The sequence below is a fragment of the Pezoporus occidentalis genome, unplaced genomic scaffold (assembly GCF_034315485.1).
Source record: "Pezoporus occidentalis ecotype Australia unplaced genomic scaffold, CSIRO_AGI_Poc_V1 ctg75, whole genome shotgun sequence".
NCBI classification, from domain to species: Eukaryota; Metazoa; Chordata; class Aves; order Psittaciformes; family Psittacidae; genus Pezoporus; species Pezoporus occidentalis.
The window spans coordinates 1,704,174-1,848,352 of record NW_026916104.1 but is presented as its reverse complement, the minus strand read 5'-3'; the positions used below and the strand labels follow the sequence as shown (position 1 = coordinate 1,848,352).

Below are 144,179 nucleotides of genomic sequence, written 5' to 3'. Positions count from 1 at the left end.
GGCGGAGGTCACAGTTCGCCAGCATGAACTGAGCCATGCTACAGTGAGAACAAGTGGTACCACTAGTGATGGCGGGAGAGGTCTGCATCTGAGTAGGTGAAGCAGCTGCCCTCACCCATCCCATGCTCATCCCTAATCCCAGCCCTGGCTACAAGCCATGTTGGCTGTGAGCTGGGGAGCACAGCCTCCAAGTTCCTCCTTGAACCATGCTCTTCAATAAGCAGAGCATGAAAAGCCCCATTATCAAAGGTCCTCCACAGAGCAATGCAAGGGCCAGACGCTGTCCTGCAGCCTGCAAGTGCCCAACAGCAGAATGAATCTGCGCTGACCTGAATCAGCATTAAAAATAGATCTCAAGATACAAGACTGGGTAGAGGGGAAAGGCAAAGCAGAAGCTCACAGGCACTGCTGGCTTTGGCATTTGAATAGATTTTTTTAAACAGTAAACAGAGCTAACATCTGCTTAGACTGTTGTTATGGAATCCAGGTTTTAGCACCATAATTACTGTTGCATTCAAAGTTTTCCTGAATTTCCTTATTTTACATTTCATATTGATTAATAAAAGTAGCAGAGTTCTTGCTGAAAATGCTTGATTAGGAGGGTGATTTGGGGAATGTTTGGCAACTAGAACACGTTGCTGTTTCATAAAAAATATTTATAGAGTCTTGTGATTTTGTGGCCTGCCTTCTCAGCTAAATATCGAAGATGAGTTTTTCAAAGTAAAGGTATGGGAGGGAAAAAGAAACTAACTGTACCATGATAATGAGTGGAGAGTGTGAGAGCGATGTAAAGATTGTTGACTCAAAACAGATCAAAGAGTCAAATACTTCTGCTTTGCTGTAGGTGGGACAACTCCTCAGCAAGCTAGAAGTCTTGACACACAGCCAGTGGGCAGAGCTGCGCCAAGCAAGAGCAAGAGCTGGTTGCTCTCTGCTTTAATTGTGACCCCATGTAATATGCAGGGGTAGCATGTCCATGTGAGACTGGACAGAGTTGACATCTGAACGGGTTAGATGCCTAAATACCACTGAAGTGGATATTTGGGTTTAATAGCTGAAGTGCCTTGCTGCTTCTGAAAATACTGCCTGCAGCTTTGAAAGTCTTGCCTTAGCCGTTCTTGTGTGCCATTTTCCAAGCTCTGGAGAGTATAATTATAGCTCTTCCTTAATACTGCATAATGAATGCATGAAAAATGGTATCCTCTCCGTGCCTTATTTCAGATTGATAGCTGGAGAGGGTTTATTGATTATGGCATTTATGAGGACTATAAACTTCAAAATTGAAGAAAATGAGTTGGCTACAGAAGTAACTTTAAAGGCACTGTAGAGATATCATTAATGTCACATACTAGTATGAACTCTGCAAAAAAAAAAAAAAGCTGCAATGGTTTGGATGCTGAGAGCATACCTGCTACTTTTTGCTTTGATTTTCTACAGAAGTCAAGATTAAGGCTCTGTTTGAGGTGTAGCCTGGATCAAGTAGGTACATACCACAAAAGTAATCAGATGACACTGTGTTTATGACTTTTAAATAAAGTTCCTGCCCCAACAAATCATTCTCTGACCACAATAACTCTCTGGGCATGGAAATATTGACTGATAGATGCATGACTTCTTCTGAATTATCACTTGCCTACGTGTACTAATGCAGGGTATACAGACAGTGCCTATTCGTTGCCAGTGACTGAAAAAGTAATTCATGCTTTAGGTTACCTTTGTGGTTTTTAACAATAAAGGCTGGACTAGCTTTATACTTTCATTGAGGAATAAATCCAGTACATCAGCCTCTGCACTGTTACATGCCAATTTAGCCAATATCATGTAGTGCAACCTCTCTGCAGCATGATAGAATAAAAGAATTTACAGCAGGTTTGTTTCCTCAGAGTCTTTCACAAAGTACAGCTCCAGCTCTTTGTAAATCAACCTATTCCACAAGAAGGAAGAAGTAATTCTGTGTGTATGCATAGTTTGTTATTTTGGGGTGTTTATTATTTTTACATTAAAGTGCTGAACTTTATTTGAATTCATTAGTTCATTTACTTTGTGGGAGAGGAATTTTCCTGCAGTTTTAGAAGTCTGCAGAACAAATGTTATGCTTTGGTTTCTGAATCTGGGAACCAAGATTTCTCCTTTTAGAAACCTGAGAAAGAATACCAATGAACTCTTACATATAGCATGACTTTAAATAATCTTCCTTAGGCTGAAAATCTCTAGCATTAATAGAGGACCTAGTACCTTTTGGGAGCATAAGCAAGCCTTTATGCAAGGATAAAGGGGTTTTAGACAAGGATGACCTGTCCAAGTTCAAAATCTAACATACTCCCAGTTGGCTTGAAACATTCTGGCAGTTGCTACATTTTGTCTTGTTCCATCTGTATCTAATGCATACCTTCACTAAAACAACAACTGGCTTGCAATGTTTATCTGGCCTTAAATGAGGTATTAGCATTTGACAGTCATCATAATCACAGAAAGGACTGTTCTTTCAGCTATTAAGTATGTTTAAAAAGAAAACCCCTCAGCTTGGCCTGTGCCAATGATACAGTAAGTGTTTAGGATGCAAAGAACTTACTGCCAGATGGTTGACATCATCAAACTGGTCTTTTACAATGGTCTTCACCTGTCAATTGCTGTGCTAAAACCAGTTTCCCATTCCTCCGTATCTGAGCATCTTAGGTAGCACCATCCTTAATGGACCTCTCAATCTCCATCTTATTTGTCTTCTTACAGTAGACAGAGTTCAGCACAGGGCACAGATATTACTTTGTTGGGAATAACTTTCACTTCTTTCAGGGGCAGGGAGGAGTGGCAGGACCCACTTTATGATGGAGGAAGATCTTACCAACATTGCTAAAGCTGTTCTTCAACAAAGCCGCATCCAAGAGTATCACTGGAAAGCATTCCCTAACAACCAGAGCTGGAGTTTACCTCACTGCTGAAATCTGTTTTGGAGCAATGAACTATAAAAGTGGAATTATATTTAACATGCTGTTTTCCCCAATTCTTCTACTGTCTTATTGTTATTGCTAGTATTGTGTTTCTTACAAAATACCCTATTTTATTACCAAGGGTATGAAGCCCTTGCCTTACAGATAGTATCATAAAGAATACAGACCAGCTTACTTTTAGTGGAGAAAAATAATCACCTGCTGACAGTGTCCTTGATGATATACGGGAGTATGTCCTTCAGGAAGTGGGGGATGTCATTCTAGCATGTTATCTTTCTATATTTCCTGTAAGACTCGGCATGTTGGTTGGAGTAAACAAGGGTACACCCAGACTGTCACTGCAGGTTATTGTGAGTTGAAACAGCAGGTAGTTCTCTCTCTTTGTGTACAAATTTTAAGTTCCTTAATAGAGTACCAAATCTTATGCACCTATGAGGTACTTGGGAACAACATGTTTCCCTAGGAAAGATTTCCTAAGCAAATACAGGTCTTTATGCTTTGATTATAAATTCTGTACATTGAATAATTTATGTTGACCAGGATTCTCAAATAAAACCAGTGAAAATGCAAATAATGCTTGTTTCTTTTCATGAGAAAGCTTCTAAGAACATATAAATATTTTGTTAGAAGCTCCATTTCAGCTAACAGACCTCCAGAAATTAGGGCACTGAGCTGTAAACTTCACATCCTGTTTTTCCTTAATACCATCTGGGGAAAATAATAGAATCCAGGGTTTACTGTGTTCCCACAGATCATATGTGAGATAGATAATGGTGCAAGCAAAAAGGCTATCTGTCTCTTGCTTCGCTCTGTTGATACTGTCACCATTTGTGTGAAGCCTAAACCTTGTGTTAATCTCTGAATCATGCCGGCTTTATTTTCAAAGGAGCAGCCTTGATTTAAAAGCTACGTGTGACTTGAAGTTCTGGCTGCCTGAAGCTGCTGTGGTCTGTAGGTCTTCTCACAGTGGCCATACCTCACCTGACTCCTTGTTAAAAGATGCTACATTCACTCATTGTCCTGACAGGAGAAACATAGACAGGGCTTTCTTCTTCCCAAATATTGCAGCCATCCCAATAGCACTGGGAGGGGTTTTTTATCATCTTTTATAAATCTTGTTTGTTATATTGACAAATAAGAGTATTATTTCCTCTGGACTCCCCACAGATTACAACCACCTACAAGCAAAGGAACTGCACATTGCACAGACTGCGATACAGTGGTTGCAGTGTTGTTACAGGAAGAGGAGAAGACCTGTTGAGGCTCTTTTTGCAACAAAGGATTCAGATGTTGCACAGAGGAAACAGCAAACCCGTCAGTATTGTTACCTCGTTCTCCACCCTCCTGAAAAGAAAATAAACTCTGGGTCTTTTCAAAAACGCAGCAATGGGATCACTCACGATTTCCATCCTGGCCTGTGTTTTAGAAGATGACTCCCCAGTGGTTACTGCCGAGGACTTGAGTTTTCATTTTTACATTTAATGTAACAAAAATAATATTAATGGGGTTTGAGGTTTTGTTTGCTCATTAAGCAGTCAGCGGGAGCTCACTTAATGGAGCACAAACTCACAGTTATTACATTATCACTTAATTATTCAGCACTGACATCACTGCATCTTCACAGCAGGCACCCTCACAACTCAGAATGGGGTGCGTTTCACTTCAGCTTCTCATGTCTCGATGAAAATAGGCTAATAGGAGCGGCAGTGCTGGGGTGTACTGATCCTGCCTTACTGCGTAAAGCTTCTTATGCAAACCAGGCCCTCAGCACAAAGCGTGAGCCGTGGGAAGTTATTGTGAGATAGGTCAGCGGCAGGGAAGAGTAATCAATGGAAAGGAGATGACAGTAGAAGTGTTACTTGGCTGTACAAGTGTACTCACCGACATATGTTTAGGTTGCTTAACAGAGAGGAAGGGAAGGATGGTGGTTTTGCAGTGGTGAAAGAGGTGTTCACATACATCTCCTGAAATCTCAGTTCTTTTGTCCATCTACAGGTAAAACACATTTAAACACCATGAAGGTGCTGTTTGTCTATGAGTTAGCTTCTAGTACAGCCTTCTGTGGAGTCCTTGAGGAACTAGCTCTTTCTGGAGTCTTTCCCAAACAAAAAGCTTGTTGAATGACAAGGCAGTACAAGCCAGATTTTCCCACTTCTCCACAAAGCAGTGGTACAGGGGGACACGTTTTTCTGACAAAATCTTTGAGGTTTTATCCTCACAGTGGAAGTTTTTTTAATCATTCTTCTTTCAAACACGCAGTATAGCAGAGGCCGGATGCCATCCAGAACTTAACAGTCTCTTTGTACAACAGCTACACTGCCAAAGCCAGATGTGGTTCAGGTGGTAAAACTGGGGTTCCTCTGAATTAGGGTGTGAGACAATGGTGTTCAGCTTTGTAAGGCCACACTCCAGCTCACTACTGAAAACATGGAAAAGTAGCAAGGGAAAAAGGCAGGAATACTCTGCCCAAGGTTATTTGTTGGTGTTCTGTGCAGAAAAATATGTTCTCTTAGTGCTTTCTCTTGGGAAAAGTTGGAAGTGGTTGACAGATTTACTCAGCACCACGTCTGCAGATAAGTGGCTGCCTGCAGTATAAGGGAACAACTTTCACAGAAAGTCATGAACACACAACTCTCAAGCATTTTCTAGTCAGTGTTAAGAATACACCATGACACAGGAATTTGGACTCACTGTAGCAAGCTGGAGACCTGTGAAGTTTCTGCTTATGACTTTGTTGATATGTCACTTTCAGATTTGGAGATGGTTATAAAGAGTGATGTGCGAAGGCAGAAAAGGTTTCATTCCACTGACGTTATCAAGATGCCTACCTTTGTGTTGAGTCTTTGGACCTGGGTTTGGGAACTTGCAGACAGAGGGATCTTTTCACTCTATTCCTTCTAATTTAATTTTGTGTCCATCATTTTCTTATTGCAATTGGCAAGGCAACACCGTGGTCCCTGCATTTGCTACAGTTAGAAAAACCTTCTTTTTTTTTTAGCAGAAATTGCTCATTTTCTATTGCCAGAAAACTGTCTGAGAAAAGAAAGCTAGGAATGGGGGTGGGGGCCGAAGTACAGACAAACTACTAGTGACATACAAGGCTTGAGAAAATGGTTCTGTTGACTTGTGGAATATTGAACATCACAGAAGAGTGATCCCATATCTGTGGGTAATGGCTTGAACACGACCTACCTAAGAAGTTTCCTGCCAGCTATGATTTCACTAACTGAGTTTTTTTATTCTTTTGGGTGTTTTGGGTAGAGTTTTATAAATCTTGGAATGCTTTATTATAGAGCAGGAGCCCATCAGAGGTACATCAGATCTCGGATATATTACTGTATATCCTGCATATTACTTCTATGGACTTTGTACTAAAACTCATGGACTTTTCATGAGGAAAATATCCTCTGTATGCAACACAGATGAGGCAGCAGGTCTGGCAAAAGCCAAACAGCAGTAGGAGCAGCAAGAGCCCTACAGTCTGATGCATGCAGATGCAGCAGTGATGAACCCCACACTAACTTTATTTAAAGAAAAGACTTCATCGCAGATTTAACCCAGTCAATTGGCATTTGAGGTTAAGCACCTGGAAGAGCTATATTTGGGTGTAAGGAACTTTACTGTAAAACTAGAACCCATATTGACATCATATTCAGTATTTTGGGGCTTTAGGCATTCTGCAGCCAAAGTGTCTCCTCAAATCATCCGACCACATAGGAAATTATGATCTCAATTCAATTATTTATTCAATAAACAGTTTCTGGCTTTCTGTCTATGCTTTGTTTCAGTGGAAAAAAAGCTATAAACAGCTATAAAGAGCTAGGGATGGTGAGCACCTGTACTAGTACCTGGCATTAACTCAAGTATATTTTTGAGAAAAGGAGAAGGTGCCTGATAAACACAAGACATAGTCTGGCAGTCCCTTTGTCCAGCCACCCGTTACCTTGAGAAGGATGCATGCATACAGCAGTAGATGGGTTTTGATAGTTGCACACTTCTGCTTCGAGGAGGCCTCCTTTCTTGAGCTGCATATGTTGGCTTGTGCCACAGCAGGATGCAGCGGGACAGAGGTCATGTCTGCTTATGGGAGGACAGGAAAGTTCCAGTACTGGGCCGTCTCCCTTCCTGGTTCTAGTGTTGATGAAGTCAGCTCCATGTAAATTTGCTGTGCAGCTGTCCCTGTGGCCGGTCTGTGCATGGTGAAAACTGCTGTGGTCTATGTAAAGGGGCATTAGATATTCCAAACTCCACAGCCATAAGGGACACGCTGACAACAGGTCTTCTGCAACCTCTCCAAGTCTACCTACTCACACAGTAGAGAGATTACTATTCACTTGTCATGGCATCCCTCACAGGAGGAGGTTTGTTACATAGAATATACCAGCAAGGTGCCGAAGCAAACAAGAGATGAATTTTAACTCAGATTTTAAGGGTTTTTTTCTCTTTTTTTTTGCAGCTGCTGTTCGGAAGTTTTTATGTGATTTCAGTGGATGGGGAAAACCACTATGTGGAGAACAGCGTTTAATACTGAAAATGCAGAAGTGACACCAGGAATGGCATTTTTCTGACCTTCAAGTTTCCCACAATGAGCAGAACGTTTTACATTTTATATTCTGTAACTTCATTCTACCTCCCACCTAAACCCTGAACCTTCTGTCCTCCCTTAGTCATTCTGCTCTGCTGCCCATCAGAATTGTGACTTGCGGCCTTTTAGTGCAGTGACCACTGTTTCCTCTCTGTGCATAAGCTGTTTTATGCATTATTTGACAGCATTGAGGTGAAACATTAACAGTAAGTTAACTGCAACTGTAACTTTTGCAAACTCTGCCTTACAAGTACCCTACCTTGGGAATTCACCTGCTGATACAGGGAAAGCCTTGTCTTCAGTGATTACACGTGTGCAAAGAGATGGCTGATTGAGCTCTTGTCATCTTTGTTGCAAATAAGGCTTCTGCATTCTGCAGCTGTAGTTTCAAGAGCACTATAAATCATCTTAAGGTGTCCCTTTTACCACAAGCCCAGAGTAATGTAGATTGATCAAGGGACTGGGGAAGTGTGAAAACAATCCATCTGACAGATGTGCCTGTGGCCACTGGGTTCATATTTAGTGCTACTAAATGCTTAAGGAAAATTAATGTAGCTACCTAAAATGTTCAAATATTAGTATTTCCCCTCATATAGTTGCAGTTGCCTCTAAAATACCCCAGCAAATGGAAGCAGGGACCTCTGGAAAGGTGGCCTTCCCTTCCTGCACCATGAGGAGGTGCAGCCCCAGTTTGATCTTCTCACAGCTCCTCAGTACTTTGTCCCTCTAATTTATTCCTGAGAGGCTGAGGCTGACAAGGGAGTGATAATTATGTGCTGACTGCCTTAATTAACCTTCAGTGACCTACTCCTGTCACTAAGCTGGCAGGAGCCCCCTTCCCCACATCACAGGGAAGTGACAGAGGTGCTGCTGGTGCCCCAGTGGGTGTCTGCAGCCTCACACGTGAGTGCAGCCATCTGTGCTCCCCGTTGATCTAACACGTGTAAAATATCAAATTAACATGATGAAGGCAGCTGGGGGCAGGTTAATGCGAAGCTGGTGACAGGCTTTTTCTTCCCCTGTTCTTTTATTCTACTGTTGTTTCACCATGATCCTTTAAAAGGTTTTTATCTGCTGCATGGTGATGGTTCTGAACAGAGCTGCTACTGTTCTTGCAGAAAACTCTGACGTGCTTCTTCAGGGCATTTAATTTTGGCACGGGAATCTTGTTCATGGCAAGTTACAGAGCTATTACTAGCAGGACTTAGTGCACTGTGGTTCATGTCCTCTGGGCTTCAAGACAGCCTGGGCTGAATCCCAGAGGAAATTTAGGAGCTGCTTTCCAAACAGGCATGGTCAGAAGAGACAAGCAAGGACCTGTCAGCACAGCTGGTACTTCCCCTTCCAGCAGAGAGTGGACAGGCAAATGTAAACCTCTTCTTTCCCCTCTCTGCACCAAATGATGCCCTTCCAAATTCACTGGTAAAGGCTGGTACTGGTTTTTGCCCTCAGAAGGAAGAATAAAGTTCAGATGACCTGTTAGGCAGACCAAATAGGTAATGTAGTCTGTTCCCAGCCCTTTGTGGAATCTGTGGGGAAAGCAAGGATGTTGTTTCCCTCTCCCTCACTCACCTCCAACAACTGCTATTATGACCAGCTAGATTGCTACTTCTTTTTTTTTACCTTTATTCTCTGCATAGAAGTCTTTCCACAGATTGAGCAGGACTATTCATTGTAAGCTCCTGGTTGCTTAAGCTTTCGGTTCCCTTTTGCCCTGCCTGAGTCGATTTTCCTGCTCTTCAGGACCCAGAGCGGTACTTTGCAGCAGCCTACTTTGTGGATGTCTGAGCTAGCTGGAGAGCTGCATTGAATCTGCCCTTTGGCTCTGGAAAAAGTAATCCTTTTGGTCTTTTGAAAATGTTACGTCATGGACCAATCGTGTTTTTCATAAACCATGTTTTGCCCATCTACTCTGACAGCGAATATTGTTAACACTAAATTATGCAGGTCTTTGATTACCCTTGTATAGCATAAATGAGTATGCATGTTTGAAAGTTATTCTACATATGAGAATGGCTAATACTGGGTCTTCTTCAGATTGCCTGGGGATGTCCTTCAGTTTCATCCATCTCTGATAGTCCTCTATCACAATCCCATATAGCCTCCAGTACTGCTTTCTTGGAAGAAACTGAATCAAAAGACTGCCCTCAGCAGGAAGTTAAGACTTTACTGAACACTTTTGTGACCTGACTTTGCAACCTGTCCCCATGCTGAACTCCTCTGGTTGATGAGACTTCAGGGTTTTGAAATGAAAATCCAGCTGGATCCACAGATCTACCACAACACAGGTGCAGATGTGAGGGGGTTTTAGTGGATTGTGTCAGGTTTTATCCAGCTTCCTTGTCTGTCTGGGTTTGTTTTCAGGCATTTATGGATTCTTTTCATTCCCAGACAATTTCTCCAATCTTTCCAAAATGCAATTAGTAAAGTTTAGCAAGTGTGCCTGCAACCTAAGAGAAAGCAAATTCGAAACAAGTGACAAGTGCTTCTCTTCCCTTGCTGGCTAGGATGGCAAGCTGCACATTCATAATACACTGCCTCTGTTGAAAAGTATAGAAAAGTACTCACAAACTATCTTTGGATACATAAAATGGTTTAATTTAAATCTTCTTCCTACATGGTTAGCTGAATTAACCCTAATACATCAAACTTGTCCATACCAGCACTTCCTTCTTTGCTCCAGAGCAGCATCTGAATGAGAGCCCAAGCGAAGGATGCTAAGTTACTTTTATGTGTTGGTACAGAAAAGGTATTTGTTTTACCTACACGCAGGACCTCACTTCTAGGAGGGTTAATGAATGAGTGCATGATAATTCATTTTGACTCTTTGTTTCTTCCCCTTATTCTGACACCCGTATGTTTATTTTCATAAATGCAGAGATGCACGTAGATAACTTGGGGATAAATAGATAGATAAAATGAAATATACTCCTTCTGAAAAGCAGACACCCCCCCCCCCCCAAGTTTGGATGCATAGAAATGCAGTCTGAAACTGCTTTCATAACACAGCCTCTCCCACCCCACCCCAAAACCCAAATTACTAATTCTGCTCAACCATGAGACACAGAGAAAAGAAGAAAGATCAAGGTATTTTAGGCAGGGAACTTGAAGCCAAAAGAGACTAAAAAAGGAATGAATAACTCAGTTAACTCTTATTTAAGCAACATTGGTAGATGTCCTCTGAGTGACCTCCACAAAGCTTTGCAGAGGCATCCTTTTATACTCTCCTGTAAGACTAAAGCTAACTTCCATAGCTTTAAATCTTCTCTTTCACAGATGCCATATGCTGTCATTCTTGATACGTATAAAAGAGAGCTGATTAGAGGGCCACCTTGAAGACATGACTTTACTGAGTCATCCAATTTTGGAGATACATAAAATTGTTGCTGGTTTCTGGGCATTTCTCCTGAAAGGGTGAATGGACTGATTAGGCTGAAACTGTCATCGGCTTTTTATTGCCCACAGAACCAGCCATCGCCTCCAGCAAGAAGACAGAGAAGAAATGCTGCAGGCAGCTCTATTATACCAAAGAGATTATGCAGGATTTGTCTGGCATTGAATCACTGGCTTGTGTAAACACCAGATGTAAGTGAAAGGCAGTATCTTAACTAAAATGCTGTGTTTGGCCAGAGAAAGCCAAATATATTATTAAAGATAATGCTACCGTTACCTGTGTTTGGGTTATGTACCTGTAAGCATCCTCCTTTGTCTCCCGCAGCTGTGCCAGGGGCTGCTCTCATACCCAGGAGCAGGTCCAGTGCCACGAAAGGGTGCTGTTGAGGTCTCCACACATGCCTTGCTCTCGGGTGGGCTCACAGGCAATGTTTCTTGACATCTGCAGAGATTAGGTCTTGTTGCTTGATGCTCAGAATAAGGACCTGGGCACCAGCAGCCTCCTTCTTCTTGCCCTAGTGCCTGAGCACCTGTCCTTTGGGACAAGGTGTCCTGGCACAAAGCTCCCCAGGGGGAAGCACACATGGGGTCTTATTCCTTCCAGAGGGAAGATGTGGCCATGGCCTGCTGGGATGAATGTGGAGTGCAAGCATTTAAATTGCAGGGACACAGCCCATGGGGTCAGTACCTGCCATTCTGTCTTCTAATGGCTGCCATTTCAATTTGCTAATAGATGCAGGAAAGGGGCAGAAAGCTGTTGGCATAGGGTTCTTGCTTTCCCAACCCTATCTTCTAGCCACTGCTGTCCCCAGGCTCAGGGAAAGCCACCACACATTATGTGTCTAGGTGGGTGCAGGAGATGGGTCCATGCAGGAGAGTTCTTGCTGGTGGCCAAAGGAGCTGAAGGTAGGTGTTCCTCCAAAAGGTGTTTCCTGGGGCACCTTCCCATAGCCCTCCACAAGCATGCATCTAACAAAGAAGCATGGCTATAGATGTAGTCATTCAAGGTGCTGAACCCTGAAACAGCAAAGCATTTAAGTATTGGGTGATAAATTTGGAGTCAACAGGGCTTTTTCATGGTAAACATAGTCCTGGGGTATGCAGAGGATATACGTATGTATACATAAACACAGCATACACTCCATAAAACTTTTCATAGTCTCACAGTAAGCACGTGCCTGAACCGAGAACTGGACTTGCTCTTGCAAGACCTTGCCTTGGATTTTGTCCCTGGGAAGGGCAATAGAACATTTTCTTTTCTTCTTCCAGCTCTTGGAAGAACTGCATTATAAAACCACTCCTTATGGGTCTGCAGAAGAGGATGGTGAAAGTAATGTGCAAAAGGTCAGATGGTGACAGTAATACCCTGCAGATCTGCTGTGATGAGGGGGTTGACAAGAAGGGTTGCTGGTGTACCTGCATGGGGTGGCCAACTGGCCAACAGCAGAATAAACTGTAGTACAGTCAAAGTCTGCACTAGAAGAAATCATTTTACAAACAAAAATATGACTATGTCAGGTATATTCAAGTATAAAGGCTGGTGTTACAAGGGTCAGCTGGTGCAGAGACTGAACTGGCAGGGAATTAGTGATACATGACAGTCTTACAGATTTAGCCATAGACCCAAAGTAAAAGACTTCTGAAAACTAAGCTAGCTTTGCATTTTATGTCCTGCCTAGCCAGGGTGGAGTACCTTGTTCTCTCCAGCCTGGCTGCTTTTCCTGCTCTGCTGTTATCACAGCCAGAGATGCAGTGGGGGGCTGCTTGGTCTCCGTTTGCAGCAGCCAGAGGCAGCTCCTCATCTGGCAGGTGAGAAGGAAGAGTACCGCTTCAGGCTCAGCATGGTGCCTGCTTCATCCACAAAGTGGTGCAGCAATTGAGGACAAGGTCTGAGGTTTTCCAATGCTGTTCTGCTATGACAAAAATAAATCAATTAGCTGACCGAAAAAATGTGACAGAGGTACGAAGTGCTAAAACGTGTTCCTTCTCAGTTAAAGTACATTGTTATGGGAAGGCATTAACCCTGCTGCAGAAGAGCTGAAAGTATATGCTTTATTAAGCCAATGACAAAATTCAAGGTACCTGTTTAAGTTCCCAGCTTTACTTAAGCCATCTGGGATCTGCACAAGCCATCTGATAACAGGTTTGCACCACTGGTCTGTTAAATGAACTTTATTAACCTCGCACTCTGTAACAGTGAGTAGCTTTATACAGCTTTCTCTTTCTATCATGCAGTTCACTGAATTACCAAATATCCAAGAAAACCAGTGTCCTCTGAGGCTGGAAATGGCTGGAGAGTATAGTTCTGATCACAGTGATCTTGAGTCTGAACTCTTTGAACTCTGCTCCTTCTGGCCTCTTTAAGAAGGGAAGGTTTGCAACTTTCCTTTTTATTACCGTGGCACCACATAGCAAGGAATGAACTAGCTTTTCCATTACAAAGCACTTTCTCATTTCTCAGCATGCTGAAGCCTGGTGCACAATGCCAACCCAAGGTGCAGGAAGTTTTTTTAGCAGCTTAAAGCAAATTAAGCTTTCTTTGAGTTTGGAGAGCAAACAGGGTTGTTTGTTTCTGAGGGAAAAAACTGGGTGGTTTTAGCTGGAGCCTGGCAAAATAGTGCCTATAGAGAGCCAGGAAAGCCAGGTTGTTTTGCAGGCTGTAAATATACTCTTTCCCCTTACTCTGACTAAGATTTTATTTTTAAAAACAGACAAGATTCCAGCAATCTCTTAGTTCTTGCTTTGAGTAAGTTCCCTCTTTCGTTCATGTGCTGCGTTTGCCTCTGTTGTTTTCCTTAATTTGCTTTGCCAGTTCAACACTGAATACACATCCCATGTCCTAGATTTATCAGCACAGGAAGCGATCACTCCTGTTCCCACTGCAAGCAGCCTCTTTGGGTCACCCTTCACACAACACCCTTCACACGATGCGATCACAAGCAACATAAATCTAATCCCTGCGTGATTTCAAGGGAATATAGAGAAGGCCAATATTGGTCTTGCAATAACTATACCAAAACATATTCCTGTCCTGTGAAAAATGGCACCATAATAAGGATCCAAGGCAATTATTTTTGAGCTCACTTTCCTTCCTTCTGAACTCCCCCAGAGAAGTAGCTCTCATTCTCCAGAGAGAGAGTGGGCTTTTCTCTCCTCTTTCGCTTCTGCTGGGAAAATGTTAATATCACTGTTGCTAATATCACATTCTTTATGGTCAGTTGCCTCTGTTTTATTTGTAAAGTATTCCGAGATGCCTGAATAAGACAGAAATACCCTTCAGCTATAAGCCGGGCTTGAGGAAAATTGATTGAGTGAACCGAAGTCATTAGAGAAAATAAACAGCGCAAAGCAAGATATATGAATGTGTAAACCTACACAGCTTCTCTGCCCATTTAAAGATCACAATGTAACACAGATCTATGATCTCTAGTTTAATTTTGACTTAAATTGGTTGCTGACTGTGTATCAAATGTTATTTTCTTACGAAAATTATGTATTACATAGAACTGGGCTTTTTTAGATAAATGCACATCTAGTCCCCTTAAAACACAGACAGGATTAGAAGAAGCATGAGGGGTTTTTTTTTTTGCTTTTATAACACTAATACAACAGCAGAATTGCCCAATTCTGCCACTTCTGTGCTGCCATTTCTGTGTTGCCTCCTCCTAATGGCAAAATCATGTACGCCAATCTGTGCAATGGCCATTACGAACATTGTATTAATTTAGAGCAACCCTCTAAAACTAAAGGAAGACAAAATCCATGTGGAAAAATATTTTTAACAATATAAAAGTTCTTTCTCCCTCAAACAAGAACATGGGAAAAAAGTCACCCTCCTATAAGGTTAACCCTTTGTGTTCCTTGGAGCCTGAAGACTTCAAAGCAATCTGCCGGGGGGAGTTTTCATCAGTGTGTGCTTCATCCTCATTTAACAGTGGGAGGAAGCTGATACAGCCCATCTGCTTCATTTTTTGAGGTACAGAGCTTAGGAAGCTGATTTGCCATGTGGAATTTGATGTGCAGAATGACAATGTCAGGAAGAGAGCTCAGGTTGTGTGTGTGCACTGCTCTGCTCTAGCTGGCAGCCCTTTTCCTTTGGTGCATCTGGTACAGACAAGTAGCTACATAAATAGCCTTGCAGCAGCGCTGGTGCTCTGACTAGCATATTATTCAATCCCCCGAAAGAAAGTAATGCTATGTATAGTTACATTTATAGTTAGTATAAACGTCCAGTAGGAGAAATAATGTCCAACAACTTGCAGTCCCATTTTTCAGTCCCAAAGACTTCACGCCTCAGTCTAATTCTTTTAACTAATGGCACCATATTTGCCACCTGAAGGGCCTCTTGCGACATCACCTCTGAGTCCTGTTAATAGTTCTTGAGCCACTACAACCACGCTGAACACACAACAGTGACAGGAATAAACTGGAGAGTTCCCCCTAATTTTTCTGTGCAGACTTTGCTTTTCATACAAACAGAAAGCTCTCAGTTGTGGCCATAGCATAGAAGTTGCGTTATGCAACTGCCTCTCTTGATGGCACAATCAATCAGCTTTGCAGGGACACTTCATGAGCATCCTGCTGTGTGCATCTTTAGAAGGATGAGAACTTTGACTGAATACAGCAAAGATGGTGGAAGTAAAGACTTGAATAAAACCTTCAAAATCCCTATAAAGCCAGTTTCTCAATCTAATAAAAGCTAATCCTCTTCCTTCATTGCACAGAGTAACTTTCTAGCTCTAAGAGCCAAGTAAAAAATGCTGTAATTGTATAATACAGGTAATGAAATACACTTAATGTCCACAGCATGATAAATTCCTATTTACAAAAACAACAAGAAACCATGGTACGTTTTTGTGGCTGTATATTACCTACTGTACTGTTAAAGGTTGCAGCCAGAGCAAAAAAAAACAACCCTGTCTTTAGAGTCAAGATACCTGCTATAAATTAGTCCAATGGATCGAGACAATGGGAAAATCTGTAAGATCATATTGGAAATTCCCTACATTAATTTTGTCCTATGGGATTCCTCTTTCGTACTGACCTGGACTTTAATTTAATCTTTCTTTATCACTGCTGCAGCCTGTGCTCAGAGACCTTTTGTAGAGAAAAACCTTTTCCTTTTAACCACTTGTCATACTGATGGAGTTTTAATGAACAGTGGTAAGCGGAGATAGACCAACTGCCTCAAACAACCTGAGGGCAATCCATAACATCGTATGAAACCTTAAAATGTACCAAACCCAAAAGCTGCTGAGATATTTCAGGCTTGCTTCTTGCTGAAGCCTGGGGTTTGTTGTTGTGTATTACCTCATGTGAGTTTTGTTTCCTATGTGCTTCCCCAAACTGGCCAGATCTTTGTGCAACAGAGCTGGAGCCCACCCAATGAGGAGAACGGGCTCTGCAGTAGACATTGCTCCAGCACTTGCCAGGCTGAGAACTGTTGTGGTTAAAGGATCAGGGCTGGGAAATAAAAGGAAGGCAGAAAGTAGCCGTGGTCACTACAAACAAGTGATGCTTCACACAAAGCCAGGAGCTAACAGAGATGAGTTTTTTAGCCACCAGGTCAGGCTGTGCAGGAAGAGATGGAGGTGTCTCTGCGGCCACCTCGTCAGGGTGCTGTGAGCCGGCACAGGGGAGGTGCTGAGCCAAGGGAAAGAGCTAGGACCCGGCCACAGTGAACTGCTACGCACCCTTTTGTCACAGAAGGTAACCAGGGGTCTGGAGCAAAACTGAGCTCTAGAAAATCTCCCTCTGGCTGCTGCAGAAGCCTCCATTTACAGAGCTCCCCAGGGCCATCAGGAGGATCCACATGGGTTTGGCTGCTCCATGCACAGAGCTCTGCCCTGGCTGCATGCAGTCCCCCTGAGCATGCCTAGACAGGGGACATAAGCATCTGGTCACCCCCTGGGACTGAGAGGCTTCCAGGAAAAAATATGGTATTTGGAAATGACCTTAGAAATGAAACAAGCCAAAAATATCCCTCCAGGTCCTGCTTATTAAAGCTTTAACACTGGTGAGACTCATCATGATGAGCTCTCCCCATCTCCTCCTCCAGTTACATTTATCTTTTTGTCAGGTCTGCTTGTATCTGAACAACAACAAATACGCCAGCAGATTAAAGTACATTTCCCCCTGCCTAGGAACCACCCCTAGTTTACCCAATCCAGATACTGTATTATTTTGCCAAGGTTTTTCCAGACCCCACTTAACACCTTCAAAACCCCCACTTCTCAGCCTGCACCATAGCTAGGCAGTAGCTGCTATTCTTAAATGCAAGCTTGTCAAAGCTGAGCACAGCAGGTATTAATAACCAGCTGCTCCTTCTCTTCTCAAGCAAAGCAAGGAGAAGCTGCTGAAGGTCTGTTTACATGATTCTTAAAAAGCAAAGTTCTTTCTCCTCAGAAGCATTATTGATTTAATTGAAGAACTCCCCTGAGGGAGGAGGTTGCTTGCAGAAAGGTTGCAGCCTGTTAGGAAAAAATTATCAATTGTCAGCTCTTTAACCTAATGATGACAATCTTGAATAGCCTGCTCCACTCTGCAAAATTACATACAGCACTTAATTAGATTAATTAGCAAAATAGAGTTATCATAAAGAGTCTGGTTCTATATTGCAGCGCCAGAAAGGAAGGTGGGGAAAAAAGGGTGCAAGCTAGTCTGAATGAAACCTGTCACTCATTAAATAGCAACTGGTAACTGCTGTGCTTTGATAATTGGAGATTTGTTTTCATGTCTGTTCCAAAAGCTGAAAACTGAGCTCAAAACCTTTTTGTTTTATTATTTTCTTTTAATGGATACTTGCAGCGAATACAGTTTAGGATTGCTTGCTGCTGTCTTTCCAAAGGAGAGTTTCAGTACAGTGAATCTGTCCTTAAACTAAGAAGAGAGTTGCTGTAAAGGGAGGAAGCGAAGGCAAGGAGGTGGCTAGGTCAGGTTTCTTAGAGTCCTAGCACTGTGCAAGCACAAGCTTTACCAATTTCTTCAGAGCAAACCATACTTTAAGAAAAAAAAGCTAACAAAGTGCATAAATTGATGGTCTTTGCCAAGCCCAAGACTTGTCAGACTCAAAGAATGATGTTTTGTGGGTTTGCAGTAGACACCAAAGTGAGTCAGTGTTGTGTTTTGTATTTCCTGCTGAGGAGCGTCGACACTCACATGATGTTCAGCAACAAAACCCAAGCCCAGCTCTGTGCTTTGTTTACTGAGCATAAATGCCTGTTTCACACTGAAAATGACATCTGCTGTCCCTGTGTCTATCAGATGTTTCAGGGTTATACAACACTACTTCATCCAATCATCATCAAGTCCAACCATTACCCCAGGACTGCCAAGACCACCACTAAAGCATATCACTAAGGTACCCTTAAGAAAAAGTGTGGATTTGGATCCCTCTCTTCACATAGAAATATTGAAGGAATTGTTCAGAAACTTTCTGAACCTTTGACTTTGCTCCCAATACAGTGTGGTAAGCTAAGCTGCCAAAGTATCCAAGACAGAAAAGCCAGAAGATTGGTAGTATTCTAATGAAGTAAAGACAGAGACTGCACAACCAGTGCGCTCCTGGAAAAAAGACAAGATACCTAATTTACATTGGTCAAAACTAGGCAGGGTGCTGAAGAGGGGGGGAGAAATCAATGCATAATGACTTAAAAGACTTCAATAATGTGATTTTACTAAGCAAGATGTCAAGTAAGCTTAACTTCCAATTTGATGAGATTATAACAATAATTTTGTGCTGGTAATCCATGTTATATCTTCAATTTAAAATAATTACAATTACCAAAAATTAACTTCATGATATTAATATGTAACTAATAGGAAGACACCATCTTCAAGAAGCATTTCTAGTGCAGTGCCATGCAGTGCCTGACAGTTGCTTTAATTTCTTTATACTGATCTGAAAAAAAGCAATATAATTCAAGATACAATGTACAGAGGACGCGTATTACCAAAGTGTAAATGTAAGTGAGGTGAAGTCATTCGTACAGATGGATTTGCATCACTTGACTACATTAAACACATTTAGGAAAGAAGAAATGTGTGACTAGCAATGGAAGCCCATGTGATGTATCTATCACCAGGAGGGATCACGTCTCTGTCATTCCTGAAACGCTATAAATATTTTCATAGTGTCAACACCAGAATTTATGCTGAGAGATCAAAAGAGATTAACAAAGAAAGCAAAAGAATGACTTGAGGTCTTGCCAATGCACTTCAGTGAGATACTTCAATCTGATGCATATTATAATTTAAATTTCAGCATGTTTAGACTACAAGGAAGATTTCTGATTATAGTGGGATCTGTTATCTGGTGAATGAGTGAAAGCTCAAGGCAGACAAACTGAAACTGGAAATTAAGTGCAAGCCTTACCACGAGAAAAATTAGCTTTTGAAAAACATAGCCTGCAAAAATGGTTTAATTTTCAGCATTTTATAGCTCTTAAGAAGAAAGGGATCTGGAGTAAAGACCTGCTGCAGGTGAAGGATCGAGGCAGGAGATGTGAATTGAACTGGTGTTTATAACTGGTGTTAGGCAGACTAAATTATCTGAAGTGTTTCCACCCAGAAACCACTCTGAATACCTTTTTTCCTCATGTGTTGAGAGGGTTTTTGTCAGAAATCTTTAGTAAAGTGGATCCGAGACCAACTCGAGCCTGTGCCGTGGCACCCCTCATGCTGAGGGGATGGGGCTGCAATATTTCTTTTAGTTCTCTGCAGAGGTCAGCGAGATCATAAATTCAGCTGCATGGCAACTTTCAGGAAAGGCTGCAAGAGTATTATAAATAAGTGCAGGCAAACCAACCAAGACAAAGTTAGAAACAACCTCAGCCTGGGCCACAGACTAATGTTTACACAAAATATGTGGAGAAATTGGAATATAAATAGCTGTCAGTGGCTAAAGTCAGGATGTTTTACATGAGTAAAGTACCCCAGGGAGACATTGGATGGTTATTTGTATCATGACTGACATTTTCAAAGACAAGGTCCCAGAAGTGCAGCCCAACAAACTTTGATTTTTAATGGTGCAGTTCTATTTTGTGAATTTTTGCCTACCTACAGTCATGCCCACCAGCACCGATGACATCCATTCAGCCCAGGTTTTGCTCACCTGGAGCTGAGTGCCTTCAAAACAGCGCTTGAGATCTATCAGTAAGAGCAGCACAATGTTTAGTTTTGTTGAAGTATCTTCAGAGAGAAAACCCACAGCTCTGGCACAGGGTAGCTAGAAATAGATTGTGGTGTACCCCAAGTAACATGTTACACATAAACCATACAGAGCCTTCCTGCCAGATCCCAGGAAACCAGCACACCTCTACTCAGTCCCCCAGACTGTTAGGCGTATCTTCAGCTGGGCTCAAGAACTCAGTACAGCTTGAGATCTACAAAAATATATTTCTCCCTCAAAATATTCCAGGTCAGGCCAGCCTCAGCTGTGCCTCCAAACATCCTGAGATCTCATTTCTCTTCTGGATTACATGGCACCAAACAACTCTTCTATTTGCAGTTTGCTTCCTCGGGGAAGCAATTTGGAGGCTGAGGTCAGTTCTCCTAAAGGTGTGCAAATCTTTTGACTGGCAGGATAGAGATCCCTTCTATACAAATTTGATTTGTCTCCCTTAAAACTTGGCAAGAACAAATGTTACACTACTTGAAAAAAATCTATTTCTTAGAATTGTATTTCTTAGAAATGTCTTGGCGACTTTTTGCAGGACAAAGTCATTTGATTTGAGAGCTTTCCATTCTCAGCAAAAGAACAAGCAGTAAAGCCATCTCTGGTATGAGCATTTGATACAGGCCTCTGGAGACAGCCAGTTCTGCAATGAGCTGACTTAGACACTGAAACTAAGAAGAACCTGCACTGGATTTCACCTCAAAATGCCTCTGCTGCACCTAACAGGGGCAAAATCCATGCACAAGGTCTGCTCATACTTCTATGATGCTGCATATGTTCTTGCATAGATTTATATACTAGAAGCTCCTTTTGTTAGGGACTCTAGCAAGACCCAATGTCCTCTTCCTTAGTCAGTGCTGTGTGTCAGCATCCCTTTTGGCAGAACAAACCCAAGGCAAGCACTCCAGCAATAAAGACAACCATTGCTGCCACTGTTTTCGATTTATTGTACTTTTCTATTATGATCTCCTCAGTTACTGAGTCCTCTCTGTCTGGCTGCATGGTCAACCTGCAGTATAGGATAAATGCAGTTGTGCTGGTCACATACGTACCCAAGAGCACAAAAGGCTTGGTGAAAGAGTGAGGTTACATGTATGGGTCAACATTAAGCCAAAACCTGTTGCATTGGTGGGAGAGTGCATTCACATCTGGTGTGGAGTACATGAAAGACAAACAACTTGCAAAATTAATGTCTGACCCCCTAACTGCATTACCAAAAGGGAAAGACCTGACCATGCTCCTGCCCTGCTCTCTGCTTGTTCACTCCATGTCTGCATTGCACAAGGGAGCAGCTTCTGTTTTGGGGTTGGGTTTGGGCTGCTTGCCTGCCTGCCCACTGAGGGGTGTGAAGCACTGCAGGGGAAGTGGTTAATGAAATAAGCACACACCGTTTCTCAGTCACTTAAAACATTCTCACTTGTGTCAGATTTCATTTTACAAACCCCTGTTGTGTCTGAAACCCGTTGGCAGTTTGAAGCTTTTGAGAACAGCTTCACAATGGATCATCCAGTATGCGGCAACAGGTCTTTACAATACCAGACCAGTGTTTCATACTTCATCCCTTTAGATCTTCCAGCTGCATTTGAACTTAACTTTGTTTTTGGTGCTACCATCCTTCCAACTCCTGATTGCCTCAGCGTGCTACAAACCACTGGAAAAGACTGAGCTTTCAGCTTGTGTTTGCAGTGCAACTGGCTACAACAGTTTACTGGAGAAATAATTGGCTGCAGCCCATTTTGTCATCTTCCCTGCTTCTTCAGCAATGTTAGAACTCCTTCACTCATAGAAGAGCTGTGTGCATGAGGAGAAGAACAATGTCCCACTGCTGAGACATTTAAATGCCATAAAATGTCATAACATCAGATAAGCTTCAAGATCTTAAAAAAGGATTAAAAGTGCAGAGAGTTTATTGGATGCTGACATGCAGTTAATAGCACTTTTGCATGCAATGACTTTACACAGTGTTCCTGTGCAGTTTTAAATGTCATGTAAGTGTATAAATTCCATTCAAACATAACCTTTATTATGAGAGCATCAATAACAGAAAAATCTAATTAAAGGATAAAAGGCTTGGTGGAAACACAACCTTTTTCATATCTAATTGGTAATGAATTCATAGAATTCTATGAAGAGTACTATCTCAGAGGAGGACCGACAGAGAGGAAACCCTGCTTTCTACCACACAGTTTAATGGAAGCTCCTCCTCTCTTCAGCAACCCATCCTCTTCCTTTGTAATCCTGAGCGAATTATTATTCCATGTGGCTGCATCAAAATACATGAAAACAGCAGCTGAACCTTTGAAATCCCCCGTTTTGTTCAGTTTGAATCATCTACACTGGGACATTTGCCACCTTGCCACTGTCTATTAGACCCAAGCCTGTGGCTGATGAATTACAGCTCTGTCAATCGTCCTATCTAGCAAATTGCCAGCGTATGAGAAGGAACCCAATATGATCATCAGCATTACAGAGCACCATGGACAAAGTAATAGCAGGCTACATTTCCCTCATTTGGTGCCTACCCCAGAAAACTAGGCCATGGTGTCCTTCAAATCATAATGAGAATTACTGTTGAGAGGACTGTCAATCTACATAACAGAAGAAATGAGGCCTGACAGTTTAGAAAATGGGAGATAAGTACAGTAGCAGAACCAATTACTGCAAAAGGATTCTCTTTTTTTGACCATACTCAGCCGGAAACAACTGGATATTACCCAGGCCAAATCTGTTGCCTAATTTTGATAATATATGCTTCTCTGTACGTAGCTGTGGATTTTGGCTGGGAAGACTTAGAATGTGATAAAGTTCCATTTTGAGTTTGTCTTTCTGTAAATCATAGTTAAGTCCAAGGTATGAACACACCACATCACACTGCAGATGGACAATCAGAATAGCTCTCTTCCCTTTCTGTTTATTACACCCCTATAGAATCAGTATAAGAATACTTTTTATCTTTTTCTTTGCATTTTCAAACATCACTTGTTTTTCTTCTAAAATAAGTCAGATACTTAGAAGTGATAATTTCAATGATAAGTCAGAAATGATTACTCTTCTTTCCAGACTAATTGAAGCTATTACAGGTCATTTGATACAGGTAGACTGAGAGTCCTCACTGACAGGGAGAACAAAATCTCGGAAGGGCGTCTGAAGAGCACCACTTTTTCAAGTGCCTTTCTCTGTGACCCTTTGCTCCCAAATACTGCAGGGTTCCCTCACCCTTGTTTCAGAAGTGCTTCCACTGTCTGCCCCGGATCCTTTCTTTCTCAGATCTTGCCAAACAGCCCTTCCTACAGCTGACAATACTGTGGCCGCTGGGTCCTGTAGATCATCAAGCTGAAGGTCTTCATAGCTGCAACTCTTTCACCTTGCCTTGAAACTGCTCTGTGGGGCAGTCTGAGCCCTGCTGCAGCCCCTGCTAGGTCAGTGTGAGGAGAGGACAGCTATCTCCAGTGATGGAGGCAGCAGGTTTGGAAGCTGTCAGCACCAGGAAAAAGGAGTGTGACAAAATCATATTTCTGGGCTCCCTGAGAAGAGTCTGTCAGAGTATCACAAGTAAAGCTGCCTTCTTGGTATGCTAAGGGTAAGGGCCTTTGTGTTACAGGTAGCCAGTGGCAAACAGCTGAAATATCTAAGCAAGAGAAACAGATTTTGATAAATAATAAAAGGTGTATTTTTTTTTCTGAGCATCATCACATGAGCTGAGAAATAAGGACTTTGGAAGCACACCTTGATGCCCCAGCTTGGTGTCTTTCATTCATTGCTATTGTCTTGGGCCTTTCAAAATGGCTCTATAGCTTTATGTGGCAGCCCTCAGCAGCCCTGCTAAGCTAAAGATGTCTCTTGATATCAGGTATTTCATGGATACCTTGCTACACCACTGGGAAACTCATTTAGATATACAACCTGGTTTCTGCATTCCATTTTATACTCAGGGCTTGTGCTACTTGTTGTGATCGCATGGTTCTGAATAGGTCTGAAATCTGTGTCTAGTCCTTCATAGTGTCAGTAATGCTGGGAGGGGAAGGGTTATTTTTCACATTTTTGTGGCACAATAATGCTACTTGGAAGTCATGTGCCCTAAACATATAGCAGAAATATTTCTATATTTACTCAAAATCACAGGAATTATCACGTGGCTTTAAACGCATGATCTACTGTTGGCAGCTAGTGTTGGTTGTTGACCTGTCCCAGTTGTTTCAGTAGATACCTCAAAGTTCCGTCAATCATTATGAAATAGAGATTATTTTAGGCCTTAATGTATGACATTTAATCGTCCCTTGTATCGTGCAACACCCTGAACTCACAGATTCTGTATAAACTGCAAGGTATCTTTCTTGAGCTCACTGAGTAAGTCAGCCTGAATGAAATTCTGTGGCTGTGACTACTAGTTACCATAAAGAGAAAGCATTGACCTTTATGGATTTCTGTATTTTGCAGCCTTTTATTTTATTAAAGGGTTTCACCATTTATCTACTTTATCTGTATTTGAAACAGGTTCAGTAAAACCTAAACCCAGTAACATCTGAATATCAAATACAGCCATTCTCACAGTGTCATAGGTACTATTACTTGCAGCACAAGATCATAAGGCAATTTTAATCTGGCTCTCCTAATGAAAAGTCTATGAACAGGATCTTCATTGCAAGGATCTGATTTTCAGAGATTCAGCACTTGGGGGAATTGCATCAACGTCATTTGCATGTTATATACTTAAGAAATTTGCAAAAGCTGCAGTTCCATTGTTGCTCATTACAATGTTACTTATTAACTGTCTTTCTAGGTTATATCTGTACAAGAAAGTAAGTATGTGAAAAATACATCACTGCTAGGAAACTGGACTGAGGATGTCTTTTTCTATGTTGATTATGAAAACAGTGGCAGTGATTGATTTTAGAGCATACAGTGCTCCAAGCTGTGCTCCTGTATCTTCACCAGTACAGGTGCATGTTATCTTTCTAGGGTCCTACTCCCAGGATCATACTACTTTCAGTAATGTGGCTATACTAGGCAAAGCATATAGTTGTGCTTCTCATTAGCTTGAAACACACTGTTCGTATCTGATCATTGTTCTTGCAGTTTTCCCCTGGGCTTTGAGCTGTGGCAGAGATTTTATGTGGGTAGAAAATGCCATTTTTCTTTTGCCAGAATTCTTCTGGGGAAGATGCTGTCAGAGTGCTCCATCACATGGGATGGATCATCACTTGCAGAGAATTATCTCTAATACAAAATTGAATTTTTATCTTGAACTGACATGTCTAAGAAGTCTCACCTGTGACATGGGGGAGGGGAAGAAGAAGCTGGATTTAGTAGCTAATTCCTCCTCCAGGACTGAATATATCCTATCTCTCATACCCAGTTCTGTCCTGTAACTGCTGCAGCCTCCCCTTTCTGAGCTAACAGGTCTCCTCAGTTAACACTGTCACCAGCGCAGCCTCCTCCACTGTTAAGCTGCACTCACATTATAGTGACCATATTGTTTCAGTCCAAACCAGTCCAAAACTGTTGTGACAGTGCTGACATCACTCCTGCCTTTGATGCACTCAGGATCTTACTGTTTCTGAGCTATTTAGCTGTTAACATAATCTTGGAAAGAGTGCTGGAAAAATACTGTTTGCAAATCAATACAAATCTCTCCAAGCGAATAAACTGAATGCTGGTTCTGAATCAAGGCTCAGGAAAAAGATGGGAGTAAAGAGTAAACTGTATGGTTCTGTAAAACTGTGTGCAAGTAAACATAAGCACAAAATACTGCACCCTAGAGAAGGATGTTCAGGAAATGCTGTTTACAGTCTCTTTTGCTGACTGCTCCCTGTCACAGACACAAGGCTCTCTGAAATGCAGGGACAGCCATTAGTCTCCTGGAAAGCTCCCTACCCACCTCCACAGATTCCTGGGGGTGACATTATTTCTCCAAGACAAAAATTCTGTCTTTAAGTAATCCTGGCACAAGCAGAGGCACCAGGACATTATATAAAAAGATATTAGAGGATTTAGTTACATATTCAGACTTGAGAAATTTCATAATTATTTGGCTAAAGACAATCCAAAATCACAGCAAGTACCATCAGTTCTGGAATTCGGGACAGAGACTGAGATCTACAGCTGAATCCTAGGGCTTTTTCTAAGATTTCTGTGAGGGTTTTTTTGATCCATAGCATAATATCTGAGATAAAGAGCAGAGCTCATGCTGTGAGCCACAGCATAAAGCCCATATTTTAAGAGTGTAACAAAATCTTCTTTTACTCTCTTACTAGACAGGAAAACTACTGAACTCCCCAGGCCCTGGGACCCCACGCAGACATGCTTAGTTTGCAATCAACTGATAGGATTTGCATTTTGGCTTACAATCAACTGATAGGCTTTCTATTTCAAAACCCTCTTAACCAATCAGTAGCATATCTGAGTATGTCTGCTAAGTACATGCCACTGAAAAACTATGTAGGCATCAATGCACATTGTAAAATAGCAACTGTGAAACCTAATGTACAGTGCATTCAAACACAGAGCACTGCCTTCCCTCCATGTACTGTTTACATGTGTCAGTTTATTTCAGTCCTTGATGCCTTCTGGGGGGGGATTTTTCCCCTGCACTTACACAGTATGTTTCTTCTGCTACTTCAAAAAGTGGTAGGTGTCATTTCCTCCAATTTATTGATGGAGGAAGCTGAGGGCCAGAGAACAAAGCCCAGGCCTTTGAGTTCCTGCACTGTTTCCTGGCCCTGCTGTTTTCCTTCTCCCAGAGAGTCACTAACGCACAGGCCAGTGCTGCATCCAGCCGAGAAAGCCTTCTGCTCCATCACGTTTATCTCCATGGAAAACAGATAATAAGACATCTAAGCTTATTCAGAAAGCTCTTCTACAGACTGCAGGTAGCTTAGCAAGGCCAGACTGCTTTTGACAAAGCAGGACAGGTTCATGACAGCTGAATCTCTTGGTTGTGCTATTCCCACTACAGCTCAAGCTGCCTCCTTTCATACTACCCTCCCACACCACCTCTCAAACACTCCTCTCCTGATCACACACTCCACCCTCCCTCACCCTTCCCTCTTCATTTTGGAGTGCTGACGTGGCACCAAGCGGGAACTCCTGTGAGCTCAAGTGGCACAAGGACATATGCAAAAGCAGCACACACAGCTGGGCACTGAAAGCTAAAGAGGGACTTTAGCATTCTCACCTGACTGCTCTTCCCAGCATTGCTGCCCTCTTTGGCACACCAGGTAATAGCCAAGGGAAGAAACATGCTTTTGTCCCAAGGTACTGGTGACATCTCCAGTACCACTGGGAAGCACTGGGGATCCTGCAGGATGGTGCTGGGACCAAGCCATCCTATGGATGCACATACTCCTGGGCTAAAACTCTCAATTACTTTTTTTCCATACAATCCTGTGCATCTTCCTCCCCCTCATCACTGCCTTTAAATACTCAACTGCCTTTCCAACTCAAAAAGGACTACAGTGGATGCTCCCCTATGAGGGCTTGCTGTTGCTCTTATACTCAAGACCTGTTTCTAATCTTTCTGTTGTGCTTTTTGCTACCCTTCCCTTCCAGAGCCACCCAGAGAAGAGAGGTGATGAGTCAGAAAGGGAAGTTTAACAGTGTCCAGAAACAGAAATAACCAGAAAACCTCAAGAGTTTTACTGCCTTTTTCTTATTGAGAACAAACAAGTTGTAATGAATAAAAAGCATCACGCGGGTTAGTTTTGAAAACCACCAAACTGACCTGTCCCACAGCTGCTTTCAAAACCCTGAGAGCAAAAGGAATCAAGGGCTGGTAAGAACTGTGGAGATACTGTTTTTAAGTGTTCGCAAGCGTTCAGAAGACTGGAGGCCATTATAGGATACATGCAGATCTATCAATTTTTAAACGGAGGTGTTAAATGTTCCTCTTACACTGTTTGACTGGTCAGAGTGAGTAGGTGTGAACAGAAACTGTGGTGAGACCTACACCCATAACAGTCACAAGAAGCAAACTGGTAACTTCACCAGTTACAGAACTTTGCTCATGCTATCAAACCCCCATGGGTTAGTCATCCTCCAGCAGCAGCACTCCAGCTGTTACCTGTATGGGGATAAAATGACTTCACAGTGAAGTACATGCCACTGCAAGTGCATACTCCGCCGTGCATATGGCTGTATGATCGCCTTCTGCAAATACTGCTCTTTACATTCATTTTGAACCTTCAGTTCACACAAGTGTAAACATAGGCAGGCTAAAGCTTAATGAAAGGTTATTATAGCATGCACAGGGCATTGAGGAGTTTCCATGGTCTATGCAGCAAACAATGAATACAGTGAAATCAGTGTTACTGATAAGTCATGCTGTATAAAACTAAGAAACCATACAAATAGAAGGGAAACTCAAGCAAGAAAAGAGTACTGGGTCCTTTCAGATGAGTTAATTTGATTAGCAGACCAGAGTTTAAATTTTTAGTCATCTTGGAACTCGCTTCCATTTTTCACTGCTGGCAACTCTGAATCATCTCTCCCTGCTGCTTCAACTTCAAAACAGGAAAAAGTGAATACAGTAACCAGCCATGAAGGCTTACAAAAGTACTCCCATGCTGTACAAAGTAGCTGAAAAGAGGCTTGGCTCATACAGCATCTTTCACCATGCCTCCATGGGCAAGCTCATGAAATTATGCAGGGCACCAACCTAGTACTCCTTGTTGCACCAGTGTAAGATCGTGAAGAGAAGGTAAAGAAACAAAAGACTGGAAACAAAGGGGAAATTTTGCAACACTGCACTTAATTCCTGGTCCTACTGACTTGAGTAGAAGAGCTATCACCAACAGCAGAAAGGCCCCAACTTCATCAGTAGAGCTTGGCACTCAGATCTGTTCTGAAGGCTTTTCCTGTTTTGGTGGCCTCAGTAGGCTCAGCAGAGCCCCTCAGTAAGTGCTGCTGGACAAATTACTGCAGCACAGAGCTGTCTTCTGCAGTTGGCCAGCGAGTTCAGGGGATGGAGGGCATGGTCCTGGGCTCTGTCATTAAATATCCAGTGGCTGCTATGTACCACATTAGACCAACTGATGGGGGGGGGGGAGGGGGAATTTAAGGCAGGAAGAATGCAGATGAAGCTTAGAGCTGCTCCTCTTTCAAACAGGCTACTGTTCACCCTATTTCTTGTGTTCAAAAAAAGAGTTAACTGTTAGCATCTATGTGGTCAATCTGCATGTGATTTTCCTTTCCCAATTAGTATTTTCTTTAAAACTGAGCAGTATGTTGACTTAAGTCTCCATACATACCCATACTTACTCACTGATGACAAGATCTGGTAAAGTGATCTTGTGTGCTTCTTCTATACAATCTAAAATAAACACTGTAAAAAATGGTCTAATAATAAAAGTAAATTGCATCATGGATGCAAAGAACACTTTAAAGAAATACAACTGAGAAAAGTATGCTGATAAAATTGGTTTTGAAATTAGCATCACGGGGTTAACAACAGAACCTGATCCTTTGCTTGCAGGTGTTTATTCTGCATTCTTGTAACATGCAACATGTAAACTTTCTAAAGGATTTTTAGCACCATATCATCTTTCAGAGTATCTGCTCGACTTAGCTCATTTTAAGGCTTAATGTACATACAGATTTGGACTGAGTATGAATAATGCACAAAAGTGACCTTCATTTTAAGGAATCAGCACTACACTTGAATCCAAACAGATTAAGTGATCACTTAGCTAAATGCATATATTTAAACTTTTTCTTTTTTTTAGAAAAGCAGATACTAGGTAAGGATATTGTTCCAAAAAGTATTAACTTCCTTTCTAACAAGTTAGAACAGGATCAGAGTAAGCAGAGCATATATATTGTAGAGATGAACACACAAAATCTGTAAGCCCTAGCATTAAGTGATACTTATTTTTCACTTATTCTTTTTTGCCTTAAAAATAAGAAAACAACCCCACCAAACTATGTTTAATCATTTAAATGTTCCCTTACCTCATTCCAAGTTTTAATGTGCTAAATGGAAATATATAAACGCTAAAAATACCCAAGTCATCTATTCTGATAACCTAGTTGGAGAAAGAGGCTCTACAGAAATGCTTCATTTGTGATATAAATTACATCATTCTGTAAATACCATGCAAGCAGAGGTGGGCCAGAACTGAAAATGGAGCCTTACTGACTTCTAGGCCTCCCTGAAGTATAATGCTAACTGTACTGGCATCTTTCAATCAGGACTAAACTCGAAACTAAAATTTCAACAGCCTAGGTTTTGGGTTTCTTGGTAAAGTGAAACTGACCTTGTATATTTATGGCCCATCTGAATTTTGATGTAACACAGTTATTTTTCTGTAGATAAATCAGATTTAAATCTGATAGATTTGGCCCTATATCATACTGGCTATGGTACAAAGACTGATTTCATACCATCTCAGAATACAGTTAGCAACATTGAACTTCATGATGCTTCCCATCAACTTCAGGTGCAATTGAAAGACTTCTAGCTGGTAACATAGAGAAGGACTGTCTAAAAACCAACTCTTACAGTTGTTTCCCATAGGTTCCATGTTTCATTTTGCACAATACAGAATAGAACTCGCTCCTGGCAAGACTATAATACTGAGGCATATGATCTGTCACTAGACACAGAAGAGCTTAGCACCTTCCAAAACTGCTCCTAACCCAGGCAGTTTGGCATTTGAAAGTGCACGCTCAAAATGTGGCATTTACTATGGAAATTGATTTAATCTCCCCCTGTACCCCTTAGCATTTTATAATGACTAGAAAACAAATTTAAGTCCCTAACAGTTTAGATTAAGCATGAGTACACTGATGTTCTTGGTCAGAGCTCCACTGATGTTTACAGGATGTTAGAAATAGAAATATAAATATTCATTACAATCTGAATGCAGAAACAGTATCTTGAATTGGTTAAAAAAATAAAGATCAGTGTAGAATATATGTCTTGAAGACCTCTAATTGAAACAATCCTTTTCAACAGACATCACCATCTTCCCTTTTCCCCCACAACCGAACAAAAGCTGCATTTTGATCTCTGTAGAATTTTTTCTTCAAATTTATTAGCTTCTGTAATTATATAGTCCATTTTATCGTTAAATCAGAAACAGTAAGAGAACACTCTAGGTTGGTACAGTATTTTACAATGAGCATATCAGCTACAATACCTTTACCTAATGTCAGAAAACCAAAACAGAACAGCAATATTTTTGGTTTTTTGTTTTTTTTTTTGACAAACCTGCTTTTGAGATATTACTTATTCTGTAAGGAAGAAAATACTTGAAAAATAAAAAAGTTAAAATTTAGTTAAAAGCTTTACTTGTCTGGGAGCAATCTCATAAAACCTGTTTTAATATGAGCACTTCACAAAATGAAAAACTATTTACAATATCTTGCTTGCAGTTTGGTCACATTATCTACACACATTTGCAGAAGATCTTAGGCAAAATAGGTATGTATCTTCTGACACAGGCTATCAGATTGATTGCACATTTTCCTTTTACGCAATGGCTCTCCTATAGTGCACTGAAGTCAGTGATCACTGTCTAATTACATTCTCGTTTTAATTTATGGCTCAACAATAAAATGAATACCACTTCAAACCCAAATATCTGAGCTGCTGCATTACATATAGTGTGAAACGTGGATTCTACTTTTTTGCGCCTGATTTTCAAGAGAATAATTCACTGCACCAGCACAGTTAACAAATTGTGCAAAGAAATAAGGGACCTGTGCATTCATTTCATTTGAAAATCAAGGCATCATGTCAAATTCCGTCAACTGATTTCCCACTAGTTACAGCTCATTTAAAAAATGCTGATTTCTCTATGGCACTATAATGAACTTTTCAGCACGCTATTACTGAATTACAGTATCTTTTACATATACACTATATTTTGGCCAATAATGTAATTCCCATGTTACACAATATCATTGCCTTCACAAGCAGAGTTGCTACATACATTCACAGTTTCAATAGATTGTAATTAGCTTCTCCAGTTGTGCTTTAAGAATTCCAAATATTTTCCAATAGTAAGTGCAAAGCAAATGTCCGATGCAGCTACAATTGGTCACAGAGTTATAAACTCCATAATTACGAGAAGAGCATACTCTCATTCTCCGTTTTCATCACCTGCTTTTTCAGGTATGACCTCCAGACTTCGACGGGGCTTTGAGATTTCTGCGTTCTCAGTGCCTGGCTTATTGAGTCCACACGAAACAGTGGCATAATGGATTTGTTTCAGATTCTCCAGTGCTTCATTTTTAGCATATTTGAGAAGATCAGCCTGTCCCTATAAAAACAAAAATGCAATTGAAATACACAATTGATAATAAGATTCTCTTCCCCCCTCCTCCCTTCTGTTTCTTTCAGATTAATGGTACAGTTGTCCTCCTGAAAAAAAAAAAACAAACCAAAAAAAAATATAAAACCACCCTATCCTCCCCCTAAAAACCCCTAAACCAAGTATCAAAATTGGATTATTTGATATTAGAAAGAACCAAGCTTTTTGCTTTCTCTGGAGCCAACCGGTTGCATAAATAAAGGGAATGGTATCATTTCTACCTAATGGTTTTTTGGAAAGTAATCTGTGCAGTATTTATAATCCACAGGGGCTATAAATGTTTCTGCATGAAGAAATTGTGAAGGCTGATTTTAATACTTCAGGGAGTCATTCAACTCTTTTCGTTTTTGGTCCTTAGAGATGTTTTTTTTCCCTAGCAATGTGATTCATTCAATAGTAGCATGGTAAAGGATCAATGTTTTTCAAAGTGTAAAATATGAAAATACAGATTGGGAACCAACATATAAAAAGGACAGTGATGATAAAGACTTCACAGGGTTGTATGAGGCTCAGCACTATTGCTATTCCTCTTTACTTGCACTCTTACTCTTCATGGTAATTAGTTTTAAGTAAAGGTGTAAGAGAAACTGTCCCAGACACAGGTGATTTGGCTCTGTCCTGCACTATTACCTACTCCATCTCTTCGTGTTGATCAAACCCCTCTAACAGCAACAGCTCTCATTATCAGACTATGGACAGCCTTTCCTGCAGCCGTTACCTGCCTACCCTGCCCATATACAGGGCACAAGCAAGGCTGTAGCACATGGTGAGCACCCCCGTCTTCCTAGTGCACACAGAACAGTTCACAAACACGTGCAGGAAGTCTGCGAGGGCTGAAGTGACTGCGCTGTGCCTGCCCTCCTAAAGGAGAACTGCCCCACAGATTACAGAAAAGCAAATGGTACTTCAAGAATACCAGATCTTGAACAGTGCCATTTCCAACTGAAGGGGAGAAAAACACACACACAAAGAAACCAACCTCAGGTACTATAGTTTCCTGAGACTGTCAGTTCCTATAATCTCTAGTAAGGTATAAACATTGACTGCACCTTTTCCTGTAACTGGGGTACTCGTGTCTGTCCTGTGTAAATCCGGGCTCCTGACAGACATTTCTCCTGAAGAGATGCTAATCTGTCTTCTAAAGACATAACAGATATGTTGCCTCTTCTCCTTTGCCAAATAAGGCTGAACTCCAACTTTACTTTTTGGTTTAAAAAATGAAGGAGGAGAGGTAGAACAGCAGTTAGCCAAAACCATGTGTGCACTAATGGTGTGATATTTTGCCTTACTTCTTTAGCAACTCAGAACATAAATACTATTGCATGAAGTAAGCAGAATTACGCATTTGAGGCACACAAATTGAAAACAAATATTGCTTACTTCAAAGACGTAATGCTCCCCCCCCCCGCCCCCCATCCAAGAGGATAATAAGTGGGGTTTTTTTTCTGATTACCGAACAGGAAAAAAGATCTACAAGTTCACCAATCACAGCACAAGCTTCAGCTAAAGAGAACCATGGCTACTTTGTTGAAAAATCACATACTTTTTTCCAAACTGACAAACAACTAAAGGCTAATTTAAAACACTCCAGCAGACTACATGAGTCATATCTGGAGTGCATCTGTTTCTAGCCCAAGATTCATTTTACATGGATTAGCAGAATACAGTTCTGGAACTTTAATCAAGTTTTTTATTATAGGCAGAGCAGCGAGCAACAGCCTATTAATAAGGTTGCCCAAAACTTCTCATTTTAAAAAAACATGATTTCACAGTTGCTTATGTGCTTGCCAAACTTTAACTACTTAAGCTTATACTTTCTATGAAGGATTTTTGCCATTGGCAGATTTTATTATTATTACTGTTTTATTATTATTACTCTTTACCCTCATCCATATGGTTAATTCACTTCTGAGAATAAAGACAGGAAAATACTGTCAGAATTTTTAAACAATCTTCTATCCTTCCCTCCCTACTCCCACTTGGAGTAGGGACTTGTAATTCAAATTACTTCAGAGGCAGAAAGTAGTGAATCCAGTTATGTGCTTTCAATACACAAAAATCAGATTTTGAATATGGTTAGTACAATTACTCAGGATTTATTCCTGATCATTCTTCATCTCTTGACAGCTCCAGCAATGTGGCAAGACAATGCATATTCCATTCCCACACAATAATGAACACGCATTAGAAGAAAAAGTCGGGGTTGTCCTGTATGGCCTCTCCAAGTTGTTTTACCACCAACATTCGGTTGCCAATGCAGGCAGTCCAAAAGACAGACTTGGAGGAGGAGAGGAAGAGCCTGGGGCAGGGACTCTGCAGAGAAGGCAGATGGAAAAAAAGGAGGGAGCAAGAGTGATCTTTGGGACTGATCTGGCAAGAAGTCTAGGACTGCAGAAAGGGTTGTTGGACTGCACTGTGTAGAGACTAAATCTCACCGAAGAGGAGATTGTGAAATAACAAAAAACAAACACAGTGTGACAACACTGAATTTGGATTAGACAGGTGAGTGGAGAAAGGGAAAGACTGAGACAACATTTGGGATTGGAACAGAAAGAAAACAGACTGACAAAATCCACCATGTTGAAAAGAGCCTGAAAATGATAGACAAGTAGAACGACTAACAACTCTAAGAGTGTCAGAGCTTGGTAATGAGACTAAAAGCTGGTGAGAGAGACAAAGGAACATGCAGAGCAGGGAGAAGACTGTAGAATAAAATGAAATCAAGTAAGGTGATGAGAAAACAAAAGCTAAGATTGATCAGGAGGATCTCTACAGGAGGCAAAGAGGGGGCAGTATGAACTGGAAAGTAATGGGGACAATAGTGATCAGGGAAGATTAACTTAGTAGACAAGAGAGGATCTGGGATATGGGACTGGATTATTTAATACAAGAGGGGTCCAGATTAAACACATCCGGCCAAGTGGGATCAAGTTTAGGCAAGGGTGAAATAGAAGAATGGATCTGTGTACATTACTCTCTCCTACAACACTTAGAATGAAGTGACTGATTTCTGAATGCCACTGAACTTAGAAAAATGTTTGTGAAACCAACTGTGTTGTCATTATCTGCTGGCATGTCTTGATCCAAAGATGAAACAAGAGCCAACCACTGCTACCGAATATGCACAAGCTCAAGTGAGAAAGGTCTGTGCAACTGATGTAAAGTTCCTAGCTCTGCTGATGCACCATCAGGAAGCCATATGCTGGAGGAAAAAAGTAGGCATCTTAAAAATTCAAATTCTAGTCACAGTGAACACTGTTGAACAGTAACACAATGTATCTGAAAAAATTGCCCCCCCTGCTCCCTGCAATTAAAAGAACTCAAAGACCTTCCCTCTAGTTATATATCAAATATCTCTTGTCCAAGGGCTCTCAAGATTCATTTTCAATTCTTTATATTCTATGCATTCTGTAGCTGCATAAGATCCTGATTTTCACAGTAGGTGCAGCTGATTTGAAAAACAATGCAATAGCTGACTACAAGCTAGAAGACGGTAATGGGCTACTCAGGTGTTCATCTTGTTACCAGCCCCAGAACTGCTGCAGGCTACTTGCTCTGAATGCATATTATAAAACAAATATGAGAAACCTATCAATGGCTCGAACTTTAGTCAAGCAGATTTATTATAAGAAACACAAAATCCTCTACATTCAAAGAAGCAAAGTTGGTTTCACAGACAACTCAATGCTGGGATCTGGAGCAGTCACAGAACCAACCCCATGATTCTTGCTATGTAGAGCTGCCTTGTCAGGCTTTCACCTCACAGATAAGTCAAAGTGTAAACAAATTTAGTCCTTAGTGTTGTCTGGCTAACGCACTACAAAACTCAAATTTACCCCTAGCACCGTGGTTAACAGGCAGTTTGTGGTAGTTCCCAACTGGGAATAGGACCAACACAGGCCTTACGAAACACAAGAGAAAACAAAACTGTGAAAGCACAGTTCTCACAGCAGCAGAACAACCCTTTCCTTCACTGTGGTTAAAATTCACTGACAGAACTGAGTATTATGTAACTTTGATACCTATTTCATATGTTGATGTTTAAAAGCTTCTCAAACAGAACCAAGCACCAAGCTGTTTTGTAGGCAGACATGAAAAAGACTTTAAAGAACATCAAAGAACAAAAATGATATTCATTCATAAACTTTTAATAAACAACAGTGATACAAGATGTGAATTTTAATGCGGAAGCCCAATTCAATATCCTTCCTACTTCTCTGTTGCAATATTGCCTGAATCAACTATCTGGTTTATTTGTTTGGTTTTTTTTTAAATCAACATTAAAAATCATCTGTTTGGTTTTTTGAAGCTTTTGGCTAAGAGGCAGTGTTTTTATATCACATCTCCTGAAAGGTAATTTAAGGGTAATTTAAATCAAACCCAAAATGGTTCCTATCAGTTCTCATACCTATGAAATGAGATATTCAGTGAGATATTTCAGTCATTTGGACATAGCATCACCTACGTCTCAGCACAGCTACCTTTATAATTTGGTAAATATTCACCCATGATTTTTAGTTGACAGATTCTTCAGTGAATGCGTGAACCCTTGAGATGTAGAGATGACATGTGAAATAACTGCATGAGCATTCTTTCCAGGAAACTGTATCAGTAATGACTGGGCTTTAGCTCAGGTTCCAGGACCCAAAGCTTGTATCAGGAAAAGTAAGAAGCCAGTATCCCTTTCTCAAAGCTTGCTGCTCGCTATATACCACATATATACTATAACACAATGCTCCATGCCCAGCTGACACACTCTGAGGGCATTTACAGAACGACGTAACTTCCTAACTTCTAAACATGACTTTAATTAAGAACCAGAATCCCATCAGTCCAATATCAAGAGACTAGCAGTTTCAGATATCTAAATTGAACTGCAATGTGGGAGGCTGAATATATAAAGTAAGAAGTTGCACCCCTATAACTGCCTTGAATATTCCATTTATAAATACATTTATAAAAATAATGTAGGTGCAGAACCAATGTCATTACAGAGATAAGAGATGCCATTAACTGCGCATCTTGGGATTTGCTTTTAAGAGAAAGTAATTCATGTTGTCTAATGTGACATGTCTAAAAGCTCATAGCCAACAAGAAGCATCTAACAAATGCTGGAGTTTGAAGTCCCACCTTCATTCCAAGTGCTTCCATTGAATCTCCTTATGTTTTAGAACAGCTATTTGTTGCAAAGACTAATTTGAAGATGGTGTTATGCTCTTCCTATGGGCATCTCATATTCTGAGACTCTAGAGGTTTTTCTCCCCCAAAGTTTTGCTATGCCACAAAAGTCTGCAAATTGTTACATTAGGCTGTTTGTAGGAGTCTGCTGCAACAGCACTTAGAGTCATTTTCTTCTGTCAACTGTATACTCTTTCTGGCAGGAAATGTGATTATCTATGTTTAGAAAAGATGAGAGCCATCAGTCTGAGTAATAACAATAAATAAATTACTAGCAAATGATCTTTCAAATTGTCTATTTGGAAGAGAGGCATATTCTAACACTGTACAATCTCTGTATCTCTCAGATGGGCAATAAAGTTCACTAAAGCAGACTAAATTTACTGCAACTCATGTTCTGAAGTTAACCAAATACCTCTATGTGCATATGTGGAGTGCATTAGAACGGGAATGTGTGCACATACACAAATTGGATAGAGATGTTTCAGCTGAATTCAAACACACTATACCAGTAATTTATTTGTCCACATGGCTTCAAATTAGGAAAAATAAAATCCTTTAAAGTAGCACTGCGATGTGTGTGCATACACACACACATATAGATACTTAACAACTACAACAGATGTTCTAAACAAAGGGTTCCCCTAGTATTAAGCTGTTTTGTTATTTTATCCATCTTTCCATTGCATCAACTGTTGTCAAAATGTCCCAATTGGAAAAAAAAATTAAAAATCAATATGTACCTGGAGGGTAAAATGCAGCTTAATTGGTTTGGAAAATACATCAGCTACACCATGTGAGCATTCTATGACTCCTCTGTGAGGGAGCTGAGGATGGCACTCAAGCAGAGCTGTCTAGTACGGCTGTTCAGAGCCACACAGCAATTCCTTAACCATAGCCAAGAGACTATGTAAAATACTGTTCCTAATTACAAGAAGAATAAAAAAGTTAAATCCATCTAAGCATGGCACTGCCTTAGACGTGTTGGCTGCTCAACTGTCTTGCTTGTGGAACAGCAAAATTTGGGACCATTAAACAGACAGGGGTTTATTTTTGTGCTATTCAAGAGGGAAGTTAATTTGACACAGGCATGGAATTCAACAGAAAAAAGAAGTTTCAACAGAAAAAAGAAGTTTCTTCTTCTCAGACTGTCACTCTCCTGATCAATTTTCACTTTAAAATATGTGGGCATTCACTTTCCATCCCTGTCCTCACATAGTTTTTAGAGAACTGGAAAAATGGAAATGAAAAACATCATCATTAGATCAAAATTATAACTGCATAATGTCTTTTTCTCCGGACAGGAAGAGTAGCAGTTTAGAAACAGATAAACTTTTTCTATTTAATTATGTAACACAAGAGAAGTTATGGCTACAGCCTACAGGTAAGAGTTAGGAGCAAAAAACCTTGATGTGTTACTTCAAACAAATCACAACCTGTAACTTTCTGTACATCTAAATGTGAACAATAGCACTTAATAGATGACTGTGTATGATCTGTAAATAACTTTTAAGATGTAACAACAGTGCCAGAACTTTCTGTAACATTCCTGTTAAAGTTTTGACAACAGAGTGATTAAAAACCTCACAGATTATTTTTTTTTTATAAAGTATTAATTACGGGACAAATTGTACCTTCCTACAGAAGGGACCTTATCCTGCAAGCAGAAAAAAAAATAAGTCAATGTTGAAGAGGTTTTCTCAATAATCTCTCCAAAAGCAAGGCTTTCTAACTCCATAATTACATTAATCCTAAGGATATGCACAAAAGCCCTTCAGTGCTCTGAAGAGACAGATCTGCCACATGGGTTCTTCAATTTCTGGCTCACACAGAAATCACGACTTCACATTTCAGTCACTTATCAACCTCAGACCTCCTCCCCACCAACCCTTATGCTCTGAATGGAAAGTAGAGATGAAATAAAGGTACTGCCGTTTCAGGCAATATTAAAGAGATCTGCCTATCCAACCTGGTATCTGATGCCTTTGACAGAAGAGTAAAGCGGTAACTTAGTTCTCTGACATTTGCCCAAACCCAGCGAACTGACTCCCCTCCTTTCTATTCCCTAAGTAGCACGGGAATGGTACTTGACACATCCCATGCAGGTATGTGTTCAGGAAACTCCACTCTAATAAAGTGACAGTCTGCCCCTTTTACCTATAAGTAAAACCTGAATGCATACTTTTAGAATGTATCAACAGTATAAGCCGTAGTGAATTTTGCCTCATTTTGATTCTCCTCTGCATTAGATCTGTGCAGTACAGCACAAAGGGCAGTACAGAGCACTAAGCAACACTGTGAAAAGCTTAACAGCTGAAACCAGCATGGAAAGCTGGAGAAATACATATACATTACTGTTTTTCTGTAGTAGTTCATTGTAAGAAGAGGTCATAGGGAATTCTACTTTAAATAAGGACCAACAATAATAAAATATGTGGGAGAAAATAACTTTATAATTAAAACAGGCACTATAACATAGTGATGAAACATTTGACTGAGTGGGACAGAAGAACTCATTAGTGCATGTAAACACAAAACTTGAATAATTTGGGCTAGGAGGATAGTGTCAAGGGAATAAATTAATGGAGGCAGTTTTGCTATCTCTATAAATTTTTCTATACTCTGCTGAGATGAAAGACCAGCAATAAGAAACCTGAACTGTTCCCCATTCCAGTTTTCTGAGGGTCTCTGGCTAAAGGTATTTTTATACTTCATCATTTATTACGGCATCAAAATGTAGGCAAATGCACCCAACAAAATGCAAGGAGAATCTCTAGCTCATATACACCCAGCTTACTCCAGTCTGAATTAATAATTTGTATGTATCATTAATCACCATTCATAACTGACTGCAGCAGCAACACCTTCCCTTTTGTTTTTCAGTAACAGCATTAACCTCAACGCTCTTACTCCTTTCCAAATCACAAAGCAGGGTTTAAACAGCAGCATAGCTTCTTCCCAGCACAAATCAACACTTAATTGTTTCACCCATGTATTCCAGACTACAGCAGATCCCATTAACGTGAAAAGGTTGTAAGAAGAAAACGTCACGCAAACTAAATGAAACAACCCCCACGACAATAAAAGAAAAATCCACACTGACAGCCTGCTGTGTTTTCAAGTTATATAAATTAAACTGAACATGGTTAAAGAAGTGAATAAATCCATTTAAACTGTGACACAAAATAATGACCAGTAAAAATATTAGAATGTCAGTTGTGAATGGAAGAACACAGTAATTAACCAAAGGAAGACACATTACCTTTAAAATTGTAATGTTCCATGTAAAACTTTCTACTGATTTTTGCAGTTTTCTTTCTTTTAAGCCTTCTCTTGCTCCTATATTGTGCAGGTTTTCATGAAACTCCATTGCTGTAGAGAATAAAAGAGGGAGGAATATAGTACCTATTTTAACACATATTTTGTAATCACTAGTAAGGCAAAAGGACAGTGAAAAACACTCAGAAATTTTATTCTTCAAGCACAAATGTATCTGATCTAGTATGTGCAACATTATAAACATGCCAACATACACAAATCTCTACGCCAAAATCCACACTGAAGTACCTGTTGGGTCACTGCCATACAAAGATGGAGCAAAGCAAATATTTGCTATACAAAAATACTGTTTAAGCACAACTGAACTTGTTGCACCATATGTAAAATCCTTTTTGTGAGCTGCTATAGGATGGAAACAGTACTTTCATGAAATACTTCATCCTAACAGATTTATTTTGTGCCTTGCTCTTTTATGCACTAAATTTACATCATAGTTGTCCAGCTAAGAGCTTACATGCTGCAGCCAGCCTATAAAAGTAACCTTCTCACCTTATCCCTGAGGAGACAAGGAGTAACTGTGAAGGAGGAGTACCAAGTGAACCGCCAAGGACATTTTACCACACCCACGTAAAATGCTGTGTCCACAAAACCCATATCTGACAAACTTAAAACCAAAAATTTCTGGCAAAATTCATACTAGCTTGAACGAAACACTGAGTGACCAAAGCTTTATTGCACTGCACAGATGTAAGAAAAATAACTTGCTTTCCATGCTGCTGTTACAAGCCATATAAAAATAAAATTTAAACGGCCTCCTTCATGCAGGGGAAGTAAAATGTCCTTCCAAGGGTACACACATCAGCCCGCCATGGATTACAGCAACTCTCCTATGGAAGTTGTATGTTAAACTGAGCTCTCAGAATCTCCACCAGGAAAAACATAAAAGGTATTTTTGAGGGCAAAGGCTGGCAAATGGTTGTGACTTACACCTACAAATGTAAAATCAAGTTATAAGCTTAAGTAAAAACTGTAACTAAGTTGACTGAGATCTTCTATTTGCCCAATGAATGTATGTGCTTCAAAATTTATATGTAATTTACTATCATGGAAGACGCATATGAACTCACAGTAGCTGTCAATCCTACAGTGGACTGACTTCTAAGGACATTTTAAGGTACCTATTCTTTGTAATATTTCTACCTGACACTCATATCTTGTTATGAAATACGAATGAATGTTTTTTTTGTACATTCCCTTACCTCAGGCCAGTGCATACATACATGTGTGTATACCTATATATACACACACATATCTCTACACACACATTGAAAAAAATATTCATAAATTCATTTAGAAGAAAAGATTGCTCTTTTTAGCTTTTCTTAGTATTTTAAATTTTACTACAAGGAAAACAAATGCCAAATATTTTTCCTGCATTAAACTACTGTATCATTTTTATTTCAAATACTTCTCCATAGCTCTAACTCTGCCTCTAGAGTTCATCTTTTATTCCCCCCAGACAGATTTCCAACCAGGTGAGAAATTGAAGTTCATTCATCCATCACTATTTCCAAGAATCCATTTCCTGTTCACATCATCCAAAAAATAAACTTCCAATATGATCATGGAAAGATTAGGCACAGATCCATACTTACAACATTACATTTCTAGAGCACCATGGAAATACAGAGCCATAAATGCTGAGACTATATTGCTAAACTTTTGGAGCTCATTCTTCCCAACTATTGTAACTCATGTAAATACACTACAATGTATGTAACAAAATAGGAATAGCATGATTTAAAAGCGGGTTTTTAAACTGAATACAATGCTGCTAACAATTCTTCCCAATCATAACCAAAGATTTCACAGCATATCCTTCTCCTCTGCAGTACACTTCTTTAAAGCATCCTGATAAGCAGTCTTTCAGTATTTCCGAATCACTCTTTTTTCTCCTTCAGTGCTGAATCACATTCTGGTTCCCCAGTGAATGCTGATTAGTTTGAATTTCATGACATCTCAGCTTTTTCCTCTCACTCAGGCCCTCACCCCTAACCCTGGAATGCACTAGCTAGATAGCTTTAAAACTCCTTCATCCCTTCTGCGAATACTTTGCCATTCAAGATGCTCTTTTGAAATTTAATGTACAACTCTTTTCTCCCATTTTCAGTAACTTCAAAGAGCATGAGGAAAAGAGAAGTGCTCTAAAGCTGATCAATGCAGTAAGAACCCTGTATCATGTGAGAAGACTAATAAGAACTTGCTTGGTTAGTCTAGCAAAAAGAAAACCAGAAGGGGAGTAATTGCTCCCTAGATACAGATCAGTCAGGTAAGACCTTGGACATCAAAGAATCATTTCAGCTAAAGGACAATATTAGGATGAATATCTGTCTGTAAAATTGGAATTTATGTAAAATTTATAACCATTGTAGATGTGGTTCGGTAAGCAGCTTTGAAAAGCAGAAAATTACTCAAAAAACTTATATTCATTTTAAAACAGAGCTGACATGATCAATTTACAAAAACTGTGCCTGGAAGTAGAATTTAGGACCTCCCAGGCCTGTGTTTCCTCAACCAGCTGCATGATGATCTCTCTAAATAGTATTACATGGCAGACCTCAAACCTGCATTAACTTATGCTTAGCATATTCTGAAGGAATATTTCTGTTTCTGAACTAAAAAAGGGCTGATGACAGTATAGAAAGTGGGACTATGACATACTTTAATAACAAACTTTTTCTTCCCAAATAAAACACACAAGGCAATATAACAGTCTTGACAGGCTGATAAGAATTCTGAGCCATCACTTCTCAGAATATTTTCCAGATTGCAATCTTAGCTGTATTTTATGGTCTTGGATTCTCAATATTTTAATTATCACAAATATATTCAGCAGATACAAAACCTTTCATAATTTACAATAGGCATGGTATTGTTTTGCTGACACTTGAAATGCTGGAACAAGGAAGATGTATTTCTATTGCTGCCCTGCATGCTGTTGGAGAGCCAACACTTTATTTTGAGGTGAAAAAATAATTTAGAGATGAAAAAATAATTTAGAGATTTATGTGAAAACCAACATTGTTTATATGTATATATATACACTATTGAAATTTACTTGTTTCCAACCGTATTTAGCTTAGAAAAAATAGGGTTTTTTATTTCTTCAAAATGAAATAACTCCATATGAAATTCATATCCTTAATGACAAACTAGAAATAACACCTATTTAAAATTGGTTAGCAATTCCTCCCACTACTGGGCTTTCACTGCAGTTTCAAAGTAGTATATGTAAGATACTGATTAAAAAGTGACATATAAAGCAGATGAAGTGATTCTGCTATTTTAAAACTAATTAAGAAGCATATACTAAAAGGGTAAGTCGCCTTAAGCCACCGAGCTGCATGTATTTATATTTTCTTTTTGGAAAACTCTGATGATAACTACATGTTTATTAAAATCAAGATGTGAAAAGAGACCAAAACATAGAGAGTTTGAGTGTATGTGTGTAAGGTAAGAAAGAGTTCTGACTGTTTGGAAGCCTGCAATTTGTTTACTTTTGTAAGAGTTACTATCACAAAGCCCTGGAATACAACCAACTGAAAGCTGAGTTACTAATTTTTTAAGGAATCTTTAGCAAAACAGTGAGCACAACGCTTGTTATTCTGTATTTCTAGCCAAATCTCTACTTAACACACTCCTTTGTTTTCTTTGATGAAGGCTTTCTTGCCAAGAGCATGATTTCAACTAGCTGAGACACGACTACGCAGCAGGTAGGCTCCTCCTGATGCAGGTTTTTTTCTCTTAAAAAATACCTTAATCAAATAGCACAATGGTAAAACTTTGGCAATAAATGTGTTTACTGAGTAGACCTAACATGAAATTGGTAGCAAACCATTTGTCTATAAAATACATGCTGATAATAAGCGCTTACCTTCAGTCAAGCCAAATATACTTTATTTCATTTTTGGTAGAGCCCTTTGATTTAGAAGCAAATAAATTATTTTTTAAAAGAGTAATAAGTAATAAAAATAAACATTAAATATTTTTTTAAATGGAAAGAAAATACCATACAGCTCTCAATTAGGTTACCACATTGCAGCTCAAGTATTATGTACACTCATCTTGAATGCTTACTAAGTTTCTGTGAATAATTCGCACAGACAGATTTATTCTTTCAAAGAAAAAAATCCAAGAAAATAACTCATACATTAAAATACTTCTACACTGTGTCGGTTAAATGGTGATATAGGAAAGAATTCTAGGAAATTAAGCTGCAAGTACTCATTTCCACATATAAATATTTAATCTGCACATTCAACTGCTATACTTGGCCACATCTTTGAGAGCCAGGATTTTAGGTTTTTTACAGTATTAAATACATTTCTGAGTTTTTTTTACTCTAGATTATATCCCTTAAACAGTCACGTATTTCAATCTCACAAACAATTTCCTCTTAAAATAAGTTTATCAGAAAAGTGGTTGGGAGTCTGGCTACCAGATCACATCAACAATAAATCAAATAAATCATGTTAGAGAAGAAACAGAAGTCACTATACTTGTAAATTCTCACATATTTTGCTTACAGAACACTTTCCGTAAAAAGGCTTAAAATGAACCTTAATAAATTAATACTCAGAAAACCTCTGTATTACCTAAGTATCACTGCTAACTGCAAAAACTGAGTCTTAACAGGAATAAGGATTAAATCCTCAAGTACTCCCAAGCACCTGCTTCCCACTGAAGTCACCCAAAATATTTTATGTCATAACTAGAGAATCAAAATTTCTTTGCAGATCCTAAGTGTGCTTCAGCTTCAAAAAGCTCCAGGTCTGAATTATGTATATTCAGTAGGTTTAGACTAATATTTGACAAAACTATACATTAACAAAATTAGTTGTTCAGTATTTTTCAATTATTATGGCAATGTGCAGTGTTCCATCTCCAGTGTACAGAAGACTTTATTCCACAATGACAGTCCTTTGAAAAGATAGACTGCATTTCTCAATGTGGGTGAAGTTAAGCCACTACCACATGAGAATGAACTAACACTGACATTAAAGGGCAAAAACAGAACTCCAAAGAAGATTCTTTCCACAGGCTGCTGTTTCCGTCTTTTCTTTATCAGCCTTGATCCTCAAGAGAGGCCAACGTAAGTCTAAGGAAAAAAAAGCCTTGATTTTATCTAATGCTAGAAAACAGACTTAATATAGACATTGCTTTATGGTACACTGTAATTTCTTCCAGTCTTCAGATCCTCCTGAGCCCACATTGTTTCACTGGCAATAGTAATTACTACCTCTTTTTCTTCCACAGTAATGTAACTTCTCTTTTCCTTACTATGACCCAATGCACCAGAGAAATTTGGTACCTTTTTCTTTCAAATTGTCTGATTAACACATTCAATTTAAACCCAGAGCCATCTTACCAAGTTTTATTTAACTTGGGATTTGCTGTTGTTCAAAATATAAAGAGCAGGAAAGTACATCTGAAATCCTGTTCAACTTTCCAGCACTTCTTCTAATAAAGCATGTTATGAAATCTTTCAACCATATATTATACATATATTATATTATATATATAACCATATTATAACACTTCACTACCTCTGCTTTTTTTTTTAAGCCTCATCTACAGATAGTTTGGAACTGTTGGTTAGTCTCTGTCAGCAGGTGTTGTACTAGTTAAACTGTCACATGTAGATACAGAAAATCCACAGGAGAATAAACAAGATTCCTCATCCTTTCTTATTTTTGGATTAGATTCTAGTTAGCATAGCAGCATACCCTTTGAGCAGATCCTGGTACATAAAATGTCTGCTGCATTTGTGCACTCTAGTATACTTCTCTATATCTTAAGAAATATAATTAATCTTAACTCTTTAATAATTTTTGCAGGTATAAGGCAACTGCTAAAAGTAAAAACTACAAGCCAATATAATAGGTTAATTTTGTAAATATTCCTGTACTGGGAAAGGCTATTTAAAATCAAGAGTTCTGTTTTAGCCTCTTACAATGATATCCTGATTTCCAGTATATAACCAAATTTTCCAATCATTTCTTCCCACCGAGGCTGCTGAAAGTTGAGCATGGAGCTCTAGATGGTCATCATCAACACAATCTGATCTTTTACTGGGCTAGAATTACATGAACAGTGTGGGGGAAAAAAGGCTTCATATGAAGGGGCAAACTCAGGAGACAATACAAAAGTCTGTGCTAGTTTAAGCACTTGCCCTGGAAGGAGTGAGCAAGAATGTTGAGAACATCTACAAGTCTGGAAGATCATCCACTCTTCTACAAAATATATCAGAATCCCCCCAAAACACCACCATCCAAGGCAACCAAAGACACAGCTACAGGTTGGGCAGAGAAGACACTCAGAGCAGCCTGAGGGGAAGGACTTAGGGGTGTTGGCAGATGAGAAACTGAATATGAGCTGGCTTCAGCATGTGCTTACAGCCCAGAAAGCCAACCGTATCCTGGGCTGCATCAAAGGAGCGTGACCAGCAGGTCGAAGGAGGTGATCCTGCCCATCTACTCTGCTCTCATGAGACCCCACTTGGAGCACTCTGTATAGTTCTGGTGTCCTCAACATAAAAAGGACATGGAACTGTTGGAACAAGAATGATCAGGGGACTGGAGCACCTCCTGTATGAAGACAGGCTGAGAAAGTTGGGGCTGTTCAGCCTGAGAAGAGAAGGCTGCGTGGAGACCTCATAGCAGCCTTCCAGTACCTGAAAGGGGGCTATAAGGATGCTGGAGAGGGACTCTTTGTCATGGACTGTAGTGATAGGACAAGGGGTAATGGGCTTAAACTTAAACAAGGGAAGTTCAAGTTAGATGTAAGGAAGAAGTTCTTTACTGTGAGGGTGGTGAGGCACTGGAAGAGAATGCCCAAGGAAGAGGTAAATGCTCCATCCCTGGCAGCGTTCAAGACTGGACAGACTCTTGGGCGACATGGTCTAGTGTGAGGTGTCCCTGCTCATGGCAGGGAGGCTGGAACTAAATGATCTTAAGGTCCTTTTCAACCAAAACCATTCTATGATTCTGTGTATTACAGTGAGTTATATGTGAGGAGCAATATATGAAAAATACAGTGTACGACTGGTGTGAATAACAGTAGAGAGATTTAAGCACAAAGAAAAAAAGACTGATGAAAGCTACCAAAGTTGATCTAAGCACTTCCCCCTACCCTGCCCCTAGCAGAACGTGGCTTCAAGAACATTCAAAACATAGGAGAGGACCAGCATTACAGAGCTAAGGAATATATACAATGACAGTATAACATGAGCTGCTGTGGAGCTGTACCTGGAGATGCTTAATGGAGTAGCCTGAGGAAGATGGACAAATAGGAAGAAAAAAATGTAGAAAAAAATGAAGCAGACAGAGTAAAGTATAAAAAACACGTAAAAATGATGGACTGAATACATAAAGTTGAGACATATAAAGGATTGTACTGAATGTGTCCTTTATTAACACCTTTCCTTAACGCTCAGAGACAGCCTACTGTGTTAACAAACCTTCAAAATGATGTTGTGACAAGTGTGGAGAAAGGACTTACAATAATTTGATAGCTGGCTTAGAAATAATGGGAACAACGAGAAAACAGAGAAAATCAGGTATTTCAGAAAAAAGGATTACTGACAGAGAAGGGCCTCGAAGTGCTGTTTTAGTCATAGCAGGTGATGTTGGAGTTTATTTGATGGTGGTAAATACTGTAGATTGTTTACTTTTAACAGTGAACTTCATGAAAAATATAGTAAAGGATTCAATTCTAAGATCAGCATGTCCCACTGATGTAAACACATTAAACACTGGTCACTTATGAAGTCCAACACTAACAGATAAAACAGCATTTCTTTACTCCCTACTTATGAAGTCACAGTTTCGATGCAGTGCCTCCTCATCAAAAGACTGGCTGATAATGGGCATTATTTCAGAAGACATGGATTAACAAATTCTGATGAACTTGTGTAAACTCCACAGTACCCAGGACATGAATATCACAAATTCTCTTTCAAGTCACTGATAACTACACAAATGTTGGGAACAACTGATGTAGTCACTCCTTTTCACTGCTTAAAAAAACCTCAATTGCACACCCAGTCGAAAGTGCTCATCAAGATTTAATTGTATAAATTTCTTTGCCTCTATTAAGGGATTACCTAATCTGTACATAACACAGAATACTACCTTTTTTGCATCTTACATGCTTTGTTTTGGTGGACCCTAAGTCAAAAACCAATTCAGAATGCAAATAACAGGAACAAATAGTAAAAGAAACAGCTCAGTAAATGTGTTGTTTTGCTGAAAAGCTTTAGCAGTGAGGAACTGAGAGTTACAGCTATTAGAAAAAAAAATGACTTACTTTAATTTTAAACAACAAGAACTATTCGCAGTGCTTGTAGAGTTATCATCCTTGTCTTCTTCTACATGCAGCCAAGACACAGCTTTTTCCCAATGGATATTGTGTACTGTGCTTATCTTTGACAGCATCCAGAATGGCTTGATATTCCCTTTTTTGAAATTGTATCCTGAAACTCCTGAAGGACTGCTTTGGAGTACATGTTAGAAAATGTACTAATTTTATGTCTTTTACTACTTGCATTATTTAATAAACTAAGTCCCTGCTATTTTAGTCACTGCACAGATGGAATAAATAAGACAGTCCCTGCTCCAACACGTTAGAATCAAAGTATGAGGAAAAAAAGAGAACAGATGGGTAAAGAAAGAGTGGGGAGGACAAGGAAGCAGCAAAAACTATTTTGGTTAAGGTGGTAGGAGGACATGTGTCAATCTAGCTACACTTGTGGGATGGCTTTTAAAAAACAATTCAAAGGAAGTAGCCTAGTGGATGTTTACAGTGAGCATGTGGGACAACATGACAGAAAGCATGACGATGGCTGACAATGTATATAGGCAGTAGAAACTCTTGCTACCAAATGAGCAAACAGAAGAAAAGTGAAAGCAACTCAGTCTGGATGTACAGTGAGGAAGAAGTATAGAAAGGAATACAGGGACAGACATCATCAAAATAACAGCCAGGAAAATGGTATACATAAAGCAAAACTGTAAGGGTTGCTCTCAGAGAAAAAGGAGAGTGTAGCTGAGATCCCAGAAGATAAGAACCTGAACAAGAGATCTGGCTGCACAGATGACTACAGAAAAGTATATGTGTTAAACAACACAGAAAAAAATTATCTGAATTATTAGCACACGGTGCTGGAATGTGTATTTCTGCATGTTATTAGCAGTAAACCAACACTGTTAGAACTGTATACAATACCTTTATTTCCTGAATTAAATCAGGAACCTTAAACACCATTTTTTGTAGGTATTGTCAAGGCTACTTTTTCCCATACACCCATTAACTTACCCTTACTGGTGTTACATTTCACACACTGTAATTCTCAGTGTCACGAGATCCTCCTGTACTGTTTCACAGCCATATCTACCTTTGATTATGTTCAGTAATTCCTTGTCACCAGCAAACCGTGGTTGCTCATTATTTGCCCCCTGATCATTTAATGAGTACTTGGCATATTGCATGTCCTTTTGAGCTCCCACTGCTGAACACTGAAACAAATTCCTAAGCTACAGTTCTCTCTTTCAACCAGTGATGAGCTCAGGCAGTATTTAAATATAAAACAAAAAGGAAACAAGGAAGATTCAAAAGAGAAATACAAGAACGATGCAAGATGGGTAAAGAGGAGGTTAGGAATGGGGTAAGGTGACGTGGACATTCAAATTCTTTACTCTAGAGAAGATAAAGGAGAATTTCAGGTCTTTTACAGATTAAGGGGATGGACTGGATTATCTTTACATCCTTTACATCTCCCATTCTTTTTTCTTGTAGGATCTTTAGCTGGCTTAACAGCAACAAGTTAATGACACTGCAGTAATTTTGAAGTCATGCAGATTTTTTTCTTAACTTTGCTAAAGAATGAGAAGTCCAGTGGGAACCAAAGCAGTTATTATGCTCCCATATCTTTTCATTAGTTAATGTATCGAAAATGCTTTTGATAACTATTTCATTAAGAACAGAATGTGTTGAGATGAAGTTAATACGCCAATAGGAAGAAAGCAGAGAACTTTTTTATGCGGTTTAATTCTAAAGAATCAAAATGAGAAGATTATAGTTAATTGTTCTTAAGGAAAATTAACAGCAAAGAACCTGAATTCTGAAAACAGCCATCTAAAGAACTGTATTTCTACTTATGCAATAGGTGAGCAAACTAAGTAAGAAATAATGGTGCATTTATTTTAAAATTAGTTCTGAATTTTAAAGGAGGTCGAAAGTCTTCTTATTAAACATAAGTTAGAAAACAGTTTAATGGAGCAAGTCAACTTTGACTGCCTAACAGAATTCTCTTATAAGACTGCTCGTGACAATAAAAATTTACTGCTTATTTGCAGCTTCAGTATTTCTTCTCATTTTAGCAGCTTTTCCACTTTGAGTAGAGCAAAAAAGCCCAGGCGATGGCATAATTTTGCTTTTTTCTTATCGAGAAGCTACATAGGAAAACATATAATCTTTTACTCAGAATTAAATACAGTAATATTATGAGATCAATTAGTCATAAGGGAATCTTTAAAAACCATTGATATTAAAAAGCAATTCAATTCAACTCATTCACCTTTAAAAGTACCTTGACCGTGCAGGGCTAAAACAGCCCTAGATAGCAGGATCTATTGCATAATCCACATTTAGGCTTATGTTATCAAGCTGGAGGTTTCTCATTTAAATGAGATCAAAATCTCTGCTATTTAACACAAAGTCTTTAGCAGTTAAGTCTTTAGCATTCTTAAAACAAAAGATTCTTGGCCCCAGCTTCAATTCATGTGAAATAAGGTTGTAAGACTCAAGAAAATGAAATATATGGAAGTTTACTGGAATCCGTATGAGCTAGTAGAAAGTCTTCTCTGAAAGGCAACAATTCTAAAATACAAGGTAAAACAGGCAATTAGCTTTTGCCTTACCTCTAACCCAAGGATCTAAATTGTTTCAGGCATTGATAAAGCTAAAAAAATATGGCACACTACAACTATAAAAATGGGAAATCATTCAAGAAGTGTGCGAGTCTGCAAGACAGTGACTTAATGGCAGCATGGTATTTTTTGAGTTTTGTTGTTGTGCTTTAACTTCAGCCAGTAAGCCCCACACCACCACTTGCTCACACCCCCTGTGTCAGGATGGAGGAGGGAACTGGAGGAGTAAAAGTGAGAAAACTCATGGGTTGAGATAAGGACAGTTTAACAGGTAAAGCAAAAGCCACATGTGCAAACAAAGCAAAACAAGGAATTCATTCGCTACTTCCCATGGGCAGATGGGTGTTCAGCCATCTGCAGGAGAGCAGGGCTCCATCATTCATAATGGTTACTTGGGAAGACTAACACCATCACTCAGAACATGCCCCCTCCTTCCTTCTTCTTCCCCCAGCTTTACACGCTGAGCATGACACCATATGGTCCGGGATATCCCTTTGATGAGCTGGGGTCAGCTGTCCTGACTGTGTCCCCTCCCAACTTCTTGTGCACCCCCAGCCAGCTCAGGGGTGGAGTGAGAAGCAGAAAAGGCCTTGCCTCTGCGTAAGCGCTGCTCAGCAGTAATTAAAACATCCCCATGTCATCAACACTGTTTTCAGCACAGATCCAAAATACAGCCATATATTTGCTACTATTACGGAAACGAAATCTGCAGAGTAGTCACATATGAAAATAATCATAGTCACTCACGTTATTTATGATTATTTATGTTTTACAGCTTGAAGTAACTAGGAAAAATAAAATTTTTCAAGTATTTTGATAGTTCTTTGTCTTAGGAATGTGTGCTATGAATAATGGGGAAGATTTAGAAATCCAGAACGATCAAATACATACCAGAAAAACTTTAAGAAAACCTGTGAGACCAGTAGATCATAATGAAGTTTAAAAAAGACCTTCTGCATCCATGTGGTTTGAAAAGCCTGACAGATGTAACTGTCTACAAAACCAGTTCTACTCTGAACAGATGGAACAGTAACAAATCAGCAGAACTAGAAGGTATCCTTTCCTGTAATCCTATGTTTGCATTTGTGGAAATGGCTATATTGACAAGCTGCTGTCCATATATAAAATAACCACAATTTCTAAAACCAAGCTGTAATTCTATGGCTCTTTGATCTGAAATGTCCTCTTCACTATTATTCTATGTGCCTAATCACAGTATTTTTTGTTTGGGTTTTTTTGGTTGGTGAGGGTTTTTGGTGTGTGGGGTTTTTTGTTGTTTTTGTTTTTCTACAGTTGAATAATTAAACTGCATTAAGGATTTGGAAATAAAAATGCAGTAAGTTCTTTATAATATTTTTTAAAAACAGCTTGTACTTACCTGATTTCTGACACTGTACTATCTTCTCATATAAGCTATCTGTATTTTCAACTAGAGTCCTGATGGTCTGAAGCATCTGTGGAGTAAAAAATAAAAAAATATATAGAAATATCAGTAAAATTCAACTTTTACTGAAAAATTTTAATCAGTAGAAGATGCTTAAATCTCAACTCAAATCAATAATCTTATATTTGTTGTTAACATAATACATTCATTTTGCTGGTCATGACCAGGCAGAGAAGTGCTCTAAACGTAGCATGAAGACATAAAAAAAATGATGGCTTTGGGCTGGGATCTGTGAACACTGGAGTAAAACATCTACTCCACAGTTCATTGCCTATCAAAGCAAGTGGAAATTATACAGCCATTTGCCAGGTAATACACTTTTGGTGGCCTGGGTGGGATAACCTGCATGCAGGTTTCCTCTTCCTCACACACTCTGACATACCGGATGATGATCACTCACCACCCCCTGCTTCCTTTTTCCTAGGGATCATCCCATTGCTTTTCCAGATTTGTTCCTCTACATTTTCCTTTTTTGTGGCTTGACCTGTACATATGTATGAGACAACACTCTATAGAGGAAAAAAAAAATCAGTAGAGGCTGATACTGGAGGATGAGGAAAATAACTTATTCCTTTACCTGGTCTTTCTAAAGAAAAACCCTTTAATGGAAGCTCAGCTGAAAGCACACCAACTAAGATGGAACCGTGCAGATTTTCCAGCCAACGGTTATGTATTGAGAAGTAACAACTTTGCTTCACGCCTTACCCACAGACATCTCTGGTATCCGCTCAAGCAGACAGTTTTCGCACCACTAAAACAATTAGAAGTTTAACATGTTACTTGTAGGGGCGTTCATGTGGAAATTTCTTTTCCTTAGGAGAACACAGTTGCTGCTGTGAGCAGGAGCACGCCATTTTAAGGGAAAAAAAACCCAAACCTCTCTAACACTTTTCCTCAGAGAAACATTACTTTAAAAGGCATGACTATGGTTGTCCTTCCTCACACTTATTAGAAGACTTCTCCAGCTGGGTGACATTGAAGCTGTTTTTCTGAACACTGCTCTAAGTGAGGCATAAATCACTTTGAAGAAACACGCAAGTAAGCCTCAGATTTTTGATCATGACAAGTGTGCAAGCGAGCAGGCAAAACACCTGCAGTGATGTCAAGTACTCTACAGACTTCTATTATTTTCAGCTACACAAAAATCCGGTTTAAGTAAATGACAAAGCATTTAAAAATAAACCAGTTCTGTTTCGATTATTTCAATTAAAAATCATAAAGAAAATTATGCAAACCCCACAATTTTTAATTTATGCCACATATAAACAACATGTGAATAAGGAACATAGGAGTATGTGGAGGTCATCATACTGGATAGTTTAATCTAATCTTCACATTCTGATCAATCTGTATTTAATTACAAAGTATCTATTTATCTTGATTTATATTATGTCCATTAAAAAAAAAAAAAGTTAAATTATAATAAATGAGGAAAAAAGCTTTATCAGGTTGTTAAGCTGCAAGTGAAATACTTTAGCCTTTTAACTACTCATTTTTAACTGGATTGCTTTCTGAATGTAAATACCAATGTTTAGTCAAGCAAAACTGCCTGTAAATAGAATTTATGCTGCTTTCTAATTAGATGTAATAAATTGAAGACAACCATTTTAAAGAAGAGCATACTTAAATAAACAAATACTATATTTTACCCAGATAGGCTACTACAGTAGCACTGCAAACCAACTATTCCCTGTATGTAATGAGAAAGCTGCATTTCACTATGGGTTTATTACCATTTGGTCTTTAAAACAGTATTCAGAAGTTGAAATGGAGCCACTATAAATTTGCTTGAAAGGCAAGGACTTTACCTGTTTCATTATGTATGTCATGTAACACATGTAATGCGCTTAAATGAAGAGAAGCAAAAACACAGCTGAATTCAATTGTAAATACACATCCAATAACTGATTTTGCTAACCAGATGAAAGGAATCTGTAAAGCATCCTCCACTGAATTTTGCTGCATTGAAAATCACCTTGAGAATGAAATGCTGAGCATGTATGGCTCTCGTTTTGTCAGGATGCTAATACAAAATAGTAAGGACTACAGCGGGACTCTATGTTAAATAAAAATCCTTTCACCTGAGAACCCTTTTGATTGGAATTCATAAAAGGGACAGACCAATTATGTTGCCTATCAAGGGTATATATTCTGAAGGAACTGTAAGAAAACTGCAACTATCACCATTTTTATAATAATGTAATTTCTAAGACACCTCAGGTCCTATTGCAGAGGCAAAGAACATTTCTCTTTTTGTACAATACATTTTATATACAGATTTAGAAACAGTGGAGAATAAGTCTCCGTAGACTAAAAACCTTAACTCTGAGACACTGCACTGATTTTCAGTAATAGGAGAGTTCAAAGATGAGTAAAAATGCTTACATCATGGCTTCTTCGTTTTCTGTACTGACACAGCAAGAAAGCTGCACTAGTTCTGCAGATGAAAAGAAATTCAACTAATTGCTGTATTAATGCTCTTTTATCATGGCAAGGCTAACACTTAAGAAGAACCTAAAATAATGTGCAGATTTCATATCTCACCATTTTGGTATGGGAAGTTGCTTTGCGCAAATACTCTCGAATTGAAAGCAACATTCTCTTTGAAACTTTTGAAGGAAAATGGCAATGCATTTCATGTGACAGAAATTATTCTAACATCAATTTTTATATTACCAAGGCCAATAACAATTACTTTTTTTATCTTTGGTCTCTAAAATACATACAAAACTGTATTTAAGATAGCAGCATCACTAAGCAAAACTGGTTAAGCTGACTGCCACTACCATTAAATCAATATTGTGCTACATCCCAATTTTGTTTATGCCTTTCACTCAGGAAGTAACAGACCAGTATGCTGTGTGCACGAGCAGGTGTCACCTTTTAGCTGTGTTTGATTGATAAAGTAACAGTATTAGTTCATTATAATTTCATTCCTTTTCTGCTGTTCCCCATGCAGTCAACTTTTGGTATGGATTCAGCTATTTGTTACATGACCCTTATGAGGGAGCGTTTGATACAAGATCGTTCTGGTGTTCAAGCCAAAATTATAACATCATGAAAACATTCATGTATATATTAACAGAGACTGAAAGACACTTGGTAGACATAGCATATGGAACAACTAAGTATAAATGGCTGTACTTAGAGAGGAAATTAGCCTGATCCAAATGATACTTGTATGTATGTGTGTGCTTGGTATAAAAGCCAAGTAGAAAATTATGAGTAAGTAGGAGCTTCAGTGTGAAAACCAATACACAGCAGAATGAGAAATGAAATTCTCAAGGCAAGTTAGTTCTGGAAACTGAGGAGAAAACTGAGTCTAGTATATACTAGAGTAGTCTATATGGAACAAGTCTGTCAGTAAACAGGTATTTGTTAACTACAGCCACATTTGTGACTATTCTCAGTGACAAAACTGGAAAGATAAATGCAAATAAACTTAATAGGGAACAACCAGTTACCAGCTAAACATTAAAAATGTTAATGTAATGGCCATTACCCACACCTATTCTAAGATAAGAATGGATATCGTATGAAGTTTAGTAGTTATACTTTCTAAGAAGTCTTTTACAATACTAATTCCCATTCTGGAAGTAAAGATTCAAAATATTGAATAAATATATTTTAAACACAGAATGTATAACACTTGCTGGAACAGCTTCAACTCTCCCTTCACTTCCCCCATCCACTCCAATCTCAGTATGACCAGAGAACTGCTCTTGTACTCACTACATACACGACTACTTCTATTTCTTGGTCATCGGAAAATAGGAAATGCAGAATGGTATGCTTTATGAGACTTGAAGTCATCACAGTTTTGCAGAGGCCAGGCTGACAGTTTGATCTGTTCATCAAACTCTATTTGTCAAGTCATGCAACCACTGCAACCAGAAAAGCTGGCAGCAATTCTAACAAAAGGACAAATGTCAAGCAAGATGTATGAAAAAATATTTAAGTTATTCTTAAGGGAGTTTAGAAATAAACACTAAACGATAGCCCAGAGTTCTCAGTGAAGTAGAGATCTCCATTATTATTTACTGTCCCTGCCCTAAAAAGCATGGCAACGATGGTTAGAAATCAAAACAATTCTTATTTTAAACTGATGGAACCGTGTTGCTAACAGTACCATCCACCCTTTAGATGACTGTGTATTCACAAACCAAGTTAAAAAGTCATATAATTAAAAAACTGTATCTATCCTCTTAATCAGCAAAACAGCACTTTCTCATTAAGAGACAGTACACAATTTTAAAAAGAATATGTGTTCAGACTATCCACTAGGCTTATTTTTTTATGTTGCAAATCTTTGTTAAGTCAGTTTTGTTGCTTTAGAAAAGAGGTAAACGCTATTAACTAACACCACGTATGTCTATGCATGTATGTAAGTGCTGCAACGTATGTACACATACATGTATTTGAAACCATTTGTTCAATTTCAGCTGAATTTGAACAATTGAAGATCTATTTCTACTAGGCTCATGAAAACAGGTCTTCTGGTAAAAGACAGAAAATCTTGTTTATGCCTGCAACTTAAGAAAAAGATGTAGCTTGAACTCAACCCTAAATATTTTCATTTAACACAGAATACAGGATTGAGAAATAAATAATAAAAACCAAACAAAACAACAACAACAAAACCAAAACAATATCAAACCAGAGGATGTATTAATTCCTCTACATGTGGAACTAGCTAATAGCACACCAAGAGAGACATCAGCTGCATTTTAAAATGGAAAAACCATCCAGCAATAAACTGTGTCTGTCTGATGAAACTCAGTGAGAAAAAACACCTTCGCTGACCAAGTTGCAACAACAAGGATGAACTCTATTTTTACCAAGTAAAGCACGCTACACATTTATATTTCGAATCTGTGAAAGTGTTGCCAATACCGTTAAACCTGCATTCCAACAGTACAAATGAAACCATCCTTACAGCAGGCATAAACCAAATCTTTATTGAAATGGGTTTCCCCACAAAATGCTACTCACATTCTCCTTTCATCTCAAATCTCAGCATATTAGAAATACCACAAACTACACTATTTCTGAAAACATTTTAGCACTCAGTGGCCAAACCAGTGCTCTTAACAGTAGTAATATAAATGTAATTTCCATTTTCCAGACATTTTATGAAGCCCAGGATAGCACAAATGGCACCAAACAGCAAACAGCACTTCATAAAAAAGGAAACCAAACACAGGGCATCCCAAATATCCTTCCCCTCTAGTCAGCATTGGTGAGGCCACATCTGGAGCGTGCAGTCCAGTTTGGGGCTTTCAGTACAAGAAAAACATGGACTTACTGTCCAGTGCAGGGCCACAAAGAGAGTTAAGGGACTGGAGCATCTTTAATTTGAAGAGAGGTTGAGAGAGCTGGGACTGTCCAGCCTGGAGCAGAGAAAGCTCAGGGGGAATCTTGGTGACTCAAACACTGGAAGAGGTTACCCAGAGAGGCTGTGGAGCCTCCATCCTTGATATTCAGCAGCCAACTGGACACAGTCATGGGCAACCTACTTTATCTAATCCTGCTTTGAGAAAGGGGGATGGACTAGACGGTCTTCAGAAGCACCTTCCAATCATAAAGATTCTGTGTAAAAAAGGATTTTAGTAAAGCGGACATCTCCAGTAAGAAGTTTTCAGAACTAAGCTTTCTGGCTCAAGACAACAATCAATAATAACTTCATTATAGATAAAATTCAGGTGTGTTTTTACCCAGACAGTCCAAAGCTGCTCTATAATGAAGAATAACTGACCTTTCCACTCCCAAAGTATAGTCCAAGCAGCAAGGTAAGAAAACAAAACTGCTATTTCTGTACACACAGAAAACTCTTCATAAACCTAAATTTTCTTCAAAGCAACAAGGTTTTACCAAACATTATCTAAATTAGAAATTATTTCTCCAACTAGGTAAGAATAGAAATTTAACACCAAAACAGAAAGTCACTGAGGTTGAAAGGGACCTCTGGAAGTCACCTGATCCAACTCCTGCTCAAGCAGAGTCACCTAGGGCAGGCTGCCCAGGGCCATTCCAGATGACTTTTGACTGTCTCCAAGGGTAGAGACTCCATAACCTCTCCGACCAACCTGCTGCCATGCTCAGTCACCCTCACAGCCATAAAGTGTTTCCTGATGTTCAGACAGAGCCTCCTAGCTTTCATTTTGGGCCTCTTCTGCCTCTGGGCACCACTGAAAAGAGCCTGGCTCTGTTCTCTTTACACCTTCCCTTCAGGCATCTACACACATTGATGAGATCCTCCCGAGCCTTTTCTTCTCCAAGCTGAACAGTCTCAGCTCCCTTAGCCTTAGGAAAGATACTCCAGTCCCTTCATCACATTTGTGGTCTTCCATTCATGGCCTTCATCACATTTGGACTCTGTTCTGTATGCCCATGCTTGTACTGGGGAGCCCAGAACCGGACAAAGTACTCCAGGTATGGCCTCACCAGTGGGGAAAGATCACCTCCCTCAAACATAACTTACATATTATGGCATCAGTATTACGTTTCCCTTTAGACCTTAAAACACTGGCCTCCTGTGAGACAAATCCAGAGGAAATTTCCATTATGCTTCCTGAACTCACTGACATATTATGATATAAACACAATGCTGTACCTAAGTCAGCAACACACATGAACAGATGCATGGTTTCACTTTTTCAGCCTTCCTTTATTCTCTCACCTCTTGTTGAGGTATTTTATGTTCTAGAAACACATACATGGAACACAGGCTTTTGTCTTCAGTAAGAAGTAGGCTGAGATTATGACGTAATGTCATGCAGTAGTGTAAGAGACAACATCCACTTACCAAAACCAATTATTGTAGGCCTGGGAAAAAACAGGACATCATCTGTTCTTAATTCTGTAGTATCCCAGAATGAATTAGATTTCCCGAAGTTCAAGAAAATTCACCAAAAGGAACAAACAGTCCACAAGTTCTACACTAAACTCTTACATTCCTCCTTGATCCCTCATGAGTAAAGTATTTGAGAAAGGCGAGGTTGAAGACAGAGTAAATAAAATAATCAGCAGCTCTCTTCTAAACTATGCACACCAAGACATTAAACTCTTTTTAACCCAACAGTCATTCCTCCTTGCTTTCCTGACACCCTTGCTATTACAGCAAAATTATTTTCATAATTTTTAAACTAAAGCTGATAGGATGAAAACACTATGTAAAAAGTGGACAATGAAGAAGCGAATGTATATAAAAGGAAAATATATCTGTAAAAGAAGCAGAAATTTATCATCCTTGTGAAAAAATTAATAGGTAGTGTTATTTTTGAAACTAAACCCACCAGTAACAGTTCCAATAGCTACGAGTCAAAGAGACAAACAGAAGATTAAGAATTTACTGAGAAAGAGAACCACTACTGAAAATATGGAGTTCATTTAAGAGAAATTGCTATTCATCTGACCTATTTTTATGCTCTTTCCTAAACATTCCATTGAACTACATCAGAAAGAGGACAGTAAGCTAGATGAACTCTTCTTTCTAAGTAGTTGTATTATTTTATGCTCTTATGAATACTGTGAGTCAGCCATTAGCCATAATGGGATTAGTAAGAGGATACAAAAGGCTTATTAAGAAAAAAAAAAAGAAGAAGAAATCTTGACTTCCCAGAGCATCAAGTTGTCATTAGCAGAGCTTTTCAATCAATGTAAAATAGCTCCTACTTTACAACATTTGGAGTCTGAATATCCTAAATTAGATGTTTGTTTCTGCCCTTGTGGACTGAAAAGCCCAACATAAACTGAGGTTATCATCTGCAGCTCTGGTTTTAGAACCATAATTGCAACATTCAGTTTAGAATGACTGTCCTGTTATAAAACAGGAAAATAAAAACTGATAATAAGCAACACAACTCTTTTTGAAGAAACTGCCCATGCTATTAATTTTATTTTCCACCAATACTTTGTTTCCCATCAGTTTTTGTGACAGACTAACAACTACACAGTCAGTAACTATTTATATTAGCCTAAAAAAAAAAGGATCTACAATTATTTTAATTTGTTAAACATGTTAAAAAAAACATTACCTGGGCTATTTCCAATATTAAATTGCTATGAATGATGTATGTTTTTCCTTAAATCTCTTCACCACTGAACTGTATCCATTTATTACCTAAAGACAGTTCTAACTCTGCAGAGACTTGATAATGAAAGTAAACATACCGTACAAAGCCAGAGGCAATAACGGAAACTGAGTGTGTTATTGGTATTTAAATACTGCATTCATATTGGCAACTCTGAAACTTACTTTTTTAACACACATTGTAATGATCCAGCAAGAAAACTGTTTAAACTTTAATACCCATACTTTTCTCTCCTTGAAGATCTTTGCAAACCTGGGGGTTCCATTATGTCACACATCTTCAAGAGTAGTTAGCTATTTAAGGTAAATCAAAGTTGTTGGAGCTATACCTACTACCTCTAATTCACTCACTACAAAAACATCCTACTGCAAAAATAAACACAAGCAACTATCTTTTAACAGTTCTTTTCCTGTTAGAACATCAGGTTAAGTTCACCATTTACTACAGCTATGAGAAAAGTGCTAAGAATTTTAAAGGGCAAAAAATTTAACAGTAACTTCATTACAGTATGAGCATTTGAGAACGGACTTTGTCAAATGCTTTCAAAAAATCCAACTAGACTAATCTTTTGCGTCTACATGCTTTTTGACTTCAAAGGAGTCCAAGAGATTAATGAGCCCTTCACTTTATAAAAGCTGTATTGACTCTTTGACAACATGATTCTCCATGTTTCCTCTGATTTTCCTCTTCAAAATAGTTTCTACCCATTTTCACAGTACAGATGTCAGCCTGTCTGTTCTGTAATTTCATGATCTTCCCTGGAAACCTCTTAAAACACTGGCACCACACTAACCACTTTGATAGTCAGTTTTAAGTGAGAGGATACACACAACAATTAGCAGTTTGGATATATCAATTCTTGAGATCTTTCAGAACCTTTGAATGAATATCACCTCTTTCTGGTAATCTTTTCTGTCATTTTGCCTTTCTTGTGTAGTATCTTCTGTCAGCATTTCAGTTGGAGATGAATTCTCCCATGTGCTCTTCATAAAAAAGCACTTCATATGAACCCTTGATCTTCACAGGTAAATGGATGCAAAACTGATTTAGTGCTGTGGCTTTATTTCTTTTCCTGAGGCTTTCTTTTATACTTTGATCAACTAGTGATCAAACATATTCTTTGTTTCTTGTATTTTCAGAAAAGACATTTATGTTATTTTTCAGTCCACGTAGGCCATTCCTGAAATTCTTCACTGTCAGCTTTCTTATATTTTTTACTTAACCATTGCAGAATTCAATATCTATCCTATCTTCCTCATTTTCACCTGACTTCAGTTTTTGCGAAGATACCTTCTTTTTTTGAACAACACCTCCTCCTTTTTTATAAGTGGGACATTTTTACTTCAAGCTCTGAGTGTGGTATCGTTAGAGTGCCTATAACACCTGTTCTTTTGAATACTCCCCTTAAGTTTTTCTTTTAACAAGGTTCCTTATTTTAATGTAGGTACTCTCTTCAGTATCAAAGCTTTTCAACCTTCTGTGCAAAGCCTAAGTTCTTTGCTTCAGAAGCCAGATGATGCTAAGAGTTAAATTGTAACATGGAACACCCATGGAGCTGTACTCCAGAAGACACAGGTTCAAAACCAACATTCTGAACCAACCCAGAAACAGAACACAGCTATCACAGTCTATGGAAGTCATGTATTCCTCAGAAAAGGCTAAGATGGAAAAATCTGGATTTTCTTAATGTGCACAAACCAGATAGTGGTCACATGGTATCACATGACTTAAAACCATATGAGATCCAAAGACTGAGTTCAACTACAGGAGACTGGTGACCAGCTTGAACTCAACCTTCTCTGTCACAATCAGAAATTCAGTATTTAGATCAAAAGAAAGTTAGGCAAGAGTTCAAGCAACCTATTCACTCACTCCAGTTTAGGAGATAAACTGGTAATTAATTACCAGCACTTAATCTAGCACTTCTGGTTACCCCAGAAGTTTGCAACCTCAAAGGGTAATTTGTGGAACAAAGGCTTCTCAGCTAAATAACTCTGGCACTCTAATAAACTGAGATGCATGTACTTGTTCTCAAGATACAATTCTATAACCACAGCAGAATGAAATGCACCTGTGTTTGCAAATTAACCACAACCAAGGTCCTACATCGACAACAAGGTAACACAGATTTTATGAGGTAAGCGTAACTCAAAACAGACCTTCTAATCATTCTTTTTTAGGCCCTGTGAAAGAGGCAATGAATATATTGCTTCTTTCAGAACATGTTCAATACAAAAGTGCCCCACTCAATTCATATACACCTACCAAGTTGAGTTTTAAAGGTAAAGAATATTTAGGGGTTTGAGCAGTAGCAGAATTACAAGAGGACTATTAAACTTTACCATAACTATGACAATCAGTCCTTTATAGGTAGTCTTTTAATAAATTCTACTAGTACCAGTCCAGTCGATAACTCTTCAAGGTGTATTCTCAGACTATCTCTTTCCCAACAGGACAGATATGTTCAAGTTCAAAATATAGACTATTATACTTAGTTTATGTCATCGGCCAAATTTGCGATTCCTTCACATGAAATTAACTTCCATGTGATGCATTTGCAACCTGCTGTATTGAGTCAGTAGTTGAAATGAGCCAATGATAAGGTAACTGGAATTAAACTCACTGTAGAGATACTAATCACATGGTGTTTTCTGGTTTACTAGCTTTGCTGTATTTTAATATCTCCCATTTTTATCATTTCAGAACCTACACCACCAATAAACCCAGCCCTGCTCTCGAGCCTATCCCCACAGGAAACTGTGAAAAAATGGATCTAGCAGCATTACCTAATCAGGCTTTAATAACACTTAATCCTAAGTATTGTAGCAGCACTACTTTATCTTCTTTCACACAGGTACAGTTCTCTGTATTTTCTGGGTTTTCTTCCCTCTTAGAAGTAAATGTCTGTTTGCAAAGTCCATAAAACCTTATCTTCATCAATGGGATACTTCACCCTGCACTAAGGGCATATCTGTATGATCCTCTGGCTTTATTTGTATGATTCTATGGCATATCACTGCAGTGCTATTATACTCATCACTGAATAATGCTGCAGTCTTAGATCGAGACAATTATGCTTTTTCTCTTGCCACAGCATAACTTTTTAAGGTTTGCACTGTTTATTTTAAAGGTTGTAAGACAAAAAAAAACCCAAACATGCAATGGTGTGGAAGAGGCACAAGCCTTAACTCCAAGCTTCAGTCTGCGGCACTGATCAGTGATGGGTGTGATGACACCAACAGAGCGCATGCTGAAGTATCACATAAAGGAAGCTGAAGTTCATGAACGAGAGTGAAAAATGAAACATTGTTAAACAGTGAAAAGATGTTAAGGGAAAAATACTCAGGAGCATGGAGAAGCTAGAGAAAAATACATAATTTAAACTTCTGTCCTTCTCAAAAAATTCTCAGTTATATTTGTTTCTTATTATTCTGAAAAGGTAACTCCAGCTCCTACAGCATGGATAAAAGCAAAAGATCGTTTTATTTCCTGGGTGAGCTTCTGGTTCTAATAGTGCTGGTGACAAATTGCTCATTAGGTTCAAAAATACAGTATTCTAACTTCTGAATAGTATTAGACTTTATCACTTACAGCTCCTTCATTAATGTAGTACTGACTGCTGACAATTTAAGGAAGGATTATGTGCTGTTTACATTTAAAACCCCAAGCATCTAGTGATGTGCTAATTAACATACCATCATTTGCCTTACTGTTTCTAAAAAAATACATCTACCTGTGCTACACTGAAGGTATTTTCACCTTTTCACGTGCCTCTGCAGTATCTCTTGTCATTATTTCAGTGTGGACTGACTGTCCCACTGTAAAGGTCTTACATCCTTTCTCACTTCACAGAGCAACACTGAGACCACTAAAGCACCCCCAACACAAACAAATGCTGAATAATTAAAAACATTGTTGCCTATGTTTATTATCAGTTTATAAAAACAAGAATATTTCTGACAAATAAGAATCCCTTCATTAGCCAAAAATACTGTGATCCTGAAACAGCAGTAATTTGAGAATATTATGATGTGCCATACTGAGAATGCACAGAAGATAATGACAGCCTGTGGTATTTACCGAGGTTTATTTAATAAACATTTAACACAATCTCTGTTATCAACTTGATTTCATACTTGCAGTACTTGACACACTGGAAGAACATACTTACAATAATTTTGACCTATACTGAGGCCTAAGCCAGCAGAAAACAAGACAAGCGGCTAATTATTATTTCAGCATCCATCCTTTCCTAATTCTAGGTAAGGATTCTCATTTTTAAGCTGAATTTTACACCCACCTGTTAATTAATCAAGAAAAAAAAAATCCTGAAGCCAAAACCAACCGTTGAGATAAAACATGTCGTTTTGAGGGCTTATTTTATTAATCTACACAAAAAAAACACACAAAAAGGACACTAGCTATGACAGTATCAGACTCTAAACATCTGCCACTATAGCAAATATTAATATATCAAGTAAATAGCTTCATAACTCCTCTCCTTGAGAAAAGGATGATATGGATGGATGTCTCCTACTGTTTCACAATGTGTTTTCATAAGCAAGAGTTATCAGCATGGTTCCCGTGGCTGATTTCCTTTTCCAGTATACCCTACAGATTTAATTGCCTTAAAACCTTTTGTCAACCTGGACAGAGTATTGGCAAGACCACAAACTGAAATGCACCTCGTTAATTTATAAGTTTTATTTGATGAAAATAATCTTTACTTATTTTTCAATACCACTTATATCTTGAAGCACTATCATGCTTTTAGTTTGAAAGTGAGTCTTTACCCTTTAGGGAAGAGGAGATGGAAAAATGGTTTGAACATGCCACTAAATAAATATTCTATTATTCTTACATATGAAAATATACATTTCTAAAGTAAACAAATATTCAAATCATGTGTAGACTACAGGATGCAGGGAGGGGGGCAAATGCATGTGAGAGACAAAGAGACAAACCAAACTTGGATGGGAAAGATTTCTGGAGTCATAAGTAACCTCTATGTAAGTGACATTCAAACAAAAATATTAACCCTGACTTACAGAAAGATTTTAAGTATCTGGAATAGTTTAATAACTTAGAAACGGCATTACCACATCAAAACAAACCTCAGGTAGAAACATCACCATCAAGAAGACAGAATTTCATTATATGTTACAGGTGCAATCCCAACCATCAAGCTTGTTTGCATTCTAATTATAGTGACATCTTATAAGCTACCACTAAGAGGGATTTTTCCACTATCTCCTTCTAACTCTGCTACCATTCTAAGCAAATACTGTATTTACATCATCACTGAACTCCATAAACTCTACCTAAATTACTATTTAGTAGTGAGTCCTTTTCAGACCTTGCTACAGCACTATTCTAAAGCTACTTTTTCTTTAGAAAGCAGTTTTAAAGACAGACATGAAACTTGGCTACTGTTTCCTTTTCCTTCATTTTCTTTCCTTAAAAAGCATGGACTGTTTTTAAAGTGACTTGATCCTGCCAGGTGAGGTTTCTAATTTTAGCAGACAAAATTATCTTAGAAACATTTACTTATTGTCTGATATATCAAATTAAAGAAATTATTAAATAAATATGGGCTTGATTACTTTGTGCCAGATTACTTCAGCAGAAATGAGGAGAACATTTCAAATCACACTTGTCTGGATTATTTTTCCATGCTTTACATTAATGAAATGCAGCTGTAAATCAGTATTTCCCAGTGTATCAGTTCTTCCTTCCTGCAAAATGTTTAATTTCCAGTCTCTAAAGACACAATTGATGTATTTCCTGGAGTATAAGGGCTGAAGTTAACATTACAGCTGCTTACAGATGTGAAAATACCTAAGTAAATGAGATCTATAAGAAAGATACAGCAAAGGAAAATGAAAAAGCATGTACAGAATTAACACTTCAAGGTGCTTATAAAAATGCAACTCCATAAAGCAATTCCTGATGCTTTTCTGTTCTATGTTGAGTCAAAGCCAAAAGAAATCAAGGTCCACAAAAGGGAAAATGTAAAGTAGCAAATTAATGTAAGAGGTTTATAAATATGCAAAAAGTTTCAAGTTACTGCAAAACAGGTAAATTAATACATCTTCTTCATGTTAAATCCTCTTGATTATAACCACTCTGCCTTCCAAAGTGTGCAAACATGTATTTGCGTGTCATCTAGTAATCTCTATGTTTTACTCAATACGAAAACACTATCAGCTGCTGTACATTCATGGGAATCACTGTCAAACAGATTAAATGCATCATGAAATAGGAAGTCACAGGTTAAAATGACCTTTCAAAACAGGCAGGGCACTGTATATTACAAAAAGAAGGTCTTTCAAATAGCATATAAAATAACCACAAAGGACTACTCACCATGTCATATGCTGTTACAATCTTTTTCAAGACCTCTGGAACAATCCCTTGGAGCTCCATAGTTGGATACTGATCATTGAGATTCACTACTACCAAGGGTGTATTATCAGGCCCAACCAAGCGCATAGACACTGCCAAAATGCACTGCATAAGATTTGCTACAGGAGAGAGGCCACATAATTCTTTGAATGAAACTACCGCATTCTGCAAAAAGGAAAGAAAGAGTTTCCTTTACAGTTAAATATGAATTTTAATGTCTTATTCTTTCAAGATAAAATACTTCACTGTTATAGTTGATCTGTAATGTGGAAATACCACAGCTTTTCCCTGAAGAGCTGGCAGTTCTCCAAAGCAATCAATATTACAGATATATGTTACCAAAAACGTTAAAAATTCAAACAGAATTCAATACTTGTCACAGGGGAAAAAAATCCCAGCCTATTTAGAACAAGGATGTCTGGTCTCTACCAATACTAAAATTAACCATGTAAATAAATGAATTCTAAAACATACTGGTTATGTATTTTTAAAAATTCTAAAATATATTTCATAATATTTATTAAAATGCCACGAAGAGAAACAAAATATTCGGTGCTGAACACCCCAAATCAGCAAAAGTGATGTGGAAGGAGGAATTCAGCACATTTGTAACTTCAAACATACCTGAACTATAGTCCAGACGTGCTGTGGATCTGCTGGCTCCCATTTGGTGTGATTCACAAACCCAGCACTCCACTACCGATGTCATTCCTATCACAGAATCACACTTAAGTGAATATTTAAGGCACTTTAATAGTACCTTTCCCTTAAATTTATTATAGTTGTATTTTATATCCAATATGGTAGAATATAAAGCTACACATTTAAACTTTAAGAAAATTTCCAGTATTAGAAATACAACGTGACTCCAAGTAGCCACTGAAATTCCATGATGGGCATATTCTCAGCACTGTAACGAATTTAGGATTTTTGTACCAAGTGGGAGCTGGTGATCTAAGGCAGGTCTGGAGTTTGTGTTCCTGTAGGAAACAAAAACAAAAACAAAAACATGGTGTATTTAAGTTACAAATGTGCTCAGTGCTCCTTTCCCTCACGTATTACCCAAGCACGATATCTGACTCAGATTTTCATTTTAATCAAAGTCACCTTCCTCCTTGCTGACATGATGCAACTCATTTGTGGACAATTTTCTTAGAAAGACATAATGCCAAACTTAATGCAAATAGGAATCAAACATGAAATATTTTGTTGTCCCTCCATGAGACAGAACACCCAAAGATGACTTCAAAATATGTATATATAGCATATTCATGTAAAATTACATGAATGCTAGATTACATCTACTACAGTGAGTTACAGTGTACCTTAACTCTAAGTAAATGTTTAGTAGCATCTAGTAAATGTCCAGGAAACAGAAATTACTTTTATTAACTGGACTGCACCTTGACGACACAATAATTACATAGTTGAAAAGATGGACATCAGTAAGCCCATTCAAACAGATTTTGTTTGAGATAAACAGCATGGGTAAGCCATTATGAACATCAACTTTACAGACAGGAGGACCCAGGGAACATACATATTAACTAACTGCAGGCAGGACAGAGCTATAGCTGTTAACTCTTTGCCGTTGGACTTCCAACTCTGTATCCAGAGACTATCCCTCATACCATCAAGCAACTCAACAATGCAACATCACAGCCAGTTTAATCACGCATGTTACACATTTGTCAGTGATTAACATGTAATAACAAGTTATGACATTAGCTTTTGTCACAGTAATGTAATACCTAACAAGGAATAAAAAAGGCTGGCTATTTCTACACATATTTAGAAAAACCATTAGACACACATCTGCACTTTTTTCCTCTTCTTCCATCTTGTATTAAAAACAAACAAACAAATAAAACCCAATCACTAAAACAAAAACCACTTCACTTTTTATAAGCTGGTTTGTGGGCACATTATTTCTCTATCATCATAAAAATCACAACAATTTGTAACACAAAATTTCAGTGATATAGAAACCAAACAAATTTCACATTCCCTGGCATAAGTTGATATTTATTTTAAGTGATTTATTTACTTCTATTAGCTGTAAAACCTTAGTTTTGCAAAGTTTAAACTGTGCACATTATATAATCTGGCAGTAAAGCTATGCAAAACTATTATTCCCTTATGTACCTAAAATATCTTCTTAATAGCATTTGGAGAGATGATAATGAATTTAGTTGCTAGCACAACTTTCAAACTGACAGAATAAAATACATAAAATACCTTTTAATATCTCATGTTCAAAGAAACCACACTGTAGAGCCTGGGTTTAATTATATCATTTCTGAAAAATACTGCAGCATTCACAGCAAAGAGTTCAAGGTAGCTACAAGAAACATGTTTTCAGTGTTTCCTCAAATCTTAGGTTAAGCTCTTCACTGAAAGCTATCTTAACACACAGCATCCTTTACATGATAGAATGCTAGCCTTCAATAGGTTAACTACAGGTGAAGTTCACTTTACATGTTGCCCATAATGTGAAACATTTATGAGTCAAAATATCATCCCGTATTTTTTAATAATCTTTTAGTGTAGTAATTTTATATGCCAAGTAAATGGGTGAACTTCATAATGCTGTACTAATTTTTTCTTTCATATGAAGAAAAATTAGTTTTAAAACTGTATTACTATTAAAATCTCTTCAATATAAGATTATTCATGAATAAAAATTATCTACACTGATGTGCCAGAATCAAGTCTCACATTTCCTTCAATCAGTTTCCCTTTAAAGTTACATAAGAGGATGTAATAGGTCACTTCATTCGAAATGATTATGCTTAATTGATCACTGCTAGTATTCCATCAGAATTTTATAGACAGTTAAAAGCTTCACTGAATAAAATACAATCTTACAACTCACTTTAATCTATGTCTAAAAGGGTGTATTTACCTGGAACCTCTAATGGAATCCCCAAACAATGCATTTTTGAGGTGGGATCTCTTGACTTCCAGAAAAACAAGCACCTCAGCCTGTACTTTTTCCTGAAATTCAATGTGTTAATTTTATGCGACCTTTAAGGTAAGGTTATTTCTTCTAGAGGATGCTTCCTAATGCTTTAGCACTAATTCCATGTATTTCTAACATACTGTTACTAGGAAGAATCATGGAAAGCAAACATGCTTCAGAAAGTACTGCCTTCTATTTAGGAATGAGAAAAAAAAAACACCTCAGTGAAACTATGCTAAACATACTTTCACATACAGTAAGTTCTCTAACAAGGCATAGTATCTCCTTTTTCTATCAGGAGATGGATGTATTTTCCTCCTGCATTTCTATTTAACTTAATTTTCTAAAACTAAAATAGTGCCATACTTTCCTCTAGTGTGTATCTAACATTCCTTCAAAGAGACAGGACAAGTCAACAAGCCTGAGTTCTAACACTTTCATATTTTCTGTTTACATTCAACAACACATGCATATGCATCCAAGTCACCTCAACAGACAGTATCACCTAAAAGGATGCTCTGACATAATCCATTTTTAAAGCTGTTCGGCATTAGGCTCAAAAAATGTAACTGATAAAATGCAGCAAGACTCTCAAAAACATATATTCCGTATGTATCATAATACAAAAATACATGTAAGAACCAATAAATTCACCGTAGAAACTGTACCTGCATATTTTCTCTCAAATCTGTGGCATCCCGAATAGGTTGGAGAGCATTCTTGAACACTTCATCTATTGTTTTAATCCATAATGTTCTCATGGAAGCATATTCCCTTGATTTCTTGCCTTTCCTCACAGAGAGGCCCCGTTTATGAGGTTTCCCACCACCCCTTCGATTAGTAATGGCCACATGCACAAACAAGGATGCATGTGCTAAATTTTCACCAGTTAAAGACTGCAGAGGAACGTGGCGATAACCAGTCTGTAGACACTCAAAGGGAATAGTGTATTGCCCAATAAACTCATCCCCAATGTAATCATCATCCAGTACTACAAAACGCACCATAGCTAGTTCTGGTAAATTTATTTGAAATTCAAAGCTTTCATCAAAAATTGGATTATCCCCATTCTGATGCATAGTTTTAGTCCTTTGCTCTGCACAGTCTGCAGGGATTCCATGTATTTCAACATAGACATAAGGATCCACAACATCACCTTTGGCACCTGATCCTTTGGGTTTAGGAAAATTTTGCCCACTAATGATTTTAATATGAAGCAGCTGAGGCGAAACACCAGGCACGGTGTCTTTTGTATTTGCACTGAAGAAGGATACTTCTTCTCTCATAATAGCAGGACGAAGGACATAGCCACAGTTGCCGTTCTGTCGAAACCAACCAATGTTAAGATCCATCATTAAGCCAGGCGTTTGGAAGTTCATTGCTACTATCTGACAACCACATTTCCAAAAGTCCTGGGGATTCATATTACTAGAGTCAATTCTCATAGGACTGGGAAAAACTCGTGCAAGAAAACGTTTGTTATAATTGACAAAGTCTCCCGGGTTTTCATTGGCATACTTGCTAGCAAGCACTTCATTAAAGGAGCACACTTCCCAGTACTTCTGGAGCTGAAATGAAACTTGAAACTCTTTGAACTGAACTGATTTACATATGCTTACCAACTCCGAGAGTTCTTTGCAGAGCTGAAATCGTTTCCCCGTCATTGAGTTTTGCTGTTCCACCCCCTCTTTCCCCACTCTCTGCGACATTTCTGCTCCTTCATCTTCATCTGTAACATCTCCCTCTAGTCCAGGACAATTGGAGGAAAGCTTCTTTGCTTTAATTAGTATTTTCCCTTTAAGTGATTCTGGTGACGGAAGGTAAGACTCTTCTATGTTTGGAGACTGCGTATGTAGCTTGTCCCCCAAAATTTTCTTCATGTGTTGTACCATCACTTTCTGCTGTTTAATGGAACAATGATTTTCTAAACACAAAATAAGAGGGTATTCTGAAGCAAAAAATGCATACTTGTTAATAATGTCAATCACGCTACGGAAGACAATCTGTGATGTCATTGTATGCCCTGTGTAAATCACAGGCTCGTTATCTGGGCCATCCCATACATCCAGTTCAACACTTCGGCAACCCATTTTAAGAGCACGAATGTAGCCTGTGATGTCAGAAGGCCCTCGAAACTGATCTTCTATCAAGTATGTATTATGAGATGAATTTATAAAATAATGAGATAAAGGTTGTTTCATATCTTGACAAACTTTTTTGTGTTCTGGATCAAATATGTGGCAGTCTGGTGAAGTAAGGTAATTTGTAAACCCATCTAGAGAAAGACAACCCTTTTCCTGCCCCTCTTTAGCTGGCTCGTATTTGTGAATAATTTCCAGGCTTATTTCTTCCGTGACGTGTGCCATACCCTGTTCTGCTTCTAAAAACATCATGAGGTCCTTGGTATCTAAGAATTCTTTATTGCTTGAAAACTGAACCAACAGGAAATAGATTTCAGGTCTGGTACAAAGCTCATGAAAAACTTCAATAAACTCTTCTTTTGTTACTTCAGTACCAGTTTTTTCCTTGGATCTATGTAACTCCTTGAATTTCAGTTCAATTTTATTAGTTTTTAAACCAGGATTTAAGTCTTTTATAAACTGTACAGCATTACACAGGGGTATATGTCCCAAATTATCTACATCTGATTCACTGAATATTTGTGAAAGCCATGAAGTCCGCATATTATCTTGAGTACTTTCTATCATATCTAGAGTATGTTTTCCATAAGAAATCAGGTATCTTAAGCCAGTAACCCAAATATTTGCAATGTCTGCTGAATTAGCAACAAGATCTAGTGACTCATAGTTTTCTCCATATATAATTGAAAATGCACAGTCTTCTGATATCTGGTCATATATCCCATTGCTGCGAAAAATGTCTGTATTTTTTCCTGTTCTTACTTCTTTGATTGATTTAATATCAATCTTTGCTTTTTCAGAATCCTTTTTTGAAGGTTCCCAGCGTAGAGACTGCATATCTGCATCTAAAAGAAAATATCGGTGATACACCCTAGAGTTGGATCGAATCTTTTTGAGCTCAGAGCCTTCAACCATTGCATTTATACAGTCACTTGCACTGCTGATCTTTTTCTCAGTTGGCATACTGCTAAATGACACAGTCTTTTTCCGTTCCCGCTTTTGTTTCGTACCGTCCTGGGAAACAAGGGGGAGAAAAAAGAAAACAACTATCAGTATGATTTTGCTCAACATTGAAATAGGTTTCAACTGCAAGCTAAAAGTTCATAAAATAGTTCAAAAAAGTCTAGCATCTATGTGATGACCAGTAAGATGGAAATTCTTAATGGAATCATCACAAATGAAAATACTGATCATAGCTTAATATTTGCTCTTGCCTGTATAAGTAATCTTCCAGGGTTGGAGTTTGTTTTTTAATCTTTGTAAGAATGCAAAAATAAACAAAGCAACTTTTGAATCTAATGAAACAATAAAGCTGTGTAAATGCATTTTATCATTTGACTTACTTACAGGAATAATGGGTTCTAAAGCCAAGGCAGTAGGAAGTAAGCTTTTCTGAGTCCTTATACGGTCTTACAAATACTTGCTGATTGTCAGTGTGGAATATAATACTTTAACACCATGCTGACAGAGCCCTTATGAACACCAGAGAAACATAAATACACAACCACATAAAATTCATAGGACATGGTCCTAATCTAAGCATACAAAATGTTAACTGCAATTATGCATAGTTCCCACCTCAACTGCACCCATCCACGTTCTTCCCACAGACTGCCCATAGCATATCACCAGAAATCACAGTGTATCATTAGGAAGAACTTGAAGGGAAAATGCAAGACCTGGTTGGAAAGCGACCAAAAGGGATTCTCCTTTGCTCTTAAAACAGTGTAATAACCCAGAGGTCTTAATTTACTAGGGAAAGTGGGGATAGAAAACTGCATGTATATAAACCATATAAAAATGGGAGAGAGGAAATAATGTAATTTAGCTACCTCTGCTGTTGGTATTAATTCAAACAAGTGCAAATAAATCCGTAACAGATGACTTTAAGTACAATCAATTTCTTGAGAAAAAAAGTGAATTTAAGAAACCTGTGTGCTTTCATTATCTGCATTTTCTGAGACTGAAAAGATGCTAAGTTTGTTTTTGCTAAGAACATCATGTGTCTTGATAAACTAACTTTTAGTCCAAAATAATACTTCCACGAAATAATCTTTCCATTTAGAACTGTTTTTACACTCCAACACAGTTCAAAAGAATACTTTTTATATAAGCAGTATGCTGAATTTCCCTCTAATAGTTTTCCATCTGAAGTATGTTCCGGTGCAAATCAGCATTTGCTTATATGGCAAAAAGGAGAGGGAAAGAAAACTTTTCACAATCACTATGTTGAACAGATGGTCAAATGAAAAACATCCATTACAGAATGCATTTCCAGTTCAGGGTATACGTGCTGTATGTTCAATTTCATTAAAATAAAAATGCAGAATTCTGGTTTCGTATATTGATTTATAAGCATCTGAAAAGGCTTTCACCAAAAACAGTGATTAGTAAAGTAAGCACACTGAATAGCTGCTGTTCTGTCTTTGAGAAAATTAATCAACCATATGATTCTTGCACCTTTAATGACAGCAGAATTTGCTTTGCTCAAGTTCTCATGAGACCAGTAAAAGTGAATAAACCTTCAGAGGACTGTTCTATTTCCAACTCCAGATCAAACACCTGCAACAGATACCATACAGGGTTGACTCTTGGAATCTCATTACACATATGCCTCTAGGCATAAGGACTGCTCTTAAATAAAAGCCATTTTCCTTAATTTTAAAAATTAAGAAATTACAAATGTGATTTTTGTTTAGCAAGATTGTTGCTCTATTTTAAGCCTAGCTTCCTGTCTGGCTACATATCTATACCTCCTAACTTGAAAAAGTGGTAAGGGACAGCCCCACAGAAATGAGCAATTAAGATTCCTGTTCAGTATCTTCAGGTTTGGAATGAAGCATGATGAAACTCCATAATGCTCCAGATTTCTCAGTCACAGATCGAGGAGGGGAATATATTTCTTGAACTCTTCAGTCAGAGACAGCTGATAGATAACCTCCTAATGCCAAAACCATCAAGGCTTGGGAAGTACTACCTTGCCTGACCACAATCAGTATTGACCAAACAGGAAAAAGGTCTATGCCTTTCTCTATTATCAGGATTGTGTCTGATCCAAGACACTGAATGGCAAGTGATAAGAAAAAAAAAAAATCTGCCATTTCTTGATGCCATCTGATATAAACAGGTCCATCTCAAGGCTCCAGAACACCCTTCATAAGTTTTTACTTCTCCAGCAGTCAATGATCCCAGATTTCCTGTGGAAGTCCCCATCCTGACACAGGCATGGCAATCACAATCAATCTGCATGAACAGAAGAACTTAAATCGTATTTTCCCAAAGACACTGGCCGGAATGACCTGCCTGTCAAAATTACCCTCCTGTTTGAAAAGAAACAGAAAAAAACTTCTCACTCATAAGATGAAAATATAATTGCAAAGAGTGTGCGCAAATTGCATGAAACAGGTTTGTGAGCCCCAGATATAGTCTGTCACGCAGAAGGGAGACAGATATATTCTGCTATATGATGTGGAGTATTTCACCTTCAAAGCTGGGTGGCATTCATGAACCAAATCAGGTGTCTCTTGGCCTTACATCTGTCCCGAATCAAAGACTGTCACAAACCTGTATATATCTGAACACACACAGAAGTGACTTCTCATTCATGAGATCTAGAGTGCTCTTGCTGTTCAAGATGCTCAAAGTGAGTGAGACTGGCTCTACAATGCAGATCATAACCCTATCCACAGCAAAAGCTATGGGTTTTGTACTGAAACAACTTTCAGAGTCATCCTGGAATCACTCACACAATGAAGACCTTGTCAGATTATAACAGGTACTGTCATCATACATCAGGACTTCCCTTAAAGACTGCCTTTCTTCAGAAGATTTTATCACTGAAACCAGGATCCCCACCTCATCAATACATTTCCTAAAACCATGTGTGCCACATCCAAGGTCACCTACAAGAAGTTCTGAGACAGAGCCCAGACCACAGATGTAACTGTTATGAAACTCTGCTAATATCCGCTACAAGTGACAACACACTTAGTTTATCCAGGAGTTTGTACCAACAGAAAGCAAAGAATCTAGCAGTGTGAACACCAGAAATAATCCCAGCTGTCATATATGGCACTGAAGAGAGAGACAGCTGGAGAAAACAGTTTAAATGAGCAAGCAGGGAAGAGTATCTCCATGATAACCTTTTTTTTATTCCTTTGCAGGTACTGACAAAGAAATAGTTGTGTGACTAAGACAGCACTATCCAGAAAACAGATTTCTGGAGACAACAAAGAATCTTGAATTGGATGCTGAGAGACACACACACCATTCTTGAACGGCAAAGCTTTTAATACACGCAACTTTATCACAATCCAGAGATTTGATAACATAAGAGATCAGGATGATAGAAGAAACAATGAATAGTGCAATAGTAAATGTTTGTAAACATCTACTAAAGAAAATAATGCAGAGCGTGAAATTTATTACCTGTAAATGCCCAAATGAATCATGCCCCAGAAGATTCCCTGGGAAAAGCAGTAGCTCTTAAAACATTCAATCCCAAAGTTACCAAGTTTAGGACAGTAGAATCCAGAGCACTTTGGGAAGAAACTTACAGCCCGAGGCAGGGACTTGCCACACCCCCCCGAGGTGGGAAGTGAGGGTCTGCAACCAGAGCACTGTGTAGAACAGTCCTTACAATCACCAATGCACATGCCGGAGATGGGTGCCTGCAATCCTGCCACTCTCGACACAGAGCTAAAGCAGTTTTGACACAGCAGATCTGCTAGCTGGGATTTGAGGATTAAGGCCTTTATCTGCATTTAGCCCAGTAAGGTACTTCTTTTGGGACAGAGGACTTTACAAAGGAAAGACAATGGTAACAAGAGGAAGTGGCAGAATGACACATTTTCAGAGCACTGGTCTGGGAAGTGAAAGTCCCTGATGACATTACTCCATAAACATTTCACTTGCTGATCCTGAATGCAAAATGCCCAAACACTCCATGCAGCAGGGACCTGAACACTGAATTTTGCCCTCTCAGAAGTGTAAGGATAACTACCTCCCCAAGTGACAGATCCTCTGCGTCTTGTTTACACTCTAACCACACAAAATTTCCATTTCTGTTTGTATACCAGAGGTTCATCAGAAGCATGGAAGGCAGCTCCATCCTCCTCTTGAGAGCATCTGGCTAGCACATGAGGAGCTCTGCATCTGAAGATCCCCAGGCAGAAGGGCTCACCAACCACTCCATGGGTAGGTGAGTGCTCTGCCAACCAAGCAACTACATAAAGAACAGAGCACAGGACACCTCCCTCAACCACAGCACCTCACTGCAGGCTTTCTGATTGCTAATACCTGAGCTTTGACAATGTGTGAAGAAAATCACACATCTTGTGGCAGTCCACAGGAGCCACAGTCCCAAGAATGCCTACTGAATTAATCCCAAACAGGCTTAGAAACAGTATGGATGCTGAGCGACTCAGCCTAGCAAAGACTGGTGATGTCTGTACGCACGTATTGTTACAACATTGCAATCACATACAGTGTCTTGAGAGCTTTTAAATAAATCAATTAATTTTTTTGCATGTAAATTCTGAATTAAGTGACATGATTCTGAGGGTCAGTGTTGTGGCAATACTCTGAGCAATTACTGGTGAGTAGGTAAGAATGCAGACCACGCCTAAGTTTAATTTTTTTGTTTTGTTTTGTTTTAAATCACACTATTATTTAATGTCAAATAGCATGAAAAGCTTGACTCCAAAAGCCGAGAGGTCAACTTTGAGTCTCCCCTGGAGCTTTCTGCCAGAGGCTCCAGGTAGGACCATTCTCCCCGGCTGCAGTGTAGAGTGTGTTTTTTACATCTGGTCCGGTCCAGACTGGTCCAAGGGCTACTGCATGAACTATCTCGCGTTTAATTTGCTCAAAGGCTTGTTGTTGCTCAGAGCCCCATTTAAAATCATTCTTCTTACAGGTCACATGGTAGAGAGGGTTTACAATCGAACTGTAATTTGGGATGTGAATTCTCCAGAACCCCACACCACCTAAGAAAGCTTGTGTGTCACCCTTGCACAGGGTTTAGAAGTAATTTAATGTAGATCTCTAGCCAACACTTGCAATACAATTCACTGCTTTATGACAAGAACATACAATCTAATGATCTTCATGGTGAACATAGAACTACTATTCTGACACTCTACAACTCCTTGATGACTTGCTTTTACAGTGCATGTGATATTTAAGTAGCCAGTTTGAGTATGAAAACTGCCATGTCTTCATCAAATACAATTCAGCAGCAACTGCAAAATCACCTAGCTTAAAAATATGATGTATAACATAAGCCTACTTCAGGAAGTGGCTAAAAAAAGAAACAATAATGAAGCTTTAGTTATTTAATTAAGATTCCTAAACATTTTTCTGCAGAACCCTGAATTCTACAGATTTCCTTTATATTTAAAAAAATATGTTTTATAAATATACATATATAGAGTCTATATATAGTTATGTCTATTCAAAGGAGAGGGAAAAAAAAACAAACCAAAAACCAACCAAATACTTCAGGCAGTATTTTAAAACATCCAATTTCTAAATGCATTTTCATAAAAACACAATACCAGTAATTTGTTCTTTTCAAGGTGGTTTTAGAGAGATAAATGCAGGCACAGATCAGCAAATGAGTTACAAATGCAAGGTCAGTATCATATTACCCTTCTCTTTATAAATATTTTCATTGCACAAATATTTAGGTTTTTTGCTGAAAATATATCTTTACTGATCCAGCAATAATAAACAGGACAAGTTATTTTTGCAAACACACAAAAAAGAATTCATTATTATGTCTAGGTAGCCTACATACAGCTGCCAGGTTATTCCAGAATGTGCAGCATTATAAAAGCTAAGCAACTTTTCGTGTGAGAAAGTCCGTAGAAAATAGGAAGGAAAACAACAGGTAACTGAAGTCAGTGATGTTTCATCTTTGTCACATAGAATTTAGGATTGATTTCAAAAGTTGCATGCAATTAAAGGTGGAATGAGAGTCGTCTTTGCAAGAGGGTGAGGAAAAGAGAGAAAGGGGGAGGGAAAGAACAGAGAAGATGCGGCAGGAAAGCCATTTCACCGTTAGGAGCTGTGTCCTGGAAGGAGGGAGGTCTATGCCCTTGAGGCACTCTCAGCCTAATTCTCCCATCATCAACAGCTCAGCAGAAGAATCTGATGACACCCACCACTCAGCCTCTCTCCTCCAGCCAAGTATGTCTGTTCCTTCCTAGTCAGTACCTTTTGTCATTACTTGTAGATTCTTACTAACACAAATTCACTATAAGGCATATACTTTATAATGCTTTAACACAGCTGCCTAAAGCTTGCAGAGCATGTGAAAATCAAAATGGGAAAAAACTCTCCTATTAATTAGCAGTTCAGCTGACAGAATCCCAAACACTTCAGAAATGGCACAAACTAAATTGCATCATGTACAATGGTTTCTGAACGGAACGACAGCCACTGATGAATAGTACGCAGCACTGAACAGATGTATTTAATACAAAGTAGAGAGTCCTCAACTAAAATAATAGGCATTTGGGGGGAGACAAAACATCAGCTATTTGGAAAACACAGGGCCTCCCACTCACAGTGAATCACTGTATTTGAGCTCAGCTTTTAAGCATTTTTCCAAACTGGTATTCATGGCAAATCTGCTGTTTGCAGAGATCTTTTAAGAGAAACTTATTTTTTCAACGTGTGGTGGGTTGACCCCAGACAGACCCAGTTACACAGTGTTATAAATAACAGTGAGGAGGAAAGAAAAATACGAAGATTAGCTGCACAAGTAACAATTCTTCCTTTTATAATCTTTTTTTTTACTAAGGGAATACTATCATTAAAGGAATACAGACACAGGGCAAAGTCTTAGCTCAGTATTCAAACAAAAATGATCTACATTACTTCAGATCAGCTAATTGCATAGTTCATAACACACTAAAACAGTTCCCCTTCAAACCCTCTTCACAACATTAATTTTCTGTCCTGTCTCTTCCTGCCCCAGCAGCATCTCCCTTCTCCCCAGCCCACCCACTCAGGCCCACATCAGCACCTCTCTGACACACAGTAAGTTAATTTACCTCATTGCCTTGGGAAAGGAAAAATCTCTTTTTTGATGAATTAGTTTTCTGCCATTTTAGTGAGCTCAAACAATCTGCCACACGATTGGGTAAGTATCAGAGTTCTTTCCCCACTAGAAATCAGAGGAAAGAACAGAATAACTCACTTTTATAAAAAAATTAACTGAATTAAAATCAATGCAGTTGAAACTGTTCTGTTGAAATCAGATCCTGTAGGACCTGACAAGAGAACTTTATGTCCTTAGGGAAAACAAAATCTCTTCTCTTGGTCCATCCTCACAGAATGTCCATCCACAATTTCATAAAAATATCATAAAGGCAAGGTGTAAGGAAGAACTACCAACACCATAAAGTAACAGAATTGAGGTTCTCAGGGCTCCTTTGGCTCATTTTGTTTTACTTCTCCTCAAGAAAACAGGACACCAGAAAATGTGAGTATATTGTACGAGAGGTGACTACTACAACTATCTGTGAAGAAGAGAGGAGCAACATGGTATCCTGTGTCACCCTTGTTGGTTTAGAGCAGGCAATTTAACTCAGTTAAAGACTGGGACTACAATGGGCAGGGAAATAACGGGATATGGTTTTGCAAATTAAGTTTAGACTAAGGTTTTCCTTGTAAAACTTAGAATCATAGAATAGTTAGGGTTGGAAAGGACCTTAAGATCATCTAGTTCCAACCCCCCTGCCATGGGCAGGGACACCTCACACTAAACCGTATCACCTAAGGCTTCGTCCAACCTGGCCTTGAACACTGCCAGGGACGGAGCACTCACAACCTCCCTGGGCAACCCATTCCAGTGCCTCACCACCCTAAGAGGAAAGAATTTCTTCCTTATATCCAATCTAAACTTCCCCTGTTTAAGTTTTAACCCATTACCCCTTGTCTTATCACTACAGTCCCTAATGAAGAGTCCCTCCCCAGCATCCCTATAGGCCCCCTTCAGATACTGGAAGGCTGCTATGAGGTCTCCATGCAGCCTTCTCTTCTCCAGACTGAACAGCCCCAACTTTCTAAGCCTGTCTTCATACGGGAGGTGCTCCAGTCCCCTGATCATCCTCATGGCCTTCCTCTTCCTCATGGCCCTCCTCTGGACTTGTTCCAACAGTTCCATGTCCTTTTTATGTTGAGGACACCAGACCTGCTCACAATACTCCAAGTGAGGTCTCACGAGAGGAGAGTAGAGGGGCAGGATCACCTCCTTCGACCTCCTGGTCACGCTCCTTTTGATGCAGCCCAGAATACCGTTGGCTTTCTGGGCTGCAAGCGCACACTGCCAGCTCATGTTCATTTTCTCATCAACCAACACCCCCAAGTCCTTCTCCACAGGGGTGCTCTGAATCTCTTCTTCTCTGCCAAACCTGTAGCTGTGCCTGGGATTGCTCCCACCCAGGTGTAGGACCTTGCACTTGGCATGGTTAAACTTCATAAGGCTGGCATCAGCCCACCTCACAAGCGTGTCAAGGTCCCTCTGGATGGCATTCCTTCCTTCCAGGGTATCAACCGAACCACACAGCTTGGTGTCATCGGCAAACTTGCTGAGGGCGCACTCAATCCCACTGTCCATGTCAAGGACAAAGATGTTGAACAAGACTGGTCCCAACACCGATCCCTGAGGGACACCACTCGTTACTGGTCTCCAGCCGGACATTGAGCCATTGACCACAACTCTTTGCATGTGGCCATCCAGCCAGTTCTTTATCCACTGAGTGGTCCATCCATCAAATTGGTGTCTCTCCAATTTAGAGACAGGGATGTCATGTGGGACAGTGTCGAATGCTTTACACAAGTCTGGGTAGATGACATCAACTGCTCTAGCCCTGTCCATCAGTTCTGTAGCCCCATCATAGAAGGCCACCAAATTGGTCAGGCAGGATTTCCCCTTAGTGAAGCCATGCTGGCTGTCACCAAGCACGTTGTTGTTTTTCATGTGCCTTACTGCAGAAGAGCTTATTTAGCCATTTGTTCAGTTTACTAAAAGAAACTTTTTTTTTAAGTATGCTTTAAGATAGGTTGTGAAAATTTGTGATGCTCAGGCTAGAGAAGAGAAGCTGTGTGGAGACCTCATAGCAGCCTTCCAGTATCTAAAGGGGGCCTAAAAGGATGCTGGGCACTGTAGCAACAGGACAAGGGGGAATGAGTTTAAACTTAAACAGGGAAAGTTCAGGTTACATATAAGGAAGAAGTTCTTTACTGTGAGAGTGGTGAGGCATTGGAATGCATTGCCCAAAGAAGTGGTAAATGCTCCATCCCTGGCAGTGTTCAAGGCCACATTGGAAGGGGCTTTGAGCAACCTGAGGTTGCACAATTTGAGCACCTGTGAGGTGTCCCTGCCCATGGCAGGGGGCTGGAACTAGATGATCTTAATGTTCTTTCCAACCCTAGCCACTCCATGATTCTATATTGCTGTCCTAAGTATCCTTAGGTTCTTCAACACTCAAATGCTCTCACAGTATGTTGCAGGGGAACTTTCTATGAACCTCTGCTATAAGGCAGACACTTCTTCCACCAAGATGCCCAAGACACAGGTTTCAAGACCAGGTTGGACAAAGTCTTGGGTGAGATGGTTTAGTGTGTGGTGTCCCTGCCCACAGCAGGGGGGTTGGAACTTGATGATCTTAAGGTCCTTTCCAACCCTAACTATCCTGTGATTCTATGGTTCTATGATTCTGTGACACCCACAGGCATGCTGCCATTTGCTCCCTTGCACTCAGCTCTTAAAGCTGACACAAGCTGAGTAAGTAAGAGAATGTCCTAACTCCAGGGCTAAGTCACCAAAGCAAACATTAACTGTATCATATTCCTCACTGCTGGTGTTTGCAAGTCACACTGCAAGTTTTACAAAGAGAGCTAAAAAAGAAACAACAGCTCAGTTTGAAAATGTTCTTCAGTTAAATGACAGAACAGTGACAGAGGCTAACAAACCAAAACAGTTTAGCCATCTCTTCTTAGGGTGATGTTTTTAATGGCAAAATGTCTGCCTGATCTCTTGAGGGTCAGTTAATAACCTTTTTAAAAACAAAACATAAAATCACAGTGGTATTTCACCATATTAACTCAGCACACATAAATCCTTCCACGTTTTTCAAAGGAAAGTAAACAATCTGGTATTGCTTACTCTGATGAAAATAAAGTAGTTTTAATTACTTATACTATGTTCGATTTTGACCTTGATTTTAAAAAGTCTGTAGTAACTAAGCTTTTCCATTCTGCAGTTTCATGGCCCAAGTACCTTTGCCTTCTAGCAGTAATTACTGTAACTTACACAAACATGGTTATATTTTAAAGGAATACACATAATTACAGAACCTGATTAATGTTATACCTGAACATTAAAATACAGTAGTAAGAAAGTCAAACACTGAGGCATTCTTCATATAGAAGTACATCTGCATATTCATTATATTAAAATAAAGGGGCATTTGGGTTTCAAGGGTTCACTTACAATACAGATGAGCAGAAGAAAAGGGAAAAGTCTATTTCAAAAGAAAATAAATAAGAACCATGAAAGGAAACTACCCATGCTGCTGGGAGCACTGAGTTATGCTTGGCATGAACATCTAAGTTTTTAATTTTATTGAGTTAATTACAGTTCAGGCTTCTGGGCAACATTTCCAATAGAGCAAAGCTTAATTTTCACAAGCCTGAAAAAAAGCAAAACATGCATGTTTCAGATCCATACAAGCAATATTTTAACCAAGTTCATATAAATACAGTAATTATTTATGAAAACTAGAAACTACTGATTAGTCTTAAGCTGAGGAAACTGCATTGTCAGAAAGTTGCTAAAAATTACTTGATGGCAGGAAAAGAGTAATAAGCCTATATAAGTAAGTAGAAAGTGTTTTAGACTCCTAATTTCTCATTTACTAAGAAATTATATCTAATCTGACAGACCATTTTAACTACTATAAATTGATGTTTATTACAAGCATTTTCTTTTTTTAGTCATCAATGATCAAATAAAGGGATAATAGACAAAGGGATAATAGTTACATATGCTTTCAGCATGAAGAATAACTGAAGATGACAAGGCTGACATTACAGGTGAAGGTACTGGAGGCCTCAAACAAGCAAGTGGGCTCAACAGGTTTCAGTATGGCTCAGAAGTGAAGAAGCCTCCAAGTCTTTGCTGCTATCCTTAAAACCAACAAGACACTCTTTCTGCAGTCATGCACTACTAGTTAAACTCTGAGCATTTTCATTTCTTCAATAATGTTTTAAATACCCAAATGTTATAGCAAAGCTTCGTTTTCACAAGCTTTTCAAAACCTGTTGACAAGATTTAATATGCAGAATACTACAGCAATCATTCGGAAGCTGAATCTCAGATTATTTTTTTTTAAATATTCATAGCTGCAAGTCAGTTCCACTGGTAGACAGCACGGCATTTTCCCATTTCCCATTCCAAGCATAAACAACAATTTGACTGAATTGGCAAAATAAGTAACTTCCGTAACACAGCTGTCAGGCTTCATAGCTTAAAGCAAAAATACAGCATGTGGGTGACTTATAACACAGCAACTGCATTTAAGATTTTTATGATTTCAGATGCAGCACAGAATCTGCAGAAAGCTGCTTCACCTCTCCCTGGGCTGCTCCTCTTCGGCATCAGAAAGGAAAGAGAAGCCAACAGCAGGATCAGCAAGAGGCGAGCGTGAGAACTGGCTCATGCCTCCCTATCCTTTCCCATTCCTGTTGGTAAAGCCTTGCCAGCAGGTTTTCCAAAGCTTTCCACAGACATAAGAGTTGGTTTTGTTTTCTTTGGGTCTTGTTTTTTACCAACTTTCCTACCTAGCAGGTCCAGACATCCTCCCATCTGATACACAACCCACAAGGCAGTTTCTGCATAGGTATGTGCACAATGTGTTGACCGTAAGTTAAAGACTGCTGTTTCCACATTACTTCCAAATAAGCAAAGCAGAATTAGATAAGGCTTTGAAAAAATTGACAATGGTGCAAAAAAAAAAGAATACTCATTGAAGGTGTTTCGAGACATGAAGGCAGCAGTCCTATGTTCACAAAATAGGGAAACTGTTATTGTGCCAGCCTCTTGCTGTTTCCTTTGAGAATCAGTTCATAGAATCATAAAATGGTTTGAGTTGGAAGAGACCTTAAAGCTCATCCAGTTCCAACCCCCTTGCCATGGGCAGGGACACCTTCCACTAGACCAGGTTGTTCAAAGCCCCGTCCAACCTGGCCTTGAACACTTCCTTAAACACTTAAAACACTTCATGAACCTAACTCTATGGGTTTCCTAGCAAACTGAACTACTTCTGAAGAACTAAAGGTTTAATTATTAAAAGTAACATAATTGTATGTATTTGTGTGTACATGGCACTTTTCACATTTCTGTATGATTTAAAACGGTAGAATCACAGAAGACAAGTAAGGAATCATTCTGAGGGTTCATGCTGAAGGGCATTTTCAATGCCAAGAGGAAAGTTATTCTGACTGGGTGCTGGGATGCCCAAACTCTCCTGCAATTAACTGACTTAAGTTTCGTTTTATGAATATCAACATTCCTATGTTCTGCATGTCACCCAGAGCTAAGGGAGACAAAAAGACAAACCACGTGACAAAAACAAGCTTGCGGAGCATGCATCCTAGGGTGTCATCACAGGTACATACCCCATGATGCAAAGTTACATAAATGTAAATGCAAATGATAAAAAAAAACAGTAATAAGGAAAAGGACACCTTAATCCACGCAGGCAAGATTCGTATTTTTCAATGCTGCAAGTGCAGTCAACAAATGAAAATAGCTGCGTTTGTTATAAATGACTACTTTAGTCAAAAAGCAGAAAAGTACACTGTCTCTTTTTTACCATGGTAAGTAGTCTGCGTGATACTCCCGTAACTGCAAAACAACTCTTGCTCACAAAAAATGAGCAGCAGATTGACCACGGAGGTGTTACACAATTTAAAGGACTTTTTCACACATCCATACAGGTCATCCCACCCAAGCTCTCTGCATGAGGTTACATGACTAAATCACACAAATTCACTGTCACTCATATAACAAGATGTTCATTGCCACTTGTACTGACAATTTGTACGTACTGCCCAAATTTCAATTCAAATGTCATCTGTTCTCTTGGAAAGCTCCTGGTCGTTTTTTGTCCTTTCCTGTTGCTGAGTGCCTTCCAGGAACAACACAGAAGTGAAATTACTGCCTAAAGGTTATTTCATCCAAGTAAAATGTTCAGTCTTAAGAGGAATAAGATTGAGCCTTTTTTTTTATTCCAAAAACTATCATTACCTCCGCCCTGCAGCCTTCTATTCATCAACTGGTTTTATTCATTCTAGTGATTGATGAACGGTCTCTTCAGATTTGCTTCTTGACTAACTGTAATTGGACTAGCAAACTTCATAAAATAGCTCTAAATAAAGAGATGGACCTTCACAAACTGAATTGTTCTGCTTTTGTGGTTTGAGGTAAATTTCTCATTGTCAAGTAGGAGAGTGACCATTACCAGTATTAACTCTTCAATACCATGAAGAGTTCATGTACATAATTCAATATTAAATTAAGTATAAAAGTTGCAACTTTTCAGAACTTACTACTTGCTAAACAAATATTACCTTGCAAATTCTCTGAGTTGCTATTTCAACCTCATTACTTAGATGGCAACGATAATTAAGAGTGATAATTAACTTTATTTTTCAGGAGGACAATTCTTATGAATTAGACAAAAAATACTAGGTTATAATCACTCAGTGATCACTTCAGCAGAGAAGACACGAACCTAAGGACCTTTGCTAACCACACACCGCTGCTTCTGATATGTTCTCTTTGTTGATTTTCAGATGTATGTAATTTACAGTTGTCAAACAATTATAGGAAATTCTCATTCTGAACGCTACATCAGTGCCCTTCTTCCCCTTTAACTCTGTTGTTTAATTATTCATAACAGTTACAAGCACTTAGAACAGTGAACTATAAATATTTAATACAAGATGACTGTAACAGAAAGACATGAGAAAGACTACAAAAACTAACTAAAGTATTTGTTTAACCTAAGCCAACAAAAAATAAACAAGACATATGCTCTTTAGATTTTAAATTTATATAAGTGCTCACAGCTTTGAGAAACCAAACCTAAGAAGTCATCTGTATGCTTTACCAAGCAATTACAATTAAACAAATAAAAATTACCAGGTATAGCTATTTTCTCAAGACTTTTACTATTTTAAAGGCGTCTTTTTTGATTATTAGCTACAAGTTTACCTTGTGAGGAAGGCTGAACAAGCACCAATACTGGACTTTAAAGTGTCAAGCAATTAAGGATGCAAGAGTCAAGGACAAATACACTGAAGACAGCTTCTGAAATCCCACGTACAACAGAGGCATATTAGCAAGCAGTTGATGATCTTCGTACAAATTCTCAATATAAATTAGAATTCTAGCACTTGGGGTACCAAGAGAGTATGCAAGAATTTCAAATATCTTGACGTTTTCTAGATGCGGAGGGCTATGGATCCAGTATGCACTCAAACTTCAGTATAATGTGGTAGGTAAAAATAAACCTATTTTTCATTTTCACAGCTCATTGTATTTTACACTTGGTATGAGCAATAATGAATCATAGAATCATAGCATCATAGAACAGCTTGGGTTGAAAGGGACCTTCAAGGGTCATCTAGTCCCAACCCCCCTGCAATGAGAAGGGACATCTTCATCTAGATCAGGTTGCCCAGAACCACATCCAGCCTGACTTTGAATGTCTCCAGTGATGAAGCATCTACCGCTCTCTGGGCAGACTGTGCTCTCACCCTCCCAGCTTCCCACATTCAACTGTTCAATTTCACTTTTCTCATAATTACTGACTTACAAAAACTTTCCAAACACATTTTAAGATTTCAATAGGTCGTATTTTATTATTTAAAAAACTTTAGAACATTCATCTTCAGTACAGAAACATTTGTGAAAAAAATGTGTTCTTTTCCTAATACCATTAACCAGAACTGAAAAAAAATCACAGTAGCCACTTTTATACATATACCATATGTACATTATATAGCTATTATATTTTATTATATTATTATAGATAATATTAATATAAATTATTATGTATGTCATATCTATATAGCATTACATAAAGCATATGCAGATAGTGTAATAAACATGCGGTGGAGAGTATATTTAGATTATATTTGAAAATTTCCCTGTACAGCAAACAGTAATGTCAAGAAAATCCCAGCTTTAAATGACAGCAGTGCACCAAAGACTAGAATGGACATAGTTATATCTGCAAATGCGTCTTTCGGTTACCTTAGCTTACTCCTTTCAGTAGTTAAATTACATGTGCAAAAGAAGCTTGCTGTTAGAATCTGTGCAGTCCCTAAAAACAGAGCTGCACCTCAAGTCACCTATACCAATAAATTTAGTCAAAAGCAGACAAGTCCTCAGTATTTATACTTAGATTTGAACCCTGAGAATAAAGGCAAGCATTCAAGCGCTACAATAATAAACTGAAGCACCTACATTTTGTATATTAAACTCTCTGAATAATTATTACACAGATTAAAATAGCAAATCTTCTAACTTCTTACAAAGCCAAAAAAGATTGTTAGATGAAAAGAAAACAATGAAAAGCGCAGACATTAAAATTTGGAACTGTTGCTTTTTTGGTTGAAAAACAGACTGTATTGTAAAACATTTTAAAAGCACATCTTTAACCAGTTTTACCCGGATTTCCACACATTTTGGTCAATTCATGCCACAATATGACTTGCCCTGTTGGACTCAACAGAACTTAAGTCTGAAATGCAGAGGAGCCAAAGGGAAGCATAAAATCAGAGGAAGCAGATGCACCATTAGTGGAATGCTGATTCAGAAGATTTTGATTTCTGTACTAAGACAGAATAGAAAGAATACATATAAGGGAAAACAATTTGCTGAACTAATTCCATGCAATGGTTTATTGCAAAGTTAACAAAATTGTTAAATTATCTGAATACTGCATCTTGCATATTTATATATCTGAGTATAGAATTCATTATCTATTACCCACTTCTGAATTCTGAACTAAAAATAGCCACATTTTAATTCAAAATGCTATAAATCAACTAATTCTCTGAGGTACAAAGTAAACTGAACATAAGCAAAAGCATTCTGGCAGTGTTACCAGAACTGTCTATTCCTATCTGCAGTAACTTGTTGCTGGCCAATTTTATCTCTATCACTGGATTTTAACCGTCAGGATAGTTTAAAAGGGAAGAACAAACAGTAAGAGGTAGAATTATTTTATTGATGTTTGGTAACTTCTCATTCAATATATGTTGAAATCTTATTTCACTAATTTGCTCTATCCTGCAAGTCTATTTCAATAATTTACTAAAGTATAAATTAGCTATTTGAACTTATAAAAGGAAACAAACTAAGTTGACAATAAAAAATGCAAAAATTTTACAGATTTGGAAAATCAACAACAGTTTGGTAACAGTCTACTGCACCGGCTTATTTACTTTAGCATTTTTTGAGAACAGTTGAAGTTGTATGCATTACATCGTAAAGGATTAATTTTGGGCTCAATAATTTATTATAAATACCCTCCATTTAAATACCCTTCATCTCCTGCAGGTCCCATTCAACACAATATTATTTCCAGAATGTAAAGGAGCTCAACCTTCAAAAAGCTCCGTTAAACGGTTTGCACTCAACCACAGCAGAAATATTTCAGTTTACACAGCCTCTCACTCTTTTTCATACCACACTATTTGCACACTTCTCACAATGGCATTTAGTTACAATAAAAAGTATTTCTTAAAAGCAAGCTACAGATTTATGAGAGGAAAATCATGGCAGAGTTAGCTTCATGATGACAGAAGTGATTGAGATAGAAGCAAGCTGTTTCCAGGGCTACCAATGAACTATATGTTTTAGATAGTTTCCTAGGAAAATAATCCTAGGGATCACATTGTCTATGTTTGTCCCTTTATGTATCCTTCCTCCTAACTTAGAATTTATTTCTCGATTTCAACTAAATCTGACAAAAGAAGAGATCTAAGAACAACCAGACGCCACAAGTTTTCCAAAACTGGGAGCCAGGAATTAAAAAAAAAAGAATAAATGAAATTCGAATCATTAAAAAAAGCACAGATCAAGAGCTCAGACCTCCTTGGATCTCCAAGTCAACCAGGAATACAAATCCTACTGGAGTTCATATGCGATTAACTTTGTGGCAGACATAACTAAGTACAAAGCAGAGAAAAGATCCTGCCACTTTCCACAATGCTGTCTCCCAGAGGCAAGTAAAATTTTAGTCAAAGAACAATTTTCCCCCTTCATTTTATTCATTCTGGCTTCACATAAACAAAACAGGCACACAACCCTCCGATCTAAACCTCTGAACTGTCTCTCTTTACGGCCCCCCGTTCAGATTTCTTCAGCAGACATTATGGCATTGCTAACAACTCCTGAGGGCACGATAAGCAAAACAAAAGCTTGTTGTATAACATTCATAGTCAAACCCTGTTCCAAGAAAGGCAGATGTAGAGTACCTGTCTCTTCAAAGACAATACCTTCTGCCACTACAGAGACCAAGATTCCTTATCTCCTCTGAGCACGGCCTGCTGTCTTCCCACAGAAGATACTGGCAATTCTGAGAGAGAACAGGAAACGTTTCAGAACTGATCCTAACCTCTGTCAAAATCCCTACTGTGATCAACAGGTATTTCTTTCAATGCAGGAAATTCATGTATTGCCTGAAGTGGTTAAAGCCAGCACTGTACTATTCACTCTCTTTTTTTCTACCACCACAGCTGTAAATTGCATCTAAACAAAACCACCCAACCCACTGGTAGTAGGTACTGACAAGTGATGGATACACACAAGAGAATCATGAAACTTCCTTCTAGGAAGACAGTCTTTTGTCTGTATTAGAACATACGAACTAATCTGTAAGGTTGCAAAAATCAGTTCATTTTGTTAAAGCAGTAAAGACTACCCTAATCTCAACTGATTTGTTCTCTTAGGGGAGATCAGCTTCATAAAAGGCTACCTGAAGTACTCTTCTGAAGACACTGGTACTAAGGAGCCACAGACTTTGAGCTAAAAAAATACCAAAAGCCTCAGACATGTCAGGTTTGTCTGGATTTGTCCTGGCCTGCTTGGAGCTTGCCTAGTTGTAATAGCAATAATCTTAACACCAAGATGTTTACTACCTGCTTTGGTTTAGATTATGGTCAATTGTGCAGTGTAACACCATATATTTTTGTAGTTAACAGACAGTAATAAGGAGTAGATGATCCATGTGGAATAAACAGTTGGTGACCCTAGAATAAAAATACAGCATAGAGCAGAGAGCTCAGAAGACATCAGCTGGCCTTGAAAGCACATGCAAAGGATGATACTGGACACTCAAAAAATTCAACAGTCCATTACTTTTAGCCAAAGGAATGCAACTTTGCAAAGTGGGTAAGAATAGCTTTAAGGCAAAACCATAACATCACAGAAAGGGGTATACAGTAGAAACTGTGTGGGAAGGACTTACCACACATAATTTGAACTGTGTTACGATCATTACTGGACTAATAAGAATTCTCTCATTCTTTCATTCTGAAAAGCCTCATGATAATATCTCCCATGCTCTAAGATTTACAGCATATGGTTTTCTCAGAGTTTCTGTCGTTTCTAAGTTATGCATGGAAAAAGGTAACTCAAGAGTGCTGTTGAGAAACTTACCCTGTTATAACACTACTAGATAACTCTAGGGGCCTAGAAACTAGACAACACTAAAAGGCACTTTAAAATCCCACAAAGTTCTAAAGATTCCAAAATTATCATTATTACATAGCCCCAGACATCTTGGACCAGCTTAGATTTTTGGAGCTCAACTTCCATCTGCTTCTACCGAAGCTTTTTAAGTGATCAATTTTCTTGAACCCTAGCAAAAATATGTCATTCCTTTAAAGAGGTGCTGGAAGTCAGGCACCTCAAAATCAACAGTCTAACATCATTATTTCTACACTAATGGATTTTCAATCTCAAGGAAATCTTACAGGACAGTAATCCTTGTTTAGTTCCTAACTAATTAACAGTTGTTGAAGCAATATCACAGCACCAGTATTCCATTCCATGAAAAAGATGCATGAAAACATATCCAAAATTTTCTACTCCATTTTGCTGTTCACTGCACTTTGCTGTATTTTGCAGCTACAGTATTATGATTCTAGATTCATTCCCATATGCCAGATTGAAAAAATGTTATTCAGAGAAGATACACACATTTTACGGATGCATGAAATTATATTATTCACTGATTACACAGGCAACTTTCCTAAAATTCTGTACTGTATAGTAAGAGGACAGCAATTCAATTTAAGATTAAAAGTAAATTACCATATCCAAACCCAATGTCTAGGTATATATATATATATATAAACTATGAATAACAAGTCTGCCATACACATCCTTTTGTTACGGACACAACTGAACAACATATACATTAGCAGTACAAGACTCTTCAAGAAAAACTGACAGACTTCTCACAGCTCTGAATCCTGCACTGTGTGGAGGAGTCATAAAAAACAAGTAACTGGATGGCAACGAGTGTTAATGGTGAGACTGCACACACATCTGTCCTGGGCTCATTCCAGAAACAAACTGAACAGCTGAATCCAAAGGCTAAACAACAGTAAATCTTTTGGATGCTTTTCAACCAACCACTCTTAACAAGTTTCAGGAAGACGTTCCAAATTCAGGCTGCAGCTCTGACTCACTGTGTGACATTAATTTGTTTTAACTGACTTTAAATATTACAAATGTGGTCCAAAGTCTGAGGAAAACAGACTGGCTCATTTGCCATCATCAGATAAAGAGTGATAAAAAATACGAAGACTATACAGATAAGACTAAGATTCAGGGGCACAAAAGACAAGGGACTAGATCATGTACTCTTTTCCTTACAGTCAGTTCCCTAATCCATAGCAACAGAGATGAGTAGTACCTTTATATATGTTTTCCTTTGGTTATTTGTATGTTGCCACAGCAGGCCAGTATTTATAGAATCCACGACCTTCTAAAGCTTGCCTGATATGGTCATAATGTTCACCTTGTAATCTTTTTTCTTTATTTAAAAACAGTAGTTAGATAAAATTACTACTGTAACCACAAACTAGTTTAAGAATATCACTTGGATTCCTTTTGAAGAATAGATCAGCATTTCCTTCAGGAATGGACCACTCTATTATAAAACACACAACCATAGCAATTGTATATGCTGTTACACCTTTCGATATTTTAATATATTCTTGTTCAGTGGTATTATTCACCATCCAGTAATTATGTCACTGGTGCACACATTTCCGATCTTCTATTTTAGTGAAATTACAGTACGATCAGGAAGTCTTTGTGACACTGGTCCAAATTCTTGTTTTACTAGGAAAATTCCATTGACGTTATGTTTTGAAACCAAGCTGTACAGCTACTAAATTTAAATATGCACCACATGTCAAGATTTAAATAAGGATTCACAAGTCCTATATTTTCTAAATGGGAATAAACTAGACTGCTTTCTACAATTTCTATTTATAGCTTGTCCACAAAACAAAAGAAAAAGCTTTTCAGAAGCCAAGGTAACTATGAGGCAACAGGCATTCTATGACACAGGTGAGACTATACATCTTCCAACTGAAAGCTAGTGGTAATACAGCTCACTCTTCCCCTGAACTGCATAAAAAAAGGCAAGGTGCCACCATTAATAAGCCACTTCCTCCTCAGGGTTCACAACTGAGAGCAAGGGCGGGAAAGAAAGGAAACAATTACTCACAATGAAGAGAATTATTCCTTTATTAGATCTATCAAAATTCTGCTAAACTGTCAAACATTTTGCTGGTAATACTAACCCATATGTTTTTTCCATAGGGGAGGGGAAACAATTTTATTAATTTTAATCATTTATTATTTATGAGTTCATAAATTTTATTAATGAATCTGACCATTATATAATGTACTTGATCTCTGTTAAAATATTGTATCTTCTTAGCTTCTTTGTCTAGAGGCAAACAGTGTGAAAGCAGAAAGCATGCAAGATCCACACTCTTTCTTTTATTTCATATGAAGGCAGAAGTCAGAGAATCACAGAATGGTTGAGGCTGGAAGGATGACCAGAGGTCATCTAGTCCAACCTCCCTGCTCAAGCAGGGTCACCTAGAGTATACTAACTGGGATAGTGTATGCAAGGTGCTTCAATATCTCCAGGGAAGGAAGACTCCACAACCTCTCTGGGCAACCTACTCCAATGTCTCACCCTCACAGTAAAGAGGGTGACATCCTCATATTGAGGTGGAACTACTGTGTTTTATTTTATGCCCACTGCCTCTCATTCCATCACCTCGTACCACCAAGAAGAGTCTGGCTCTATCCTCTTGACACCCTTCAGACTCACACTGATCGGATCTCCTCTGAGCCTTCTCTCCTCCAAGCTGAAGAGGCACAGCTCCCCCAGCCCTTCCTCATATGAAAATTCTCTAGACCCTTAATCATTCTAATAGCCCTTTGCTGGACTTGCTCCATCTTGTACTGGGGGGGTCCAGAAGAGGACACAGTATTCCAGGTGAGGCCTCACCAGGCTGATTAGAGAGGAAAGATCACCTCCCTTAACCATTCCTCTTCCTAATGCAACCCAGGATACCATTGGCTTTCTTGGCCACATGGGCACACTGCTGGCTCATGGACAACTTGCTGTCCACCAGGACCTCCAGGTCCTTCTCCACAGAGCTACTTTTCAGAAGGTCAGGCCCCTTCCTGTGCTGGTACATGGGGCTATTCCTCCACAGGTGCAGGACAATGCACTTGCCTTCATTGAGTTTCTTAACATTCCTTTCTGCCCATCTCTCCAGCCTGTCTAGATCCTTCGGAATTCCAGCACAGCACTCTGGGGTATCGGTCATTCCTCCCAGTTTTGTGCTGTCAGCAAACTTGCTGAGGCGGCATCCTGTCCTGATCCAAGTCATTGATGAGTAAAAGTTAAAACATTACTGGACCCAGTAATGACTTATAGGGAACACTGATAGTTACAGTTCTCAAACTAGGCTTTTTCCACTGATCACATCCCTCTGAGACATGCCATTCAGCCAGTTCTCAGTCCATGCCTCCATGAACTTGTCCAGCCCATGCTTCCTGAGCTTGCCTATGAGGATGTCATGGGAGACATTGTCAAAAGCCTTGCTGAAGGCTGAAGTCCAGGTATAGAGTATCCACTAATCCCCCCTCAACTCACCAGCCAGTTGTCCCATCATAGAAGGCAATCAGATTGGTTAAGCATGATTTCCTTTTGGTGAATCCATGCTGACTACTCCTGATCATAGAATCTTAGCATGGTTAGGGTTAGAAAGGGCCTTAAAATCATCTAGTTCCAACACACCCATCACAGGCAGGGATGCCTCACATTAGACCATGTCGCCCAATTCTCTGACCAGCCTGGTACTAAACACTGCCAGGGAACATTTACCACTTCTTTGGGCAACTTGTTCCAGTCCCTCACCACCCTGACAGTAGAAAACTTCCTTACATCTAACCTGACATGCTTAGAGATGGCCTCCGGGATGAGTCATTCCATCATCCAGTTTCCAGGAACTGAGTTGAGGCTGACTCGCATGTAGTTCCTAGGGCCCTCTTCTTGCCCTTTCTGAAGCCTGGGTGATATTTGTTTTCTACCAGCCCTCAAGAACCTCTCCTGATTGCCATGACCTTTCAAAGATGATCAAGAGTGGCCTAGCAATGATGTCCACTGCCTCCCTCAGCACTCATGGCCACATCCTGTCAGGGCCCATGGACTTCTGGATGTCAAGTTTGTCCAAATGATCTCTAACCCAATCCTCCTTAACCATTTTTCAATGACTTAGATATAACTCTTACTAAATGAACTTTATTTGTTAATTTAAGTCATTATGGCAAAAGTAGAAGGCATCATCAAATAATGGCTCACAATTTGGGAGAGTGCTCAATGATGTCTTTTTAGGCAACCCACATAATTTCAAAGTGTATGCTATCTTGCAGATTTTTCTTATTTTTATATTTGGGTGAGACTGCTACTAAAACCACCTTGCTATAACTGGTTTTAAATATAAACATAATTACTCAGTATTTTTAGACAGTGCATTGGCATGTAGACTTTGGGCCACTTTTCGGGTATATTTAGAGGCTCCTGGGACACCAGTTACCAGGGCAACCTCTGAGGTCACGGTCAGCTAATGTAAATTATGGATGTTTCAAGAGACTCCAATTTATGTTAAAATTGCATGTGCCATGCATGAATGCAACCCACTGCACTGCATCTAGCCACTACAGTTGTTGCAGCACTGTAAGAGCCCCAGTCCAGAAGGGTGTTTCAGGGAGAATTTATCTTAACAGAACTGAAAAAAGCAAACATGGAGAGCAAAACAATCATTCTCAACCTCAACACACCTCAACATGGCCTGAAGCGACATGTTCTCACACTGCTAGATTCCACAACTGCTGTCTCATTTTCAATCACATCCCTCATCTTCCCAATCATGCACATCCCCTCCACTGCTTCCACCCATCTGAGTAGTGCTCCTACTTTACCTTACGTGAATCCTGATCTTTTCTTCTTGTACTTGTGCTCACGTGGCTTGCAGGACAGCCAAGAGTGTGGATGTGTTGTAGCTCATTTGTGACGACACTTGTGCTCAAAGGCTAAACAACAGATGTGTTGCCTGCTCAGTAAGGCTAAAAGAACACATAGTGATTGCACTTTTCCTAAGTTACTGTAATGAAGAATAAACAGGGCCACTTTTCTCCACCCAGCTATAAATGTCCATGAAATTTATAAAAGCTAAGTTATGTCCAATAACTCTATCCATTACTCTCTGTTTGGCAGAAATTAGGTAGTGGCAGGCAGATGCAATAACTCACTTCCTCGGGAAACCTGGCTGGGAAAATTATCTTCTCATAGAATTATAATCTAACTTTTATAGATACAACTGGGAATCTTTGGATTAAGCTCTAATGATCAAGGTATCAAGGTAATTAATTTATTATACTTCTCTCTTTCGCTTAAGTAAGGAGGTGCAACCTGTCTGCATGTCCCAAACATTAAAGGGAAAACACACTGTATGAGTTTGCTCAAACTATCATTTGCTTCTCTGAAAAAAAGAATCCTCCTCAGGGTTTACTTTCGCATCCTAGAACATTAAAAATCAAATTATTTTTCCATTGCCTGAGCACTCCAGACAGGAAGCACATACAAAAAAAGATCAGTCTCCGCTGGTTTTATAAAAAACAGATACAGTTTTTATAGGAGAGAAAAGACTACAGACTTGGAGAAAAAGTCAGTAAAACGGGATGTTTTCTCATTTATCAAAAATATTTTAGTGGCTATACAGAAAGTCACACTGCCACACACACCTTTCTGATTTGTCTATCTCACTATTGCCACACTTACATTTCTAAGTAATCTGCGCTATTCTCTGAAAGAATCACAGCTTTCTATTTAGTTTATGAGCCTTTTGCTAAGTTTTTAAATCAGCAGTATAGAACAGTACCTCCTCTTTATTATGTCTTCTTTTTGGAAGGAAACTACCCAAGCAAGCCTGTACTATAAAGGAAAGCACTCATTTGTAGAAGACGCCATCAGTTCAGTAAAAAAAAAAAAAAAAAAAAATCCAGTGGAGTTACTTTGTTTATAAAAACTTTCAACAAAACACACTGAGATGATCAGTAAGAGTTTTGGCATCATTCTTCGAGCTTAGGACTGGAGACAGAAGAAAACACAGCTCTGGAACCACTTTCAAAACAGCTGACCCTACTCCTCTTGAGCACAGTGGCAGCAGGGGAAAAACAGTTAATCACACTCTCTAATAACTGACATTGAAACACAGACACAAAAAAAAAACATGTTGTATTAAAAACTGTTATTAAAAAAAAAGTGAAGATTCTCTTGCAGTTTTTCCATTCATTAAAAAAAAAAAAAAAAAAGACAAAAAGTAACATATCTTTGAAAAGTTAAAAAAAAAAAGACAAACTACTCTGGCCTCCTTATACTTTTTATTTTCAACGTTAATCTCTCGTTCATGTCTTCTGTTTTAGAGTTAAAAACACTTCACAATATAGGTTCAAATTTCTGAAACAGAAAAGGACCTGTTTTTACAGTAGGACCAAGCCATGACTCTCAAGTACAGAACACTATACCTTATACTAAGTGAAAAAAAAAAAAAGAGAATAATAAAATAGTAATAATTCTACCTGGGAGGGGAGAGAAATTTAGGGGGTTTTGGGTGCATACATACATGTTGTTGCGGTTTAAGCCCAGCCACGCAGCTCGCTCTCTCACACCCCCCCCCCCCCCCGCTTCTTCCTCTCCCCGCTCCCAGAGGGACGGGGAGGAGAATCAGAAGAGTGTAACTCCCACGGGTTGAGATAAGAGCAGTCAAGTAACTAAGGTATAACACAAACCACTGATGCTACCACCAATAATAATAATGATAAGGGAAATAACACGGGAAGAGAATACAACCACCCACCGACCAATACCCAGCCCGACCGAGCAGTGATCTAGCCCTTCTGGGTAACTGCCCCCAGTTTTACATCCTGGGCATGACGTGCTGTGGTATGGAATACCCCTTTGGTCAGTTTGGGTCAGGTGTCCTGCCCCTGCTTCCTCCCCGCTTCCCCTCCTCCCTGGCAGAGCATGAGACTCAAAAAGTCCTTGGTCAGAGTAAACATTACCGAGCAGCAACTAAAAACATCGGTGTTATCAGTGTTGTTCCAAGGCTGGAAGTCAAAAACACAGCACTGCACCAGCTACTAAGAAGGCAAAAAATGACTGCTACTGCTGAACCCAGGACACATGTAAACACATGAACACAAAACACATAAGAAGGGATGAGGAATAGCTACCTTCCAGTCTCACATAGTTTCTACTTCGAAACAAACCACAAGCACTGTATCCTGCCAAATATGACCACTGATATTATCTGATTTGTTTACCACTCTCACAGCAAATAGCTTCTTCCTTCTATCTAACCTACATCTCCTCTGTTGAAGTTTGAACCTATTACCCCTGTCCTATCACTACAGTCCCCGCTGAAAAGTCCCTTCTCTGTCAGCCTTGTAGGCCCTCTTCAGGTATTGGAAATGGCCAGAACAAGCTAGTTCTAGGGTAATTATAAGGGGATTAAGTCAAATTCTGCTTAGCTGCACTGCACTGAAAATCCACAATACTTGATTTTAACATTTGATTTGAAAACAGATCAACAAGGAAAATCTGGATGCTGTCCTGCAGCTAGTAGTTCGAGAGTGGTTAAGCAAAGAAAAAGTTTTTGTTGGTGGAATTAGGGACAGAGTAAAGTTTAAATGTCATCAATTTTGGAACAAAAAGTTCTTATTAAAAAACTGTTACAGATTTATTTTTTAACTTTAGGTTTTGCCTGTAATTTTCTAATAAATTGTTTCATGTGCTTTGCAGTACATGAAACTACCTTCCCTACCGGAAAACCTCAGGTAGGGTTTCATTTTGTAAATTGCTAGCACTTAGTGAAGAAATTTAGTTGAAGTCAGATAATATATTCAGTAAGAGAGGAACGGAACATTTAAGTTTGATTCATATCTAAAAAATGAAGTAATAAATTTGGTTTTATGTGCAACCTTTATTATGTGCCTTGTAACTGTTTGTTTGTTTTGGGTTCCCCCCCCCAATCATTCTTATAAAAGGAACCCCTTCTTACTCCACTGTGAAGATGGGTTACAGATCAGACATGATCTTCAAATCATATAGTTTTGTCATTGTCTTTTTTGCATGAACTGGATAAGCTTATTTTTAATCATTATTTTCCTTTTTTTGACTTTTTTGCAGGCAATTTTTTTCAGTTAAAAACTATAGAGCCACGTGTTAACCAAGTTGAAATAGAGAATTCAAAAATTATCTGTATCAGAGGTCACTTATGCACGTGTCTGTGTGTATAATATGGCTTTCTAAATACAAACACTTCCAGAGAATGTTAGAAAACCAGCGTGATTCAGAAGCAGATGGGTCAAAACACTTCTCCCTCTTCCCAGCCAGAATATGTAGCTAATACTCTTCAAAATGTTTGTTCCAAAATACAGGACATTCTTTGGGAGTAATATGCTACTCCCTTGATAGTAATTGAATATATCTACAAATATTTACATTGAACGTGAAGGGCTAACACTCTTGGAAGGGACTTTCAAAACTCAGAGAATGTTGGGAATGTCACATTATTTAACAACAAAGGAGTTTCTGCTTCCAGTCCACAGATATGATCACTTGACTGTGTATTCAGAAGTGATGAAATGCCTGGAAAAGTGTTCACACTCTTCCTCTTGTGTGTTAGTAAGAGCAATACTGTGCATTTTCATCATTATAAAATGTAGAGAATGTATTGAGCAGATGTAAGAATGTAGAGATTGCACTGGGTAATACTTCAAGACCAATCTAAATAAACATTTTCAATTCAATTTTATTTTTCATCCATTTTCTGTATATTTCATTGAGTTTTCAAAATGAATACCAACTAATCTTTCTTTCTTTCCCACTTACCTGGTGCTCTGGTACTATATGCATTATTTGGGCCTCAGATATTGTGAGAGAACTATATAATTCAAATAACATTTTTCACTAGAAGGAAAGTGACTATTTTTCTAGAGATTCCTGTAAACTGTTCTTCACAGAACTTATGCCTATAAATTATTGAATGGACTCAAACTGTCCATAATCTAAAGTTCTGGGTAGTTCTTGATAATTGTAAAGCACTGACAAATCAGCTTGAAGTGTGTTTTGATTGAGTTCTGAAAGCCTGCTGCTCTGAAATCAGGGCACTACTACACATGACAAATTGTGTGCAAGCATTCTATAAAATTCTGATGCAATCAGATCTGTACCATTAACTGGAACAGGCTGCCCAAGGAAGCTGTGAATGCTCCCTCCCTGGCAGCATTCAAGGCCAGTTTGGATGGGGTCTTGAGCAACGCGGTCTAGGGGAAGGTGTCTCTGCCTATGGCAGCAGAGTTGGAACTAGATTATCTTACAGTCCCTTCCAACCCAAAACATTCTATGACTTCTATGATTTTTAGAATTTAACTGATAATCCTGTTGCACAGTTTCCATGGTTTTCCTCTTGTAACTTCACAGGAAATTTAATATGTACAGGTTTCATTTCATGGGTTTTAGTTTTGGGCTTTTTTTTCCTTGCAGACACTACTAAAATCTTAGTAAAGAAGTATGCCTCCCAACAACAACCATGACAGAAGAACCCAAAATTATGCATCATTTCCTGATCACAGGACTGTCTGCTTTGGGAAATTCCACTATTCTGTACTTTCCAATATTGTAAACCAATTGCTCTTAGGCACCTAAGACAAAGAGTGAAAACAAATTATTTCACTGGTAACATGAAGTTAGAAATCAAGTTCTCTAGTCAACAACAAAACTGTGTTTCTTCCTCTGCTAATGCTACTTTAGCTTGCCAGAAAGATTACCACCTATTTTGCAAAAACTAGCCAGTGTTTTTCATTTAAAAGCATTTGCCAAGTCTTCAACCACAACAGCCTCTAACTACCACTCATGAGGTCATTGATCATACCACAAACATTAATTAACCTACCACTACAATAAATAATAAAATCAAAGACGACAGCTCTCAGAACATGTATTTTAATTTTACAGCCTCTACAAAACATGTTTAGTAAAACTCGCTTGGAAAAGCACTAGTCCAAAAAAGAGTTTAAGCACATTTTATTCGCTTTCCTGTTGCAGCTGTTTCAAGAATAATAAAAAAGCTTCCCTGCTCCCTTTTCGGGCTGTCAGCTTCAACTAACAGAGTAACCAGACATCAGGAGTTATTAGGGATGCAACAGACTGCAGGAAGGCAAAATCTATTCAAGTAAGAAACTACTTCAGTTAGGTTACAATTATGAATTATGGTTCATAAAAAAATTACATAGCTTCACTAGTGCCAGAGTTACATTGTTATCAACAGTAAAAAGCTTCCCTAAACAGAAAGCAAATTCCCACTGAAGACTGTCAAGCAGGAAAATTATGACAGACTGACAACTGAAGCACAAGAGAAGTTATATAAGGTCTTGGCATTCTTCTGAGAAAGGGTTTATCCTTATTGATGCAATTAAGTTTCTTTCAGCAAGAGATATGTCTATATTTTAAACTAGCTTTCTCTGAGAACACACAGATTAGGTAAATATTTTAAATATTCACCTAGTGTTTTCCTTTTACAGTTCCATACTCACAGCTTTTAGATGTATTAGCCTATCTTAATGAAATTTGAAAAAGGAGATAAGACATCCATCGCAGCATTTTATTCCAACATTTTTACTAAAAATTGGGTGTAAGAAAAGGGGAGATTCGAATCAGTATTTCTCACTAGAAAAGGTGGGCAAAATTAAGCTGCTCATCAAAACTCATAAACCCATTGCCATATCTATAGCTACCTATACTGCTGACTCTTCAAGAATGGGGCTTAACAGGAGAACTTCACAATAGTTACTGTGCAGTTCTTAGTTTTCTAAAGATATGTATCAAGCTTTAAATTTATTATTATAAAGCCCCATTTTTTTGCTACTACCCTTAAAACACCTTGTGTTCCTGACCAGAAAGATGCACAGAAGTGTTCAAGAATCTTAAGATCTGCATTGAAACATGTCTTAGATTCAGAATTTCAAACAAAAGGATATTCTAACTTCAGCTTCAGTTTATTTAGACAGCAAAACCATAGCTGCTGATACAGCAAACTTCTACAAAGCCGTTTTGGCCACTGTCTCATCTTTAGACCAAAGAGATTCAGTTCCGAATTTTGTCTTCTTCAAAATGGAAAAGTAGCATTTAAGGAACAAAAACTTGTAGCTTGACTGAAAAACTGCTTCATTAAGACTGTGACTCCCAAGTGCCAAGTTTCTTTTGTTGTACACAAAGGCTCAGACATTCTACCCAAGGAGGTTGGAACTAGATGATCTTAAGGTCCTTTCCAACCCTAACTATTCTATGATTCTATGTTACATAGCCTAACACTACTGATAAGCAGCCTAGAGCTGGATTTAAGACTTTACGATCTCAGTATACATAGTTAATCCAGTCTGAAACCTGAGTACTTGCAGCAGATGGTAATCAGAAATCTCCCATCAGCCCCAGAACATCCTCGTAGTATATCATCCCATAAATAAAGCATATCCCATTCCCCTGGGCTGTAGAACTGATTACAGAATATCAGAAATTGCTCTGGATTATTCTATAATCCAGCTCAGAAAGATACTGTGCTGCAATGCCTTACACCTCATCGTTTTGGAGTATTTTTATGATGAAGTTAATGCAGTTTTGAAAAATGTCCTACTCCTTTGAAGCTTACACAATCGCAATTTACACCAGATTTTCTAATTTACAAATACAATTTTTAAAGCATGTTTTGCCTTACTACTGCTATTATGGGCAGTAGTTTTCGAGTTTTACAGAATTGTAGTCAGCTAAGGATAAAAAATATTGAAAGCTAATGACCTGATTTGGTTTGAAGAGTAAATTATGTCTATCCATTTAAGACCTAGTGCTACTTATTCAAGGCAGAAAATAGTACCTTTGAGGTCTGATCACTGTTGATAGGTAACAATAGATATTAAAACCAATTACATGTTCTGGTTTGTTTCCAGAATCTTCAACAATTCAGCACAAGTCCCTTAAATAAACAGCATTATTACTCCTGACTTTAATCTTTGTTGGAGGACAAGGGGGAAGCTGACTCCAAACACTTGGATTCTTGTCAGCCAGTAAGTCATTATTATTGACTACAGCTTTTACATGTTTTCTATTAATGTCTATCAATTCCTGTGCCCATGAGAATGTATAGAACCCTTGTAAGTGTTCAGTGCACCTAAAATGTAAAACCTGAAACCAAACTCACATCACAACACTAAGAAACACTCTGTCAATTTCCCCTTCCAAATATCAAAAAGTAACATTTATTTCTTCCCTTTAAAATTAATTTGCGAATGAGAACATCATGTTCTGAAAATCTAGGGAAGAAAGTTATTTTGAATTACTTCCTGAATGTGGGAAAGTCAACAGTCATCATTACCTCTTCTGGCAACAAACTGCAAGATCTGGGATTTCCTCCACTGCAGAACCGAAAATGGACTTCATTTTCATTTACTCTTACATGAAGTCATAAAACTTTACCAGCTAAGAACACCACCAGTATCAGCATGTGTTGTCGACCAGGAACCTTGTTTCTTTAATTATATAAAAATGCAGATTCATCTTCCAGTATATGCTTCCATTTGTAAAAAAAATTTCCCCAGGCAACCCAGTCCAACAGGATTCTGCTGCAGCAGAATGCAATATCTATCAATACTTTATAATCGCATTAAATACTTCAGAATACTTCTGAAGTAAATTAGAACTGTGAACTCTAATCTACCACTTCTAACTTCCATGCATTTTTTCCATAGTAATTTTTATAACATCTGCATTAACAATTAATTTATATAACCTTTTTCAGAGATCTCTTCTCCCAACACACACTTGTCTACAGAAAATGTCAACATATTTAACTATTCTGAAACTTCTGATTGCATCAGCAGCAAACACAGTCAAGTACCCAGATAAACATAATTAATCTAAGTAATAATGCTTATTAAGTAATCAGTAGTGCACACATTCCACTTCCAGTATTCTACTACCTATCTATAGTGATGTTAGGACAGCAGCCACAATCAGTGCATGAAAACAGTTACACCTTTTTTTTCTAGTGATATAGATCCTAATCATGGAATGGTTTGGGTTGGAAGGGAGCTTAAAGCTCATCCAGTTCCAACCCCCTGCCAAGGGCAGGGACACCTTCTATTACAGCAGGTTGCTCCAAGCCCCATCCAACCTGGTCTTGAATACTGCCAGGGATGGGGTAGCCACAGCTTCTCTGGGCAACCTGTGCCAGGGCCTCACCACCCTCACAGTAAAGAATTTCTTCCTAATGTCTAATCTAAATCTGCCCTCTTCCACTTTGAAGCCATTATCCTTTGTCTCATCCCTACATGGCCTTGTAAAAAGTCCATCTTCAGCTTTCTTGTGGACTCCCTTTAGGTACTGGAAGGCTGCTTTAAGGTCTCCCCAGAGCCTTTTCTTCTCCAGGTCTAATGATCTAAAGGACAAATAAGGATTCCATATATCAAAATGTATGCTAGTCTAAGATACTGGAGCAATTCAGACAACTTTCAATGCCAAACATGGAATTGCTTTGGTCAGGAGAGGAAGAAATTATTTCCTGAGACTACTGACAGTTGAACAAACAAACAAAAACCCTGCTGCTTCTTAGTAAAGTAGCGAGGTATGTGCCTGAACCCCACATTTTACTCGGAATCTGTCACAACATGTGTTAATGGTTAGATGTATCCCGATATACCTTAAAATGTTAACACCAGTTAAGAAATAATTTCAAGTTCTGATTTTTAATGAAGCCATTTAAGTATCTGCATTGATTTTGAAGTTTCCTATTACAGACCTTAATCACAATCGGCAACACAGATGTACATTTACTCTTGGGAGCTTCAAAGTCAATTCCCTACACCTTTTTCCATCGCTACACTGTATATTAGTTTGTCAAATTCATGTCCTTGTTACTAATCACTTGTAATATGTAACACTAGAGTTCTCCACTTACAAGGTCCTCAGTGAAGGAGGATATTCCCTGTGAGTAGCAAGAGTAGCTTTCAAAACACTGCCCTACCCATTATACAGTGTAATACAGCAAGTCTTTTCAAATCGTATTTGCAGTTTTGTTTTAACCATATAGACACTGAAATAAATACCAGGAAACTGAGATGTCAGCAGGGCCAATATACATATTTTTAAAGTTTTAATAAATGATAGAATCTAAATAGCATACTTCCACATTACAAAAACAAACTGATAATGTTAGGGCTATGTTCTGTGCCTATCATTATTTACAACTGGTACAAGCTGCTGCTTTGTAATTAACTAATTCTGTCAGATATATACTCACATTTCTGGATGCCATGTTACAAAATCTAAGAAAATGCTAACAGCCACTGCAAGCACACTGACTACAGAATTAGCTCAGCAAATTTATTCTGCTCTCGGGTGAGAGATTACAAATGTTTGCACACATTTGACCAATTCCTGAAGGCCAGCAGTACGAAGAGACACGGACTCTACACTGCCCTCCAAAATTTAAACAGAAGTGGACGCAAAACTATGTCAGTTCAGCAATTACTACACTGTACTGTGATGGTGCTTAGATGCAGTTAGGAGAGGTACCTGAACACAGTTATCAGAAACTGCCAGTCCAGAGTTCACAAAAATAAATCATGAGTCCCTAGGTTTTGTTCTGCACCCTATAAACTGCTAAACAGTAAGGTGTTATTCAAGATCAGGAATTTTATCCTACGTTGAGCTACCAGAGTCTTCAGTATTAAATCATTTACAGGTATACTCCACTTCCTTTCACTGCTGACAGGACACACTGAATGAACTTCACAGAGCAAATAAAGACAGCATTTGTAATTAGAGAGGTAAGAGTCCTTCAGGATATCCCACTAGGAGTGGTAAAACCTTAGGTCTAGATAAAAGGAAAATGATGCATGGTGAAGCAAGGGAAGTAAGAAGGTAAACATCACTATAGCAAGTAGCCTGACAAGGGTGACCAGAGGAAAACAAACAGCACTGGTGACAAACATGACAAAAGCCATTTTGCATGGGGTTTTGGTTTATTTTTTCGTGTTGCTTTTGGTTGTTTGTTTTTTTTTTAAAAAAAAAGAAATCAAGACTGGAATGATGAAGATGACTCGTGAGATCATGTTACTGGAGGAAAAGGCAAAGACAGCCCAAAGAAGTCTCCACAATGAAAAGAGGGGAAAAAAGGAAGGAAGTGGTGACTTCTCAGCAGTGGTTCACATGGCAACTAACCTAACCTTTGGACCACTTTTCACTGAAAAACAGCACTTCAGTGGAATGAAACTCATTCTCTAGAAATTATGTTCATAGAACACAGATAGAACCCCTTCCCCAGCATCCAAGCCCCTTGCACTAACATTAGAAAGGTACTGTGCAGGCGCATTTATAAACAGCAACACAGAACTACTTCCACTCTTACTCTTTGGAATAAATATTCATTTATCATCAGTAGTTCTGAACATTCTTAGCCATGTAATTCTGCAAGTAAGGAAGACTGCAATTTCTTTCTTACTTCCTTCAAAGGTACATTTATACTCTGACCAAGAACAGACAGTATTAGGGCAGTCACACAGCTGCTGTGGCCAGCTACTGTCTTTACAGGAGTACAAATCTTTTTACAAGAAGATTCTGTCAGTAGTCATGCCATTTGTATATTTCTGGTACCTTATTTTTATGAATTATACCCAAGCAACTTAAGAATTGCCTATTTATCTTCAAGCTTGAGTGATTTTTCTTTTATTTTACCCTGTTTTACTAACACACGCATCCTGCCTAACCATCACGAGCACTCTGGAAGTAGTTCAAATGAAATAGAAAGGTGACATTTTGAATTTCAAGTGTCTCCAAACTATACACTCCTGCAATTTAGAAAGACGGTTTTGTTCATGTCATTTTCTTTGAAATCAAAGTGCTGAAACTCATCTGCACTTTTCTTATTATTTCTGACTTCAAGTCAAGAAAGCAATGGTGTTCAGATGACCGCAAAATATACATAAAGTTTCCTTCCATAGGTAGATTTAACAAAGGGGAGAGGGAACAGCTACTCAAAGTCATGTCTTTGGAGGCAACACAGAAAAGCATGACAATTACCTCATTACTCAGAATCAGCAAACACTTCCTTTCAGGTCAGGTCTTAATTTGAGAACAGCACATGCAAACATTCTCCAGCACAACAGAGGAAGTTAATTTTTTGCTTTTACTGGTACGACCCTTGCACTGCGGTGTTTAACACTGAGCTATATACCAGCTGCTTACTTCTACTTTAGTGAGTGCAAAGTGCGATATCAGTATCGCTTGGCTTTTTCATTTCAGCACTGTACCCAAAAAAAAAATAAAGAAAAAAATCCCATTGGCTCTTTGATGACATTTCACCATTTCCATTCTACCTTCATCTATCAAACACCTTTTTCTTAAGCTTTAAAACATTAAAAAAACCCTATTTTATATTTCAAAGACTAAGAACATAGTAACAGATGTAAGTACTAGAATTCAGCAGAGATACTACATTCTGCAGTGTCTTTTTTCCCTCACCACCATTCCCTAACCTCTAAATGCATGCTAATTAAGAACAAGTATGTTCTTCCCACATTCTATCTAACTTTGGCAAGTCTTACATGTTAAATTACAACAACTAAGGAATGCAAGACTGCGGAGAAAAAGATAAAAATACCCTCTTCAAACAATTGCTTTTAATAGTATAATATCCATGTTCTAGCATTAACCATTCCAGTACTCTTCTATTCCTAAATTTTAAAACAAGAGCAGTTTCTTAATCCTGTTTGAAACTGTCAGGTTTAATAGAACTAATATGCTTTAATCGGACTAATAAACTTTCCCTAACAATGCACAAACAAAAACCCAACTATTTGGCACTGTTTAACAGTTGACTAAAACTTGTTTGATAGTGGATGCTTGCTCAGCAGTCCTTTCCCTGCAACTTCTATATGGTGTGAACGAAACACAGTCTGTAACTCACACTTTGGCCTTTTACCATACTGCAGCTGGAAAGAAAACTGGCCAAAGGATAAAACCAATTCTATCCTGGCACTGCTTTCTCCTGTTTGTAGTATTAATACTGTGCTTCTCTTAAACATTTTCTCCATAATGTGTTTCCAAACAGACCATTCACAGATATTTCTGGCAGCGGCAGACTCCGATGCCAAGCTTGGGAACCTATTTTTCCATCAGTAACAGTTCCATCTACGGCTGTCTGTTTCTCAAGCCATCTGATGACTGTTTGCCAGCCTGTTCAGCTGCATGCAAGGCTAGTATGCTGCATGGTAAACGAATGTGCAAGCTCTTCTATTTCCAATTCCTCTGTTTGCTTTACATAAAAACACAAGAAGAGCCTGAGGGCACTCACATACTAACCTCTGTGACAACACAGAAGTAAAATTAATGCTGCCTTCTTTCGTAAAATATTCAAATTTCAATATTCGGAGAATGTACAGTACATGTTCAGATGTCAGCCAAAGAACGCTTCAGCTGGCAATACTGTGATGGCTACAAAAAGTAGTAATAGATGTATGCCAATTTAATTAATGCTAATTTAGCACTTGGTGTATCTCTTATTTAATTCGAAATCATTCATGTACAAAATTGCACCTACTTGTGCCAGCGTAGTTAGTTACAGGAAAATACTTCGAGTCAAGCTTTGCGTTTTCTGTAAGCATTTAATACTTTACTTTTTAAAACCCCCACATTCACTGAGGAACAACTAGGAGAATCAAAAATCTTTTTGTTTATACAATGATAATAACTTTAAAGTTTCACCTATAAATTATATTAAGTCAAATATCTAAATCAAAATTTTATACAAGCAAAAATACACAAGGGCTTTCAGAGCAGTTAATTAATGGTCCTATTTTAAATACCTACACATGGAAAAAGAGTAATAGGCAATACAGGATCTATTTCTCAAACTAACTCCTGCTAAGCTACTCACCTGTATAATAGAGGAAATAAAGCTACTTGGACAATGGAGCAATAACTACGGTCATTTCTCTACAGTTTCAGTGTAACAGTTTTTATGTGAAAGACAAACTTCCTTTTCCTAAATATTATGAGCCATGTAGATCACAAGCCACAGCACTTTCTCTCTGAATTCAAGACAAGGTTTTGGAGCTCAGGAGCAATTAATTGTTTTAGAATGTAATTAAAATATTATCTTACCAGACTTTTGACCTACATGTTCTAGCTAATTCCTAAAAATTGACAAACAATTATTGAAATTATAAGGAAGTTTGAAACACTGGGTAGACTGTGAGATGAAAATTAGAATTGATCAAAGTCTCTCACTGTTACAAAAAGCTAACTTTGTACTTTGAAAAACTCATGGAGATTTCAGCTGTCCAGCACTGAGAGGAGTGAACTGTCACCCCTTTCCAAATGATCAGGGTGTGTCTTTTATCTTGTGAAGCCTGAAAACCTTAAGATTTTTAAATTTTTTTATTAACATCACTCCATTCTTAACTGGAAAATGATGGGAGGAGGCATGCACAACTAAAGAAGAGACAAACTGGTATTAGCAGAAGTAAAGGAAATCTGAAGAGAGCGCACCTGTAAAGCCAGCCTTTATGGCCTCATTCTGCACCAGCTGATTCAATCTCTACCACAGATTGAGCCAAAATTTTTAATTAATGTATGTAATACTTTAAAATTAAGTACCCTAAAGAGCTGCTAAGCATTTAAAGGCATTCACTTTTCAAAGCCATGCTAGTTGTATGCAATTTTCTAAACACAAATGTATCACATTCCTTCCATTTGTCAACAGCTAACCACAAGAAGTGGTTTATTTAAGATCTCAGCAATCTAAACCAAAGTACACAGAAAAACTCTAAGCCATACATACATGTATTTATCCTGGAGAAGTGTATTACTCTGATGAACTCTGGGACACATAAAAACCACGGTCCAGGTGGGATGGCCTTAACTGTCTTCACAGCAGCCTATGTATGGACTTGTGGTTTGGATCTGCGACTAAAATAGTGTGGATAACACACTGTTTTGGCTGCTGCTGTGTATAGTGCTTGCACAGTGTTATGGCTGTTTTTTCCCTCACCCTGGCCCCACTCCAGCAGATAGGCTATGGCTGGACAAGAAGCTGGAAGGAGATACAGCCAGGACAAATTACCTGAATTGGTCAAAGGCATATTCCATACTGTGTCACATCATGCTCAGTGGTAAAACTCAAGTAGGAGAAGGGGAGGGTTTGCCTTCCAAGGTGGCTGCTGCTTGGAGACTTGCTGGAAATGGGTCTGCCTGTGGGACGCACTGAGTGATTTCCTTAGCATCACTTGTTTTCCCTTCCTCTTTCCTTCACTTATTAAACTGTCTTTATCCTAAACTATGAGATTCCTTGCTTTTGCTGTTCCTATTCTCTTCTCTGGCTATGGGAGGAGAAGGCAAGTTGAGTGGCTGTGTAGGTGCTTGGCTGCCAGCCAAGGTCAACCCACTACACATGGTAACTTCAAGATATTTTCCATCCCTGCTTTCTGCTAAAAGGATCATCGCTAGCATATTCTTGGGATTAATAACACTGTCCTTTCAGTTTTTAAAAGATCATTATTTGAAGGTGAGGGGAGGTAGCCAAGAAAAATGCTGCAGGGTTAGTTACTGACTAAGAAAACTTACCAATTCAATTTCTTCTGGGGTTTTATTGTCATTATTTTCATAATAAACCCATACAGACTTCCGTAAGACACAGAAATCATTTAAGATTCTTAAGAGTAGTTTTACCATGTTCAACAGCTGTGTTGCCAGAGTGTTTTCAAATTTTTTCTCAGTACCCCAGAAACTGCCATTTGTTTAGTCTAACCAGTCGCAGTACAGATTGTTTTTTCTAGATTCTACTTCCAAATTATCTGTGGTTTCTAGTACTCTAGACAGAAAACGTGTGCAACAATCTTGTGAGGGACTAGCCATTCTTCACATTTCCCTTAGAGGGAACGGAGATTTCTCCCAAAGGTCTTGAGAGAGGCCACAGTTCAAAGCCTTCAACCAGTATCAAAAATAACAAAAGAATTATCACTTGAAAACAAAATTAGGATTCCTGTAAATCCTCCAGGCAGAGATTCTGCCATTCTAAGCAAACAGATTTACATGGTCATTTTCCTTAAGATTCTGGGGTTTGTATTTAATTCTAATGTGGATCTACAATTAATATATATATATATTTCACTTTTTCTTAAGCATGGACATAATACAAAGTTTTTATCTCGCCTTCTTTCAATCAGTAATAAATACATGGCAGCAATAAAGCTTTAATCTTAATCAGGAGCTGTGAAAGAAATCCTCTCTTGTAGCCTCAGCTTTTAGGGATGAACACTGACAACTGTCATTTTCGTATCTGCAGAATATTCTCCACTTGCAAATGATTCAGACTGACCTGCTAAGGACCCTCCACATCAAGTGGATTTCACCAATTCCCATCAGTTTATTACTAAATGCTATGGATAATCACTGAACAGTTTTCTGATCATTTTCACCTCTCATATAAACCACAATTCCCTGTTCCCCACTGAGCATGAAGAAATAATTCCAGTACCCACCATGACATAGCCACAGGTATCTTAAGTTGAATGCAAGAACATTGTTAATAGAGTCAATCAGCAAGCAATTTCTGTTAACAAAAGGCCAGCTTGAACTCCTTGAAGGGAGAAAAAGGCAACAAGAATGAAGAAAATAACCTCTCTCTCTCCCACACACAGAAGTCATCAAATCATTCCCATCCTTTGTAGAACTACAAAGGGTTTTCTTTTTTATATGGGTAAAAGAGGTGAATGGAAAAGAAGAAGAATAAAAAAAAATAATATAAAGCTCATCTCTCACTAGAGAGGCTAATTCTGGGAACAGTAATTCCAAGCAGATTTGCCAAAACTGTAAGAAACAGTGTAAGCACATCCTGGAAAGAAGGCTTCATCTAAACCAAAAAGGACCAGTATCAGCAAGTTGACTGAACACTTTCCTGTAACCTTTTGAAATTTAATCACTGAGAAAAGCCTTTATAGATTCAACAGCCACATTCTAAGATGATGAATCCTTTGTGGAAGAATCCTGTATACTCAAATAAGAGAGAGAAAGTGACTACACTTCAGTAGTGAATGAGGATAAAACAGAAAAGAGACGTTTAAACAACGCAGACAGACAATATGGAGAAACAGGAATGCCAAACTTCAAATGAGGATGTTGACACAACAGATGTTTCAGACTGTCAATGCAAAATTACTACCAGCACACAAGTTCACGAAGTCAAAATAAGCTGCTAGTATAGAAGAGTTCTGCTACAGGTGAAAGGTGGCTTACAGTTAAATGAAATAACTTGTCAACACATATGACAAGATCCCTATGCATTGAGATTCCACATGTGTTCAAGATACTTTCAAACACTCAGGAAAAAGAGGCTGAGAGACACAGCACATCATTAATAAAAGACTTCAACACTTTTCAAGCAGACAAGACAGCCGTTATGTTAAAAATATGATTCCAAGATCTCAAGAAATCTTTGAAGTTATACATCATACGCAAGTACTTTACAGGAGAGCAAATGCAACATCAGAATATTAATTAAAAAGTGAAATAAAGAATATGAATAAGGAGTGATTGCTCACCATCTCACCCTATAAAGAGAATTAAGGAGACATCAAATTAAGCTAGCATGTGCCAGATTCAAAATAAAGTCAAGAAGGCACCTTTTCATTATAAACACATTCAAGATACAGAACTCTGAGCCACAGGATATGCTACAGATGATCCAAAGTGTACAGGGTTCAAAAATAAACTTGGAAAAATAATGTCCTTTAAATGCAGATACTAAATATGAGAATACCACCTCTGACTCAGAAAACCCTTGAGCAGTAAGTCACTGAAAAATACTAGGTCAATACTGAGGGATAATGATATACACTTACTTCATCCTCGCACTTCTTTCTGCAGAAAGCTGCAGGTGGTGAGGAACAAGCAGTGAACTTTTCTGTAGTTAAGGCCAAAGCACAGACCATGGCTTCACTGCCTGTCTCTTCCTTCCTCCACACTGAGGTGTCTGAGACAGAGAATGGAAGATGCGCTTGCTTCCTTGAGAACAGCACCTGGGTACCTTCCGGAGGCCTCTCCAACTCTGTAGAGGTGGATGAAGCTGCACAGCTGGACCTTGGCTTTACAAGGCTTCTCTACTGCAGCTCTCACCCAGCTTCTTCGGGTTGGAAGCCTTGACTGCAGTCAACAGCTCAAGGGCAAAGCAGCCCCAGAGGCAAAGGCAGCAGTGATGGCTGCACTAGTCCTAGTGTGACCATATCCTCCAGGTGACCTCACTGTGAAGCACCTGGGCTGCTAGAGGGGCTCCAGTGTGGTACTTTGGTACCTTATCCTTCCCTGGACTAGAATACAGCCAGTGCTTGTGCATCAGGGACAGGGCAGCCTGGACATTCAGCACCATGTTGTGTTTATCAGTTATTGAGTCCAGCCTTTGTCAAGCCATGCAACTCCACTCCCTGTACTTTTCCATGCAGATTGTCCCATCTAGTATCTATCCATTGTGCACTGAACCATCAAGTTTCTTTTGTCCTGTTACTCAGCCTTTGCCTGCATGACTTTCAGCTCTGCCTTCCTTGTATGCTTTTCAGAGCATCATTCAAGCACTTATTGAAGCATGCCCACTTTCACTGGAGATAGGATGATGCAGAAAAGTATCAAAAGGGGTAGATGCAGAAAAGTCCTTGTTAAAAGAAGACTTAAGAAAGCTTAAGAGATCTGTGTTTAAGAATAAATTTATTTATATTCCTGTTTTCAAGTCTTTGATTCACTTCACATCATAGAGATTATTCCACCGACATGCTTGCGTTATAGCACTCCACTGGAACAGAGGAGCTGCTAACTACCAGTTCAACAGCCTCCAAAACCCACCTTTTTTTTCCCCCAACAGGAAAACCAGCTAGATAGAAGTGAGTTTTACTAAGGAACTTAGCCTTTGCAACAACCCTTGAAGCTACTTTTGCTCATGGCAAGGATCTTACTACCACATCTGTGGTTGGCCCCAGGAGAAGAGGAATATACAAGGTAGCTTTCCATTTCCTCTCTCCTTCGCTGTATCAAAGTGTAAAGGAAAAGGAGATGTAGAACCAGAGCACAAGAGATATGCAACTCCAGCAGTCTGTACCTTTCCCTTTTCTCTTTATATAAAGACTTTCCCTTAACACTCTGACCTGCTTTGTGGTGTGGCTTTTTAACAGTACAAACTCATCGGAACTGCAAACTGGTATCGTTGTGCACCAGAAGCCAGTTGGCCAACTCGAAACAGCACAGCAACACAACATTCTCTTCCTGTGTAGTTAATTATCTACAAGCCACAAAATAAACCTGAATGGTAACTTGTAATTTTAATTAATCTCAAATTAAATAAGGAATATTCTAAATATCGCTGGGTTTAAGTTTATATTGACAATTTTAAATGCAAACAGAACTCTGTTTTATTCACACATTTGGCTCTTCCAACAAATCTTGTGAATCAAGAACATTTCATTATATTTGTTCCTGATTCATAGGAAAGTACAACTTTGATTCAACAATACTCATATTATATAGTATATCTTGTCTTCCTGATAAATTGGTCTTCCCCTTAAAATACATACAGCCACCAAAACAGAAGTAGTCTATTCAGTTAATCCTGTACATTGAACTAAATAGAACTATCTTACCAGTCCAGCCCAAGAAAATGACAACTTTATGTTACTATCTTTTAAAAGAAAATAAGAAGATTCCAAAAATATGCAGTGATACACAATGGACACGCATGCTACAAGGAGAAGAAATACATATAATACAATAATTTTATGTATACACTAGAAGAAAATAAAATTACACTATTCTTTTTACTGTTCTTGACTACCAACATAGGTCAGCTATACAGAACTCAAATAATAGGCCAGAGAAGAGACACCCCCAGTCTCACAGAAACACAAAAAAATAAATATTTTAGAACAAAAACAAAACAAAAAAATCCCCCCCCCCAAATAATAAAAAGGTATCATGTGGATGGAATCAAAAGTAAGTTACAAGATGCTACCTTAGAAAACACCTTCTTGCATCCAGTGATTATTTCCTTCTATTTGAAAAACTGCCAGATTTCTTTCCACAGTATTTGTTAAGAAACATTTTTTTGATCATGGATCTGTCTCTTACATTGAGACCTTGCTTCTCTATGCAATTGCAAACAAGTGTCTCAGCCCTAATAAGCTTTGCAATAACTGGAGAAAAATAGATTATAAAATGCTGAGCACAACAAATACCTTTAGTAAGGAATCTCAAAATAGCTTGGTCAAGGAACTGGAGAAAAGATGCCCATAACCCTTTAATTTTTCTATTATCTGTGGTTGAAGTTACAGCTTAAAACCAGACTGCTCTGGCTGGGATTTTATTTTCTTCTGATTCTTACATGTAAACAAAACAGGGTTATAAAATTGTAGCAGGTGTCACTTTCTCCCAATCAGTTATTTGTGAGCACTGAAAGAAAATGTAAAATGTGAGATAAGTACATTTTTCAGTAACAGTCTGGTTCAAAGTCCCCTACAGTTATAGTCCATTTCTTATTGTGTTTTACAGTAACAAATTACATTAAAACAAAGACTTCCTGGAGGCAAGGAGAAATGGCTTTTCATTGCCGAGTTAAAACAAGTAATGAGTTTGGCAAGCTACAAAAACAACATGGATGAAAATGAGGAGGCTTCAAGCAGCATAATTTCTGCCATAGAACTGCAGCTAGTGGAACACACAGAATGACCACAGACAGTGAATTTTCCTGTATCATCTACATAAACATAGTTAGATGAGAACACTTCTTATTAATGAGCAGTAGTGCAATGTAGAAAAAAGGTCCAAATAGCTTTCATTTTCTCTAAAGTGTTGCCTCTCGCCCTTTCTTCAATGTAGCAGGTGCAAGAATGGCAGTCCTGCTTGTTTTCCCACTGGAACATTGGAGAGAAAATGCAGCTTCCTCCCTGGGATGACCATGACTTTCATTAAAAGCAAGGTAGAAACTAAAGAAAACTGTATTAGACAGAAAACTTTATCCCACCTACATTAAGGAAGAAATCTTACAAAGTAAGAACCACCATAAAGAGAACCCTATTTCCAGAGGGAGGGTTAAGAAATGTCACATTAATTTCATACACTGCAATGCTGAGAAAAGATGGTTTGACAAGTCACAGAGGGATTTTGTTGCTGTTCAACTGCCTCTAACAATAAGATCTCCCAAGACACTTTCCAGCAAGAAATTAACTGGACTCCCAGGAAGACAAAAAAAAACCACCACCACAGAATACTAGTAAGTATAGCTTTCTACAATCAGAGAATGGTTTGAGTTGGAAGGGACCTTAAGACCATTTGGTTCCAACCCCCTGCCATGGGCAGGGGCACCTTCCACTAGACCCGGTTGCTCAAAGCCCTGTCCAACCTGACAATGCTATACCATGCTGAAATCATTTATGAGCAACCGAAGTTGTAGGCAGAGGACTCAAAAATATCTTGCCTCATTCAGTCACATTATTCTTGGCATAAAACTCCTCCTGACACACAATCAGAAATCCATTCTTTTTTCTCCACCAGCTCTCAAAAACTGCCCTACTACTTAGCAACAAGGAACACATGCAACACCAACACTTACAGCTCTTTCTGTTTGAGATTGCATGCAATTCTACAGTTTCCAAATACCTCCTTTAAACATTGTGACTATGATTTATATGTCGGCTATATGTGAAATCATTGTACTCTCTCTTCATTACTAGTGCTAAAACCTGTTAACATTCTCAAGCCTCTAGTTTCAGAAACCTTGGACTGGGATCTAAATTCCTGCCAAGTTGTTGGCCTGAAAGAATACTTAAGTATTTTCTTTCTTTTCTGGTATAACTAATTAATAGGTTTGAACTGGGGCCTCACACTCTTTCTTTTCTCTGTCAAGAACAGCATTTTAAGAATTTTTAAACTACCATAACCTTTTTTTTTAAAACTGGTATGCTTTAGGTCCTCAGATTTCTGTATCTGGTTGTAAGTTTTGAGACTTCTTTTGGAACTGTTTATCCATATTCTTATCATGTAGAGAAATTTTCATAAATAGTCGCTAAAGAAAAGTTTGTGAGCATCTGATTTCTGTTATCACAGCTTGCAGGGCCTCTGTTCTAACACCATTCAGAAATGCATGGCAATTGCTCCCAAACTGCCTTATTATATAAGGAACAATTTACATTTAAGGAACAATTTAAAGAACCGTTAACATTCTTCTTAAACATTAGACATTTAACTACAAAGATCATGAAATCTTTGCTAAGAGAAGTTTGAAAATACTTAAAATATATGTTAGTACCTTGCTAGTCTTGCAAAAAAATAAACAATTACACACAGAAACAAAAGAGTAAGACCACCTATGTAAATAGATAGAAAGTAGAATGGTTTACCATCGTCATGTTTTATCGTCTAATGTTATCTGGTCTTCCAAATGTTATGGCAACAACACTTGGTGTTTTCTTAAATCCTTTATGGATATTTAGATCTCAGAATCTCCAAATTAACTTGAATTTTATATGTATTCATACATTCTGTGTCCATATTTGAAAAATATGGCACACGTGCAAAATGTCTTATGTCAAAAAGACCACTGAAAGCAAACCAATATATTAATTTTCATGTCTTACTATTAAAAACAAATAAAATCTGAGATTGAGGACTTGACTTGTGATTTTTTAACATTAAGGTTAGACAGTACTGTAGGTTAACATAATAGGAATGCAAAACATGAACTTCATACGCTTTATCGCAAAGGGCTTCATCACAGTTAAACCAAAGAAAAGGACAACTGAAGTAAGTAAAAGAGTACACACTGTTTTAAGCAACTGAGGTATCAACAAAGGAAGAAAATTCAGCTGGTGAGTCCCAAAAAATTTTCTTTCTATAAGCACTTACTGCAAGTGAACTTGATAGACAGGAATGTTCAATAATACTGGGCTTATCCTGAACACAATCGGCATTCAAGGACACAGGAGGTTAAGAAGGCCTTTAAACTACATTATCAGCTGATCAATTCAAGACCAATACTGTTTACATCATCCTGCAAGGACCTCTAAGTTTGTCAGCCATGTCTTCTAGGCAAGAAGTTTGCAGTAGAAGCCCATGACTTACTCCCATCAACCACAGTGAGGGATGGAGATCACAAATTTAAAATAAGGAAGAGTTATGAGGTATGCATTTCTATAATACATAACTGTATTCTAAACATTTTAAGTAGTAAGGAAAAAAATAGTAAGGAGTAGCTTTCACTACAATCAAATTTGACTCTTGCAAACTGTAGTGACATGGCAGATAAGGGTAAGGTTCTGAACCGAACAGAAAAAAAGATGTTACTCTGCATTTCTGTTTTATATACCAAATAATTTCACTTGTATGTATTTTATACAAAATCTTTTTAAACATTTAACAGCTATGCTGTACTTTAACAGAACACATCAGAAAAATCTTATTTCTCCAACACCTCAGGTACTGTTTGATAAAGTACTCTGAGCATCCACTGAATTAATATAAGACCTATTTCATGGTGGCACCATGTTAAACCACAAGGTGGTATGTTTTCTTGGCAAAAAATGCATTTAGTTAGTGGCATTCCATAATGTAATTTTACGTTCACCAGAAAAACTGATAAATACCTGAAATAAATTAAAAAATTAATTATTTACTTTATTGTATTTCTAATACATGCAGGGATTGTTTGCAGACCAAATACTGGAATCTATTTTTTTCTAAATAAAATTAATTCAAGATTCCTAGGTCTGTAGGAAGTTGTTAATCTTGTAAATAATTTTTCAGAGGTCAAAGCTTTAATCACAAGCTCTTTTTTATCCCACTTACTTCCCCCTCAAAGCGATTATAGTAAATTTTATGTATCCATTAAGGACAGAGTTGAATTTCAAATCAGATGTGGAATAAAAAAAAAGTATTGCTGCAACTGAGCACACTGAAAGCATGTATTTGAGCTGTGATTTCTGGTTAATATAAAAATTCAGCAGCAGTTACCAGGATCAGTTGTCTCCTGGCAAGGCAGGAGTAGCTACTATTTTGAGAGGTGAAGTTCAGTATTTGTGGACAGAAATATTTATTTCCACATGTAAAACAATTTAAATCTATGTCATGTTCTATTCCTGTTACTCCAACAGTGTCATTTTCAAACAAAAAAAAAACAACCAAAGAAGCACATAATCAGACTTTTAAAAACAAGAAGTAGAATTACCTGAAGCTTTTAAAGAATTCTGTAACGGTAACACTGCTGAAAGTAATGCTCAGAAACTATGAGTCAGGTACTAGATTTTGTCACAAAGTGGACACACAAAAGCATGAGGATTCCAGAATCCTCAGGAATTCAGGAATAACAGAAGTGTCTTCTCCGTCAACCTGGCTGAGAAGGAATAGACTAACAGGAATCACTCTCCTTCCTAGTTTACTTTTTCCTAGCCAGAAAGTTTTGAAAAAGTAAAAAAAGAAAACAATTCCCCTCCTCAAAGGAGAGAAAAAGAAAAGAGAAAAAGAAGAAAAAGGAAAAAAAAAAAAGGGGGGGGGGGGGGGGAGGGGAAGGGAGATTATCCTAAGAAAAACTCTGGACAGTATCCTGACAGACTCCTCACACCATTTCTACTTTCAACAGCTGAAGTGACAAAGTGTTGGGATTTCCTTCCAAGATAATGTTGTTGTATCAGTCTTGTGGGACCTAAAAACTTCCAGTTATATTTATCCTTCATGTGTTACTGTAACCATGTAATAACCAGTTTAACCCTCAGATGAATTCTTCTCTGAGGTGAAATGTTAGATGTTTTTCAGGAAGTTATCTGGTCTCATTGTTACACATTGTCTGTGTTTACTAAAGACCAGAAATGCCGCCTTTGCTGTTCTGGACTCGGATACGGGCATCCTGAACAGCCTCACAAATTACAAAAGCAAAAGAAGTATAAGATTGAATAAAATAATCCATTAACAAGAGCGTTGGGAAAGAACTGTAAAACAAAAAAAATCTAGGACATCCAAAATACTCAGATTGCATTTACAAAAACAAGGTCCTTCCTCTTTCGTATTTAACAGCTTACTATAAAAGGAAAGCACTTTTAATAGTACTATATTTTTCAGCTTTATGCAATATCCATGCCATTTCATTCTGTTACTAGGCAAACAAACATACTTGACTATACCTAGGAGCTAGATGCGCTAATCAGCAATTTGTGTGTCACCAGCACCATAAAGTCTTTATAACATGGTAAAAGATTTCTAACAGAACCTCCATCTCCTGTGAAGATGTTAATGCCAGCCACTTCCAACACAAGCATCATCACCAGCACAGGCATTCTTACACGGTTCTTCAAAAAGAGGTTTTAAATATTTAGTCAAAGGTTTTAACAGCACTCCCGCACTGCCAATTAGTGACAGTGATACCATTTAAATCTTTGATGATGGAAACACTAAAAATAAATATATTACAATCCAACTCAGCATCACAATATTGCTAAACCTTCATTATGTCATAGGGGATTTACACATTAACTGGCACATATTTGGAACAGCATTTTAGGCCCACACTGCAAAAAGAAAAAATAACAGAAGGAAAAAAAATATAAAAGGACAACAGAATTTTAGAAAGCACAGAAAAGCTTGAATAGGTGGAACAACTAAATACATTCAGATTCTTTAGCCTGTAAAGCAAATGTGAGGAACACCTTTCTCTATTCTTCAAGATACAGGTAACTTGAAAGTGTTCTAACACAAGAACCAGCGGATAGCAGGTAAACAATTAAGTACCTGCCAGGTACAACCAGACAGAAAAGAACTTCTTCACATAACACATAGTTAAGAAGCTGCCACAAGGACATCACAGCAGTGAAAAGCCTACAGAAGTCAAACTGGGCTTTAGCTCCAAGTCACTTAAGGCCAGGAGGAGATGTTAGGAGAGGAGGCTTTTTTTCTTCCTTCTCATAGCACTTGCTGTTGGAGGCAAGCTAATGAGTCAAATGGACTTCTGGTCTGACCCTGGCAGCCTTTCTTAAATTCACAAGGGCTGGCAACTTCTGAAGACTGGGGGAAACAGATTCATCTACGCTAAGCTGTGCAGTCAGCCTTCATCACAGTTTCAGGCCTCAAACCCTGAGGGACTTCACCCCATTGTGAAGGTTGACACAGGAATCTGTACTCCCTTTCTGTTACTCCTTTTGGGGGATTTGCAAGCAGACTTGAACTCTTGCAGAGGGCTCTGCTCAGTTCTAGTGCTTTGCTGGAAACAGAAGGATCTCCACCAGCTGTTAAAGAAGAAAAGCAGAATACGGCCAGTCTGTGGTCTCTGCTGCTGAAGCAGAAAACCCAGGGTGTACGAGGGATGGGGAGAGACCAAAGAAGGGGAGGGATAAACAGAGAGGGTGACACAAGACACAAGGTGACACAAACCAGAATCAGGCCAAGCAGGATAGTAAAAGCATAACATTACAAATTCTTCCAGGGCCTCATTTCTAAATCTACAAAATACCAGAAGACACCACTCACAACTAAAAGCATTCATTGCCTGAACACTATACCACTACTCTCAGAGCAGATTCCAAATCAGGCTGCCCATACAAAGAAGACAGACCAAACACAAGGCACATGGTATGCGCTATTTAAGATGAGGAACAAATAAAGCTGAAAAGCGTCAACTTTGTCAACCTCAAACAATGCTCATGAGATGTATCACTACAACTACTACAACTGGGGAGAACAAAGAAAAATTTAAGAACTGGAGTTTAACAAATGAAGTACCTCCAAGTAAGCCATAAAATGTTCTTGGGGGTTCTTCAAAAGCAAGGAAAACATACTATCTGAACTCAAAATTAGTTACATCTGCTTTACTTTCTCCACTATGTGGTAGTAATGTGCCATGACTAAATGCATTCTCATTTCACATAAATATTAGTCTTTAGGATTCAGACTGGAAATGCTCTTTGCAACAATCTGCTACCAACACATCTAAAAAAACCTGCTTTAGTGACAATTATTTGTAAATGGCAAAATACATTTCAACTGATGCAAGTTATTCCCTGAAGTGATTTATTTCCAACTATTACTGACGTTTTCCTGTCTTATGTAGCAAAAAAGTATCTTATTTGTAAAAACAAATACTGTACTGAATGTAAATATTACTACAGCAAATCATGTACATGAAAGATACTTATTCTGCTTCTAATTTACTAAAGCATGGTAGAGTACACAGTTGCTGTCTTGCTTGTTTTTTTTAAACAATTGCTCCTGTAGGGTTTACAAGAGTTGACTAAATGCAATAAACAACTGCCTATCATAAAAACACCTGCAATAACATGAAGGAACAAAAGCTTTGAGAGTGAACTGGATTTCTGTCCTCTTAATCCAACTTACACTTTAATAGTGCAAAGAATTAAACAATGATTTATTTTTATTTTAAATAAACAGTCATTTACATTTTATTTTAAGGAATGCAGTTACAATAAGCAGTTGACAAAGTCAAACACTTTTGCCATCAGGAACTAGGTAAAAAAATACATAAAGCATCCAAGATCTTCCATCAGATCACAAAAGAAAAACCAGAATTTCAGAATCATTCTTCCTCTCCTATCCTACACTAAAAAGGGTAGTACGGTATGGGGATATGCTTACATACATGAATGCTAACACATCAAAGCATGCACAGAACCTTACAGTGCTCTATCTTTTTTTAGTGAAGGCAAAATAGTAACACTGGTAAGAAGGAGGGAAAAAATAAAATAAATGAAAATAGGGAAAGAAAAAAGAAATCATAGCCACAGAAGGCTATTATTGCAGAAGCCCAACTACAAAAAGAACTTGAAAATTCTGTGGAAATGCTTTCTAGCAAAACAGAACTGGTTCTTTTTCTTGTAAAATATTATGTCATAATTTAGAGGAAATATCAAAACATTTACAGCAATTTCAGCAAAGGTATTAGGAAAGTCATGACACTAATGTGCATCATATCAATTATCCACTATACATTTGTAAGGTACTGTCAAGTTAAGGGGGTCTTTACCCCAGTTGGGAGTTTTAGCCCTTATGGGGGAAGCATGGGGTCATTCTATTGGGAGTAAAACCTTTTACTGGGATAAGGTACCTGTCACATTAAGGGGGTCTTATTTCTTGCATCAAAATAAAACCCACAAATCAGTTCCCTTTATTAAAGTATTTTTACAGAAAATTTGGAAATCCAGGTTAATATCTTGTTATTTTACATTTTTCATTTGATTAAACTCTCAGCCACTATTCTGAAAAGGATCTTCCTTGTTTGTTTGCTTAAAGGCACTTCCTGTCTGCCTGCACTTACGAACTCCATACTACAATGTCCAGAACATGAATGTTTGGTATCCCAAAAGATCCCTGAACACAGTACACAATCTGAAGTACTCAGGGATATTTTATTACTTATTCCAAAGGGTCAAATGACATTAAAAGGAATCCCAGGAGAGGCAGAAATGAATCAGAATTATTTAACCTTCCCAAGGCTGCACCAGTTAACAGTGAGCCTCAGTACCAGGATTTCCAGTCACACTCTATGTTGCACTCCTCACTGTCTTGAACTTCAGTGTTTTGTGAAGTCAAGGTCTAGGAGGGAAGAGGTGGGTGAACTCAGGCATGCAAGGGACAAATAAGCCTATACTAAGAGCTCTTGAAAAGAAATTACTTAAGTAGAAACTAAGAGATGTACTGCAGTCAAGAGAATGGGCAACATACCCTTCCAAAGGATTGCTTCATACATCTCCTACAACAAGGAGAAGAGAGTACAGTGATGGCACTACTCCATTCTTAAAGGCATGCCAGGTGTGAAAATCAAGTGTAAAACAGTAAGTCTTCATAAGCATAAAGTGAAAAGCCAAGAGGACACTTGCTACTTATACTCCTTAAAGACAAACAAGCCACCCCTTTCAAAGAGCCCTTTTTTTATGCCAACACTGCAACCAACTAAGCATTTTATGAATTTGTACTTAATATTATTTTAGCATACTAGAACAAAAGACATTTTCTCATAAACCGTATTTCTGAATTAGATTCTGCAACACAACACTGTTCAGGTTATAGGCTGTAATGAGAAAAAAAACCTGATTTTTATCTTCAACATGGTGTATATAATTTGAACTTACATTTAAAACCATGAACTACAATAATTTAACAACAACAAAAAAAAATCATGTATCACTGTATGATGGAAATAAGAGTATATTTAAAACTGGCTGCTCACCTGAAGATGGAAAAGCTATATACATTCTAGAAAATAAGTCAAAATCATGAATAATCTGATAAATTGAAGATACGATCTGAAATAATTAGAATGCAGTCAGTAGGGCAAGTACAAGCTTTTAAACTCCATGCAGATGATTGCTTTTGCCCATACCCAAAGAGGAATAATCAGCCAGCAGCGCTGTATAGAAGGATCACAAACAAAAGGTGATTAAAAGACAAAGAGCATCATGCTGAAATTTATTAACAGTTGATCCTGTAGCAAAGCAGTGGAGTAGAGCAGACTGACCTCTTGAGGTCTCTTCCAGCTCTATTTTTGAACAACACACGTATGATGCTGCTTTTCACCAGATTTTCCTCTTCTCCACGTTAAATTTTTATACACCTTTCTTCCCCCAAAATCTACCTCCTACTCTACTTAGATTTAGCCTATTTCTGAATTTTGAACACAATCCCACATTTGTGTGCAAAGATAAATATTTTACAATCAATGTCCCAGTATTATAACATGTGTTTTAACTTAATCTGGCCCACAGACAACCAGCAAATCTTATTTAAGGGATTTTTTAACAGAGTCAGTGGGAATAAAACAAAGATCACTGTCAGTATCACCCATGGACCAGCAAAGGCTGGGGAACTATGCAATTAACTTGTCCTGTCAGTCTCAGTTTAACTGTTTTAATCTTCCACTAATTCAAACAAATCACAGGAGCAATGTATTATCTGTGAGCCAGGGGTAGTAGACCACTGCTCTTATTCCTAGTTTAAAAAAAGGCTAAACTACTTGTCCTATCTTTGATCAAGCCTGATAATAGGCATTAAAGAAATCTCATCAGGTATTCATAATGATTTAACATTCCATTAATTATTTTTTCACCACTGAACAGACTGAACATATTTTGTGGAATCCTAAGGATCTGGGGGTGGAGGGGGTGAAGAAGTGCTATTATTCACACTAGCCAAAGTCTTTATTCAGTCAACAGAAATAGACATGTAAGCTCTTCCAGAAGAGAAGACAGAGAAGTTCAGATCATCCAAATTAACCTCCTGCTTCAAATCATCTTTTGGCAAAAATGCCTTATGTTCATGGGCTATAGGACATAAGCTAACTAAATTACATACTGAGCTTGGGTGAAGCGAGTATCCTCATGTACCCATTTAGTGGCTGTGACATAGCGCAGTGTCACTGTTAACAAGTAGTAAACTGCCTGATATATGTGCCTAATACATACATACAACACTATATACAAATACCTAAGGTTTACAGCTTTGCTATGACAGAAAAAAAAAAATTAGGAACAGATACTATATGGTGTTCTGTATTGTTTTAAAATAGAGGTTATATTTTTAAAAATTAGGAAGCCAGTACATAGTAAGTAGTAGAGGATGAAGAAGGAAGAATGCAAATACTAAAAGGTAACGATAACATTCTATAGTCTAGCTGAGAATCCATAGATCAAAAAGAAAGTGTCCTCTAAAAGGATTTATGGAGCTGCACTTAGCAGATCTCTCACACCATCTAACAAACTAAAGAGATGAGAAAGATCTACAATACATCAACAAGAAGAAACTAAGAAACAAGCAAATGAAACAAATCCAAAAACAGCTTCTCAGAAAAATCTACGCTTTGGTTGTCTAGTTGAAAGCCTGCCCAAGGTAAGACGTAGGAGTACCTCAACTGTCACAGCCTTGTTTCCTAAATATAGGCTTTACTGTGGTGCCAATTTTAGTGTCAATTAGTACGGGTGCTCTGAGGAAGACATCTTCTATTGTTGGGACATTCATGTCTTTTTTCCACACAGATTTCTGTAACTAAGAATTCAGCTGATGCTGTAACGTTTTGTTTCCATGGGGAACAGGCATGGAGAAAGAAAGTACATGTTAGGTTTTTTTTCTCCTTCCTTCCTCTATATGGCTGTTTTCTTTCAACTTAGGGAGCCTTAGCACCTTTGAACCTGTGACTGCTCAATCAAGTTTACTTGAAAATGCTTAGCACATCTGAAAGGTATTGGGCATAAATGCATATATGTATAAATATCACAACAGCATTATTACCCAGGGTTCTTTCCATACACGAGAGATGACTGAAAATCAGGTAATTTCGTATACTTTAAATTGATTCCAGCAATCTAAGTTCTTTATATCCTTTTAGATGGAAGCTAGATGGTTATGATCTATGCCTGGTTCTCCACGAAGACTTGGTAATGTGCCATTGTGGCTAAGGTCATTTAGGAGTAGAGAGGACATAGTTCTACTGAAAATACTACTTTAGCGTTTACTGCGAATACAAAAGGCTTTATTAACGCCTCTAAAACAATCACAGTGATAAAAAATACTGCATAAGGTTCTCCATATTTCTATCTTTTACACCTGATACAAACAGGAATACAGTATGAACCAGGAATCATAAAAGACTGAACACGATAATAACGTAATGCTGGCATTTTAGTAAGAAACAAGATCTTGATGCATGTGCTGTATAATTCCTCAGTCACAGAAAGACACAGATATACGAATGTTTAGTTTCCAAAGCAAAGTTCTGCTGAAAATTATACCCTAGAATATATACCTGCTAAATTTGGTTCGTCTCTTCTCACAGACTTTGAAACTTAGGAGCTTCCAACGCTTAGCAAGTGCATGACTTCACAAAAAGCACGAGTTTACACCCAGAATAAAATGGAGATACAAATTTGTTTAAGTTACCAGCGAAGAAGTTTACTGACACCAAGATCAGTATTCTTATATGCAAAAAAAAACCTGGACTTTGCTTCCAGACACATATAGCTAAGAACACTCCTAGTCACAAAATGCCAAACCACCTTTCTCCATTTATTTCTCTTTGTTGTCTTCCTAAATAACTGCAGTCTCTCCTAAGTGTATCTTTTCTCATTTTATTACTGTAACACCTCTCCTAACAAAGACATATTTATCCCACTGGATCTCTTTCTGTCTAGGTCTATAGTTTTGACAAACTGTGAGGTTCTGTAAGCATTTCTTGGAGACTCCTGGGAGCAAGCAGCTCTGAGGAAACATACACACCACAAGTCATTTGCTGCTGTAAGGATTCTCAAAGTCCTACCCCGTCCAAGTCTCTTTAACAAAGATGCAGAGGAACCTCACATAAAAACAAAGAAACCTCACTGCCAACTTGAGAGTAGCCAAGAGAAGTTCACAGGATGCTCAAATCCACTCGGAACTGCAAGATGGACTCACTGTAAATTCATTTTACAGACTATTAAAGGAACTGTTATAGGGAATTATAGGATACCACAGTTAGTTGCAGGAAGGAAAATATTATGATAAAACAAAACAGTGACTGAAAGAAACACTACATACCAATAAGTGGTACCTAAATTAGTCCACAAATCAAGTATCTGAAGAGCCTAAGCTCTTAATGAATGCATGATGCCTTGTCACTACCACCTCTGAAACATAAAAAATCTCATTAATACAGGCAGAAAGAAACAGAAAGTGAAAAAGTCTCTGTAAACACAGAAATGCAGTCCCCAGCTCTCAAATCTGGTTCAGCAAAGGTAAACAATGAAATAGGCTATTCCATTAAAATTGCTACAGATGAAGAGTACAAGCTTTAACACTTTCAGCCTAAACACAGCTTGTACACAAGAGTGAAAAGTAAACTACCATGGTATGAAGACCATATTAGCTTTTCCAGTGATAGTGGCCCTACCACATCCTAGATGACACTTCGGCCTTGAAGAGGATATCCTCTTGTACCAAACAAGAAAGAAAAATCCAAAATGATGCAGGTGCACCAAATAAAAATAGAAAGAAAAATATGGAACCAGGGAAAAAAAAGAAAGAACAGATACTGCAAGTAAGGAAGGAAAGGGAAAAAGGGCAGCAACTGCTCTGAGGAGTTATGAAAATAGACAACCAATGAAAGCACAGACTAAAACCAAAATAAAATAGGTTTCTGTGCTCCTGATTCTCACGCACAAACATGGGGTTCTAAAGAATTTAATCTCTACTGGAACTATTATTCAAACATCAGTTGTCTGTTTGTGACTCAAAAGCCTACAAGTAATCAGCAGGCAAAACATTTAAAGAATTGGATATTCTATAAACATGCGTTTTACAGACCAACTAACAATGCTGTGTTTTGCATGAAGCGTAAGAAATCTGCATCTGGATGGGACAGACCTGTTCCCTGAGGTTACTCTACATCTTCTTTAAGAGCAGTTTTACATCACTGATGCGTGTTACTAAAACTCTAGGGAGATTTTCCAAAAATAGGTTATATATTACTTTTTCTACTCTGGTTTACAGACTAGTGCTCTGCAAGAGCAGACTACAAGAAGCATCTGAAGGTTTACTACTCATGCCAGATATTCCAAGAAGTTTCATATTGAAAAGTAGGCACCTACACAACCGGATTCAAACGACCTCTGAACTGCTGAACTAAGCAGGCTGAAGAATATTCAGTATATGTGAAGTGATTTTTCCCAGAAGTATTAAAACAGTCCTATATAAGATAAATATGGATCACATAACTTTGAACAGAGTGTTGTTTTTTTCCACTCATGTCATAATTATCCAAATGGTAACACAAAGGTGTAGTAATCAGTTCTTGGCAGCTAAAGAGGTTACCGTTCACATTTGCAAAATGGCATTCATGAGTAATAATAGCAGAAAGTTGAATAATTTTATATTACAAAATGCTATCATTTGTGTGGAAACTACAAACCTCGATTTAGGTATTCACAAAATACAATCCAAAACATATTTCCTTATCTCATGCTTCTTGATCTTACTATATCATGAATCCCTAGGTATTGTATCCTTGTTTAGTCTCCAGAGAGGCAGAAGGTTGCTATATAATCAAATCATACACTACAAAGTAGTGTGATGGCATGATATACACTGCAAACAACACTAGTATCTTACTTGGGCTACCACACAGAAACATAACTGTTAGGAAAACATTAGACCTGTAAAAAAAATCACTGGCAAATCTAGTAAACATGAAGTTACTCCAACACCAAGCTCAACTGCCCCTGGTCTGCTGCTGTAATTTCTTTCACACACACACAAACATACACGCCCAGCACCAGGGCTCTAACAGGAAGGGTGGGTGCAGGCTGCCAAATGTGTTCCACTGCTGCCTGCCCGCGTTCTCCCCTCGTTTTTTACAGAAAGGTCCAGGAGACAGTAACACAACTTGAGATACACTACTAGTCTTGGATTTCCACATGTTTTTCTATCATCCAGCCAACACAACAGAAGTAACAGGCAAAACATGGACCTAACGTTAGAGAGCAGAACCATCATGGGGCATTTGTTATTCTACTTGTGGCAAAGTGACAAGGGGTAGATTGGATGTGTAAACTGTCTGCATTTGCTCAGTGCTGTGGTGGCATTGTTTTGATTTTGGTGTAGGGAATTCTTTTTGTGTTGATGTGACTTAAGTTTCTGAAGACTGTGTCACGGATGTAGATTTTAATGCTAATTATAAATACGCAATTCACAGAGGTGAGGGGTGAAATCTATTGGGTTTGTGTGGCAAGGTTTTGGTAGCACAGGGGCTACAGGGGTGGCTTCTGCGAGAAGCTGCTAGAAGCTTTCCCTGTGCCCAACAGAACCAATGTCAGCCAGCTCCAAGATGGACCCACTGCTGGCCAATGCCGAGCCCAATGCTAGTGCCTCTGGGATACCACAGTTAAGAAGGGGAAAAAACTGCTGTGAAAAGAGCAGTCAGAGAGAGGAGTGAGAATACATGAGAGAACCAACTCTGCAGACAACAAGGTCAGTGAAAAAGCAGAGGGAAGAGGAAGGCACTCCAGGCACTGGAGCAGAGATTCCCCTGCAGTCCATGGAGCAAACCGTGGTGCAGACCATGGTGAGGCAGCTGTGCCCCTGCAGCCCTTGGAGGTCTATAAGAAGCAGATCTCCATATGCAGCCCCTGAAGAACCCCACACTGGATCAAGGGGATTCCCAAAGGAGGCTGTGACCCCTTCCCCATGGAAAGAGAAGCCTGCGCTGGAGCAGGTTTGGTGCAGGACTTGGGACCCTATGGGGCACCCACAATAGAGCAGTTTGTGAAGAACTGCAGCCTGTGTGAAGGACTTGCACTGGAGAAGTTCATGGAGGCCTGTCTCACATAGGAGGGACCCCACACTGGAGCTAGGGAAGAGCAGCAGGAGTCCTCCCCCTGAGGAAGAAGGACTGGCAGAGAAAGCATGTGACAAGCAGGCCACAACCCCCATTTCTCATCCTCCCTGTGCCACTGGCAGGGAGAGATGAAGAATTTGGGGGTAAAGTTAAGCCCGAGAAGGGATGGGCAGCGAAGAAGTTTTGGGTTTGGGGGTTGTTTTCCTTTTTTTTTTTTTGGGGGGGGGGGGGGGGGGGGAGGGGAAGTTAAGATTTGGTTTTATTTCTCATTATCCTACTCTGATTTATTGGCAATAAATTAAACTAATTTCCCTAAGTGGAGTCTGGTTTGCCCATGTCAGTAATTAGTGGATGATTCACGGTCTTTGTCTTGACCCACAAGCCTTTTGTTACATTTTCTCTCCCCTGTCCAGCTGAGGAGGGAATATGATAAAGAGGCTGTGGTGGGGACCGGGCACCAGCTAAGGTCAACCCATCACAGCTGATTTGGAGGCATATAAATATCTAAGAAGACAACAAATCTAGCTTGATTTTGATCTAGCTGACCTTGATTAAACTCAGTTCTTAAGTACTTGAAGTTGTGCTTCATTTTTCAGCTAGTACAGTCATTATACCAATGGAGTAATTTCTTTATATTCTCTCGACCTTTTCACTAGAATTGGGGAAAGGAAACCCAAGACAAAGAGTCATCTCAGGAACCATGGATTTAAGGAAAGGAAACAACTGTATTTGTATAAAAAAACTGTATTAAAAAACAAACCTTTTTTATCCACATTCCACCACCGATGCTCCCCCTACTTTTCAAGATGAAACATTAGCATTCAGAATATGCATAGCTAAGGATAAAGATGCTTCTATAGGTGAAGTACAACATAGCCTACTGTTAAATGCGCTGTCACTTTCAACAAGAAGAATGATCTCTACCCTACCTTCTCCCACCCCCAGCCCAGTGAGATCCAGAATCTCTCATCACCTGCTGTGTGCTTGTCACACACACAAGCCAATGGAGCCACAAAATTGCTCTGCACAGGTGCATCCCAAATAACAAGGATACTGTCTAATCCACGTCTTTCCCTGCCAGGCTGGTGCCCATGTTGTCTCTTTACAAGCCAGCTAGTTTCCCTGCCCTTCTCCAGCAGGAGTTAGAGCCTTCTATTTTAATAAACCTCATAACATGACATCTTCCCCCTCTCCAAACCCCAAGCATGGATGTGTATAAAGCCATCCTCTCACTGGTTGTCCACTTCTGATAAAGGAAAAATCAAGTCCCTTCACCACAGTGAAATAAAAAAAAAAAAAAAACCAAAAAACAAAAGAAAAAAAATAAAGGCTCTGTGAGCCAAACCTACCACCCGCATCTCCCTGCCTCTGTCACAGAGAAACAGGCAAGACCCCGATGGGGAGGAGCAAGTGCTCTTACCTTAATTATGCTGCTCCTCCGGGGGATGCCGGGTTTGCCTTCTCGTTGTTGACTGGTGGTAAATCCTTTCTCTTTGCTGCTGCTGCTGCACTCCGGGCTTGCAGGAGGAGCCGATACCGGCTGGTCGCCGGCTCCCGCCAGGGCACAGTCCCCGTTGGAGACCCTGCTGCCACCACTGTCAAAGCGGGATCTCCCGCCGCCGCCACCACCACCTCCGCCGTCTCCTCCTCCTTCCCCATCCCCTGCCTTGAAGGCCACCTTCCCTTGGACCGGCCCGGGGGAGGAAGGCAGCCCCCCGCCGCCGGTACTGCCACCACTGCCAAACTCCGCCATCAGCCTCCCTGACTACGGCAGCAAAGATACCGCTGTCCCCCTCCCCTCCTCCTGCAGCTGCTCGGCGGTGGCTCTTCTTCCGCTTTCCGTGTATTTACGATCGTGGGGGGATTTTGAGCACAAGTCTCTCCCCTCCGCACATTTGGCAGCCGAGGCCGCGCTGCTCCTCCACGCGGGGGGCACAGAAACGGCTGAGCTGCGCCTTGGCGAACACCGCTCCCCCGGCACCTGGGGAAGGGACAGAAAGGAAACGTGACACGGGGCGGCGGGCGGGAGCGTTACACTACAGCGCGCTCCCTACGGACACATGGACACGCGTGGGGACCGGAGGGTCTGCGAGGTCTCCGCGCATAGCGACTCGGAGGCCCGTGTGCGACTCAGAGCCGCGCGGGAACCAGGCGCACGCCGAGCGCAGCCCTGCGGCGGGGAGAGGGGCCCGGCGTGGCCGCGGGAGGTGGGGGGAGATGTGAGAGGGACCGGAGGAACTGCGCCGCGCGGGCTGCTCAGCCAGGAAAAACAAGAGCGGCGTTCATGGCGGTGTTTTCACCCGTGTTTCACAGCGAAACCCGCAATCGCGGCGCATCCGAGCGGGACCGAAAAGAGAACTTGACGAACAACACGCCCCAAAGGCTCCGGCCTCCGCCCGGGGGAAAGCCCGTCCCATGTCCCCCTGGGACGACCCGCCGCAGTCCCGCGCCGGCCACGCGCGGCGTTGAGAAGCGGCGGAACGGCAGCCACGCCGCCGCCCCGCGGGGCACCCCCGGGCGCCATCGGCAACTTTTCTGCTCTCCCCGCCGCCTGCCGACATCCAGCCGCCTCACGAGCGGCAGCACCCCAGCCCTCACACCCGCCCGGAGCCGCTACCCGCCGCGCCTCCACCCCACAGCTGCCTGTACGCTGCGCCCCCGCTACCCACCTCAGCGGCAAGGTGGCACGGCCAGCCCCGCTACTGCCGCTGCTGCAGTAGCCGCTTTTCCCCTCTCTCCTCCTCCCCGCTATGGTCGCCGCCTCTGCCCGGAGCCGGATACAGACAGAAACTGATTCATGTGGTTGCTTCCCTCGCTCTGTGCTGTTGCTGTTGCTGCTGCCGCCTCCCCCGGCTCAACGCTCGGCAGCCTCGAGGGAGGAACACGCCGGTAGCGCTGAGGGGAGCGGCAGCGCCGACCGCCCCCGATAAGAAACTCTCCCGGGAAGGCAGAGTAACCGAGCCGGGTTCCCCCCCCGCCGCCGCCGCTGCCAATCACAGGGGCCGGCTCCGCGCGGATTGGGCGGCCCCGCCGCCAGCACCCCCCTCCGGCAGCTCGCTGCAGCTCCGCCGGAGGGCAGGACCCAGTCGTGTCGGGCCGGCCCTTTCCCTCGCCCCGGGGTTATCGGCGGATTCCTACGCATACTCTGCCTCCCCGCGTAGTCGCCTCAGGCTGACACTAAAGAGCCCGCTCTCCGGCACTGCTCCCGCCCGCATCCCGAGCTCGGCTCACACCGGACGACTCCGCCGGCCCTTCCCGCCCTGCGCCCTTCACCCGGGCGCTGACGAGGGGCATCGCCCGCCAGGGCACGCAGGACGGGCGGGGGCGAGGGCCCAACTGCCGCTCCCGCGCTCTGTGAGGTGACCCGCGGGCGCCAGCGGGGACATGGCCGAGGCGGGCGCTGGGGCTGCCCCGCGGGTCACAGTTGGCCCGATCCGATGTGTCCGGAGCCGTTAATGAAGGAAAGGAGGTGCTGGAGTGCTGGAACGTTAAAAGCCAAATGAAAATCGCGGGTTGGCAGTTATCCTGAGACGTGTGTCCTCAACAAAGCAAGCACGGCCGGTGTGCCCTTAAATCATAATAGGTGGTTTGGGTTTGAAGGGACCTTAAAGGTCATCCAGTTCCAACCCCTTGTCACAGGCAGGGACACCTTCCACTAGACCAGCTTGCTCCAAGCTCCGTCCAACCTGGCCTTAAACACTGCCAGGGATGGGGCATCCACAGCCTCTTTGGGCAGCCTGTTCCAGTGTCTCACCACCCTCACAGTAAAGAACTTCTTCCTAATGTCTACTCTAAATCTACCCATGTGTACTTGTTTCCGTTTGGTGAGACAAACATGAGTGACTCTGTGTACAAGGTATAATTCAAAGAGCCACACATTTATTTGTATGTCTTGAGATGGCTGTGCTTTACAAGAGCCTGATATTTCACGATCAAGTTGAATACAGGGAAATGAAATGCCACATTGCATTTGGAACTGAAACTCTGCTTGAAACTGAGTTGAGTCAGGCAGCGAGCCACTGCATCGAGAGCATAGGCAAAATTAGGAGCCGCAGAAACAGGAGTGCAAGGAGTCTCACTGAGCAGAGACACCTAAGATGGCCCACACCCTCTGACCTTCAGCGTTTGGCTCAAGTGCGTAATGAAGGAGCCTCACTGGGATTATAGCTGAATGGAAGCACTTCACTTTTAGGTTCCCTCAGTTGCCCTCTGGAGATCACTGACTGCATCTGGAGCCTTGGCACCAGAGATCAGGTGCCTATTGTAGATACCTAGAATGAAGCAGCATAACACACACACCCCCCTTTTGGTGTGCTGGCGGAGAGACACACAGTGGAAGCACTGGAGAGAAAAGAGGACATTTTCAGTCCTGTTCATCATCTCCAGGGCCTTACCACAGACTGCAGAGCAATGCCTCCATCCGTTGGTAGCCCACTGCCTTCAGCTGTATTGAAAGGGGAGGCACCTCCATCTTCTCCCTTGGAGCACCAAGGTGCCAGCTGCCAGCTCACTCCTCCAAAACACAGAGAGCCACAGGAGTGATGCCTTCTTCTGTCTCCATCACAGCCCTTATTTCAATGCCCTCCCTTCTTGAAGGGATTCACATCCATGTCCCCACTGCTATTAGACCGCCACCAGATTACAGACTAGTTCTGGTGACAGTGTTTTCCTTGGGAAGCTGTGCCACACTATAGAAAGGAAACCAAGAGACACTGGGCCAGAGGGAAGACAGAACACAAGTGGGAATGTGACTGCAGTTCAGCAGTAACCTGCTCATGGGCATTATTAAATAATTGTCTTTGCACCAAGGAAACGACCAAACAATTCACCTTTCTGGTAAGACTGCCAGTAACTAAGATACAGGAACCCACTTGGGTTTGTGTCAAGGAAGTGCCAAGCCACTCACCCAGAATAAATCTGCTTTGGGTGCCTAATAATTGCATGTAATAAATCATTAATCTCTGATCTATGACTTGCAGGCATTAGTCTGCCTGCAACTCTGGACAATGGCGTTCATCACTGTAGGAAGAAGGGACCATGAAGTATTATACAGCTTGGAGGAAAGTATGAACCTATTTGGAGGATATTACTTATTCAGTATCATTCCTAGGGGGCAAGGGGACCTGACACTACTACATCACTCATATATATGGTCCCAATTTTAATCAAACTATTAACAATCCTTAAGTTTAAATGAAAACCTAGACATCTGCAGGATTTAGGCTGTAAATACTGACAGACACTAGTATTAAACTTCAGATTTGAAATAGCCAAAGTTTGTGTTTTTCATTAGCTGAGATTTTACCTTTTGCCCTTATCTGAACATCTCCTGCCTGAACATCTTGCTATTTAAGTAGGGAAGGTAGCCTTGAATATTAAAGGAACATTCAGCATTGTATCTGTAGATGTGCACATCATAAACCATCCCTACAAGAGATGCTTTGTCATTAGGATCATAACTGTTTCTTCTGGGGGGTGAGATTTACATGCAAGAGGTACAAAATGTTGTAAGAATCATTCATCACAAGGGGTTGCCAGTAAACTGGTGAGGAAGATGTGTGCTTTCTGTCATTTTTCTACTTAAGATGCACATACAAAAACACCAATTCTAAGGCCTCTAGCCTTAAAATTTGATCAGTCCTGTCTCACAGAAAAAAAAAGAAGAAAAAAAACTTCCCTTTTCAACTCTGCTTATCTGTCCAACCTGTATAGAAACAAGATAACACCACTGAAAAAGAAATCATTTCACTTTAGCCTTGGCAGTTCTGTAATGAATGATATCAAGACCTGCAGACATTGCCAGACTTTTGGCTGTAAAAGTGATGATTTAATGCAAAGGAACCAGTAAAACTTCCGAACGTCCTCTTGAGGACACATGCCTGCAAGTCAGTGTAATAGTACTGGCATTATGCTTATTCTAACTACTGATAAAAACATGGTATCAAACACTGAACTAGAAAGGTTGAGCTAGAAGGATGAAGGTAGCAAATAATTCTTTCACCAAATCATAGATTCACAGAATGGTTTGGGTTGGAAGGGACCTTAAAGCTCATCCAGTTCCAACCCCCTGCCATGGGCAGGGACACCTTCCACTAGAGCAGGTTGCTCCAGGCCCCGTGCAACCTGGCCTTGAACACTGCCAGAGTTGGGGCAGCCACAGCTTCTCTGGGCAACCTGCGCTAGTGCCTCACCACCCTCACAGCAAAGGATTTCTTCCTAATATCTAATCTAAATCTTAGATGTCTTCTGATGATTATTCAGTGATTTTTATTTGCCCCATTCTGTTCACAGAATTTCCTTAATATTAGCAAAGCATTTATTCAGATACATTTTGAATGCATAAGTTGAAAAGTACTTCTGTATACAAAATGAAGCATTTCTGATAAACCAAAGTCCCAGCAATGGTCTGTAGAGACCTTCTTTATCCCAGTGAGCTCAGGAAGTAGTTCACATTATACTGACATTAACCGTACACTTTTTTTGCCACAACATTTTGAATATCATGGGGAGAAGAAACTTTCTCGTTATCATTATTCAATATTGGCCTCAGCAAGCTCGATTTGTTTAATTGTAAAATGAAATCAGGATTATAATGGAATCAAAAGACACTTCTGTGACAATATTTAACTGTGAGAACTTGCTGTCATGTGCACATATTGGATATTTTCATAAAATCCTATTAAATATCAGAGTTCCACGGCTAAGCTAATATTGCCCATTGAACTTTCCTAACTCAAATAGTGTGGCAGCAGAGACTGGCCAGGAAACAGGCTATGTTTAAACCTCTAACCAGTGACTAAATGACCAGTATTTAAATAACCCAAACACCAAATTATTATTAATATCCTAAACACTTTTTATTCCAAACATGAAAAATTGTAATTAGCAATTCTCTTGTTTAAATAATGTTGCTTTTCTGACATGTCTGCTTGGAATATGTTTTTTCATTATTATCTCTACAATTCCAGTGATATTTTTTTTTTAATTGCCTGACTTGATCAGGTTACACTCTTGCACATACTTGTTTATTATACTTGTTTATAATTAAGTATACATGTTTAAGCAGTCCCATTACAGTCAGAATCTAATTCATAATTAATCCAAACCAAAGTTTAGCTATAAATAATGCATTATTGTATACAACATCTGTAAAGTGCAGGTGCGTTGTATGCACATAAAAAGAGCAGACAGTAACAGTAGGGGAATATGAACGGATGTAGGTAGGCAAACATAGGCTAAATTGACAGATTTGTTTACTGGAAAGCATTTGTTAGCATTGAGTACTTGAAATTAATTATGTTTATCATTTTAGAAAGTTCATTATACTATCAGTAGGTGCAAGGATTTTGTTTTTAATCAAGCAGATCAACCATTTTAGCCTATCAGTTGCTGCCTAAGGAATGTTTACTCTCTATCCTACTGTCATGCCAATTAGTTTGGCTATCAATCTACTAAATTTGATAGTTGAGGGTTAACAAGACATTAACAGTAAATCATCTCTTCCCCTGCACATTACTGAAACCTGAAGGCCAGTTTTTCCAAATCAAGATCCTTCCACAGTTGTTCTCTAAACTATCATGCTGTGGGGTTAGTTGGTTGCAGTGTAGCTTTAAATCAAATTGCTTTGAAAATGAAACTGTATACTTAAAAAAAGGTGAAGATTTTTCAAAACCACACAACAGTAGTCCCTGACTTTAAAACAGTGAACTGGACACTTCACTGGAACTTTAAAGAGCAAACATGAAGGATTCTCTGGAAATCAGGCTCCCTTAAGGCCTCAGTTTGCAAACTAGAAATTAAGTCTCTTTTGGAAGTCGTGACCTAGGAACTAATTTTGAGTAACCCTGTTGGGGATCCGGCAGTTACCTTAAGTGGAAGGAAATTAGAGCTTATCTTATTCAGTAGCATGTTGGTTGTTTGCCACTCTTGGAAAGGCTGAAAGAAACCTTTTCTGTTTCATTTTAGTACCACAGTTTGGAAAAAGCTTATTTTGTAACAATATTTTAAGTTATATTGGCTAAAGTTTCTATAGAGCAATATTTGTATTTTCTTATATTAGCAAAGATTGATAGGGTGGATAAGACTTGCATCATGTGCATTTCAGCTGAGGCACATATGTTTTACCAGAGAGACTGCAACAACAAACCTGTTCTTGAAGTGTTTCTGATGCATCATTAAAAAGAGCATACAAGCAGTGTTTGCAATCTCCCAGGGTTGTACTCTGCCCTCTAAGGAGAAGTTACAGAGTTACAAAATAGGCTGAGAGCCAGAATTCTGCAAAGGTTTGGGTTTCATTTTGTCCCTCCTTATATTTGTTAGTAACTCTTGGATATATACAGAGGCATTTGACTTCTGGGACATAAGGCATTTCTTAAGTCATCTATTTTTGTAATTTGAGGCATCTGACTCCGTTATTACAGGAGCATGCAAACAAAATATCCCACAATGAGATTCAAACTTCTTCAAACCTAAACTTTTGTTTTGTAAACTAACCAAAGTTTTAATGCTGATCAAAACCTTCCATTAAATTCTCACACAGGAAAAAAAAATAAAAACAACACATAAAGCTTTTAGTTTGTCATTTCAGGATGATATGCTTTGCGAATTCTCTTCATAAGAGAATATTAAACACTGTCACTGCTTTGAGGAAAATTGAATCTCTTCCATGATAGGAGGGTAAGTAAATAAAATAGGTTGATTTTTGTTATCTGAGTTCCCTCTGAAATTGTCTTCATTTTATCATGTCCATGAGGGTAAACATTAGGTCTACACATGCATAGTAGGAATTGCAGTGTGTTATGTCTTCAAAGTGAAGACATAATAGGCAAGTTAACACATACACACTTGTGCTGATAAACAGTTAACTATATGCTGGGCTCAGTTTCTCTTGTTAGAAAGCTTACAGCACACAACACCACAGAAGGAGGAAAGATATGAATAAAAGAGGAATGAATGACAATCAATATCTACATTATTCACTTTAGCCTAGTAGCTTTTCTGAATTACAAGAAATTATATGATATTCTTAGTATATGCCCACAAAAGGCGTGAAGAGAGAACAGGATTTGATTAAACTCATCATACCCCATGACACAAATGAATTTCCTTTTAGTCATTTGAGAAAAGTCACACAGCACAAATTATTTGAAACAGGTTTTTAAAACATGGTGGAACATAGTTTTTTATGCTGTTTGACATGGAGACGCATAGACTGCATCATAACAGCCAGTGAGATTGTATCCTGTACCAAAGCTTGTAATGCAGCTCCTTAATCCCATTAATTTCTTTCATATTGCTCACATGTGTAAAATTAACATCGGCTCTTATCCAGCAGGGATTGTAGGCTTGGGTATGTTGCACTAACCAGCACAGGTCTTAACAGAAGTCAATTCTACCATTTAATTTGTTACCTAATCTCTCAACTTCTGAAGTGTAAGTTAACAGTCATTTGTTTTATTTTTAGCTGTAAAAATGCTAATAAGTTACAGTATTTATAGATGCTTTCATATGCATATTCAAAACTTCTCTACTAGAATAGCTTTATGGTTGAAACATCTGGTCAGAACTTTAACTAAGCATCTATTGTACCACTACCACAAACTGATAGGAGTGCAGTAGGCAGGAAATGCTCTTCCTCATTTCTCTAAAACATTTATATTTTGCATAAACCGTCCATGAAAATCAGGGTCCTGATAGTTAATGTAAATTTTCCTATATTCTCTGGATTTTCAGATAAATCTGTTAATATACAGCACTATCATTTTCTGAGTAAACAGCATCTGAAGTAATGCGAAGCACCACTTTTCTTCTGCCAAAAAACAGAAGGGAAATTCCCCACTTCTGTTTTTTGCTATGGCAACATACTCCTGGAAGAAAAGTCACCAGGAAGAGAAATGTCTAGACAATGCCAAAACTAAGCAGTATTTGAAGAATTTCTAGTTCTCTCACCTTTTTGCCTGCATGTTATCAGGGGCCTGGGAAAACAAAGTTGTTCCAGCTGAGACTCCTCTAACTCCTTTTTGTAAAGAAAAAAATCCTTCCATCCTTTATTTTCCCATCCAGATCTCCCTTCTTGTTAGGGGTCTACACATTTCACTTTCCTTGAACTCACTGTACAAATCGCTTCTTCCTTCTCCATCTAAGATAAGAATCTACAAGTTCGATCCCCTGAGCAATTTCTAAGTCACTGCCCAAGGACAGATGGAAGAAATACCAGAAATGTTAGGAAAATAGTATATAGGGGAAGAGGATGAATGAAGAAAATTAATGAAAAGGGACAGCAGAGAAGGACAAAAGGACATAATGGTAAAAACTATTAAAATTTACTTATAACAAGTTACAGGATAATTGTCATCATATTCCATAGCTCTAATACAGTGGCAGGAAAAAAGAAGAGTGAACTGTGAGGTAAAGGGCAAGTCAAAACTGGAGAGGGAGATAAAGCTGGGGAACTGGTAAATAGAAAAACATGGTAGGAGAAAGGGAATAAGAACTGTTAGCCACTGGAATTGGGAAACAGAGTTGAAACCAAAAGAGCACAAAATGAAATTAAAAAAAAAAAAAAGTTGATTGGATGGAAAAAAAATATAGCAAAGAATGTCTTGAGATACAGTATTACAATCAAATTCAAAGATATTACTTAGCTGTCAAGGGTTATGACTGTACAGGGGAAGAAGAAAACTGGACCGATCTCATGAAATGATTGTGAATGCAAGAGCTCCTTATGTCCAGATACAATGACACAGGCTGAAGAAGGGATTTTCTCTTTCAGACTATACTGCAAACGATATGTTCTGCATGCTTTTTGTCCAGCAGAAACAGCTGAGGCCTAAATGCATGCTTCTGACTGTATGACATTAGTCATTTCAGTACTTAATAAAGTCACTTTCTGGCAAAAAAGGATCCTGGGGTTTCACTCCATTGAAAATTCTCTTTTTTTCCCCCTTTAAGCTCCTAAGTCCTTCCTAAGCAAGAAACAGAACACAAATTTGCATATCTATGCAGAATAAGATCAGATTACTGATTTTAATCTTTTTCAAATTTATCATATTTGTATCTGCATTACAGAAAAGACTAAAGGCCCCAGTCGAGATCAAGGCTCACAGCTGTTGCCACTGTATAAATATATGGCATCATACACTTCAGAGCTGGCACCTAGCCACCCAGCTTGCAATGCAAACTGTGTGATCTTGTATCTGCTAGCAAAAGACCACAAAGACATTCTCTGGGTAATTTAGGAAATGTCTAACAGTTGAAAATGGATCCAGGACCTCAAAAATTCCTGACCGCTTTTCTAATCACTTGATCATTTATCTTCTCTGGAAAAATGTCTTCTGGTGTGCATGCGTGTATCTGGAAGGAATTTGGGACAAAGAGCAGTGAAGAACTGAAGCACTGTGTGTGCCCTGAGGATCCCCTAATGTACATCAGTAGGCTTCACTGATTTCTACAGGTCTGCATCTTTGTATTTTCATTCGTTTTAATTATTTTAAGGCACCTCATACACGTGAATATTATTTGAAGTCTCAAGTAAGAGGCACTATAATAATACCAGCCATTTTACATAAATGATTCTGTATGGGTGCAAAGGGTGATGATGTCAATGAAAGGAAAATTATATGGATTAATCTTCATTAAGTGTAGCATTTTAACATACGATAGGCAATGAAATTCAGGGACTGATTTACTCAATATCTTTAAAGCCTCACAAAAGCTCCCTGGCATTTAGAAATGCAGATGTGTTTATCCCACACCTTAAGTTTATCCCACACCTTTTTCTGACCAGTTATTTCAGAACTTTCAATTCTGCTGATTTCAGTCATTACTTCTGATTGAGGAGGTACCACTTCAAATGCTTAAATATTGTCCAGCTGGGCAAAAAAAAAAACAAACCCAAACAGTTTCTTCAGCTTTTTCATTTTGCCATCCAGCTTGTTGAATTATTAATGCTTTGTTTCACATTGTTTATCAGCATGGTTTCTGGATGATGAGTATGCGCGCACACACACACACATATTCACAACTATTTTCTTTGTTTCCACATTCTGTGGTGATAATTCTTTGTTTTTCCCAATAAAATACAAAGCTATGCTCTGGAAAGAAATAGATGTAGTTACACAAAGCAGATGAAATAGATGTTTCAGGAAA

General features: G+C 38.9%; 1 protein-coding gene across 4 annotated transcripts; it reads right to left on the bottom strand.

Annotated features, from left to right (window-relative positions):
- Positions 1-31,275: 31,275 nt before the first annotated feature.
- On the bottom strand, positions 31,276-133,899 carry PLCL2 (phospholipase C like 2). Of its 4 annotated transcripts, XM_062602055.1 has the most exons (6): positions 133,453-133,899; positions 71,430-73,916; positions 67,761-67,964; positions 53,236-53,311; positions 40,853-40,962; positions 31,276-32,361 (listed from the first exon to the last, which is right to left on the bottom strand). In XM_062602055.1, exons 1-6 carry the CDS (start codon positions 133,783-133,785, stop codon positions 32,182-32,184), a joined length of 3,390 nt encoding a protein of 1,129 aa, XP_062458039.1. In that variant the 5' UTR covers positions 133,786-133,899; the 3' UTR covers positions 31,276-32,181. The 4 variants fall into 4 exon arrangements, 3 of the variants coding, with proteins under 3 accessions (XP_062458039.1, XP_062458041.1, XP_062458040.1); XR_009961447.1 differs by lacking the exons at positions 31,276-32,361; positions 40,853-40,962; positions 53,236-53,311 and adding exons at positions 68,424-68,510; positions 68,736-68,779 and having other exon boundaries at positions 67,833-67,964; XM_062602057.1 differs by lacking the exons at positions 31,276-32,361; positions 40,853-40,962; positions 53,236-53,311; positions 67,761-67,964 and adding an exon at positions 68,435-68,510.
- Positions 133,900-144,179: the final 10,280 nt, after the last annotated feature.

Coding starts and splice junctions, on each gene's coding strand:
- PLCL2 (XM_062602055.1), bottom strand. CDS start 133,785: ATGGCGGAGTTTGGCAGTGGTGGCAGTACCGGCGGCGGGGGGCTGCCT. Junction 67,965..71,429: donor ATTTGAGAGAAAATATGCAG/GTACAGTTTCTA, acceptor TCCTTTTTGCAG/AATGCGGTAGTTTCATTCAA. Junction 32,362..40,852: donor GGAACATTACAATTTTAAAG/GTAATGTGTCTT, acceptor TTGTTTTTATAG/GGACAGGCTGATCTTCTCAA.